Source organism: Mesoplodon densirostris, chromosome 10, assembly GCF_025265405.1.
Source record: "Mesoplodon densirostris isolate mMesDen1 chromosome 10, mMesDen1 primary haplotype, whole genome shotgun sequence".
Taxonomy (NCBI): Eukaryota; Metazoa; Chordata; class Mammalia; order Artiodactyla; family Ziphiidae; genus Mesoplodon; species Mesoplodon densirostris.
Genome location: NC_082670.1, coordinates 31309307 through 31423365, shown reverse-complemented (window position 1 = coordinate 31423365; position 114059 = coordinate 31309307). Strand labels below are relative to the sequence as shown.

The 114059-nt window shown below is 53.4% G+C and overlaps 8 protein-coding genes across 15 annotated transcripts; 5 read left to right on the top strand and 3 right to left on the bottom strand.

Annotated features, from left to right (window-relative positions):
- Positions 1-8277: 8277 nt before the first annotated feature.
- Positions 8278-20471, top strand: CAPN11 (calpain 11). Its single transcript, XM_060109378.1, has 21 exons — positions 8278-8514; positions 8872-8941; positions 10582-10700; positions 11722-11855; positions 12067-12235; positions 13776-13859; positions 13952-14037; positions 14281-14355; positions 14629-14789; positions 14936-15105; positions 17396-17407; positions 17697-17908; positions 18201-18240; positions 18338-18406; positions 18492-18549; positions 18675-18739; positions 19018-19086; positions 19500-19578; positions 19675-19791; positions 20260-20318; positions 20445-20471. Exons 1-21 carry the CDS (start codon positions 8287-8289, stop codon positions 20469-20471), a joined length of 2103 nt encoding a protein of 700 aa, XP_059965361.1. The 5' UTR covers positions 8278-8286.
- Positions 20472-37282: 16811 nt separating this feature from the next.
- Positions 37283-38652, top strand: MYMX (myomixer, myoblast fusion factor). The gene is made up of 2 exons (XM_060111054.1): positions 37283-37324; positions 37767-38652. The coding sequence occupies exon 2, from the start codon at positions 37826-37828 to the stop codon at positions 38084-38086; it is 261 nt and encodes an 86-aa protein (XP_059967037.1). The 5' UTR covers positions 37283-37324; positions 37767-37825; the 3' UTR covers positions 38087-38652.
- A 1339-nt stretch (positions 38653-39991) lies between these two features.
- SLC29A1 (solute carrier family 29 member 1 (Augustine blood group)) lies at positions 39992-59713 on the top strand. 7 transcript variants are annotated; one of them, XM_060110624.1, is made up of 14 exons: positions 39992-40057; positions 46087-46169; positions 48085-48166; positions 48281-48483; positions 48588-48727; positions 49011-49145; positions 49239-49336; positions 49484-49562; positions 49996-50093; positions 50656-50764; positions 51013-51098; positions 51534-51733; positions 56251-56310; positions 58421-59713. In XM_060110624.1, the coding sequence occupies exons 2-14, from the start codon at positions 46141-46143 to the stop codon at positions 58653-58655; spliced, it is 1554 nt and encodes a 517-aa protein (XP_059966607.1). In that variant the 5' UTR covers positions 39992-40057; positions 46087-46140; the 3' UTR covers positions 58656-59713. The 7 variants fall into 7 exon arrangements, with proteins under 7 accessions (XP_059966607.1, XP_059966608.1, XP_059966605.1 ...); XM_060110625.1 differs by lacking the exon at positions 39992-40057 and adding an exon at positions 42091-42188; XM_060110622.1 differs by lacking the exon at positions 39992-40057 and adding an exon at positions 42602-42678.
- Positions 59714-62583: 2870 nt separating this feature from the next.
- On the top strand, positions 62584-68437 carry HSP90AB1 (heat shock protein 90 alpha family class B member 1). Of its 2 annotated transcripts, none has more exons than XM_060109462.1 (12): positions 62584-62695; positions 64062-64208; positions 64525-64731; positions 64833-64992; positions 65140-65273; positions 65379-65687; positions 66106-66271; positions 66484-66674; positions 66788-66935; positions 67068-67336; positions 67619-67952; positions 68067-68437. In XM_060109462.1, the coding sequence occupies exons 2-12, from the start codon at positions 64062-64064 to the stop codon at positions 68174-68176; spliced, it is 2175 nt and encodes a 724-aa protein (XP_059965445.1). In that variant the 5' UTR covers positions 62584-62695; the 3' UTR covers positions 68177-68437. The 2 variants fall into 2 exon arrangements, with proteins under 2 accessions (XP_059965445.1, XP_059965446.1); XM_060109463.1 differs by having other exon boundaries at positions 62592-62726.
- A 2060-nt stretch (positions 68438-70497) lies between these two features.
- Positions 70498-73939, bottom strand: SLC35B2 (solute carrier family 35 member B2). Its single transcript, XM_060109712.1, has 4 exons — positions 73795-73939; positions 73099-73292; positions 72777-72931; positions 70498-72066 (listed from the first exon to the last, which is right to left on the bottom strand). Exons 1-4 carry the CDS (start codon positions 73803-73805, stop codon positions 71128-71130), a joined length of 1299 nt encoding a protein of 432 aa, XP_059965695.1. The 5' UTR covers positions 73806-73939; the 3' UTR covers positions 70498-71127.
- A 1095-nt stretch (positions 73940-75034) lies between these two features.
- On the bottom strand, positions 75035-81887 carry NFKBIE (NFKB inhibitor epsilon). Its single transcript, XM_060109983.1, has 6 exons — positions 81285-81887; positions 78863-78965; positions 77953-78175; positions 76641-76729; positions 76307-76546; positions 75035-75618 (listed from the first exon to the last, which is right to left on the bottom strand). The coding sequence occupies exons 1-6, from the start codon at positions 81650-81652 to the stop codon at positions 75553-75555; spliced, it is 1089 nt and encodes a 362-aa protein (XP_059965966.1). The 5' UTR covers positions 81653-81887; the 3' UTR covers positions 75035-75552.
- A 5290-nt stretch (positions 81888-87177) lies between these two features.
- Positions 87178-92215, top strand: TMEM151B (transmembrane protein 151B). Its single transcript, XM_060111161.1, has 3 exons — positions 87178-87309; positions 89420-89860; positions 91082-92215. The coding sequence occupies exons 1-3, from the start codon at positions 87178-87180 to the stop codon at positions 92213-92215; spliced, it is 1707 nt and encodes a 568-aa protein (XP_059967144.1).
- A 3557-nt stretch (positions 92216-95772) lies between these two features.
- TCTE1 (t-complex-associated-testis-expressed 1) lies at positions 95773-103947 on the bottom strand. Its single transcript, XM_060111245.1, has 4 exons — positions 103671-103947; positions 102138-102706; positions 97904-98353; positions 95773-95982 (listed from the first exon to the last, which is right to left on the bottom strand). Exons 1-4 carry the CDS (start codon positions 103945-103947, stop codon positions 95773-95775), a joined length of 1506 nt encoding a protein of 501 aa, XP_059967228.1.
- Positions 103948-114059: the final 10112 nt, after the last annotated feature.

The following is a 114059-nucleotide window of genomic DNA, read 5'->3' as shown; positions in this document are numbered from 1 at the left end:
GAGCACACACAGCAGTCCCCGGAGGCCACAAACAGCAGTCTCACCCTTGATCCCTCCTTCAAACTGTCCTGAGGACCTACTGTGCACCGGTGACACAGTGAAGAGCAAGGCTGCCTCCTGGGCACCCACAACCGAGGGCACGACAAGCCAGACAGAGATGGGAGTGCTCGCTAGGGCCAGCACTGTTCTTAGCACTTTCTATGAGTGAACTACAGGCAGACCGCAGAGATACTGGGGTTTCCATTCCAGGACACCACAATAAAGCAAATATCGCAATAAAGCAAGTCAGACGAATTTTGGGGGTTCCCAGCGCACATAAAAGTTACGTTTACACTGTAGTCTATTAATGTGCAATAGCATTATGTCTAAAAAAATGTACATACCTTAACTTAAAAATACTTAATTGCAAAATATGCTAGCCATCTTCTGAGACTTCAGCAAGTTGTAATCTTTTTGCTGGTGGTAAGTTCTAAATACTAAAATGTGACCCAAAGACACAAGGTGAGCAAATGCTGTTGGAAATATGGCCCCGGTAGGCTTGCTTGACTGACACAGAGTTGCCACAAACCTTAAATTTGTAAAAAATGCAATCTTCGAAGCACAATAAAATGAGATGGGCCTGTAACTGAGTCCTCAGAGGTGCCCTATTCCAAATTTATAGATGAGAAGCGTGAGGCCCGTGGCCGAGATGTCACTTGCCCCAGCTAACGCAACCTGTACACAGTGGAGCTAGGACAGGGTGAAAAAATCTTAGGATGTTATGGGATCTTAAAGGCAGGACATCTTGCCTCATTCAAACATTTTAGTGTTCACCTGAGAAAATTGACAAAGAGAGTGATGACTCAAGGACCCACAATTAGGCCAAAATGACTGGCGTGGTACCAGACACCTTCCCCCGGGGTCATGGAGTTAAGCCAGAAACACCCCCATCACCTGCTCTGAGGCATGCCAGTGGCCTAACCATGCCAAGAATAATGTTATGGGTTGAATTGCATCCCCCAAAAAGATTTGTTGAAATCCTAATCCCCGATACCTCAGCATGTGACTTCGTTTGGAAATAGGGTCATTGCAGAAGTAATTAGATAAGATAGGGTCATGCTGATCCCACTACTGGGCATATACCCAGAGAAAACCATAATTCAAAAAGACACGTGCACTCCAACGTTCACTGCAGCACTATTTACAATAGCCAGGTCATGGAAGCAACTTAAACGCCCATCGACAGACAAATGGATAAAGAAGATGTACATATATACAATGGAATATTAGCCATAAAAAGGAACAAAATTGGGTCATTTGTAGAGACATGGATGGGTCTAGAGACTGTCATACAGAGTGCCGTAAGTCAGAAAGAGAAAAACAAATATCGTATATTAACGCATATATGTGGAACCTAGAAAAATGGTACAGATGAACCGGTTTGCAGGGCAGAAATTGAGACACAGATATAGAGAACAAACATATGGACACCAAGCGGGGAAAGCTGTTGGGGGTGTGTGTGTGTGTGTGTGTGATGAATTGGGGATTGGGATTGACATATATACACTAATATGTATTAAATGGATAACTAATAAGAACCTGCTGTATAAAAAATAAATAAAATTTAAAATTTTTAAAAAGATAGGGTCATGCTGGTAAAGGGGGTTCCCTAATCCAATACAACTGGTGTCTTTGTAAGAATAGGAGAGAGACACAGAGAAGGCCATGTGAAGACACAGAGATTCACAGGGAGAACGCCATGTCAATGGCTTCTGGAAACGAGGAGGCTTTCAAGATAAAGAGGTCTGGTTGGGGTGTCAGGGACAGCCCCTTCCTGGCAGCCTTGGGCAGAAGAAGAGGGTCTCAGACTTATCCTGACGGGATGATACAGTGAGGACAGCCAGCCTCGTGGTGACCTCCAGAGTGCGGGTGCTGGGTCTCCTGTCCCCACGGGGAGATGGCCCTTGGAATGGTGGGTGGGGACCAGGCAGATGGAAGGGGCCAGGTTAGCGACAGCACCAGCTTGTGGGGGGACAAATGGGAAGGAGGCAGCTGTTAAAAACGTGCCACTGGACTTCCCTGGTGGCGTAGTGGTTAAGAATCCGCCTGCCAATGCAGGGGACACAGGTTCGAACCCTGGTCTGGGAAGATCCCACGTGCGGCGGAGCATCTAAGCCCGTGCACCACAACTACTGAGCCTGCGCCCTAGAGCCCGCGAGCCACAACTACTGAAGCCCGCATGCCTAGAGCCCGTGCTCCGCAACAAGAGAAGCCACTGCAGCAAGAAGCCCGCGCACCACAACGAAGAGTAGCCCCTGCTCGCCACAACTAGAGAAAGCCCACGCACAGCAATGAAGACCCAACGCAGGGTCTTATAATAATAATAAATAATAATAAATAAATTAAAAAACAAAAACGTGCCGCTGACCTAGGAATCCCACTGCAGTTGGAGAGTTCTGGGTGGGGGTGGGAGTCCTCCAGCCCCTCCCCCCAGAACCTTCAACTGTCAAGCACCATGCGAGCCGCCGGCACGCTGCAGTCCCCAGGTAAGCGTTGATGGGGTTTGTCCCACTCCTGTCCCTGGCAGACTAGGACCTCCCCCCAGGGAAGGGGCTGTGTCCCCTTGAGGGTGACTCCTCCATCAGACTGGATGCTCCTGAGGCACAGGAACTAGGCCTCTTTCTCAGCTGGTTTGGGAAAGAACGGGCCACGGATGGTCAGACCTGCAGGAGCCCAAACTCGTCACCACTGAGAGTTTGGAGTGGGGGAGAGGAGAGGGACCAGCCAACACGCTGTCACAGCCACCTGGGAAACAGGCTTGTGTGAAGGAAGCCCCCGTGACCATGGCCGTGGCTGTTAGAGAAATAAGGGGCACCCTAGGCCCAGCCTCCAGGCTTCTTGGGAAGTGCAGGCCGAAGGGGAGGCCCCAAGCCCAGTCGAGACAACATCTTCGTTTGCTCTCTGCTCTGGAAATTCAGCTGTCCCTAAATCTACAGGTCTCCAGTCTGATGGGGGAAGACAAGACATGCCCTGTCTTGTCCAAAAATCGTCCTATACATTCATGCCTTGTTTTCACGTATTGCTCTGGCAATCTGCCTGTCCTTCCCACAGCCAGTCTTGTCTGTCTGTCTGTCTCAGCTTGCCCATGCCCCTGGCCCTGAGACATTCTGGGAGATAACTGTGGTGAAGTGTGTGTGTGTGTGTGTGTGTGTGTGTGTGTACGTGTGTGTGTGTGTGTGTGCACGTGTGAGTCCTCCCTGCCAGTCACTGAGTCAGAAGCGCAGACCCGGCCGACAGAGTATGCAGGACCTTAGGCAGACAGGACAGTGAGCAATCACTCCTCAGCTGGGTGATGGTCCAGGGACGGAGGGCTCCCGGGAGATGAGGGAGGTGACATTTAACCCTCATCGCCTTGGTCTGCCCTCGGATGTTCTCCAGTTTTCTTAGACACCAGCACCTTCTGTGGTCCTTCCAGAACCCCTGGAGAGCTCAGCATGTTCACTCCTGGGGGCAGCCAGGCAGAGGGCAGCCCCATGGTGGAAGGGCACAGAGGGTTCCCTCACCATGCGGGGTCTTGGGCTATTCACTTAGTCCAGGTTTCTCACCCTCCACACTCTTGACATTTGGGGGCAGGATAATTCTTTGTTGTAAGGTCTGTCCTGTGCACTGTGGGATGTTGAGCAGCATCCCGGCCTCTACCCACTGGATGCCAGTAGCTCCCACACCCCAGTCCCCTGTTAGGACAATGAAAAATGTCTCTAGACATCGCCCAGTGTTCCCTGGGGAGGTGATCACCCCCCCACCCCTCGGTGAGAACCGCTGACTTACCTTCTCTGGGCGTGCCCTGGGTTCACCCACCCAGGTCAGCTGACAACATGGGGTGAGGACCCAGCGGTGAAACAAAACAAGTTCTGTATTCTCTTCTCTCTTAGGGATGTTCTTTGTCCTTCCTCTCAGGACCCTGTCCTTATGATCATTAAGTCCTGTGACAGAGGGGTATGCAGGGGGCTATGTGATCCTGCTAGGAGCTCAATAAATACTAGCTAGTTGGGAGAAGACAACTTACATTGTGTGAGCACTACCGGAACACCTGTCTTTTTCATGTATGTTGCATTATTTACTCCTGACACATACTTCAAGATAGGATATAGCAACCTCTTCATGCAAATGAGGAAACCGAGGCTCAGAGATGTAAAGCAACTTGCCCAAGGTCACACAGCTACCCACTCTGTCTTGGTGCAGCCCAGGGCACTAGCTCTGCTAAAGAGAAATAAGCTACCTCCTGACCCCTTTTCAAACACCATCATCAACCTCTCCTCCCAGCCCAGGGAAGGAGCTTAAGAAAGGCCACCTAGAGGCTGTAGTAAGATGGAAGAAGGGATGGCCTCAGACCGGCTGACCATTTGTCCTTCTCTCCAGCACAGCCTCTGCCCCTCCACCGAGGCTCCCTCCCTGAAAGGCGTTAAGGGTAATGGGTGAGAGCATGGACCAGCCTGCCTAGGTGTGACCCTGACTCTGCTGCCAGCCAGGTGTGCAGCCTTGAGGAAGTTCAGCCTGTGTGCCTCAGTTTCTCCCTCTGAAGCAGGGAGACGATAATAATAAACCTAACTAACAGGGCTGTTGTGAGGATTCAATGAGTTAATGCACATAAAGTGTTTAGAGCCATGCAGGCATGCGCTGAGTCCTCAAACTCTGTTAACTATTATTACTTTTATAAATGCTGTGTGTAAGTGCTAGTTACTTTCACAACTGAGGGAAGATTCCTACTATCTTCTCATCATAAGCCACAGGCTTTACGGAAGAAACAAAGGACAGGATTCCAAGTCTTTCTTCAGCAAACTCACCCTAATCCTTACAGCCAATGAAATTTTCTTAGTGGGGGCCAGAAGCCTCCAGGCCTCAGGGACCCCAAGGGACCCCAGAGAGACCTCTCTGCTGTAGCCAAGACTTTTGTCATTCTCTGCACCAACACTCTGGCTTTCCTGGGATGAGCTGAGCCCTTTTGGGTCCCCAGACCAGGCATAGCCTGTGGACAGTGCTGGACTGGAGTCTGCAGGTCCCACCATTTACTGGGCACCTGCTAGGGGGCTCTCCCTAATGGATGGGGGTGTCCCAGGGATGAACCACATGCCCACCCATTCCCTTCACAGATTGTTATTGGGCCCTCTTCCTGTGGGGGAAACTGAGATGCACCGACCTCCTCCCTACAGAAGCTGCCAAGAACATCCTTCAAAATATTTATTGATCACCTACTATGTACACAATACAGCAGCAGGAATACAGCAGCAAACAAAACAGACCAAAATCCCTGCCTTCGTGAGCATTCATTCTGTGAGGGAGGCAACCAATAAACAAAATATATGTGGAGCTAGAGTGGAACAGGGAGTTGGGGAGTGGGGCAGGAGAGAGAAAACATAGATTTGCAAACATAGATGAAAAATTACTACTGTCTGCAAAGCAGACAGTCACTCATTCATCCCCTGAAAGCGTTTCTGAGCCCCTGCTGGGTCAGGTGCTGTGTAAGACTGAGGGAACCCAGCAGTGGACAGGGGACCCCACCTCCACCCTTGAGAGCTCATCACCTCCGGGGGGGCGGAACAGACAGGCCAGGCAGGGATGGGTGTCATAATAAAGGAGAGTGTTGAGGCTTCCCTGGTGGCGCAGTGGTTGAGAGTCCGCCTGCCGATGCAGGGGACACGGGTTCGTGCCCCGGTCCGGGAAGATCCCACATGCAGCAGAGCAGCTGGGCCCGTGAGCCATGGCCGCTGAGCCTGCGCGTCCGCAGCGTGTGCTCTGCAACGGGAGAGGCCACAACAGTGAGAGGCCCGCGTACTGCAAAATAAAATAAAATAAAATAAAATAAAATAAAGGAGAGTGTTGGACACCAGGGCAGCCCCGACTCTGGCTTCACCGAGGCCTCAGGGGAGGCTTCACCGAGCCGGTGGCATTGAGCCAGGACTTTCCCAATGGACAGATGTGTGTGTGGGATGAGGAATGATTCCAAGCAGAGGCACCGAGGCAGGAACAGTCGATGCAGCTGAAGAACAAAGGCAGCCTGTGCTCCAAGGCACTGGGCTGGTGGGTGGCAACCTGTGTGGGTTTGTCAGGCTAATAAGTGGAGGGAATGGGAGTCATTCCTGGACCCAGGGAAGTCCCAGGAGACGCTGGTGAGGGACGGGAGAATGGGTTTGCTTGCTTGGGCAATGGGAAGAGTAAGGGGGTATCAGATAAGCTGAGCCACAAATGGCCCGTGACCTCCTTAGTTGACTAGGATGGGGAGATGGCTCTGGGTCCCCAGGCCTTCCCACGGTGGAGAGGCACCTCCTTCCAGGGCAGCATAGGGTGAAGGTCACAAGCCCAATCTGGGGTCTGAGGTCAGGCTTAGTCCACCCCAGCTCTCACTCTGTGACCTTCGACCCACTACCGACCTCCGAGCTCCAGCTTCCTGTTCCGGTCACCCTGGGCACCACGTGGCCCTCTCTTGGGGCCCTGCACAGAGCAGGCGCTCAGGACTGTCTGTCATCTCTGCTGTTCTAACTCTTCTTGCCTGTCCGCTAGAGGGAGGAAGCGTAGCTGAGACCCCCTGCTCCCCTCTCTGCAGCTGCCCCCCTTCTTTTCCTCACTCTGGATTCCTCCCACACCCCGGCCCCAGCTGGGCTCTGTTTAACTTAGACCACATCCTTTCTCCCTTCCCTCAAGCACTTCCTTATTCCAGAGGCAGCTGAGAATGTGGGGAGACGGTGGGGTGGGGCACAGGCCCCGGGTGCCTGGGGGGGGGTAAGACTTGAGATTCAGAGTGGACCTCTGCTCCTCTCGCCCCTCCCCCACGCTCTCCTCCTGGGTCCCCTGCCGGTGGCGGGGGGGGGTGGTCAGTCCCACGGAGGGCGGACGGGTGTGGGCAGGCATACTCAGGAAGGGTGTAAGAGGTTGCAGTCCCTCTGGGGGAGGAGGAATCCTGGGTCCCCAGCCGCCAGCTGGCTCAGGACCTGTCAGCCGGCCTGACTTTTCCTCTCAGAGACCCAGCCACCCCACCCACTGAGCCATTCCCAACTGGACCCTCCCCCGCGAGCAGCCCCTTCCCCTCGGCCCTCCTGCCTGCTGCACTCCATTATTTCCACTCTCCCCAAAAGGCAGTGTCTGTTTGCATGGTCTGGAGGTCATTTTTTTTAAACAGCTTTATTGAGCTATGACTCACATACCACACAATTCACCCATTTAAAGTGTACAATCAGTGGTTTTCAGTACATTCATGGAGTTGTGCAACCCTCCCCACAATCAATTTTAGAACCTTTTCATTCTCCCGCAAAAGGAACCCCATACCCTTTAGCCATCAACTTCCAATCCCCCAACCCTCTAAGCACTAGGCAGCCATGATTATACTTCCTGTCTCTATATAGATCGGCCTGTTTGGGGCATTTTACATAATTGAAATCATACAATATGTGATCCTTTGTGACTGCTGTCTTCACTTAGCATAATGTTTTCAAGGTTCATCCATGTCGTAACATGTCTCAGTACTTCATTTCTTTTTTTTTTTTTTTTTTTTTTGTGGTACACGGGTCTCTCACTTTCGTGGCCTCTTCCGTTGCGGAGCACAGGCTCCGGACGCGCAGGCTCAGCGGCCATGGATCACAGGCCTAGCCGCTCCGCGGCATGTGGGATCTTCCCGGACCGGGGCACAAACCCGTGTCCCCTGCATCAGCAGACAGACTCTCAACCACTGCACCACCAGGGAAGCCCTTCATTTCTTTTTATTGTTGAGTAATATTCCACTGTACGTGTATTCCTCATTTTGTTTGTCCATTCATCAGCTGATGTACATTTGGGGTTTTCCCCACTTTTCGGCAATTGTGAGTGTTGTTGCTGCTATAAACATTTGTGCAGAATTTTTTGTATGGACATATATTTTCATTTCTCTTGAGTATATATACCTAGAGGTGAAATTGCTGGATCATATGGTAATTCTGTGTTTAACTGAGGGACTGCCAGACTGTTTTCCAAAGTGGCTGCACCCTTTTACATCCCCACCAGCAGTGTCCGAGGGCTCCAATTTCTCCACACCCTCACCAACACTTGTTATTACCAGTCTTTTGGATTAGAGCCATCCTAGTGGTTGTGAAGTCGTATCTCATTGTGACCTTGATTTGCCTTTGTCTGTTGACGAAGGATGTTGAGCAGTTTTTCATGTGATTATTGGTCATTTGTGTATCTTCTTCAGAAAAACACCTATTCAGATCCTTTGTCCATTTTTGATTAGGTTATTTGTGTTTTTATTATTAAGTGGAGACTGTTTTCACCAACAAGGGGATGGCGGCTCACATAAGCCAGAACCGACTCAAGGCCAAGGGCGTGGGCCAGCACCACAACGCCCAGAAATACAACAACCAGAGCTTTGAGGAGCTGCGAGCACTCTGCCTACGGAAGGGGGAGTTGTTCAAGGACCCCTTTTTCCCCGCTGAACCCAGTTCACTGGGCTTCAAGGAACTGGGCCCCAACTCGAAACACGTGCGGAACATCAGCTGGCAGCGGCCCAGTGTGGGCACTGGGAAGGGAGGCATGGACTCCTGGGGGGTGGGGGTAGTAGCGAGGTCCCAGTCACTTGGATAATCTCCAATCCCCCACCGTCCTATCTTGGCTCTGTACTAGACCCCATTTCCATCAAGGCAGGGGACGGTTCGGGACATGCTTAAGTAAAACCTCTCAGAAAACCCCTGGGAAGGTCACTCATTGACCTTTGCCTTCACAGCCTACAGTTAGGCCAAGTTCCCCTGCCGTCCCCCATCCAGGTTTCCCCTAGAACTCCAAGAGACAGCAACATTCCCCAGGAAAGTGGGAGGGAGCTTGGGAGGGGGGTGTCCTGGGCCCTCTGAAACCTTTATTCCTTCATTGCAGCAAATCACAAGCAATCCTCAATTCATTGTGAATGGGGTCAGCCCAACCGACATCTGCCAGGGGGTGCTCGGTGAGTGGGGGGCAGGAAAGCTGGGGGAAGGGGGTGAGTTGGGAAAGAGTGCCAGGGTGTCTCCTGAGGCTGGGGGACTGGGAGCCCTGGGTTCAGACAGCTCTTCTGTGTCCCTTTTCCTCCTCTAATCCGGATTCCACCCCTACCTGCTGCCATCTGGGTCTGGGAGTAAGCAGGGTGCTATATTAGTTATCAGTTGCTCCAAGAGTCAGTGACTAAAAGCAATAGCAAACAACTATCATCTCACAGTTTCTCCAGGGCAGGAATTAGGAAGCAGCATAGCCTGGTTGGTCTGGCTCAGGGTTTCTCATGAGGTTTCACAGGAGCTGAAGGATCCCCTTCCAAGATGGTGCACTCACGTGGCAGGAGGCCCCAGGTCCTTGTCACATAAGTTTCTCTGTAGGACGCTTGAGTGTCCACACATGGTAGCTGGCCTCCCCCTGAGTGAGCGGCCCAAGAGAGAGAACAAGGAGGAAGCCTGAATGCCTTCACCACCTGGTCTCAGGAGAAGCAGGCGGTAACCTCCCCCACGTTCTGCTGTTAAAAGCAAGCTCGCAATCCGGCCTAAGCTCAAGGAGAGGGGAATTAGGCTTCCGCTAACCACTGCATGTGACACAACTTCCTCAGTCTGGGGTATCAGGTAAAGGAGCAGCCACTCTCCCGCAGGCTCCCACGGACAGCCCCCAGAGAGAGCTTCCTCCCCAAGCCTGGTCCTATCCCCTGGTTTCCTCCAAACCCCTCATTGCATCTTAAGGAAGAAGGCCAGAGTGGGCTTCCTCTGGGGCTGAATTGTGTCCCATTTGTGGCAGAGAAGAGGGCAAGGTGTGGGCAGGGCAGAGGCCAAGGAGACAGCGGGTCCCACAGCGGCTGCTGGGGCTCATGGGGCTGGAGGCCCAGGGTGACCAGAGGAAAAACTGCTTCTCCCTAGGTGCCCTTTCCACAATGGTGACTAGAGTGTCCTTAACATTCCTCTCCCCCCTTCTGCCCCCCTCCAAGGGTTCCTCAGGCAGCCAGAAGGCCTTGGTAAACACAGAAGCTTTGCCAGTGCCCTCAGCCTCAGCCTGGCCCACGTACCCCCTCAGGACACCACCCTGCCCCAAGTCCCACCCGTGGTCTGAGATTCCCCAGGAGAGATGGCAACAGATGACCTCAGCCCAAGAATCCTGCCCCTGTGTCCCAGTGAGGGTACAGACTGAGCCCCTTGGGTCTCTAGTATTACGGGGCTGACAACAAGGGGAGCCGTCTTGATCACCACACCACTGTAATCACGGGGTAGAGGTGCGGGGCCATGGGGAAGGGGATTGGACTGGTTCAAGGGACAGGAGACGATTGGCTGTCCCCCAAAGATGGCAAGTCCCAGAGGGAGGAGTAAGACCAAGGCCAAAAACACCTTCTCCCCAAATCCCAGAACAAAAACATCTGGCTCTGATTTGTGAGTCTCTCGGTGGAGAACTCACCCACCCCCAGAGCTGGTCCTTCTACAGCTTCTCCCTGCTTGCTTCCTCCCTGAAGACTCCTCAGTGGGAGGGCATCTCTGTCGGGGAGGGGGGCCACAGAGCAGCTCCTGATCCTCTGGGGCTTGGACTCTGGGACCCACACACATGGAAGTGCTCAAACGGGGAGCCCTTCTGTCTTTCCAGGGGACTGCTGGCTGCTGGCTGCCATGGGCTCCCTTACAACATATCCCAAACTGCTGTACCGTGTGGTGCCCAGGGGGCAGAGCTTCAAGAAGAACTACGCTGGCATCTTCCATTTTCAGGTGAAGGGCGATTTGAAAGCCACAATGTTGATTTGTGCGTGAGGGGTGTGTGTGTGTGTGAGAAAGAGAGAGAAAGAATTAGTACATGCTTTGAAGTTTACCTTTTTTCTTTCCTTTTTGAAAAAAACATTTATTAGGGTGGATTTTTATCTAATTATCAGAGAAATATCCTCTCACTAAAGAAACTGTGTAAGCTCATTTTTTTTTTTTTTTTTTTTTTTGCGGTGCGAGGGCCTCTCACTGTTGTGGCCTCTCCCGTTGCGGAGCAACAGGCTCCGGACGCGCAGGCTCAGTGGCCACGGCTCATGGGCCCAGCCTCTCTGCAGTATGTGGGATCTTCCCGGACCGGGGCACGAACCCGTGTCCCCTGCATCGGCAGGCGGACTCTCAACCACTGCGCCACCATGGAAGCCCTAAGCTAATTTTTTAAAGCCCCCAAAGGAAATAGTTATCAGTTTGTGATTCATTCTCCTCCTCCTCTTCCTCCTGCTTCTCTCTCTCTCTGTCTCTGTCTCTTTCTCTCAGTAGATACACTCACATATGTATATGCACATATACGTGTGTATGTGCATGTGCGCATATGACACTGAGAGTTTCTGTCATGTAATTTTTGTAATCTGCTCTTCAAATTATTCAACATGTGGACAAATTCCTCATGTCATAAAAATATTTCTGAAAGCCACAAGAGTTTTTAAGACCTCAGAAGTCCTAAAGTCCAGCCAAGGTCAAAAGGTGGGTGGGTCCCACTGGAGGCCATGGCAGAACCTGGAGGTGAGCCTGGGGGGAGGTTCAGGCCTTTCACTGCCTTTCTTTGGCGGCGGCGGCGGCGGAGGGGTGGGGGGCCCTCTGTTACTGGTGTGTCACTGAACCTGACACCAGGAGGCGCTCATGTAACAGAGTCTTCATGCAAGAAGGGAGGGGTATGTGCGCGTGCGCGCATTTATGTGTGTCTGAGCTCGGAAGGGGGCCTGGGGCATACAGATGCCCCACGCCCCGCTGAGACCCACCTTGCCGCCCGCAGATTTGGCAATTTGGGCAGTGGGTGGACGTGGTGGTGGATGACCGGCTGCCCACAAAGAATGGCAAGCTGGTGTTCGTGCATTCAGCTGAGCGCACCGAGTTCTGGAGTGCCCTGCTGGAGAAGGCGTACGCCAAGTGAGTGCCCCAGCCTGGCGATTCGCCTAGCCTCCAAGCTTGCTCTGCCAGTTGGCAGTGACGGGGGGGGGGGGGGGTAGGGGAGCAACTGGAATCAGGGGAAGAGGCAGGGGGACGGCAGGGCATCCCTCCCTTCCCTCACCACACCCTCTGAGGTCCAAGCTCACAACTGCATCCCAGAGCCCAGACGGTGCCCTCTCTGTGCCCACAGGCTGAACGGATCCTATGAAGCCCTGTCTGGGGGCAACATGGTAGAGGGCTTTGAGGACTTCACGGGGGGCGTGACCCAGAGCCTCCAACTCCAGAAGCCCCCTCTGAACCTGCTGAGGATGCTTAGAAAGGCCATAGAGCGATCCTCCCTCATGGGGTGCTCCATCGAAGTAAGCCATGCTTGGTCCTGCTTCAGGGCCTTTGCACCTGCTGTTGCTTTCACCTAGAAAGTTCTTTCTCCAAATACCTGCATAACTAGCTCCTTCTCACTCATTTTTTAGTTCAAATGGCCCTTCCTCAGGCTATCCTTCCCTGATTCCCAATCTAAATTACCCGCTCCTGCCCCCCATTTCCTCTCCACTTTGTTTTGATTTTCTCCCCAACATTTATCATGATCAGAAACTGTCTTACTTATCGACGTGATATTCACAACCAATCTTCTCCAGACAGTTTTCATATTCCATGAAGACAGTGACTTTATTTGTCTCATTCACTGCTGGGTCCTGGGACTTAAGATGGTACTTGGCATGCAATAGATACCCAACACATATTTGTTCAAATAAATAAAAGAACCCAGAGTGCTACTGTAAGACCCAGCAATTGTATTCTTGGGCATTGATCCCAGAGAAATGAAGACTTATGTCCACACAAAAGCCTGTACCCAAGTGTTCAAATCAGCTCTATTCATAATAACCAGAACCTGGAAACAACTTAGATGTCTTTCAAAGGGTGAATAGTTTAACAGGTGCATACATACCAGGGGATACTACTCAGCAATAAGAAGAGATGAACTATTGACACACAAAACCACTTGGATGAATCTCAAGGAAATTATGCTGAACGGAAAAAGCCAATCCCAAAAGATTCCACACTGTATGATTCCATTTATATGACAGTCTTGAAATGACAAAATTTTTTAAAATAGAGAACAGATTAGGAGTTGTCAGAGGTTAGGGAAGAGGGTCATAAGAGGTGGATGTTGGTTATAAAAGGGCAACACGAGGGATGCTACTGGTGATGGAAATGTTCTATATTGTGATGATGGTGGTGGATACAGAAAACTACACAGATGATAACAATGCATAAAACATACATAAATGAGTACTAGTAAAAGTGGAGACATCTGTATAAGACTGACTAATTGTGTCAACATCTTCATCCTGGTTTTGATATTGTGCTATAGGGAATTCCCTGGCAGTCCAGTGGTTAGGACTCTGCGCTTCCATTGCAGGGGGCAAGGATTCGATCCCTCGTTGGGAATCTAAGATCTTGCATGCTGCGTGACACGGCCAGAAAAGAAAAAACTTGATATTGTGCTATAGTTTTGCAAGATGTTACCACTGGGGGATACTGGATATGGGGTGCACGGATCTCTCTGTATTATTTCTTAAAACTGCATGTGAGGGAGTTCCCTGGTGGTCCAGTGGGTAAGACTCCGGGCTCCCAATGCAGGGGCCCGGGCTCAACCCCTGGTCAGGGAACTAGATCCTGGCTGCTGCAACTAAAAGATCCCCCATGCCACAACTAAAAAAAAACAAAAAAACACACACAAAAAAAACAAAGAAACCTGCGTGTGAGTCTACAATCATTTGAAAATACAAAGTTTAATTTAAAAAAAAAATGAACCCAGAGAGTTGTCACCTCTCTTCAGGTGCCCCCATCCCTCTGACCAGACCTTGAGTTCCTTTCCTTCCTCTCTGTTCTGTGTAGATCAACCGCCAAAGTGACTTGGAGTCATTGACGCAGAGGATGCTGGTGAGAGGACATGCTTACTCAGTGACCGGCCTTCAGGATGTGAGTCTGACCACTACACCCCACCCAGAGGGACAGGAGAAGGAGAATTTCTGTGACCCTACACTCCTAACCTTTGCCCACAACCCACCCAGGTCCTGTACCGCGGCAAGATGGAAACACTGATTCGGGTCCGGAATCCCTGGGGCCGGATTGAGTGGAATGGAGCCTGGAGTGACAAGTAGGTGCCCCGACCAGCCCTCTGGGGGGAGGGGCAGAGCACAGAGCAGGCCCACGAGCAAGGCCATGCCACAGAGGGACCGACTGGCATCCAGTCACCTGCGCCCAGTGTGAGCCCTTCCCCTCTAGATTCTCCATCTAACCAGGACCCCCAGTAGGCAGACATTAGGGGTAAGGGCATCCCTGGGGGAGGACTGAGGTGCCTCCCGACCCCCTGCCCCTCCACTGCCTGTCTCTGCTCCAGTGCCAAGGAGTGGGAAGAGGTGGCCCCAGACGTCCAGAGGCAGCTGCTGCACAGGAAGGAGGACGGAGAGTTCTGGTCAGCGCCGCTGGAGAAGGACCACCTTCTGTCCCCACACCCAGTCCCTTCATCTCTCCTGCCACTGTCCCACCTGTGCCTTGGATGGGGAGGCTCGGGGGGGGGGGCGCCTACAGGTGTGGGTGTGCTGCTGATGGGCTCTGGCCCATCTAGTTGTGGAAAGTGGGGGGCTGCTCTTCGTTGCAGCACGTGGGCTTCTCTTTGGGTGGCTTCTCTTGCTGTGGAGCACGGGCTCTAGGCGCGCGGGCTTCTTGCCGCTCCCCTCCACCACAGGATGTCCTACAAAGATTTCCTGGACAACTTCACCCTCCTGGAAATCTGCAACCTGATACCTGACACGCTTTGTGAGGACTACAAGAGGTGTTGGCATACCACCTTCTACGAGGGCAGCTGGAGGAGGGGCAGCACTGCAGGGGGCTGCCGGAGCTACACTGGTGGGCGAGGGGACTTGGGAGCAGGGAGCAAGGGAGGGGCCACTGACTCACCGCACTCCTGGGCCCCATTGAGGAGGCGCGCACTTGGCTGGGAAGCCCGTCCACCCTGGGAAGGGCAGGACCATCCTGACCTGCTTCCTCCACAGACACATTCTGGACCAACCCACAGTTTAAGATCTCTCTCCCCGAGGAGGATGATGCCCCAGAGGACGACGAAGCCGTCTGCACCTGCCTGGTGGCCCTGATGCAGAAGAACTGGAGGCGGGCATGGCCCCAGGGAGCCCAGCTGCATACCATCGGCTTTGTCATCTACTCCGTGCGTGCCCAGCTGGTCCCCCAGCCACTCTTGCTCTCCCCATGGCCTCACCCCTGGGACCACTGCCCACCCCACCCCACCACCTGCCCCGGGACCAGGACACCCTCCAACCGCCTCCACACCCCTGTCTCTTTCCTTTTTTTTTTTTTTAAATTGGAATATAGTTGATTTACAAGGTTTATCAGTTGTACTTATACATATATCCACTTTTTTTTTTAAGATTCTTTTCCCGTATAGGTCATTACAGAGTATTGAGTAGTTTTCCCTGTGCTATACAGTAGGTCCTTTTTAGTTATCTATTTTTTTAATTTTTTAAAATTTATTTGTTTATTTATGTATTTTTGGCTGCGTTGGGTCTTCGTTGCTGTGCGTGGGCTTTCTCTAGTTGCGGCAAGTGGGGGGCTACTCTTGGTTGTGGTGTGTGGGCTTCTGATTGGGTGGCTTCTCTTGTTGTGGAGCACAGGCTCGAGGCGCGCGGGCTTCAGTAGTTGTGGCACACGGGCTCAGTAGTTGTGGCTTGCGGGGTCTAGAGCGCGGTCTCTGTAGTTGTGGCACACGGGCTTATTTGCTCCATGGCGTGTGGGGATCTTCCTGGACCAGGGCTCGAACCCGTGTCCCCTGCATTGGCAGGTGGATTCTTAACCACTGTGCCACCAGGGAAGTCCTAGTTATCTGTTTTATATATAGTAGTGTGTATATGTCAATCCCAGTCTCCCAATTTACTCCTCACCGCCCATCTCGGCCCCGTCTCTTTCCGGAGTGGTGCTCTGCACTTTTGAGGCAGGGCTGGCGGCTTTCTTTTCAGATTTTTAAAATCTAAAACACTTGGGGAGCACTTCCTCTGTGCCAGGCATTGCTCCAAAGGCCTTTCGAGTAGTAACGCCTTTAATGAAGAGGAAGGAGATTGGGAGCCAGAGAGGTGAGGTCACTTGTCCAAACTCACACCAGTTCCCACACACTCGGAGATATCTCCACGGCCCCCAAGCCCCCCCACAGCTGCCCCACCAAGAGCATGGACTCCGGCCAAGAGAAACCCCTGACAAGCATTTCCCAAACGGTGCTTTGCAAAATCCTAGAAATGTCCGTTTGTTCTTTCATTTACATAGTCAGTTATATTCATGGAGCACCTACTGCATGCCAGGCCCCAGTCAGTCTCCAGAGGTTCAATCGTGAACAAAAGACACGAGCCTTGCCCTCCTCCTAGGCTGTGAGTCCCCCAGGTTAACAGACGCACCTGAAGCCATTTCCAAGGTTAGACACAGCCCTGCCAGGAAAGGCTGTATTCTCTACCCCAACCCAGAGCTCCACGGGGCCATCAGTATATTAAAGGTTCTGGTCATCCCTGGAGGAGGGCAACCTATTTATCTTGGTTTATCTCACCTTTTTACAAACTTCTATGTGCTCATTCCTTGGTTTCAATAATCCCCTATTAACTTCCTGCAAGACATGAGCGCTCCATGGAAAATGGTCTCTTCGTTTTTTTTTTTTTTTTTTGCGGTACGCGGGCCTCTCACTGTTGTGGCCTCTCCCGTTGCGGAGCACAGGCTCCGGACGCGCAGGCTCAGCGGCCATGGCTCAGGGGCCCAGCTGCTCCGCGGCATGAGGGATCCTCCCGGACCAGGGCACGAACCCGTGTCCCCTGCATCGGCAGGCGGACTCTCAACCACTGCGCCAGCAGGGAAGCCCTCTCTTAGTTTTTTATCCCAGCTCTTCAAATGTTCAGCAGTGTGAGACTGGGCAAGTTATCTCACCTCTGGGGGATTCTGTTTCCCATCCTTAACCTGCAGTGGTAAAAATCTCCCCTTGGCAAAACTTTATGTAAACCGTACTTTGCCATCCAAAGCAGAAGGGTTATTTTTTTTTTATTGGGGTGTAGTTGTTTTACAATGTTGTGTTAGTTTCTACTGTACAGCGAAGTGGGAGTTCCCTGTGCTATACAGTATGTTCTCATTAGTTATCTATTTTATACATATTAGTGTATATATGTCAATCCCAATCTCCCAATTCATCCCACCACTCCCCTTTCCCCCCTTGGTGTCCATACGTTTGTTCTCTACGTCTGTGTCTCTATTTCTGCCTTGCAAACTGGTTCATCTGTGCCATTTTTCTATATTCAAAGCAGACGTGTTATTAACGCTGGGACTTTTAGCTCTTAGAGCCCACGCCCCTCCCCACCACCAGCGTCCCAGTGCCCTTAGCACCCCCCAACACACACACACACCTGGCTTCCACAGGCCTGAGCCCCTTCACCATCCTGGGGATCTGACCCTCCTCTCTCTTCCTTTCCCAGGTCCCAAAGGAGGTACAGAAGACGTGGGGCTTGATCCTGGGCAGACATCCACCCCACTCCTGGCATGTGGATGGGCAAGGGGTAGAATTCGGCAAAGGGTTCTGGGGCCCATTGGGTCAGGGTTCCAGCCCCCTTGGGCCCTGAGTGAGGGTCAGGGAAGGAAACGACCACACTGGGGTTACCTGCCAGATGGGCAGGGTCCAGGCCCTCCCTAGCCCTGCCCAGCTGGGCATCACCGTGGGGGTCCCTCCCTCCCTGCCCTCCTCTGTGGGCCCTGTACCCACCTCCAGGGCACATACAGTTTCAGAACCTCCAGGCCGTCCACTTGAAAAAGGACTTCTTCGTGAAGTACCAGGACCTGGGCTTCTCAGAGATCTTCACCAACTCACGGGAGGTGAGCAGCCACCTCCGGCTGCCTCCGGGGGAATACATTATCATTCCCTCCACCTTTGAGCCACACAAGGATGCTGACTTCCTGCTCCGGATCTTCACGGAGAAGCACAGCGAGTCCTGGTGAGGGGCCCCACCTCACTGCCCCAAGGCCACCTGCCCCAGAGCTGTAAGATTCAACCTCAGGGGACAGTCAGCTGGGTCCCCCCACCCCCGTCCCTATTTTACAGTCAGGGAAACTTAGGCATGAGGCAGGGAAGTCCCAGGTAGTAGCAGAGCCAGAATCAGAAGCCAGATCCCAGGGAGCCCGTTCCGTATTGCTGCAGACACATGACATGACCTCCCTGACCATCCCACTGGAATCCCTGTCTCCCTGACCCCTGCTCATTCCGAGCCTTCATCCACCTCTGCCCAGGGAACTGGATGAAGCCAACTTCGCTGAGCTTCTCCAAGAGGTGAGGGGAGGCTGTGGGGGGTGGGATTTGGGGGCAGCATGTAGGGGTGTGGAAGAACTTTCTGGACTGTGTCCCTCTCCCACTCCTTTCCCTCCAGGAGAACATCTCTGAGAATGACATAGACCAGGACTTCATACGTTTGTTTCACATAGTGGCCGGTGGAGAGGTGAGAGGCAGAGGGCTAGGGGATTGAAAGGAGGTGGTTTGGGGCTGAAGGGGCCAGAGCGGGGGTCTATGTTCCCCCTTTCCAGGACAAGGAGGTGGGCATGTATGAGCTACAGAAGCTGCTCAACAAGGTGGTCTCCAAAGGTGAGTCTTCCATCCCCCACTCACAACCCTTCCCCCACCCTTAATCACCCCCCACCCCTCCCCCCAAACCCCAACCACACCCTGCTCATCCCTCCCCTTCTTCCTGCCCCTTCCCTCCCTCACAGTCAAAAACCTCAAAACCAAGGGTTTCAGCCTGGACGTGTGCCGCTGTATGGTCAACCTCTTGGATGTATCTTCCTGTCCAGTGGGCAGTCCTGTCCAGTGCTCTCCTGCCCCAGCCCCCTACCCCTGAGCCTGGCCCTAAGGTGGCCATCTCTGACCAGCCATGCCCTCCTTCCGGATGGGGATTAGGAGCTGGAGTAACAAAAGATGCCAGGTCTTCCGGCTGTTACCATGGTTACCATACAGGCCCCTTGGGTCTTGTGCCCTACCTCGGTGAGTCCCTCTGCTTCCCAGCCCCCAGGATGCCCTCCCCACCCTCCTCTTATATCCTTGACTACCTCCCAGAAAGATGGCTCTGGCAAACTGGGGCTTCAGGAGTTCCAGATCCTGTGGAGAAAAATCAAGAAATGGACGGTAAAGGGCATTGAGGGGGCAGTTTATGGAGGTAAGAAAGAGAGGCCTCCAGAGGGATGAGGACTAGTAAGGATGGAGCTGGAACAGGAGCCCCTGACTAGAGACACACACACACACACACACACACACACACACCCCAGGATGGAGCCGTTGATGTGTTGGCGTATTAACTAGTCAAAATATTCAATAACCAGCACAGTCCAGGTATCAGCCAGCGTAAAGGATACAGGCAGAGAGCCCTGGGCAGGGTGCCAGGAACTAACCCCACAGTCACCAGGTGATAGGAATACTGGAACTCGGGGTGGGCCAGCGTAGGGGGCCCCTGGGGTCTTGGGTAGCTGTCGTGAAGCATTTCATCACTTCAGCCACCGTGCCATGCACACGGCCCTACCGCGTCTGTCTTGTCCCTTCAGGATATCTTCCAAGAGTGTGACCAGGACCACTCAGGCACCTTGAACTCCTATGAGATGCGCTTGGCAATTGAGAAAGCAGGTGGCCAGGGGCAGGAGAGGGCTTTGGGTAGGGAGGGGGTAGGCAGCAGCGGCCAGAGGGCTGGACTCTCCCCCTCCACACTCCTCTCTCTCCCAGGCATCAAACTGAATAACAAGGTGACACAGGTGTTGGTGGCCAGGTATGCAAATGACGAAATGATCATGGATTTTGACAGCTTCATCAGCTGTTTCATGAGGCTGAAGGCCATGTTCAGTGAGTCAGGCACCTGCCCACTCCCCACCCTGGGCCAGGGGACCGCCGGCCTTCTCCCACATACCCACACGAAGAGCACTGCTCCAGAACCATTCCCCTCCACCAGACACAGATGATCTGGGTTCAGATCCCAGCTCCACCACTTGCTGGCTCTGTTGCCTTGAGCAAGTCACTTTATCTCTCTGTGCCTCTGTTGCCTTACCTATAAATATAGATAACAGTACAGCCTGCATAGAATGGAGGCAGAGATTAAATGAGATAGTATTTGGAGAGCACTCAGAACAGGCCCTGGTTCAGAGCAAGGCTGTAGGAGTCCTTACCATTAATTCCCTGCTGGGCTGGGGGTTTGGCTGGGAAGAGGGAAAGAACAGCTTCTTACACCCTTTCTGACATCCTCCCTGGTCGGGAAGGGGTCTTGCACACCACTGACTCAGCTCCCAACCCTTCTCCTTTGCCTCCTTGAAACAGCGTACTTTCTAACCATGGACCCTAACAATACTGGCCAGATTTGCTTGAACCTGAACCAGGTACATGGAAAGGATCCTCAGGCACGCCCCCCTCCCCGACACCCGCGGCTCCACTGGCCCTTCCGCTTCCCCAGACGTCATGCCCCCCCACCACCTCGCCCATCCTCTGATGTTCTTGCTCCACAGTGGCTGCAGATAACCATGTGGGGTTAGTTACTGCGGGAGCCTGGCTTCCTACCGCCATCGGCACCGCCCCCCGCCCCGCCCCGCCCCACCCCAACCCCCGCCGGGTCCTGGCCTGGGGGGCGGGGTGCTCCTTGTGGCGCTCAACTCTGCGGTTTCTGCTGATGGAAGGGCCGAGATGCCGTGCTTATTCCAGCAGCAGGACCTCCAGGCCCACCCTCCCAGCGCAAAGTGTTTTTCTTTTACCCCAGCCAGGCTTCTGGTGGCTGGATTTACCCCACAGTCTCCCTCCCTCTCTGAGTACCTTTCACTAAAGATTAAGTGACACTTCTGCGGTGTCCCCGGCTGGGGAGGCTGTCCACGTTTCCTACCCAACTCAACGCTGGCCTGTTTCATGGCTCCTCCCTTCTCCCCCTCACTCAAGGGCATTATTATATTGAACAATACATGCCACTGGCTTCTGTGTCTCTGTGTTTCTATGCCAGGAAAAAAAGACTGACAGGGGTGTAAGTCATTTCCTCAGTACCAAAGAGGGGACACCCAGGAGCTCTCAGTTGGGGTGATACCACCCCCTGTCCAGGAAGCATTTGGAAATGTGTGGTTGTCACAGAAGCTAGAGGGCGCTGTTGTCATCTATGGGCAACGGCTGGGATGCTAAAGGCATAAGAGTCCCTGTCTGTGAACTGTACACAGCGCGGTACTCAGAGCAGCATCCGAGGGGAGGGCTGAGCCGCAGGACCCAGAACCGCCCCTCCCATCTCCTTCCTCAAACTGGAGTCTCCAAAGGTGACACTCCTGGTCTAGCAAAAGTCAAAAATCCTGCAGCGGCAGGAGTCAGCCAGTCATAGAAAGGAACTGACCCTCTTAGATGTGTGGCTGGGAGGGGTGGGGGACAGTGGCCGGGGTGGATTCATGCCTGCCTTAAAGGTGTTCAGATTCAAATCATTCTTACTGTTAAAAAACTGCTGACTGCCAGGCTATGGTCCTCACCGGAAGGGTGGAGGGATCCTTGGTTCACCAGTCCTTGACCTTGGAGTCTCTGCCTCAGACGCCCCCTGCTTCCAGCCCCCCAGCCTCCTGCTGCAGTGGGAAGACTGAGACCACCAGCAGTGTCCCCCAACTGCACTTCTCCTGTCCTTCCAGATGGCTCCGTGGCTTCCTCCTCTGGGGAACTGTGCCTGCGAGCTTTTCAGCCTCTTGCATACAGACCGCCTCCAAATTCCCTTAGGTTAGGGTCGAATAAATCTAAACCCCAAAAGAATTGGAATCCGTCCTGGGTCTGTGTACTTTCAGCTTCCCAGGGTAGCTAGCTTCGTTTCCTCCTGCAGTAAGGACTCAAAGACTTCCTTCTATTTGCACTAAACACGCCCATTCCTCTTATGCTTGGGGGCGGGGTGGGGGGGCTTCCAGCCTTCCTGGGTCTGGTGACTGATTCCCTGCACCAGCCCTGCCCCCTGCCTGCTCTGTGACAACTGCCCATCCCTGCCACTCCATTGCCTCCCCCCACCACCTCCCGAGGAATCATTTCCAGCCCTGCCACTCTCTTCTCCCATCCTCTCCCCTCTGCAGTCTTGTCTGAGAGAGAAGGTCACACTCTGTTAATGAGGGTCTTAAGACTGATTCCTCCACCCTAATTTTCTACCACCACCTTTTCTCCTCAGAGCAGCGAAGGAGCAAAGGTCCCTGGGTGGGTCAGGGATCCTTTGGGAGAGGCTGGAAAACTAGCAGGTCCTTTGAGTTTTGAGAGAACCCAGCAGTGCCCAGCTGGTTCTGGGGAGCCCAGCAAGATGCTGACCCCACCCCATCCTTGTCCCTTGCCCTAGCGGAAGATGCTGCCAACTTCTGGCTGGATGGCCTTGGGCAAATTATTTTATTTCTCTAACAGAGTTTCCTTTTTCTCATCTGTCAGTTGGGGGTGACTAGGAGTTCCCTGGTGGCCTAGAGGTTAGGATTCTGGGCTTTCACTACCATGGCCCAGGTCCAAGCCCTGGTCGGGGAACTGAGATATCCCACAAGCCATGTGGCTCGGCCAAAAAAAAAATGGGGGTGACAGTGCCTGTCTCAGAGGGCTGCTGTATGGACGACTGAGGTTATGAGGGTGAAGTATTGTGCTTCCCACAGATGGTAAACTCATTACTGTTACCTAAAAATTGGGTTCCCCTCTTGTTGGGTGTCGAGCCAAAAGACACAACCAAGCCAAAGAGCAGGAGAAGGAAGGATTTATTACTTGCAGCAAGTAAGGAGAACACTGGAGATCTTTCCCAAAGCAGTGTCTCCCTAACAGCCAAATTGGGGATGTTCTAAACTAAGGGTACATGCATATTCATGACGGGGCTTGAGCAGAGGAGAATTCAGCATGGAATTGGGGCAAAGGTCAACAGAGGCCAAGCTTCAGTTGACTGAAGTCACAAGGGCCAGAGAAGGTCAACATCACCATCTCTTAGGTTCCAGTCGAGCTGGTGGTTGAGTGCTTCAGGCTAATCTTTACCACTGAACCAGAATTGGGAGTCTTTACAACTGATTTATTATCTTTGCCATTCTTACTTCTTTTGCCTAAGTCATGTCGTTCTTCTGTTCCCTTACGGTCATTATTATTGAGACCTGTTCAAGGGCAAGCATTGTGGCCAGGCTTAGATCACAAAATGGTTTAGGCTTAAATGGCTTCTCTTACATCAAAAAATTAAATCTGGGGACTTCCATGGTGGTCCGGTGGGTAAGACTCCGCGCTCCCAGTGCAGCGGGCCGGGGTTCGATCCCTGGTCGGGGAACTAGATCTTGCATGCATGCCGCAACTGGGAGTCAGCATGCCGCAACTAAGAAGTCTGCACACTGCAACTAAAAGGTCCCGCGTGCCAAAATAAGATCCTGCGCAGCCAAAATAAATAAATAAATGAATAAAAATAAAATCTTAAGGAAAAAAAAAACAACTATATCTGGATCCCCCTACCCTTTCTGCTTATACCGTCACCACACTTAGCAGAGCCCCATATATAGTTTGTGCTCTGAACAACTAAAAGGGGCATCATTCACCCAGATTATGATGTGAGGGGCATCCCCAGAATTTTAGCACATGACTGCCCTGTATTGGAAAAGTGAGATGAACTAGCATACATTTAATAAACATATCTAATTCATGCATGCATCCAACATGTATGCAAACATGCCTACATCACATTCCTCCACATCCAAACTCTAAAATAAAAGCTCCCCCCAGCTACAGCCAGGCCTGGCTGCTCTCTCCTCCTGCCTGCCAAGTCTGCTCTCTGCACACACACCCTCACCAGCCCCTTCTGACTCAATGTCGTTCAACTTCACTTGCCGCCTTCCCCAGCCTAATGCTTGGGAGACCTTTCCCATGATGTCTTTGCCATCTCCCAGTGGTGTGTGACCACATTTTCTGCTCTTCTCTTCTGGTCCTCAGCATGTGGCACTTCCTCTGTTCACAGAGGTGGGGTTTTGCTGGGGAAGGGCACTAGACCATGCTGCCTGCACCCTGCACAACACAAGCTGGGTGCCCTTGACTGAGGTCACATGGTAATCTAGAGTTCACCTCTGGATGACTCACTGCCACTCTCCACAGCGGCTGCCCCCGTTTTCCTTTAGACCCCTCTCTACACCCTCCAACTGCACTGCAAAGACGAGGCCACATCAAGAAACAGAGGTCCCTTAGAATACATAGCTCCAGAGCTTCGTCCTCTGGTCTCTGAGAAAGTGGGGTCAAAATGTGCTAGAAATCTTGCCATTTGCAACAAGATGGGTGGACCCTGAGGGCACTATGCTAAATGAAATAACTCAGATAGAGAAAGACAAACACTCTATGATCTCACAAGTGGAATCTAAAAAAAATTTTTTAATAATTTAAAAACAACTCATAGGACTTCCCTGGTGGCACAGTGGTTAAGAATCCGCCTGCCAATGCAGGGGACACGGGTTCGAGCCCTGGTCCGGGAAGCTCCCACATGCCAAGGAGCAGCTAAGCCCGTGCACCACAACTACTGAGCCTGCGCTCTAGAGCCTGCGAGCTACAACTACTGAGCCCACGTGCCAGAACTACTGAAGCCCGTGCGCCTGGAGCCCGTGCTCTGCAACAAGACGAGCCACCGCAATGAGAAGCCCTTGCACCGCAAATGAAGAGTAGCCCCCGCTCGCCACAACTAGAGAAAGCCTGCGTGCAGCAACGAAGACCCAACGCAGCCAAAAATAATAAATTAATTAATTAATTTTTAAAAAACTTCATAGATACAAAGAACAGATTGGTGGTTGCCAGAGGTGGCGGTGAGGGCTGAGTGGAATATGTGAAAGTGGTCAAAAGGAACAAACTTCCAGTGATAAGTCATGGGGGGAATTCCCTGGCAGTCCAGTGGTTAGAATTTCACGCTTCCACTGCCATGGGCCTGGGTTCAATCCCTGCTCAAGGAACTAAGATCCCACAAGCTGCGTGGTGTGGCCAAAAACAACAACAACGAAAGAAGTCATGGGGATGTAATGTATGGCACAGTGACTATAGCTAATAATAATGTGTTGCATATTTGAAAGTTGCTAAGGCTGTAGATCTTAAAAGTTCTCATCACAAGAAAAATGAGAAGGAAATGTCTGAATCTAGGACTGGGGCAAGAAATATACGGGATGAACCTGGAGCATCTTGCAGTGCCAGAAAGTATGGAAATGCTTAAAAAAAAAAAGGTAGCAAACACAAAAAGCACGATGAGAGTATGTCAAAGGTGGAGTATAATTCCTCACCCCTTAAGTGTGGGTAGCACATAGTGACTTCCTTCCAAAAAGGACAGTGTGGAAGTCGAGAGAAAAGAGTAGCTTCAAGACAGAGAAACCTGGGAATTGCCTGGTGGTCCAGTGCTTAGGACTCCACAAGCAGTGAAAGCTGAGGGCCCGAGTCCAATCCCTGGTCAGGGAACTAAGGTCCTACAAGCTGTGCGGTGTGGCCAAAAAAAGAAAAAGTAGAGAAACCTGACAAACACGACTTCAGGCAGGTGATCAAGGTTAACACAAGAGAGATAAACCATGTGGATAGAATATACCCTTGATATGATGTGATGAGAATAACATTTTACTTCTGTAGTTTCCTTCCCCAAAACCCCAAACTCCAGTCTAATCATAAGAAAAACATCAGACAAATCCCACTTGAGGGTCATTATACAAAACTCCTGACCAATACTCCTCAAAACTGTCAAGGTCATCAAAAACAAGGAAAGTCTGAGAAACTGTCACAGCCAAGAGGAGCCTAAGGAGGTAAGACAGCTAAGTGTAATGTGGTGTTCTGGATGGGATCCTGGAACAGAAAAAGGGACATTAGGTAAAAACTAAGGAAATCTGAATAAGTGTGGGTTTTAGGTAATATTATTGTATCCATATTGGTTCCTTAATTGTAACAAATATACTGTACTAAGATATGATATTAATTACAGGGGAAATTGGGTGTGGGTATACAGAAATTCTCTGGACAATCTTCACAATTTTCTGTAAACTTAAAACTATTTGAAAATAAATAGTTTATTTTAAAAAGTAATTAAAAGCAACCCAAGTGCCGATCAATAAATGAATGGATAAAGAAGATGTGATATATATATATATGTGTGTGTATATATATATGTGTGTGTGTGTATACACACACACACACAAACACACAGTGGAATATTACTCAGTCACAAAAAAAGAATGAAATCTGGCCATTTGCAACAACATGGATGAACTTAGAGGGTATTATGCTAAGTGCAACAAGTCACACAGAGAAAGACAAATACTGCATGAGTTCACTTATACGTGGAATCTAAAAAATAAAACAAATGAACAAACATAACAAAACAGAAACAGATTTATAGATACAGAGAACAAACAGGTGGTTGCTAGAGGGGAGAAAGGTGATATACATACCTTGGAGATATTTTTCTATTAGTATACAGAGAGCTTCCTTATGATTTGTTATAGCTGCAGAGTATTCCACTGCAGCGAAGTCTCGACATTTATTTATCAGCTCTTTATTGAGTTGTTTCCAATCTTTCACTACTATAAGCAATGCTACAGTGAATAACACTGCACATATGTCATCTCATATAGTGGAAATATTTCTACAGGATAAATTTCTAAAAGTGGGATATTGAGCTAAGGAGTATATACATCAGTAATTCGGATATATACTAAATTCCCCTCCATAAAGGTAATCCCAATTTACGCTCCCACTAGCAAGATAAGAGTGTCTATTTCCCCATCAAGGCAGTGTGTGGTCAAACTTTTGCATATTTATAATGTGATAGAAGAAAAATGGTTTCTGACTGTCCTTGTAATTTGCATTTCTTTTTTTGCATTTGAAGCTGAGCAAATATTCATGTTTTCCTTTCATTTCATTTTCTGTGAGCGCTTCATATTCTTTGCTCATTTTTATACTGGCCTTCTGTGTTTTTTCCTTATAAAATTCTAGGGGCTATTTATATTTTAGGAAGATTTGACCTTTCTCTGCATAGGGGCTGCAAATATTTTCCTTTGTCGTCTGTGTTTCCACTAGGTTTTTAACGCTTGCCCATAGACTCTGCCCTTCGCCCCAGCAGAACCTCCCTCTCCAGGCCACCTGCCCCCTCTCACAGCCACATCCCAAAGCCCCTTTAGTTCCTCCCTCTTCCAGGTGACATCTGACCTCTTGGTGACATCTGAGTCTATACTGAAGACTCCTCTTGTGTGTAAATAACATTTATTCTGTCCTTTATCGACTTTAGGGGTCACACATTCTCAGTAGCACGTAGAAAACCCAGAAAAGCACACAGAAGAAAAGCAAAACTCACCTTATATTCCACCTCTTAGGATAACCACTTCCTGTTTATCAATGCCTATGCATGTTTTTAATTGCGTATATGTTTATTTATTTACAAAATAAATTTCTTACATTTACCCAGTTCCTTTGGGAGTGTATAACTGCACTTGCCTCCCTCTTGGATATCTCCTTGTCCCTATTCTGTCTCCACAAGGAGGTAAGCTCGAGGAGCTGACGTGGGGGGAACTTTTCCCTCCTGCCCATCCCCACAGCAGCCTCACTCTCTCTCCTGGACCCCTGGCCACGTTTCTCCTGCCCCATCCCCACCCCCTCCAAGCTTAACCACTGCCCTCACTCCTGCCAGAGAAGTCAAATTCCTGGTCTCATCGGGTCTTCAGAACCACCTTGGTAGAAACCACGGATCATCAACCCATCACCCCAAAAGATGCTAGTTTCCCTCCTTCTGCTGGTGAAACCAGCCAAGAGGAACGTCCAAGACTCTCCCAAGCATTGTTTCCGGACACGTCTTGTCTTGCGTGCACCAAACATTTCCCGAATTCGCCCTGCTCTGTTTGGTCTCCTGTCTTTACTCATGCTCTTCCTCGCTGTCCCCTTCCTGCAGCAGGTCTCCCCACGACCTGTTCGTCACATTCTGCCCATCCCCTGCCCCAGCGCAGCCCCGCCTTCCCTTCCCTCCTGAGTATCCCCCTGCAGTCCTCCCCCTTCCCTGGCTCTGTGTTCCAGGAGGCCTCCTCTGAGAAGCTGCACACACACACCCAGGCCCCTTGCTGGCCGGGTGCCCCGGACTCCCAAGGTGCCAGTCACTTCCCCTGGCAAACTATTTATCTCTCTGTATTGTCATTTCCTGTTTATTCCTCTGTCACCCTACTGACCATACAATGGGGGCAGGACTGTCATTTTCATTGACGCATTTCGAATGCCTGCACGTACAAACATTAAATACGTTTGTTGACCAAGGAAAGGAATGGCTCTCCCAGCTAATGTGACCGCTCCCACATTGAACCTTCAAAGCTCTCCATCCAGGATGCCTCCTGGAGGGCCAACGTGGCCCAGCTGGAATTGGCATCCTCTTAGGTCTGATGTGCAAACTCCTCCATCTCGACTGACAGTCTTCCTATCCCCCTTTTCTGATTGTCACCGAGGCCATCTCTGAACCTCAGTTTATTCATCTGTCTAGAGAAGAGAACACCCGGGAAAACTGTGAGGACCAAGTGAATGACATACTTTGTAAATGGCAATGTGATGAATGAATACAAGGTGTGGGTACATCATAAAAAAGAGTGCTACCATTCATTCAGCATGTTTTCTATACCAGGCACTGTTCTAACATCTAACTATTAATGCCTTTCATCCAAACAAATCAGCTCCCCTTTCATAGAAAAGTATACTGAGGCACAGAGCAGTTAATGACTTATTTGCCTAGGATTCCACACTGGCAGCAGAGGAGCTGGGATTTGAATCCAGACCACATAGCTCCACTTGCTTAACCACCATCCTATATTGTCTGTCTATTAAATAATAGTATCATTTGGTCTGACAGCTGCCCTATTCAATTAATTAATTAATTGGGTTTTGTGACCCAATCATACAACCACATTCTCCCAGCATGATTCTAACTCCAACGGTAAATCCGTAGGTAGATTTTTGTGTAGATAACCACTTATCTCCCAAGGATGGAGACATGTTCAAAATGTAGCTCTTTAAAAAGCACCATGCCTAGGGGCTTCCCTGGCAGTCCAGTGGTTAAGACTCCGTACTTCCACTGCAAGAGGCGTGGGTTAGATCCCTGGTCGGGGAACTCCCACGTGTTCCACGGTGCGGCCAAAAAAAAAGGAATCATGCCCATATTTTTTGTTCTTTGACATTTGTATTATCAGATTCAAATAGAATAAATACTCATCAGCTGAATTAAACACAGAGAAGTTTAAAGGCATCTGTTTTGTCATTCTTGACATGGACTTACCTTCAGTGGTACTGACAGATACATATCCTCAATCCCACCATTCCAGGCCCTCCAAGCATTCTGAGGATGAGGTTTCCATTCCCTTCCCTTGTTTTCAGAATCTCCTCACCAAGAGAGAGATGGGGATGAAGAAGGGGAGGGAAGAGGCCACCCTGGGTACAGGAGAAGAGAGAGTTTTGGTGGATCCTTCTGTGTCTGTGGCTCAGGGGACAGGCTCTGCTCTCCTGGATTGCCTTGGGGGGGGGTGCATAGCAAGGTCACGTCCATGTACGTAGTTTCCCTGGCCCTCCTCCTTTGCCTGTCCTGTTCCCCCTCCCCTGATGCCAGCCTCATCCTTGACACAAAGCACTATGGGGGCCAGAGAAAGGAGAGGGGGCAGAAAGAGCCCAGCGCTGGATATCCAAGGAGAGACTGAGGACAGAAAAGAGGATGCCCGCCCCCAGGGGACAGCTAGAAGCAAGAGGCCTGCCTCCTGGCACCATGCCCCCTAATTGCCAGGACGCACAGCCTTTACTTCTGGGGGGCCAGAAACGTGTGGGAGGTTGGGAGGGAAAGAGAGGGCAAAAGATGGAAGAGACTTAGAGAGGTCCAGAGAAAAAAGGTAGAGGTGAAGGGGACCAATGTATGTTCCATTATTAAATGATAGATATGGAGAATAAAAAAAGATGCAGAGGACAGCAATTCTGTAGTGTAACAGAATACATCCATGTATTCACCACCAAGATTAGACAGTGTTAATAGTTTGCCATATTTCCTTTAGTTTTCTTCATTTTTAAATTTTTGTTTGTTTATTTAGTTATTGGCCGCACTGTGCAGCATGTAGGATCTTAGTTTCCTGACCTGGGATCGAACCCATGCCCCCTGCAGTGGAAGCGAAGAGTCTCAACCACTGGACCACCACGGAAGTCCCTAGTTTTCTTCAATTTTTTTTAAAAGGGATAATACATTAGAGACACTGTTATAATCCCCTCCCCACACCTATGAACCATCATTTCCTGTCCCTTCTCCCTTAGAGGGAGCTATTCCTCTGGAGTCCTGTCTCTCCCATCTATGTTTTTACTTTTACTACATGGGCATATGTAGGTATGTACCCACAAGAATATATCCTATTGCTCATGTGTCCTGCATTTTTACATACCTGGTATGATTTGACCTATATTCTTTTGCCACTGCGTTTTACCTTAACATCACATTTTTGAAACTTATCCCTGTTGATACATGAGTTAGTGCATTCATTTTATCTGCTGTATAGTATTCCACTTTGATTACATTTGCATTTCTGTTCTCCTGTAGGTAGACATTGAAGTTTCCAGTTTTTGTTGTTGTTATTACAAAAACCATGAAAGGACATCCTCATACATGTCTCCCTGTGCACATCTGTGAGAATTCCACTAGAGTCACACCTAGAAGTAGAATTGCCGAGTTCCAAAGGAAATATGTGTTTCCAGCTTTACCAGATATTGCCAAATTGCCCTCTAAAACAATTGTGTCCAATACTCCATGAATTCCTGCTTCTGAGGGGTGTGAAATGGGAGCTCTTTCTGGATATAATTTGCACTTCCCCATGAGCTAATGTGGATAAGTAGCTTTTCACATTTATGGACCACTCATGTTTCCTCTTCAGGAAATGACCGGCCCATATCTTCTGTTCACTTTTCTGTGTGTGTGTGTGTGTGTGTGTGTGTGTGTGTCCTTTCCTTACTGATTATAAAAGTACTTTATTTATGATTGATACTAAATCTTTTTCAGTTATGTGGATTGCAAATCTCTTCTCCCAGTCTGTGGGGGAGTGTCTTTCACTCTGTGGTGTCTTTTGTTATTTAAAAGTTTTTAATTATTACTGAAGCTGGGTGATTGATACATGGGGGTTCATTATACTGTTATCTCTATTTTTGTGTAATTTTGAAAATTACTCTAACAAAAAGATTTGTAAAAATCTATAGAACAAATAATTCTCTATCATCCCAAATTCCTAAAGATCATGTCCTATATTTCATAGTTTTACTTTCCACATTCAGGTCTCTAATGCCACTGGCATTTATTTTTGTAGTTGGTGTGCCAGAGGATCAAATATTATCTTTCCCTCATAGATGGCCAACTGTCCCAGTTCTATTTCTGATCCTCTATGTCCCTTCCCCTCTGACCAGAAATTTCCTGAGCAGAAATTTCTCCTCTGCACCATATATCCTTAGGTCTGTTTCTATGCTCTCTATTCTGTTCCTTAGTCACTGTGTCTATTCTTACATTTTGCCACAGTTTTAATTCCCATATTACCAGATTGGCCACAGTAGTACCTCTCAGGCCAAATTGGTATCCCTTCTTCTTTTTCTTCTTCAGATCACGTGGCTCTTCTTGGCCCTTTTTCTTCCCATATAAATTTTATGATCAGCTTACCCAATTCCAGAAAGGAAAAACCCAACACTGTTGGGTTAGTTGGAATCGTGTTGAATTTCCAGATTCATCTGGGGGAGAACCAACATCTTTTTAACCCAATACCGTCCCAACCATTACCTTGGCACGTCCATGTACGAGGTCTTCTTTTTTGGTCCCTATGTAAGAATTTGTATCTGTTTTCTCCATGAGGGTCTTGCTCAGTCTTTGTTAGATTTGTTCCTGGGGCCTGGGGGGTTTACTGCTCTCCCCCTACACCGTGCCCACATCAACTATGCCAGGCACGTCTGTCCTTACCCCCTACCCCTGCCCCTTGGTCCACGCCCTCCCCTCCCACTATCCAGGGGACAGCTGTCCTGCTCCAACAGCTGACTAGTCCTGTGAGGGCTTGCAGAGTGGACACGGCTCCCACCTCCCACCTCAGGGCCTGTCAGCTGAGTCTGGGGCAAGGCACAGTTGTTTCCGTGGGGACAATGAGCTGCATTCTGTACGGGCCCCTCTCTGGGCTTCCCTCTCCCCGGCCAGAGCAACTGTTCTTGTGGGTAAGGAAGGGCACCACCTGTCAGCTCTAGTTACTCTTTCAGGCAACATCCAACTCCCTGACCCCTTTTCTTCGTGTCTTATGAGCCTGTCTAGTGTGTGTCTTATGGCCCAATTGCCTGTTCATGGGTCTGTCGTTGCCTGGAACTGGTGGGCAGAGGAATGGTGGTCATGGGAAGGGACCGACCCTCTCTAACCTCAGAGGACCTGCCGTTCCCACAGTTTTCTCTTAGTTGTCACCACGTCCAGGCCTTAAATCCTAAAATTGCCCCACTCAGGTAGATTAATGACTACAGTCCCAGGCAGAGAGGTGTTGTGATAGGGGACAGGGCTGGAACTCTGCCTTTCCGCACTGACACGTTCTATACCTGGCTGGCCTCCACACCTGCTCCTCGGCACCCGCTCCCCTCAGCACTGCCTGCCCTGGATGAGGCCTCCCTGGCCTCTTCTCAGAATCTTTGTTTGGGGGTCAGCACTGCCCTCAACCTCCCACAACAGGGAAGGGCTGCAGGCCAGTGCTGATCCCCCAGGGGTGATGACAGGGCACTGGAACATGGCAGAGCCAGAACACAGACCTCCATTGCTTCTTCAGGCGTTAACTGAGCCCCAGCACCTGCTCTCAGTAGCTGTTCATGTCAGGCTGCCTCGTAGCAGGTCTTCAAGGAGCAGCCAGTAGGGCTGGCCTCAGACATAGGATGTGCTGGGAGGGACAACCCAAAAATATGGAAGGAAGGAAACTTGTTTTTTGTAAATTAAAAAAAAAGATTTGGGATTTCCCTGGCAGTCCAGTAGTTAATACCCCACACTTCCAATGCAGGGGACGTGAGTTCAATCCCTGGTTGGGGAACTAAGATCCCACATCTTAGTGTGGCCAAAAAAAAAATTTATGGAAATATAGTTGATTTACATTGTGTTAATTTTCTGCTGTACAGCAAAGCGATTCAGTTATACAGTACGTATAGATATATTCTTTTTCATATTCTTTTCCATTATGGTTTATCACAGGATATTGAATATAGTTCCCTGTGCTCTACAGTAGGACCTTGTTGTTTATCCATCCTATATATAATCGTTTGCATCTGCTAATCCCAAACTCCCAATCAGGAAGGAAACTGTTGTTTATTGAACACCTTCTAGAAGCCAAGCTCTGGCCTTGGTAATCTCCCATCTCTAGATCCTGTCAGAGGCAGCTTCTATGATGACTCACATTTTAGGGAGGAGGCCCGCTGCACAGCACAACTCCAGGGGTGTTACTCCTGCCCCCAGGTGCACAGCGTGCAGTCTGCTCTGGCATCCAGAGTGGCCCGGAGAGGGTCCCAGAGCTGGCATGTGAATCCAGATTGGAGTTACCATCAGAAGTACTCTTCACCTCCCTGTTTGGGTCCAAGCAGAGTGAGTGGCTGTGCGGTACAATGGTTTGAACCCCTGGATGGAGACAGGAGAAAGGGGTGGGAGGAGTGGAAGGCCCAGTGCTCTCAGGTCTCACGAGAACCCATCAGCTCTATTAACAGCTCTCACCACCGCCTCCTCAGTTTTCCCATCTGTTTGTCTGTCACGCTGCTGACTGCTAGTGTGTGAGTCCTGTGTCCTCGTCACCAGGTACACACTTGTTGTTGACATGAATGGCCCAATTAAATGATGTCTATGTATGGAGGGGGGGCGGTCCCCAGGACACCTCTGTGTGGCCCTGAGGATCTGGGGAGAGGACCACGAAGGAGGACCTCAGGGGTCACTTACTGCTCAGCCCACAGGCCTCAACTTCACAAGTTGGCACCCAAACACATTTTTTTTTTTAAATTGCCTTTGAGGAACAGGAGTTTTGACCAGTTTCCTCCCTGGTCAGCAGAGTGTTGGAGGCAGGGGTCAGAACCATGCGTGAAAGATCCACTACACAAGGCTAAATCAGGAACTAGAAGGAACTGCTCTTTGGTCGCTTTGTTGCCGGAAGGGATGGTTATCTTTCCAGGAAAGGCTTGAGGAAATCCTTTTCTGCCTTGGGGCAGGCCGGGGGATGGGATTAATCCCAGGTGAAGGTGGGAAGAAGATGAAGTGAGTTAATCCCAGGGTGGGACGAGGGGTAGAGAATAAACTAAAACCAGATCCAGGCCCTGGACACAGCCGCTGCCCCTCCCCCACCTCCCTTCCCAACTCCCTCTGGGGTTTCCTATTGTTACCAGAGACGACATCCTGTTTCCTTTGCCTGCCTTACTGTCCCAGGCCCCTGGAGCCCCCTACTGTCTCAGGGAGCAGGGATGGGACAGAAGTCTGGCCCCAGACCCAGGGTCCAAGGATCTCACAGCTGGAAGATCTCACAGCAATGGAAACTGACCTGGGAGGTATGGGGTGCAACTGACCCAAGGTCACAGCATTGCAGATCTGGGTCAGCACTTGGGCGGGCCTCCACGGTTCTCTCAGTTCTCTTAGTTCTCTCGAGATTACATACTTCGAAGGTTCCCAGAGGGAACCTGACTTGCCCTCCCTTAGGCTCAGCGTGGTCAGTTCCTCCTCTCCAAATGCCTCTCTCCAGCTGACTGTGGCCCGCAGGACTCACACACATCCTAGGAACGTGTGTGGATCCACGGAGTTCTGGGGCTCAGTAGCACAGGCTCTAGGACAAGCAGGCCTGGGTTTGGATCCCATCACAGAACCTTTATTTATTTATTTATTCTGACAAGAAACGTTTATTGCCGAGCACTAGGGACACAGCAGCAGACGAAATAGACATAAGTCCCTACTCTCATGGAGTTTACATTCTAGTGAGGGAGGCAGATAATCAGCAAGATAAGGAAGGAAGATACATAGCCTGTCAGGATTTGCTGAGGAGATAAATAAAGCAGAGGAGGGGATGGAGAGAAGGCAGCAGGAGATGGGGTGGAGGGAATGTACTGTTAAATAGGATGGATGGGTAACATCTGGGCAAAGACTTAAAGGAGGTGAGAGGTGGAGCCATGTGGATACCTGGAGAAAGAGCTTTGTAGGCAGGAGCAATAGTACGTGCAAAGGCCCTGAGGTGGAAACATGTCTGGCACAGTTAAGAGCAGCAGGAGGCCAGTGGGGCAGGCAGAGTGAGAGAGGAAAGGACTAGAAGTTGAATCAGGAAGCCAGGGGGAGGTCAGACACCGAGGGCCTTACAGGTCACAATTAAAGCCTTTGGCGTTAACTCTGAATGAAAAGGGAGCCAAAAGGACAGGATCTGACTCATGTTTTAGAAAGATCATTCTGGTCACTGTGTGGAAAAGAGAAACAGGAACACCAGTTAGGAGGCTACTACAATAATTCAGATGAAAGATGACAAATGCTCAGACAAGGGTAGTCAGGGCAGCACTGGTGAGAAGTGGGGAGATCCTGAATACTTTGAAAGCAGAGCCACCAGGATTTATGAATGTGGGTAGTGAACTGTGATAAAAAGAGAGAGGTCAAGGATAAATTCTAGGATTTGGGCCAGAAGTAACTAGAAAGAGGCAGTTGCCACTTCCAGATAAGGGGAAAGCCTGAGGGAGGGGCAGGTCTGAGGGGGAGACTCGGCCATTTATCTGCTGTAATTCTGGGTAAGTTGCTTAACCCCTCTAAACCTCAGTTTCCTTATCTGTAGAAAGGTCATAATAATCATTCCCCTGCAGAGCGATGGTGAGAATTGAGTGAGATCATGAACTTGCAGGCGTGACGCACATAGTACTTAATACACATTCCACCCACAGCCCAGGGATGACACTGACCATCACAGCTCCTCAGGAAGGGACAGGAGGGAAAGGAAGACCATACCTACACACCTGTACTTTGGCTCCTCTCCCGGCCCAGCTTCCTCCAGGAAGAAGGGGGACAGACCTTTTCGACAAAATTGGAAGTTTTCTTTCTTCAAGGTCTTTGATGGTTTTGGAGATGGTCATGATGCTAATGGGGGATGGTGGTGGGATGATGATAAACGATCATATTCCCAGGTCCTTATTCTTACAAAACCCTTTCATGGCCATTATCTCATGTGAGTCCATCAAGGCAGAAATTGTAACCATTTTATGAAGTAGAAGAATGAGGGGTGGTTAAGACTCTGTGCTTCCAATGCAGGGGGTGCGGGTTTGATCCCTGGTTAGGGAACTTGGATCCCACATGCTGGGCGGCCAAAAAAAAAAAAAAAAAAAAGAGGTATTTTAAAAAATTTATTTATTTTTAAAATTTTTATATTATATTGGAGTATAGTTGATAAACAATATTGTGTTAGTTTCAGGTGTACAGCAAAGTGATTCGGTTATACATATACATGTATCCACTCTTTCAAATTCTTTTCCCATTTAGGTTATTACAGAATATTGAGCAGAGTTCCCTGTGCTATACATTAGGTCCTTGCTGGTTATCTATTTTACTTTGTTTTATTTTAAAATATTGATTGATTGATTGATTGATGTACTGTGTGGCATGTGGGATCTTTGTTCCCTGACCAGGGATCGAACCTGTGCCCCCTGTATTGGAAATGCAGGGTCTTAACCACTGGACCGCCAGGGAAGTCCCTGGGTTATCTATTTTAAATATAGCAGTGTGTACATGTCAGAATGAGGTATTTAAAAACAAAATAAAACAAACCTGGACCATCTCTACCTCACTATCTCATGGAACTCCATTTAACCTTTGGGGGAAAACGTGGGTGAAGAGGGTCCTGACGTGGCTATCTCTCTTCCCGTCCCTGAGTGGGAGTGCTGCCCAGCTGTGTCCAGCTATGATATGGACTGTGACCTCACGCCTCTATCCCAGGAGAGGACCCACAATGCCTGCCCTGGTCCATTCTCCATCTCGGCCACTCTGAGCATGCCCGGTGTGTGGGTTGCAACCTTACTGCTTCTGAGGTTTGGGTCAGTGGGTCTCATACATTGTCCCATTCCAGTTACTCCTCCCAATTACTGAGGTAACAGACGAGGGGACTGGAACCCAGAAGAATCAACGTGCCTCAGATCACACCATTAGAAAGTTGCAGTGCAGACTCTGAGGTCTGCACCCAGCAGGAGGAATTCCTGCATCACTTCTTCCAGCCCAGCTGCCCCCTCCCCTCCACATACCAGGTGCCAGAACACAGCTGCCTCCTCCTTGCTCTCCCAACCCAGGCAAGCTGTCCTGGGTGGGGCTGAGCTGGGTGGGGCCGCCCTGGGTAGTGTCCAGTGAGGCTGTAGCCCCTGCAGGCAAATTCAGCTGGACACTGATGCTAAGCGGCAGTCCCTACTGGTGAGAGCTGGGCTGCTGCCCATTGGTGGGCGGTGGGGGACTGGGAGGGTAGGAAGTGTCAGGTTTGGGTGGATCAAGGTCCCTGAAAAGAAAACTTAGAATTGCCCAGGGAAGAACTCCTGTTGGATTGAGGGAGAGGGGTTAGGGAATACCAGGTGACTGAGAGTGCACAGGAGGGGGTGACTAGAGGAGGGGAGGGTTTAGGGGACAGTAAGAGCCCCTGGAGGCTGCTAATGGCGAGCTGTAGGTCCCAGCCCCGAACTTACTCTTGCCTTGGCTGTTTGTCTCCATCTGTGCTATGGTGAGTGTCCTCCTGCCCCGGCCACCCTTCCCAAAGAAAGGGCATCTGGAAAGCAAAAATGACCCGTGAATTGAGATCTGGGGGCGGGAGGGTATAAACTGAAGCGGGGGTTAAATCCTGCCCACCTCATGTCTTTGCCAGGTGAGGAGGGAGCAGGAAAGGCAAGCCTAGAGTCTAGATCGCCTTGGAAGTCACTGGCCATGCCCACTCTGCTGCTCCCGCTGCTGCTGCGGACGCTGCTGGCCCGCCTGCTGCTGCCTGCTGCCCGCTTGGCCCGCCGGCACTTCCTGCCCCTGCTGCGCCGGCTGGCCCACCGCCTGGGCTCTCAGGATATGCGAGAGGCTTTGCTGGGCTGTCTGTTGTTTGTCCTCAGCCAGAGACACCCGCCGGATGCTGGGGAGGCCTCCAGAGTGGCCCGCCTGGAGAGGAGGGACAGGCTAGCCTCCCAAATGAGGCCATGAATCCTGGTAGCAGCTGTATCCACTGAAACGCTTTCTTTTGGAGTAAGACAGTCCTGGCCGCATCACTGACTGGAGCCTGCCCAGTGGGCAGAAGACATGGTGGAGGACTGAGCATGAGAGGGGTCCGGCCAGGACATGCCTCCCCACTCCCCCCACTCCCAGCAGAGATGATTGGAAGGATGCTCTGCATTTAGCAGAAAACCCATCATTATCCCTCCCTCCCTGCCCCTGCATTCTTCCCAAGAACTTTTCTTTTCTTTTTCTTTTTTTTTTTGGCCGCACAGCATGTGGGATCTTAGTTTCCGACCAGGGATCGAATCTGCACCCCCTGCATTGGAAGTGCAGAGTCTTAAACCACTGGACCACCAGGGAAGTCCCATCTTTTAAATTTTTTTCCCAAGAACGTTTCTAATTACCTCTGGCCTGTGAGGGGAGAGGAACTGACTCTCCTCCTTCCGCCGCCCCCACCCGCAGGCAAATGGGGACATGAGGTCCAATGAGGGACAATGCTTAACCCTGGGACAATGGACAATTTAGCTAATCCAGACTGTCTTTGACTCGTGATTTACCAAGTAGTAAGACCTTGGTTCCCTAGGGAGTCAGTCCTGCCTCCAAAGCCCAGCATGCAGCACGTGCTCAATAAATATTTGTTGATTTGAATGCCTGGGATGCCTTTGACAGTCTTTGTCACTCTCCTGCACTGCATGGTGGGGTGGGGTAACAATTCCAGGCTTCCTTCTGCTACCTATTCCATTGTCCCTCTCGGTTTGTACGTTCTCTTGCCTAATTTGAGTATATTACACTGTAAACCAGCAGTCTTGGGTCTGCCGGGCCAGCTCAGGGTAAGGAGGTAAAAGTCCTCCAGCAAGCGTGGACACTCTTCGCAGCTAGTGGTGTGGCAAAAGGGAGATTTGTTTGCTGAGGGACCCTGTGGGCAGCCGCCCAGAGGAGCAGTGTAGAAATGCATACCCCTGAGGGGTCCTCTGCTCAGGATGGGATCTAAGGGGTAGGGGGTGGGTGGGGTGTGATCTGAGGAATTCACCTATTTCCCCTCCCCAGTGGGAGGCCCCTCGGGGATCAAACAAGAGCTGTCAGAGGCATTTGCATACCAGCCTCCGGATAATTTGCTTAAGGTTCCCATGCAATACTCCTCCCTCCCACCCTCCTCCAGCGAGTCCTGGGCTCTCGGTTCAAAGCGGGAAAGTGAGGGGTACAGGCTCCTTTCAGGACCCTCACCCTGTTAGCATACTCCTCAGAAGGTTGGCCTGGGGGAAGAACCGAGACCAGAGCTGTGGGCCCCCAAGCCGGCCCAGCGGGCCTTTCCGCCAGACCCCCGCCTCCCCACACCCCGGCACCATCTTCCTCCCGGAGTCCTGAAAAGCCAGTGCACGTGCTCGGCCCCCTCGGGAAGGTGGCCCGGGGGAGGGGCGGGGTGAAGGGGATTCGAACCCCTGGTCCCCTCCAGGGTCACGGGCGCCTTTATTTATTTATTTCGCCCGCTCCGAAATAAGGAGGGGACCGCGCCTCCCCTCCCGCCAGCCTTCCGGAGCGCTCCTCACTCCCAAGCGGCGCCGGCGGGACCGAGCTGGCCGCGGGGCGCGGGGCTGGCGCCGGGATCGCCAGTTGCAGCCCCTTTGCCGCCCGGCGGCATAGACCGGTCAGACCCGGCGCGGACTGCGGTTTCCGGCCACAACGACGGCCCCAGTTCCGAAGTGAGGAGGCCAAACGGGGACCAGGGGCCGACTGGCCTGTGAACTTCCGTCCGCGCTCCCCGACTCCGGATGACCCCTCCGAAGTCCCTGCAGGTGCGCTGCGAGCGGAGGCGGGGCCGCAGCGAGGGGGCGGGGTCTGCGCGTGTGGGGCGGGGCGGAGAGCGGAGCACGCGGAGCTCGTGGGGCGGGGGAAATCAATGGAGTCTGCATCTGCGGTTTTTGGCGGAGGAGATCATTTTCCCAGACTTTGGAGGCCGTGGTGAGATGACTACCTTACCCTAACCACAGTCAGTTGTCTCCAAGGTCGGAGACCTTCCCAGAGCAGAGGATAGGGGTAGAGGTCTGAAATGAAGCTGGAAAACCAAGTCCAGTCTTCTTGAACCCTGATCCCCGTACACACCCACAAGAAAGGTGAGGGACTTGAGGTGTCCGACCCTGAGAGGGCCGGATTCTGGCTTTAGTTTAGTTGATGTTTTGTTCATCATGGATTTTTTTCTTTTTTTTTCTTTTTTTTTGCATTAACTTTGATTTTAAAAAAATATTGCCTTTAAACATTATTTATCTGGATTCTGGAATATTTGGGCGCCCCCTTAAATACTGTGACTCAGGCAAGTTGCCTCTCTGGCCTCTCCCTAGTCCCAGCCTGCCAGAGGACCATGGAGATAGAGTCGCAAACAGGACTAAGAACATAACTGTCACGAGACGCGTTGGTGAAAAACTGCGGAGCCAAGCAAACCCACTTCCAGCAAACACAGATGGAGGCAGGGCTGGGGAAGGATAGGACTGGTTGTGTGAGGTGATGAGGAAGGCTTGGGGCCTGGAAGGGGGAGGAGGGAATCAGAGCAAGCCACAGGCTCAAGTAGGTGGGGGATCCGGTGGGGGTGGGGTGCAGCTGGATCAGACCTTCACACCCTACCCCTGTACCCGGGACCTGAGGGAGCCAAAAGATTGGGCAGAGGGTGACAAGGACTGGCTGGGCCTGGAGGGCACAGGCCACTGTGAGTCTGGGCTCCGAGGCTGTCCAGCAGAGGGCCCTGGCACCCAGCAACCATCTCTGCATAGGGAGGTGGTTCTGGAGGGGTGTGGGTACTGGCTGGGGGCCCAGGCGGGGAGAGTGCCAGACAGGCTTCTGTCCAGCAATAACAGCCCTGGCTGTTGCCATCTAGTAAGCAGGCTGAGCTTCAGCGCGGGTGGGGAGGGAAACCAGTCTTCTGCTGTCTGGCCTGTGACCCTCACCACTTCCCTCCAGTTTCTTTCCACTTCCAGCCCCCTTTGCACACAGCTGCAGCGAATGGCCACCAGCCTGGGGGATCCATTTGAACCCTAAGGCCTGCCACCTCCACAGACTTAGAGACGGGAAATGAGGATGGGGAGAGAGACAGGGGCCGAGCAAAAGGGGAGAAGAGGGCCAGGAGAGGAAGAGAGAGGCTGGACAAACACAGGTTAGGAATGGGGGGAGGGAGACCCAGACATGAAGCTGCCCTCAAGGCATGGGGCAGTGCCTAGAAAAATACCACGCGTACCCCTCTTCCTGCCCTCTGTTTGGTTAAGACCAGGAGATGTTGGTGTGTCATGTCTCTGTGGGGCCCTGAGCCAGTAGGCTGGGAACAGCCCTTCTGAGTATCTTGGAGTGTGTCCACTGATCAATCCTAAGTAGAAAAACTACCCTTCCCCTCAGAGCCCAGTCTGTTCTCTGCGGAGAAGGCGTGACTCTGCCTTATCCCTACGATGTTAGTACTGCTAATTGTTAATTAGTGTCTATGGCTTCTCCAGGGTACAGGCCTCTTGGGTAACTGGGGCAAGGGTGTGGGGGGTGGATTGGATTTTCTGTCCTCAGCGTCTCTCTAGCCTTTGGATTGTCCTCCTATAGTGAGGGCTGCTGTAGGGGCAGTGATCCCCCCGTCCCCCAGATTTACTGACCAACGAAAAAGGAGGGAATCCTTCCCCCTCCCTTGGAGGTAAAGAAGGACTGATCATTCCTCAGCATGCCCACCCCCTTCCTCCTCAGCCAGGCCGAGGATGTGGGGCTCCGCAAGGCTTCCACCTCTGAGTATCAGGACCATAGGATTCACTCAGGCTATAAGGCTGTTCCGGGCTTTTTCTCTTCCCGTTGCCAGCTCTGCCTCAGCTTTTCCAGTGTTCTGGATTTAGAAAGGGTGAATCATGAGAAGGCCACAGGGCTGTGGCTCCCCCTGCTACGCCACACACATCCCTCTCTAAGTCAAAGTTGTGGGTGAGCGGATCTGTGTCGGAAAACCCAGGTCACACATCATGCTGATTCCGTCGGAGGGATCCCCGGCGTGGGGTCTGGGGAGAGGAAAGGATAGTCTGACTTTGAGTGGCACTGAAAGTGGCACTGAAAAGGGAAGGGGGCGCTGGAAAGGAAAAAGGTGCAGTGTGAAAGAGATGGTGTGGGAGGGGGCTTAGGGAGCCATAACAGAACGTCTGAGATGGTGTAGGGGCGACGGTGGGGGGGGGCCGTCCGGATCTGTCTGAGCGGGTTTGTCGCTGGCAGAGTCCCGAGACAGCTGTGTAGGAGTTTGTGTAACCCCAGCGCGGAGACCAGGGGGCTGCTATACCCTCCAGCCCCACGTGCTCCGTGATGGGGCAGGGTTTGGCGTGGCAGGACCCCCAGAGGTCCTATCTACAGAAATAGTGCAAGGTGTAGACCAGGCGACGGAGGGTCTCGGGTCGGGGGTCCCTCTGAGCCGGCAGTCGGCGTGCGGGGGGCGGGGCCTCGGCGGAGGCCAGAGAGCGGACGCGGGCCGGGGCGAGCCGGGGCGGGGCGAACGGAGGGCGGGTTTGAATGTGCTCAGGCGGGCGCGGGAAGTGGCAGGGAGAGCGCGCAAACCTCCACGCGGGAGGACTCCTTCCCAGCAGGTGCTACCCGGGGACTGGGGGCCGGGGAACCGGGGGCCGGGGGTCGCCGGGGTGGAAGGCGCCGGTTGCCGCCTGCCACGAGAGCAGGGAGGCCGGGCCTGGCAGCTGCGCGGCCGGGAGAGCGGAGGCGGGGTGGGGGGGTGGGCCGCAGCCCCCATCCCCGGGCCCCAGCCCGCCCCCGCGCTGAGCGTGCGGAGCCGCGCAGCACGTGGCGCGTCGAGGCCCGGGTGCAGGGGCACCTTGCGGGGACCCGGACCCGAGCGGGCGTGGACGACCTGGCTCCCGGGCCTGAAACCGGTTGTCGCCGCACTGACCTCTGCAAGGGGCGGGCGAGTTGAAGGTTAATCTCGGTCACTTCTTGTCGTTGGTACTGGGGAGGGGCCGCACCGTTAACTGCGCTGGGTGCAGGGAATGGGGGAGAGGGCAGGCGGAATGGAGGTGGAGGAGCTGTCTCTAACCCTCGCCTTCTATTGGCCGAACTCGTGTACCTGGCCTCCCTTCCTGGTAGCGTCCTCATTTACTCCCGGAGAGATGACCCCTGCTTCACTCAGAGAAAGAACAAAGACATACCCCAGATTTTCTTCCCAGGGGAGAGCTGTGGTGGAGGAGGGCTGGTCCCACCCCTGCCCCTCACCCCTCTTAGGGCCGCCCCTTTGCCCATTCCTCTCGATCACCTCCAGACCTTCCTGCCTTGTCCTCCTGCCTGTGTGAGCTCTCCTTGCCAGGATGTGTGTGTAATGGGGTGGGGGAGTGCCTTACAGCTGACGCTTAGCTCAGGCTGGAGGTGACCTCGACCCCTACCTTATTTTTAACCCCTTAGTTGGAGTAGAATTACCCTATCTCCCAGTATAGGAGGCTGGCTGGGAAGCAGCCTTTATACCTCCCTCCCCACCCCGGAAGGAGCCTAGAGTAAGCTGCACCTTGAGTTTGAATTCCAGCTCACCCATTCACTCGCTCTGTTACCTTTGGCAAATGACTCAACCTCTCTGAACTTCAGCTGTCCTCGTCTGTTCTAGTGGAGACAGTTTTGTATTAGCTTATGGCGGTTGCGAGGGCAACCAAGGGCAGGAGAAGGTATCTCCAGGTAATGGCTGGCCCTATGTGGGATCCAAGGAAGTGGTGAATTTGATGTTACCACAGGGGTGTCTCTAGAAGCTGCGGTGCATGAGACGTGTTTGGGGCCTGGAGTTGGGGAGGTGCTCAGTTTGGTGGCTGCTTTCAAGGCCTCATCTCGGCAGGCCAAGGCATGGCTGAGGAACACCAGATGCTCTGAGCTGGTATCAAATCCCTGATTGCTGCTGGGCAAAGGCAGACAAAAACAAAATACCTGGGCTGGTCGGCTGAACGTCAGGATGTGGGCAGGGGGAGCGGGCTGCTCCTGGAGTTGAATTGTGCCCAGGACTGGGGTGAGGGCCGTTGAGAACAGAGAGAAGGGGTGTAGCAGAAAGAAATACTCCTCTGAGCCTAAGAGAGATTTTACTGAGGAAGGGGAGATAATCTATTCTCCGTCCCCCCACCCCCCACCCCGCCATCTCCTGCCTGCGTTGAAGCTGCTGCACCTGCTCTTTACTGCCAGGAATCTTGCCTGTGGGGGGTGAGGGTGGAGCACAGGTTAGGGTGAGGTGAGAAGCTGGGGGGGATTCCCCTCACCTCCTCTGCCCACACCCCAGTGTAGAGCCCTCTCGTCCCCATCCTTCTAGAAAATGTATAAACTGTCATTCACCACTGTCCCAAGTGCCTAGAACAGTGCCTGGCTGGCATGCAGAGGTCTTCGGTAAATATTTGTGGAAAGGAAGAGCGCCTCCACCTGGAGCTATGTGGGTCTGCCCCTCCCCTCCCTGCCCTATGGCCCAGATGTGGGCTGGGGGGCTGAGGAAGGCCTTGGAGAGGCTGGAGTTTACCCAGGGAGGGCTTGAGAGGAATTATTGGGGGGGGGGGTAGAAAGGCCCATCAAGGTCCTTTCTTGGGGTCCCCAGGGCTGTGGTCTCAGGCTGGGGTCTGGAGCACTGGCTGCACCTGTGAGTTGACCTACCCCCTCAGCTCCCCTGCTGAGACTGCTGGCTGTCTTATCTCCCAAGCTACAGGGCTGGGTTTTATCTCCCTGGTTGTGTTTGTGCGGAGGCTTCTCAGAATGGGGCTGCTCCCTCCCACAGTGAGGCCTGGGGGGTTCTCTCCTGACATGCCCTGTGCTGCCACCTTCATTCTGGACCCTTTTACTCTGGAGGAGCCCATGGAAAAGGCCTGCTGCCTGAGCCTGAGCTAGGACCACCTCCCACGGACCGCCCGGGTCCCCTCTGCCCCCACCCTTCTGCTGGCAAGTCTGGGCAAGTCTGAGTGCTGGTCCAGGTGGGCAAGGAAGCCAGTCCTCGCCCAAAACGGTAGAGCTGGCTCCAGAGCTAGGCCCACACGTTGGGGACACGCCAGCACACGCCTGCCTGGCTTTCTGTGCCATCCGAGGGAAAGCTGTTTCCTCTGCTGGTGCCATAGAGCCTCTCCCTGCCCGAGCAGGGAAGGGATACTGAGGGAGGAGGCTGGGTGCCTGGGGACTAGGCAACCTCTGCTCCCATCCCTCCAGTCTTCCCTCCAACTTTGTTCTCAGAAAGGGGAAGAGGACAGGGGCCTGGGAGTGAGTCAGAGAGGAATCCGGGGGGGATGGGATGACCCTGTGGCCAGGACTGGGGGTCAGGGGAGAGGCTGGGTCCCCACACTCATCCTGAAGTATGTTCCTGGAAGACTGGCCAGCAACCAGGGAGCCTCTGGGCAGTGGCTGGAAAGGATGGTTAGGGTGCCACCAGCAGAGCGACTGGAGTCTGGGGTGCCCCCAGGAGGGGACAGGCTCTCCAAAGCCCACCCTAGCCATGAGCCCAGGGGCTCCCTGGGAGTGCAGAGAGGTCAGACTTGCAGAGAGGCTGCTGCTCCTGCGGATCTGTTTGTTTTGTGTCCTCCCTCCTCCCTCCCCCTATCCTCTCGCTCTTATCTCCTTTCTGTTTCCCTCCTTCTGTCCCCACTTCCACTGTCATCACTGTCCCTGACCCCTCCCGCTGTCTCCCCTGCCTTTAACTGTTCTTCTCTCCCTCTCAACCATACCTCCTCCTCCTTCCCTCCTGCTCTCCACCCTCCTGTTTCCTTGCTTACAAACTGCTTCAACTGCTGGATAAAAATAGCGGTGGCAGTGGCCAGGCCAGGCCGGGAGCCAGGTAGAGCCTGAGCAGGCAGGGGGGCCCAGCGGGCCAGGCCCAAGGGGTCAGAGGGAGCAGTCCTGAGAGGCAGGGCCGGGAGTGGGGCCTTCTGGACTCTTCAGCCTGCCCGTTCTGTCCGCCCTGCCCTCCTCACCCCGCAACCAAGAGTCTGCAGAGGCCTGTGGGGAAGCAGGGCCAAGACAGGACCTCACACTGCTTCTGCCCCCAGCCAGCACCGGAGGGAGGAAGCTATCAGCCAGGCATAACCAAGAACGCCATCACCATGACAACCAGTCACCAGCCTCAGGACAGGTACTGGGGGACCTGGGCTGTGAATCCAGGGGAGTGGAAAGGGGTCTCCAGGAGGCTGGGTGCCATATCCTTTGGAAGTTGGGGTTGCCACCACTGACGGGCCTTCCAGCTATGAGGTAGCTGAGTCAGGTCTGCATCAGGGGTGGGGACCCTTCGTGCTGTGGCTGGGTGCTGATGGGGGTGTCTCCGGTGAGGCCCAGGGTGGTGGGCAGCAGCCCCTCCCTGGCCTGTCGGAGTTTCCAGTGTTACTCTTCAGCAGCTTCCAGCTCCTGCCACCACCGTGGGGAGCCATCTGGCAGCACACCTCATTTCTGAGCTGGCCGGCTGGCAGGGCTGGCCTCTGCCTCGCCCTGATCCTCACTCTGACCTCCCTTTCACTTCCCCACCTCGGGAGCCTAGGAGTTCCCTCCAGTTAGACCTGCATCCATGATCATGCATGTGTGTTTTGGGGGGAGAGGTTGTAGCTGGATGCAAGTTCTCCCAGGAGTCTAGGCCCCCAAAAAGTTGATGAAGCCGTGCCTGGGGGCCAAAACAGCCTTCCACCCAGGCCCCCCAATCCCATCACCGCTCCCCTGCCCATCCTGTCCCCCTGTGCCAAAGGCCATGGAACTAGGCCACTTCTAGCTGTGGGACCTTGGGCACTTAGCTTTATCTCTCTGAAACCATCTCCCACCTGTAAAAGAGATGTGAGGTTTACTTGGGTGGGAGGGAATTTAAGGACACATAGTAAGTACAGGCCCCAAGCTGTTTGGTTGGTTCCCTCCCCGGTGTCTTTTGTTCCCAGGCTGCCTGCCGCCCTATCCCAGCACCCCCACCTGGTGGCAGCTCTCTGAACCCCTTCCCCTTCTCCATTGGCCTTGTGGCACTCACCCAGCCCCACTCTGGCCCTCTGTCCTGTGGGACCTTGGCTGGGAATTCTCCCTTCCTTTGGGCCTCTCGATCAAGGCTTCACCTCTCTTCCTCAAGGTGGGGAATATATGAGGGAGATGGGGGGGCTGCACTTGTCAGGGCTCAGACCTGCCCACTTGGGGTGCTTACCCAGGCCTCCACCTGGTGCGGCCAGGCCCTGCGCTCTGGCTAGACCCATCTGCTCATTGCCTTGGGCTTGTCCCTGCCAGCTCTGTGAAGAAAGCAGGTGTGGGCTCTGGGGAAAGTATGGCAGACACATCTGGAGACCACAGTGGGAGGGCCCAGGGCTGTCTGGGGAAAGCTGTCCCATCCCAGACAGGCCCTGAGGTGTAGGGCTTGGGGCAGTGACCTGGCCCAGGCTGGGTGGTGCTTATTTACACTCTGGGGCCCAGATGATGTCCAGTGGCCTGGTCCCTCCTGGCCTCTCCTACGTGGTGCAACCTACAAAGCTGGTTCTGTCTAGGCCAGGAAAAAACAGCTCCCTCACTTCCCAGATGTCCCAAGGCTCCCTGCCTGCCTGCCCTCCTAGATCCAGAATGGTCTGGGAGTTTCCTGGCCTCAGAATCCTCTTTGGAGAGCCACACGGCCCTGCCCTGACAGTGTAATCACTTCCAGCCTGCCTGGCGGGGGTGGAAGACTTGTGTTTGCTTTCTCACTCACCCTCCCACCCCTAGCCTTTAGCAGGATTTCCAAAACCACCTCCGGATGTGTGGGTCACACTGGTTCCCAAGCCTGCAGCGTCCCCTGAGTCTTTGGGGCTGAGAATGGTCCTTTTGGCCATGCCCTTCGGTCCTATGTCCCTGGTCCCCTTCCCTCTCGGGACTCATCTGTGCCCTCTCCCCCATCCCAGGCCACCTCTCCCTCCACATACACAAATGGGAGGATGCATGCCCTGTGCCCTGGGACAGCTGGAGAGATAGAAGGGGAGGGGGCTGCCCCAGGTTTGATTTGGGAAGGAGGGTGGGATGGTGAGTCACCCGGCCTCACTTTCCCCTTCCATCCCCAGGTACAAAGCTGTCTGGCTTATCTTCTTTATGCTGGGTCTGGGGACGCTGCTACCCTGGAATTTTTTCATGACAGCCACTGCGGTGAGATGTGTGGGATGGGCTTCCGGGGGCATGTCCACTGGGCACGTAGGGCCTGGATCTGTGCTGTGGGCACGGGGAGAGAGGTTCTAACACTCCTCTGTGCAACCCTCACAGTATTTCACAAACCGCCTGGACATGTCCCAGAATGCGTCCTTGGTCCCTGCTGAACCGAGCAAGGACATCCAGGCTTCGGCCAGCCCCTCAGCACCCTTGCCAGAGCGGAACTATCTCAGCGCCATCTTCAACAACGTCATGACCTTATGTGCCATGCTGCCCCTACTGCTGTTCACCTGCCTCAACTCCTTCCTGCATCAGAGGTGAGTGCCTGGGCCCCCACCCTGACCCCTCACTGCCTCCTGCCCTCCCTGGGCTGAGCCCCTGGCTTTACCACCCGTCTCTGCCATCGTGGCCTCTCTGGCAGGATCCCCCAGTCTGTGCGGATCCTGGGCAGCCTGGTGGCCATCCTGTTGGTGTTCCTGATCACTGCCATCCTGGTGAAGGTGCCCCTGGACGCTCCGCCCTTCTTTGTCATCACCATGATCAAGATCATGCTCATTAACTGTAAGCGGGGCTGGGTGGGGACCTGGGGCAGAGAACTTCCCACATACCTGCCCCTTTCTTTCACACCCACAGTTGGCCAGAGAGAAATCTCTTCCTCCCTCTGGGTGGTCAGGATTCAGAAGCCTGAGCGGGCATGGACCAGGTGTGGGAGAGGAGGCCCTGGGAGTGGGGAGAAAAGGGCTGCTCAGCGTCAAGACTTACTGGGAGTAAAGCAGGAATTACAGGGGCCCCGGCCACCCACCCGGCTCCTCCCTCCCCTGCTGATGCCCACCCTGTTCCCCAGCGTTCGGTGCCATCCTGCAGGGCAGCCTGTTTGGCCTGGCCGGCCTCCTGCCCGCCAGCTACACAGCCCCCATCATGAGTGGTCAGGGCCTGGCAGGCTTCTTTGCCTCTGTGGCCATGATCTGCGCCATCGCCAGTAAGTCTCGCCATCTGTCCGCCTGTCGCCCTGGTTGTTGTGGGGAGAAGGGGACGGGGGCCTGTCTCTGATCGCTGACACCCTCCACCCCAGGTGGCTCGGAGCTGTCGGAAAGTGCCTTCGGCTATTTTATCACAGCCTGTGGGGTTATCATTTTGACGATCGCCTGTTATCTGGGCCTGCCGAGGCTGGTGAGCTCTTGGAGAACACCGGGTTTGGGGTCTAGGGCGGGTCCAGGACTCCAGATCAAGGGTGTTCTGGGTATGAAACCTGGGGGAGGTGGAAATTCTGGAGATTCTGCTTCTGAATCCACCTTCCTGGTCTCCCTCACTTGATAGGAATTCTACCGCTATTACCAGCAACTCAAGCTCGAAGGGCCCGGGGAGCAGGAGACCAAGCTGGACCTCATTAGCAAAGGTCTGAAGAGCCTGAGGAAGCTGGGGTGGAGGACAGTCTGCCCAGCAGGGAGGCAGCATGAGCTGAGGGCAAGAATGAGCGTGCCGCCAGAGGCGAGGGGGACCGGGGTGGGGTGAGGGGTAACAGTAGTAAGTAGGGGCTGGGATAGAGAAGCTGGGGGGAGATCCTGGGTGGCCTTGAATGCCTGAGGACATTGGGAAGCAATTTCAGATTCTTGGACAGGGCGTAACCTGACCTGAGGCTCCTGGGAGAGGTCAGGGGACTTGCACAGTGGGAGTTCGAAGGCCGTCAGGGCTAAGTGTCAGGGCGGGGCTGTGCACTGGTTAAGGGAATGTCCACCCCCAGCTGACCCCAGCCCTTTTGGGGATTGTGTCATCTTTTGCCCTGTCCTTCCCACAACTTAAAGATCCTTGCACAACCTGTCACCCCCCAGGAGAGGAATCAAAAGCAGGCCACGAGGAGGCTGGAGTTTCAGCCCCCAACTCTCAGCCCGCCAAAGAAAGCCACTCTGTCTGCGCCATCCTCCGAAATGTATGTGGGGCTTGGGCATCCTGCCTTCTACCCCTCACCCTCTTTCTCTCCTTTTGTTCCTTTCCCCACCCCACCCTCCCCCTTCCCGGCACTGCCCATCTTCTCCCTTTTTTTAAAAAAAAAAAATATATATTTATTTATTTATTTTGGCTGCTCCGGGTCTTAGTTGCGGCACTTGGGATCTTTGTTGCATCATGCAGGCTTCTTAGTTGCAGCGTGCATGCGGGATCTAGTTCCCTGACCAGGGATGGAACCCGGGCCCCCTGCATTGGGAGCGCGGAGTCTTACGCACTGGACCACCTGGGAAGACCCCATCCCCTCCCTTTCTGCCTGGAGACTGGCCACTTTCCTGGATTCGTGTGTGTGTGTGTGTGTGTGTGTGTGTGTGTGTGTGTGTGTGTGTGTGTGTTGGGGAATCTTGGTTCTTTAATGATGCACAACCACCATGAAGACACAGACGTGTGTGTGTGTGTGTGTGTGTGTGTGTGTGTGTTGGGGAATCTTGGTTCTTTAATGATGCACAACCACCATGAAGACACAGACCTGAGTCCCTTTCCTCCAGATCTTAGTCCCGGCTCTCTCCGTCTGCTTCGTCTTCACCATCACTATCGGGATGTTTCCTGCTGTGGCTGCTGAGGTCAAGTCCAGCATTGCGGGCACCAGCGCCTGGAGTGAGGACCCCATGGGTTCCCAGGATGGGGAAGGACAGGGGCTCCAGCAGGGCTAGGACTCCAGGGGAGGGGAGCCTGGACTGCTGTGTCCCCAGCCAGACTCTCCTGGTCCATCTGCCCTTCCCTGAGCTGGAAGCATCTTCTCCATCTTATAGCTGGGAGAACTGAGTCCCAGTGAGGGTCAGGGTTGTAGATTCTGCCTCTCTTGGACCTGCTAACCGTTCCCTAATCTACTCTTTCTCTTCCAGGAGACTACTTCATTCCTGTGTCCTGTTTCTTGACTTTCAATATCTTTGACTGGCTGGGCCGGAGCCTCACAGCCTTCACCATGTGGGTAAGTGAAGGAAGGGCGGGCACCAAGACCCTGTGAGAGGGGAGAGTCCAGCCTGAGGCCCAGAGAGGGAACCAAGAAAGTATGGTGGAAAGGCGACCAGGCTTTTTTAAAAACCAAGACACAATCTACGTATAGTAAGGTGTACACGTTGTAGGTGAACAGCTTAATGACTGTATATACACACACAAGTAAACATACACACACCCCTGATAAGCACCACCCAGGTCAAGATGTAGAACATGGCCAGCACTCTAGAAGGCTCTATCATGCCCCCTCCCAGTCAGTAGCCCTGAAGGGTAACTAGGCTTTGAGATTTCAATTCAGATCCTGAGGGGCCCCAAATGGAGCTCTGGGGGCCTTGGTTGGAGCCCTGGGGGCCTGGGTGTGCCCTGGGGGCTGGCGCAGCCTGACTGAGACACTGCTTGGTCTCCGCAGCCTGGGAAGGACAGCCGCTGGCTGCCGATCCTGGTGCTGGCCCGGCTGGCCTTCGTGCCCCTGCTGCTGCTGTGTAACGTCCATCCCCGCCACAGCCTGCCTGTGGTCTTCGAGCACGATGCCTGGTTCATCTTCTTCATGGCTGCCTTCGCCTTCTCCAACGGCTATCTCGCCAGTCTCTGCATGTGCTTTGGGCCCAAGTGAGTGGGGAGTGTGGTGGTCTTAGGAGGGGGCTAGTGCTCCAGTGGGGGACACTCAATAGAGGGAGAGAGGGCAAAAGAAGATTCCCGATCCTGGAGCTCAGGGTTTCCAGGCTGAGAGAGGAGCCCGCTGGCCCTAGGGTCCCGGGCAGTCGTGGGTGGGAGAGGGGTCGGGTGAGGGAGCGGCTCCCAGGGAAAGGTAGAGACAGCCCCAGTACACATCCCCCCAAGAGGGGAAGTACGACAGGTGGGTAAGCAGAATTCGATGCTCTGGGTGGAGCTGGGGTAGGGGCCGTCCTAAGGTAGGCTCGCCCTCCCTCCTTTAGGAAAGTGAAGCCAGCCGAGGCAGAGACAGCTGGAGCCGTCATGGCCTTCTTTCTGTCTCTGGGCCTGGCGCTGGGGGCTGTCTTCTCCTTCCTGTTCCGGGCAATCGTGTGACCGAGGATGGACGGAAGGATGGCACTGGCCGCCTGCTCCTGCCTTCCTTCTCCTTCAGGGATGGGCAGGGGACCGCTGGAGGTTTTCTTTTCTAGCTGACTTCTGTCTCACGGCCTGTGCCGGGCCCAGCATCCAGGCCTGGAGGAGAGAGCCTCGGAGGATGGACGGTGGGGACACTGTGGTCCTGAGGGTCAGAGTTGAGGGAGGGGACACGGCCTCTGTGTCTGCTCATGTGCCCCCCCCACCCTCGCACTTGGCTCTGATTGATCCCTGCCTGGCAGAGCCGCAGAGGCTCCTAGTCTCAGAGAGTGTGTGTCATGTGTCTATCTGTTTGCCTGTACCAGGGGTGGCTAGGGGTCAGGACTGCTTGTTCTGAAGTCTTATCTGATATTTCTGCCCCCTTCTCCCCACGTGCCTCTTCCCCCCACCTCTCCATGTTCTTGCCCATCATGAACCCTGTACAGTTGCCATTTTACTGCCTTTTTTTTTTACACTCAAACCAGGTGCCTTCAAAGGCTCTCTGATTAAATAAACTTTTTTTTTTTTTTTTTTTTCCCCCTCCATGGCTCCCTGTGTGCTCCAGCCATGGCTTCGTGCCCTGGAGAGGCTGGAGGGATGGCAGTCTGAGTCTGGGGGGGATGAGCCTGACCCAGATGGGCCTTGGCCAGCACTGGGCCAGGGTCCAAGACGGGGGTGAGGGTGGGGGTGGGGGTTGGTCCTCTTAGTCTCAGAGTGACTACAGTACCTCCTGCTGGGGCCGCAGAGGAGGGACAGGCCTGGAGCCAGGACACCCAGACTGTTGGCCGAGTCGGAGAAAGGCCATTTTCCTTTGCCGGTTCATCCCTTCTTTCATAGGCCTGGGGGTGGAGACAGTGCCGCGTCTTTCTTTTGTCATCACGGTCACCCCCTCCACTCTGTCCTCACCCCGCAGCCCGGGGGCTGAGTTCTCTACACATGACCAGCTCCACCACCCTGGCCCCCCACGCTCCTGGCTGCGCTCCCACACTCCCAGCAGGAAGAGGTTACAGCCCAAGGGTTCTGCCCTGCCTGGCACTCGGCCCTGACACCGAAGTCAAGGCAGACTTCTTGGCGAACAAGGGGCCTGTGTGTCCTCAGGGAAGCTGGGCCCCCTTGCTCTTCGCAAACTTTGGCCAAGGGAGGTGTGCGGTGGCTCGGGACCATGAGAGGCGTCGGTGGACGGGGCCATGCCGCTGGGTCCCCCTTCTCAAAAAGGGCTTTTCCAGATAGGAAGTGAAAGCAGAGCTCTGGCCTCTGAGCTGCCACTGCCCCCATGCCCCACGCCCTTGGTACTGCTGTCAGGGCTTTACTTCTGACAGTTTAATGGAAGGCTTCAGGCTTCATTAAGGGCTGTTAGCACATTTTTAAGGGCTTTTGATGAGCTCTGAAGTCCTAACAGGGGAGTTAAATATATCATCATAGGGGGAACTGGAGTCCACAGAAATACCCCAGGGTACACGCCAAACCAGGGTACAGAATCTGAGGTTGCTGGGAAACGAGGTGTTCCTTTCCTATCAGTTTCAAAAGCAAAGGGTGCCCTGAGTGTTCTCTCGTCCCTGCGGTGGTGCCCTTTGGCCACGAGGCCGAGAGGAAACTGCACCCTTGCTCCCTCTCCCTCCATCTCAACTTCCGAGAGTCCTCCTGTGTTCCTTCCTCAGCACCACAGCCCCTCAGGGACCCTGTGCTTCTTCCCTGAGTCCCTTGCCTCCTGCCTGGCCTTTCAGGACTCCTGCCAGGTCTCCTGCAGCCCATCCCACACACGGCCGCAGAATAATCTGAAAACATTTAATCACAGGCGGGTCTCTCCCTGGGGCACGCCAAACATTCCCTGATTACCACCACCAGCAACAGCCAGTTTCTACAATTCCTTCTCCCTCTGCACCTCAGAACTTTTGTAACTGTGACTATGCTCTTACTCCAGTTACCAGACTGTCATGTTTTTCAGGTTTGGGTCTACATTCTATGTTTTCACTCTTCAAGCTCCCAGAGGTACTCGATGATGTTTGCTTCCTTGCATCTGCTTGTCCAGCCTCACGGTCTTCACAGGCCAGACTCCAGCTGTGTGGTAGCACTCATTTCAGTGCCTGTTCCCACAAGATACAGATGGGTGTTAAGTAGGTTTCTCACAACTCCAGCAATGGCTTGAAGGACAAACATTTAGATTACAGTCACATATTTCTGAACTGGAATTGATGAAGAAAATGAGTGGACTCTTTTTTCCAAATTTTTTTCTAATGCAAATGCCAGAAAATATGAGTCTCACTCGTTTCACTCATACCCTCAGTGTCCTCACCTGAGAATGGGGAGCTCTGGGGGCTTAGGAAAAGTAACTCCTGCCGACCAACTGCAGTGATAGTCCCCGGCCACAGGTGGGCGCTCTGCAGACAACACCGAATGTGGGAGGCAGGCCGCCCTGGGGCCTCACCACCTTTCCTCCTAGCACTTTGCTTCCTGTAAGGTGGGCAAGGGCTGAACTTGTGCTGGTCGTCACCTTCCTTCCGTGCGGCGTTTCTGCCCCAAGGGGTGGTCTGTGTATTAGGCTGCTGTATTCCCTGGGGTGGCTGCCACTGCAACACAAATTTCCCTCTTGTTTAATCTTATATGGTGAATTGTTGCAGCTTCAAACTTTTGAAGAGCTAAGAGCTCCAGTAAAATTAGCAGCCGTCCTTAAAAATAGAAGTGAAGCGTCGGGTATAACGGATGAATTGCAATATACTTGTGTTTGTATTCTTTGCGGTAAACATGGAAAGAGTATGGTGGGGGGCAGTATGATGGGGGCAGGTGCTTGACAGGAAACCCCCAATTGTTGGGAAAATTATCCTCAGAATGTTAAACTCTGATAGGGATTCAAAATGGATGTGAGCAGAGAAGTGCAGAGTCACCTTAAAGAGATAGCCCAGCTGTGGCCGGCAGGCCCCGCCTGAAACCCAAGTCCTGACACACTGGAAGAGTGGCAGTCTGAGGAAGAGGGGCCAGGCTGGTTCTTGGGGCAGGTCGGCAGTGAGTGTGGAGATGGGCAGAGCCGGCGTTCCCCCTGCTCCGCCCCCCAACGCATCAGGGGCCTTTGTAGCAGCTTGGCTTCTCCAGCTCATCTCTGCCCGACCTGGCTTCCTGCACGGGTCGCCTCTGGGAGAGCATGTGCTCACTAGAGCCCCTCAGAGCCTCGGCGGTCCTGATGCTCCCTGCCAGTCAGCCCCTGGCGTTCCGGCTCCAGACAGCCGGGCAAGTGCTAAATGAGTCAGCAAGACCCCACAAAGCAGGGGCTTCTGCTCATGACAGCTACTCACTCCCATGCCTTCCTACGGGTTCGGTGATGGTTCAGATTCAGAGCCTAGGATTCCATTTTGGGCCTGCCAAGTACCAGTTCTGTCATCTTGCACGAGCCATCTATCCTCTGTGGCCCAGATCCCTTGTTCTTTAAACGGGGTAACATGTACGGCTTGCTAAGGAAATTAAGGGGGTCTGCGGCAGAGCCTGGGTGCAGGAGGTGAGGACCCTAGCTAGAGACACGTGGTGCCAAGAGTCATTAGGATGACCTCAGCCTGGTGGGCTCGCTGCTCTCCCTGCATGCCGTTCGGCCCCCTCCCCCGCATCTTCAGCCCCCGAAGCTTCGAGAACCAGGCCTCATTTCCTTCACCCCAGCCAAGTGCGAACGGCCACTGCCTTCGGGCGGGACAGCCGAGAACCGCAGGGCCGGGGCGTGAACGAGGGAAGCCTGGGTTCTGCTCAGCCCCGCCCGCCGCTAGAAGGGGAAGTGACGTCACCCGTGACGCGCGCGCCCCCTGGCTGGAGCGCGGCCTGTATCCACGCAGCCCCTCTCATCTGACCCCTGGCAGATGGGGGTCCAGAGACTACTGACCCTTAAGTCCGGGTGACCTTGAGCCAGGCACTTTCCATCTCGAAGCCGCTCAACTGTAAAGCAGGGGTAATACTACTAGCCTTGCCTACCTCTCCCGGTTGTGAAACTCCACTGAGTTAATGAATAACGTTCACCTGCCGCTCCTCGTACATATACTGACTCCGATGGAGTGCTAACTATTGCCATGCCTGTTTTACTCCAGAAAACCGAGGCTGAAAGGTTTAAAGGCTGGAAAAATATTTTTTAAACTGCAAAGCACCAGGTAAGTTTAAGTCTGTTTCTCTATCTCTGTGTCAGTCCTCGTCTCTCTCTCTCTCTCTCTCTCTCTCTCTCTCTCTCTCTCTCTCTCTCTCCCCCCCCCCCCCCAGGCAGTGAAGAGCATGGAAAGGTACACGGTTTCATGAGATAGGGGGGCATGTAATGCAGGCGTGGTGCACCTTCCTCCCAGCCTCCAAAACATTCCAGAGAGGCATCTTCTCTTTTCACATCCCAGGGATCCTAAGCCTGCTAGGATCCTGAGCTCGCATGACATCCTTCCCAGCTGAAACCAGCAAGGTCCTTCCTGATGTGTAACCTCTGTGCCTCCTGTTTGTGAGTTCCTCACCACCCACCAGCAGTAAGTACCACAGCCCTACCGGTCCCTCATCTGGTGCAGGTGGGCCAGGCAGGCACTGGGCCCAGTGGATGACCTAGAAATCCAGCCAGTTGAGACCTGAACATTGAGCAGTGACTTGTGCCTCGGGCAGGACAGGTGGCAGGCAGAACAGTTAAGTAGGTCAGGGTTTTTTGTGGTGTCACCCGCCCCCTGCACCTCTCTCTGCCTATAATCTGCTCTGGGCTGAACCAATTTAGGGTTACATTTTAGCTTCTTAGTCACAGGGGGCCTGGAACACTAAATAACGCCCAAGACAGAAAGCGATGCCTGGTGGGTGTGACGGCAGGAGGAGGACAGACATTTTGGGGCTGGGCTGACAATGGCAGGTAGGTAGGACTCAGTCACAGCCCCAGGCCACAGATACTGTGCCCTTAGAGAGTCAAGACACGCTGATATGGGTATTAAAGAGGAGGTTACCAAAGACGCTCCATTTACAATTCCAGAATGGCTTAGACCACAATTTCTGGCTTTCTCACCCCACTCCCCTGAGAGATTTTGTTCTTGCCCATGACTTCAGCCATCAGCCTCTGCCTCCTGGACACCTCTCCTTGGTGCCCCACAATGCCTAAAACAGACTTCTTGACCCCTCCAGCCCAGAGTGGTCCTCCCCTCCCCTCAGCCCCACTTTTATCATCCTACCTCAGAGAAGGTGTACACCGTGCCTCCTCCCCACCCCTGTGTGAGCTCCACACCTCCAGCCTCTCCCTTCTCCAAGCTTCGTCCCGGGGAGTCTCCAAGTGGGATTTTTGTTTGTTTGGAACAACAGAATTAACTGGCTTGATTTAATAGATTTAACATATTTAGACCTATCCAACAACTAGGTAATATCAATAGATACTTTTCTCAAGCACACGTGGAGTGTTTATAAATATTAACCACATCCTAGATTACAAAGGAAGTCTCAAATACAAAAGTTCAGTATCATACACACCACTGTATGTCTACAACATAGTGAAAAGATAATATAAAAATAATTGAACATTTTAAACAGATACCACTGATCTCTGATCAACAGACATACCATAAGGTATACCATACCATCAAAATCCTTAAAACTGAATTATAATAAAAAATTCTATATATTGAAACTTGTGGGATATAGCTAAAATAGTACTTGAAAAGAAATTTATAGTCTTAAATCCTTATGTCTGAAAAGGGGAAAGGATGAAATTTAATGTGCTAAGTATTAAAGTTAAGGAAATAGAAAAAGAACAACAGACCTGACCCTCAAAAAGTAGAAATAATGAGAAAAAGTTGAGCAGAAATTAAAAAAAATAAAGGAATAAAGTAAATTAAAGAAGCAGAAAACAAATTATGTAATAAAATAGATAAATCGCTGGTGAAACTGATCATGAAAAAAAGGGAAAAGACATGAAAAACGATTTTAGGAGTGAAAAACGGGGACATACTTGAGATAGAACAGAGACTAAAAAGATAGTCAAAGGAAATAGTATGCCATAATCTTTAAAGCTTTCAAGAAACATCCAGAAAAATTATTAAACAAAATTCACTCAAGGAGTAGTAGAAAACCTGAATGGACCTATGCCATTAAAAAATTTTGAGTTCCTAGTTAAAATATTTTCATATAGGAAACAATAGAAACAGGCATTTTTATAGGTAAGTTCTACAAAACTTTAAAGAAATGGATAATTTCAGTCTAATGTTAATAAGTCTATTAACAAATTAAACACATAAAGGAAATTTTTTTTTTTTTCAGTACGCGGGCCTCTCACTGCTGTGGCCTCTCCCATTGGGGAGCACAGGCTCTGGACGCGCAGGCTCAGCGGCCATGGCTCGCGGGCCCAGCCACTCCGCGCCATGTGGGATCCTCCCGGACCGGGGCACGAACCTGTGTCCCCTGCATTGGCAGGCAGACCCTCAACCACTGCGCCACCAGGGAAGCCCTAAAGGAAAATTTAAAAACAGTATTCTCAACAGATGCAGAAAAATAATTTTGATACCCATTCAGATTAAGATGTATAACAAGTTAGGAGCAGAAAGAGAAAATATGCTCAATGATGAAGAGTTCCTTTTCTGATCAGAAAGGAGACAGGGATGCCCAGAATCACCGTTTCCACACATCATTGTTCTGCTGGTCCTAGCTGGTGCAGTGTAACAAGAAATATGAGATACAAGGGTTAGAAAGGCAGAAACCAAACTATCATTGTTCTCAGATGATAGCTAGGGTTGTAGTAGAAAACAACAAAAGACTGACAGACAAATGAAAAATTAATAAGGTAGCTTACCAAGTTGTGGGATCAATACACAACAATCGTTTTTTAAACTCTCCAGGAAACAGAAAATGAAGGCAAATTTCCATGTGCCATTGCATCAAAAAATAACATACTAACAATCAGATGAGCAAAAGTGGTGCAAAGAGACATGTCCCCACAGAACATGGAAACTGAGGCAAAGAGATGGAGCCCTGGTTGGCCATGCAGACCTGCTCAGCTGTCCAACATATCTGAATGTCAGGTCTGTTGGCCCAGGAGGATGTCAGCTCAGGAATTCAGAGATGTAAGCCTGGTGGAACTGGGAAGACCAGAACTGACAGGGCACGCCTGGCAGGTGCTGAGCTTGGGAGGCTGCTTGTTCTGGGGGTTAAGGAGCCAGAGCTACTCCCCATGCTTAAATAGTCCCTGATGTACTGATGCCTCCGGTTGCTTGATTCATCCATGGCCCCTTATCTAAGCTCCCCTCAGTGGCCCCCTGACCTCCTTGAAAGGCCAGTGGTGCTTCCTAACTAGAAGTCCCAGTCCGAGCAGCAGCCGGAGGCCTCTGCCCAGGCTGAGTCTGTGCTCCCTCCGAGGCCCTACTTAGCTTTAGCTAGATCAGGGGTCTGCAAAGCTTTTCTGTAAAAGGTAAGGGGGTAAATATTTTAGACTTTGCAAGCTATACGGTCTCTGTCACAACTATCAACTCCCTCATTACAGTGTGAAACTAGCCAAAGACAACATGTAAACAAATAAGTAGAACTTGTTTCATACTTTCCACATGCCAAAATATTATCTTCCCTTTGATTTTTTTTCAACCATTAAACAATGTAAAAACCATCCTTTTCCACAGGCCATACAAAAACAAGTGATAAGTCCACCAACTGCAGGCCATAGTTTATCAGTCCTTGCTTCATCTGGCTGCCCTCCAAACAGCAGAAGGTTGGGCTGGGTCTTTGAGGCCTGGTCGGCAATAAAGGGTATCTTGGGAACATCAAGGGTTGCAAATGCTGCTGGGAATAGGCTTCTGGGGATTCGGGGGGGGGGCGGTTAAGTCATCTTTAATAGCCTTCACTGGCTTCCCTGACCCTAAGTTAAGGTCAGAACTACTTAGCATGGCATTGTGGCCCTCTGTGACCTAACCCCTGCCTGCAGGGCCACTTTCAGTGACTCCTGCCTCCCTTGAGGGTTCCTGGGCTGTGGTCCCTCTGGCAGGGCTGTGCCTTTCCCATGCTTTCCCTTTGCTGGGGAGTAGACCTGTGCCACGTAGCCCTGAGCCTGCCCCCTTACCCAGGCTGAGCTGGGAAACTGAGGCTTCTCCCTTGCTGCCAGCTGCTCTGATTCACACTTGGTCTGCTGCAGCTCCCCCTAGTGGGCTACGGGCTCCTTGTCCTGTTTGTGCATCTCTGTATCCTCAGACAAGGCTCACAGGGGATTAGTGAGTGTCAATGAGCTGAAGAGGTCATCCTGAAGATTTCTGGAAGAGGAAGCAGAATTTCTGTGCTGGTGCGAGATTTGAGATTTTCCCATTAGGAAAACCCCGAGGAATCTCTGGTCCTGACACTGGTCCACAGGAGTGATTCTTGCTCTGCTTTGGGCTTGAGTCCTGGGAGAAGAAACAGCATCCCTACTCCATTTCTGGAGCAGGGAGCAAGGGAGTTAGCGGAGCAAAGGCTCTGAGCTGACCCACCCTGGGGTACTCACTGAAGCCTTCCTCGCCCAGTTTCTAGAATGTGCAGATTCACTCCCACCTCTTTACAGGACTGTGAGATGTTGTGAATCCTCTTTGTGAACAAGGGAGCAGGTGTTTAATTAACTAGGCCCCTTCTGCCCAGGGGGAGGGAGGGTGTGTTGCGGGGTGACGCTCCTGGGTTGAGGTTTCCATCAGGAACACAGCATCCGGGGGGGCCTCCTAGCAGCAGCACCACGGCCCTTCCCCCACTCACTGACTCCTCCCAGACCATAAAGAAGGGGAGTGGAAGTGTAAGGAGAGATGAAATTGAGGTAGTGATGGCAGGGTTGATGAGGTCTGGAGTGTGGAACGAGGAAAAAGAAAGCAAGGGTCCTTTGTTCCTTGAAACTAAACACATAAACCAAGAAGATATGAAAGAATAAGACTGGGCACCAGGGCTGCTGAGGGACGGTCGGCGGGTGGTGGTGGGGGAAGCCCTCCCCAGCAAGCCAGGGGCCGACAAAGTGGGCCACGAAGGGAGTTGCTGGACATCCACAAGGTCACAGCGTAGGGGGTGGCCATTCTCTCCTGGAGGGTCTGTGGGTCCAGTAGGCTTCCAAGATGAGGCCTTGGAAAGGCAAGGACAACTCACCAGCCGGAGGGCACGCAAAAGGGGCAGAGCCAGAAGAGGCGCGGCGTCCCGCAGCTCGCTGGGCAGGCCCGTGGCTTGAAGCCTCCGGCGCCACCGCTGAAGGGTAACGACGTGGTTCCAGGCGCCTGGAGCGGGCTACACTCTGGCCAGAGTCTTCATGCTGCCTCCAAGAACTTCTGCCACCCTGCAGAGGGGTCCTTGGAGACCCGAACCTCCCCAGATCTAGGCAGCTGCAGAAAGAGAGAAGAGGGTGGGAAAAAAAAAAAAAAAAAGAAACCAGACTGAGAACTCGATGTGCATGTCTCTGCGCTCCACACCTGTGGGAGGCTGCAGAAGCTGGGGAAGGTCCATCGCGTAGCGACCCCATCCCCAGTTTCCACTCTCTGAAGGCGGCGCCCTTAGAGCTGCCCCAACAGCCCGTGTGATTGATGGGGGAGAAGTGGGGTCAATCCCAACCCCAGACGGAGTGCTGGGCTAGCTGGGCCTGGCAGGTGGGGTAAAGGGTGCCCCTTGCAGTTTCCTACAGTAAACGGGATTAGGGCAGCCCACTTCAACCCCAGGATCCTAGCAGAACGGTCGCGGGGCGGAGCCACCGCAGAGGCACAGCCCAGGCCGCAGAGGGCGGGGCGGAGCCTCGAGGGAAGGGGGCGGGGCGGGACCGCCTAGGCGGGCCTGGAACCTGCTGGAAGTGTCGCAGTGCCGCCGCCATGGCTCCTTCCGCCGCATGCAGGCAAAGAGTCCCCCGCCAGCCGGAGCCGGCACTCTTCCCGCAGCCGGAGCCACGCCCCGCGGCGAAACGCTGGCCCTGCCCCCGGGAGGGCCGGGATTCCCCGGCCTGCCCAGAGTTGGGCTTCCGATTCCGCACCGCCCGCGGAAAAGACCCCTTCCCCTTATCGGTCTGTTGGAATGTGTAGCGAAGATTCTAAAGGGAGATCGAGCCTGGGAGCGTAGGTGGGAGTGGTTGGCCATTTTTTAGGCGTCCTTCGAGGCCGGGACTCTTGGGTGTGGAGACGCCTGCCCTACAGGTTTCTACGGAGGTCAGTGGGGATTCTCGCCCCTGATCCGCCGCTTACGTCATGAGAGCATTCCCAACATCTATTTCTGATGGTGTCCTGTCTTGGAAGCGCAGAGACGGGGCTATGAAAACGAGTAAATACATGCGCTCCCCGTGCAGACTGAGGCCGGATGCTCCCGTTCTTCACCGCCCCCTCCCCTATTTTGGACCATGACGTCAAGGTGGGCGGGCGGCGGCAGGTGCGGTGCTGACAGGCATCCTCCTTTAAGGCGGAGGGATCCGGGGGCGGGCAGCTAGTCTGTGCTTCGTCTTATATAAGGCGACTGGGGGCGCATAACCGTTCTTTTGAGTCACCCCAGTGCGCTTCTGTTGCGGCGAGTGAGGTTGAGGCAGTCCTTGCCCGCTCAGCTCTCTAGTGTCTGCGATTCTTATTCTTTAAGGTAAGGCTGCAGTCTTCTCCGGGCTTTTCAGGTTAGATTGTTCTTCCTAGTTGTTTTCGTCTCTCGCGTCCTTTCCGACTCCCACATTTTGTTGTGTTGGGGCGGCTTTTGGGATAACGCTCCCATTTTCTGTTGGGGGTGGGGGGGAGCTCTTGAGTTCAGCCTCTTTTCTGTGCTTGGTGGCGGGGCTGCTTCTAGGCAGCTATTAGCCATGGGCGAGGTGGGCCGCGGAGTGGGTCTGGGCTAGTGGGCAGCTGCACGTGGTGGCCGCGCCGGCCCGGGACGCTGCCATGTTTGCCTCTCCACTTCCGGACGCGGCTATGGGGCGCCGGAGGGTCCCCAAGGGTTGTGGGTGTGCGCGCTCGGTGTGAGTCAGCACAGCTCGGTCCTGATCAGGTTTTGTCATCTCTTCTATTGGACGCGGTTTTAAAGTTTTTTCGGGTGCTTTCCGGGAGGGTCTGCGGCGAGGGATGTTTTCGGTCGTCTCTGGCCTGCGGTCTTGGTGCAGGAGGAGGGACGGGAGAGGGAAGGGGGCAGGCTCTGGGATTCATGGGTTTATTCCTCCCCCGCCCCTTCTCGAGAGCTGAGATTGTTCTGGAAGCTTCTGGAGCCCAGTGCCCCGCCCTGGTGCCCGGATGCTGGGGCGAAGGGAGGCTGCGCGGTGGCGCCCCCTTCCCGCGTGGTCCTGGCCGACGCATGTCCGGCAAGGACTAGAGTCGGCTCAGCCGACTACGGCCACCATCTTAGTTGTGTTTGGTTTGGACTTGCATCTCAGTGACGTGTGCTCAGGGGTCGCGGTGGAGCTCTTGCTTTATCGGTTCTTTGTCTTAATAGGCACCCTGGGTGGGCATCCCACCGATCTCTCGAGTTAGCTTCCCCTACCACGTGAGGCAGTAATCCCACATCTGCTTGGAGATGCCTCAAGGGAGAGCAGTTTCAAGTCATTGTCCTTTAACGTAAAACTAGTCATGTTGGAGGTCGTCCCACCCAAAATGGTAGAACTGTAGTGATTTACATATTTAAATGTGTGTGTGAATTAACCGGGGTTATTACTTGCATTCGAGATACCTGGGTTAGGGGCGATACTCTGCATGCCTAACAAATTACCAGGTGATGCTGATCCATGGATCATTTCAACAGTAGTTCGGTTCCAAAGTACAAGAAACCTTAACACGTTTCATCGAGTGTGTTAGGCGCACCACCTCTCCCCATTGTTTTGCGTCTAAGGATGCAGCCTGAAATTTTTACAGGAAAGGATTTTGTTTCAGTACACAGCTCAAAACAGTTTGAACTGAATCTCTTAATGTCTTTATTGTAACCGGGGTGAACTCTAGGAGTCTTAAATTCTTGAGTTTTCTTATTTTAGATGCCTGAGGAAGTGCACCATGGAGAGGAGGAGGTGGAGACTTTCGCTTTCCAGGCAGAAATTGCCCAACTCATGTCTCTTATTATCAATACCTTCTATTCCAACAAGGAAATTTTTCTTCGGGAGTTGATCAGTAATGCTTCTGATGTGAGTGCCTTGGGTGTTTTCATTGGCGTTTTTTTTTCAAGTACTCCCCCCCAAAAAAAAAAAAAAAAAGGAGACGGGGTGGTTTGGCATTTTGTGGTGTTCAGTGTTGAAAGGGATATAAATTTGCTGCAGTTACAAAAAGGTTTGCTTTATTCCATGGTGGGTAGGTGGATAGAGACTATAGTTGGATGCGGTTGTCAAACTACAAGTTAAATGGGTAATCAGATTGAGGGTATTTGGGAATAAAAAAAGTTTTTTCTTTTGGGTGAAATGGGCTTTAAGGAAGCAGAATTGTAAAATTGCAATTTGTTTCCAGGCCTTGGACAAGATTCGTTATGAGAGCCTGACAGACCCTTCCAAATTGGACAGTGGTAAAGAGTTGAAAATTGACATCATCCCCAACCCCCAGGAGCGCACCCTGACTCTGGTAGACACTGGCATTGGCATGACCAAAGCTGATCTTGTAAATAATTTGGGAACCATTGCCAAGTCTGGTACTAAAGCATTTATGGAGGCTCTTCAGGTATGTGGTATTTTAGCTAGGCACACACCATTCGTATTTTTTGGTGTTTGGTTTGCTGTTTCTTTGAAGCTTGCATTCGACTTCTATAAACTTTTTGGCAGGCTGGTGCAGACATTTCCATGATTGGGCAATTTGGTGTTGGCTTCTACTCTGCCTACCTAGTGGCAGAGAAAGTGGTTGTGATCACAAAGCACAATGATGATGAACAGTATGCCTGGGAGTCTTCTGCTGGGGGTTCCTTCACTGTACGTGCTGACCATGGTAAGTTGGCTTTCCTCTTAAGGTGTCTGGGTGAGAATTCTGGGGAAACAGTAATAAAGATCTTGAGCATTTTATCTATAAAGCAATTATTTTTATAGTTTTGCATTTAGTTTCATTTTTTACTCCATTTTGATTGACTTTTTCTAGGTGAGCCCATTGGGCGGGGTACCAAAGTGATTCTCCACCTTAAGGAAGACCAGACAGAGTACTTAGAAGAAAGGCGGGTCAAAGAAGTGGTGAAGAAGCACTCACAGTTCATAGGTTATCCCATCACACTCTATGTAAGTATGGACTGGTAACTCAAGTGAAGATGCTTTAGAGAATCTAAATGGACCTTTGGTTTTTTGCTTTCTGTATCCTGCATTTATCGTCTTTGATACTTTTAGCTGGAGAAGGAACGCGAGAAGGAAATCAGTGATGATGAGGCAGAGGAAGAGAAAGGTGAGAAAGAAGAGGAAGATAAAGATGATGAGGAGAAGCCTAAGATTGAAGATGTGGGCTCAGATGAGGAGGATGATAGTGGCAAAGATAAGAAAAAGAAGACAAAGAAGATCAAGGAGAAATACATTGATCAGGAAGAACTGAACAAGACCAAGCCCATTTGGACCAGAAACCCTGATGACATCACCCAGGAGGAATACGGAGAGTTCTATAAGAGCCTTACCAATGACTGGGAAGATCACTTGGCAGTGAAGGTAAGAAGCCTTACTTGTTGGCTCAATAGGAGGAGCCGATAATGGGCAAATGCAACTTACCCAACTGGTTGGGAGCTGGGAGCTGTGAATGCCATGAGTTCACTTGCTAATGGACCTTTCCAGGGTGGAGAAATGACATTTTCCCCAGTTACCTCACTTGTACTGTGGCAGCTTTACCCATCCGGGGTCCTGATTTGACGATTTCCTCATTGACCCAGGAATTATACACAGCTTGTACCATGTTGGGTTCATTTAGGGCGTTAGAGCTTAAATTTTCTCAACAGTTGCCTTAGCGTCCACTCTATTCCTGGTGCTTAGGGGGAAGATTTTAGTTCCAAATATTGGATAATTTGGGGTTGGGACAAAAAGCCACTCTTATTTTGAAATACACAGTTGGATTATCTTGGATTTCTTTCAGCACTTCTCTGTGGAAGGTCAGTTGGAATTCAGAGCATTGCTGTTCATCCCTCGTCGGGCTCCTTTTGACCTCTTTGAGAACAAAAAGAAGAAGAACAACATTAAACTCTATGTACGCCGTGTGTTTATCATGGACAGCTGTGATGAATTAATACCAGAATATCTCAGTGAGTATCTTTTTGGCCTAATGTACTTGCGTTCAGCATTCTCAAGGGGACTGAAGTCTTTATCTTAGATTAAGGATCCTCTGCAACATAACAAGTGAAGGTTCAGTGAGAAAATTGGTCCTGTTGAATACAGATAACCCTGTGTATACCTTTATTTTTATCCTCTCCACTTCCCTACCTTTTTAAAACTGAGCTTACGTACTTGATTTCAGACTTCATCCGTGGTGTGGTTGACTCTGAAGACCTTCCCCTGAACATCTCCCGAGAAATGCTCCAGCAGAGCAAAATCTTGAAGGTCATTCGCAAAAACATTGTTAAGAAGTGCCTTGAGCTCTTCTCAGAGCTGGCAGAAGACAAGGAGAACTACAAGAAATTCTATGAGGCGTTCTCTAAAAATCTAAAGGTAAAGAGGCAGCAAGTACTTTTTGGCTTAATAATTATGATGGATTATTTCTTACTCACATAGAGGATAAATTATTTCTTAGCAAGATTGTATTTTTCTTTCCACCCTTAAAGCTTGGAATCCATGAGGACTCCACTAACCGGCGACGCCTTTCTGAGCTGCTGCGCTATCACACCTCCCAGTCTGGAGATGAGATGACTTCTCTCTCAGAATATGTGTCTCGCATGAAGGAGACCCAGAAGTCCATCTATTACATCACTGGTACGTTGGAACCTGGGTCTGATCAAAGCCTCTCTTTAGAGGTGTGGGGAGAAGGGGAGGGCACTCAAGGATACCTGGGAACTGGCAGGTTGAGGCATTCTGGCCCTTGAGTCACACTAAGTAATCCTACAGGTGAGAGCAAAGAGCAGGTTGCCAACTCTGCATTTGTGGAGCGAGTGCGGAAGCGGGGCTTCGAGGTGGTGTACATGACAGAGCCGATAGATGAGTACTGTGTGCAGCAGCTCAAGGAGTTTGATGGGAAGAGTCTGGTCTCGGTTACCAAGGAGGGCCTGGAGCTGCCTGAGGATGAGGAGGAGAAGAAGAAGATGGAGGAGAGCAAGGCTAAGTTTGAGAACCTCTGCAAACTCATGAAAGAGATCTTGGATAAGAAGGTGGAGAAGGTAAGCAACTCTGGAACTAAGTGATGTGTAACAGATGCCTTCAGGGCTATTTCCCTCCATCTCCGGTTGCTATACAGTTAGTGGTTTGGGGCAGCCTAATTTGTTGAGCGCCAATCCTACCCTTTGTTTTCTTAACCAGGCAGATTTTAAGGTTGCTGTTTCTATTAAACTTAACAAAGGTGAGGTATTTTTCCCCCCGAGAACAGAACTTCAAGTATCACGTTTGCCTCGAGGTGGCAATTTGATTTAATATGAACCCAAGGTTTTTATGACTGTCCACAGGTGACGATCTCCAATAGGCTTGTGTCTTCACCCTGCTGCATCGTGACGAGCACCTATGGCTGGACTGCCAACATGGAGCGCATCATGAAAGCCCAGGCACTTCGGGACAACTCGACCATGGGCTACATGATGGCCAAAAAGCACCTGGAGATCAATCCTGACCACCCCATTGTGGAGACCCTGCGGCAGAAGGCAGAGGCAGACAAGAATGACAAGGCTGTCAAGGACCTGGTGGTGCTGCTGTTCGAAACTGCACTGCTCTCTTCCGGCTTCTCGCTTGAGGATCCCCAGACCCACTCCAACCGCATCTACCGCATGATCAAGCTAGGCTTGGGTGAGTACTCTTGTCCTCTTGAGTGTGGCAAGGAGATGAGGAACTGGTCTGGTGGGCAGATTGGACTGAGTGCTTTTTGGGTCAGATCTCAAGTGGCATTCTTCCTACTTTTAGGGATTGATGACGATGAAGTGACAGCAGAGGAGCCCAGTACTGCTGTTCCCGATGAGATCCCCCCGCTTGAGGGCGATGAGGATGCCTCTCGCATGGAAGAAGTAGATTAGGAATTTCTACCTGCAGACTTTGTTCCCTCTGTATAGTGTCCCCATGGCTCCCCCAGCAGCAGCCCCAGAGGCCTTGGCCCACTTGGTTCCTTCTGCTGATGTCTAGTGGTTTTATTTCTGTCCTTCTGTCTAAGGCAGGATATAAGGGCCTCAAGCCCTATTTCTTTCCACATTTGACATGGGGTTTGAATGTTGTGTATTGTGTTTTTTTGTTTGTTCTGAAATTAAAGTATGCAAAATAAAGATGATGCAGGTTTTTTATATGCCTCTGCTCTCTCAAATCATGTGGGACGCCCCCCCCCCCAAGTATGTATAATGCTGCCTTTGGAGTTTCCCTAGTTTGTTTCCCAAGTCTTAACCTGCCATCGTCCTGAGTATAGATAACGTGATACATAGTAGGACTTTAAAAGTTTTTAAAAGGTCACTGATAAGTTTAGAAGTCACACAAATGGGATCTAATGAAACTTGAAACGGTAAAAGAAAAAGAAAACCTACAGAACAGAAAATACTTGCAAATGATGCAACTGACAAGGGCTTAATTTCCAAAATAATACAAACAGCTCATACAAGTTACTAACAAAAAAAAAATCCAATTTAAAAATGGGCAGAAGACCTAAATAGACATCTCTCCAAAGAAGACATACACATGGCCAATAGGCACATGAAAAGATGTTCAACATAGTTACTGGAGAAATGCAAATCAAGATGATGATGAGGTACCACCTCACATTAAAAAGTAAGCAAATAACAGGACTTCCCTGGCAGTCCAGCGATTAAGACTGTGCTTCCACTGCAGTGGGTGCAGGTTCAGGAACTAAGATCCTTGCGTGCTGTGTGGTCAAAACAAAACCAAACAAAGAAGTCTGCAAATAACAAAAGCCTGGCGAGGGTGTGGAGAAAAGGGAACCCTCCTACACTGTTGGTGGGAATGCAGGTTGGTGTAGCCACCGAGGAAAACAGTATGGAGGTTCCTCAGAAAACTAAGAATAGAATTACATATCTAGTAATCCACTCCTGGGCATATATCCAGACAAAACTAATTCAAATAGATGCACCCCTATGTCTGCAGCAGCACTAACTCACAATAGCCAAGACATGGAAACAAACGTCTGTTGACAGATGATAAAGATGTGGTACATATACACAAGGGAATACTACTCAGCCATTAAAAAGAATGAAATGCCATTTGCAGCAACATGGATGCAATTAGACATTACCATGCTAAGTAAAAGAGAAATACCATATGATAATCACATGTGGAATGTAAAATATGACAAATGAACCACTGAATCAAATCAGGGACAGAGAACAGACCAGTGGTTGCCAAGGGGGATGGGGGAGGCATGGAATGGGAGGTTGGGGTTAGCAGATGGAAGCTTTTATATGAACAAGAATGGATGAACAACAAGGTCCTACTGTATAGCACACAATTATATTCAGTATCTTATGATAAACCATAATAGAAAACTACTTTTAAAAAGTGCGTGTTGGGCCTCCCTGGTGGCGCAAGTGGTTGAGAGTCCGCCTGCCGATGCAGGGGATACGGGTTCGTGCCCCGGTCTGGGAGGATCCCATATGCCGCGGAGCGGCTGGGCCCGTGAGCCATGGCCGCTGAGCCTGCGCGTCCGGAGCCTGTGCGTCCGGAGCCTGTTTTCCGCAACGGGGGAGGCCACAACAGTGAGAGGCCCGCATACCGCAAAAAAAAAAATAAATAAATAAATAAATAAAAAGTGCGTGTAACAATCACTTTGCTGTACAGCAAAAATTAACACTAAATCAACTATACTTCAATTTTTAAAAATACTGATTAAAAGAAAAAAGCACTGAAGGTATAAATGGTATTTTTTTTTAAATGGTATCTTTGAACTACCATATAACACGTTAAAAAGTCCCTTTCCTAAAGCACATAGAGGGTCTCCCACTCAAAAATTTTTGACTTTACTGTGCTGATACAAAAGCACACACATGCAGTAGGAACTCCTTTTGAGTTTTGATCTTTTCCTGGGCTGACAGTATGAGGTACCTTCACTGGTGTGGCTGGGCGCTGAGCTGCAGTTCCCAGCCACCTGGCCACAAACAAGTGGCACACGTAACCACCACTGCCTTTTCGTTTTCAGTATTAAACAAGTTAGTTAGATGAGATATTTGACACCTGTAAAACAGCAACTGTAGGATGTTTTGAGCTGATGGAAGTCTTAGGTAGGGTAAGCTATGTCAGGTGTATTAAACACATTTTCAACTTCTGATGGGTTTATAGGACATAACCCATCAGAAGTTGAAAGTCTGTACTTCAGTCAACCAAAACACAGGACCGAGCCCACTGCAGCAATTTAATTTAATAAAATAAAATTATAAGAGCAAGAGTTACATTTCCAAAGTACCAAAACCTGCAACTGGCTCACGGAGCAGAGCCTAGGGACCCAGGAGCAGAAGGGGGGGCGCGGTGCTGGGCGGGCGGGAGGGACTCCCAACCCCCTCCCGCAGCACAGCACCGTCTTTCACTTACTCTCCTGGGAAAGCAGCATCTGGAGCCTACAACACTTGTGCTTCTCTCGCCAGAGTAAGAAATGCAGGTCTCTTGGAGTCTGAAAGGGTGGGTATTCAAGGTAGGGGACAAGCACAGGTGAGGCGTTGGCAGAGCCTACAGGGCAAGACTTCAGGGAATTGGAGGAGGGAGGGGCTTTGGAAGGTGCCTCTGCCTTCTCAACACGGCCCCCTGCCCCTTCCCACTGTCACTGCCACCCTGGGAAGAATCCTGCCCACTAGAGGATGGGGGACTTAAGGCAAAGGGGAAGGCTGCCTCCTGGTCTCCATACCCCCAACTGCAGAGCTGGTCTGTGATACTAAGAAACCTGCATTTTGCCCTAGAGCCTGCCGCCTCCGAGAAGTTACAGTAGGACAGGAAAACTGGTACAGTGAGAGGGTCCTATTCACTTCATCGCTCAGGCCCCTCAAACCTTCTGCACAGATGACTCGACTGGCACGACCTTCTTTCCCCGCTGCTTTAGACGGCCCCGGGCGTAGACTCGGAGCAGGAGGGCAGCAAAGACCACAGCCACCCCCAGGCCCCCCACCACAGTGACAGTGTGGCCGTAGAGAAGGCAGGAGAGGAGGATGGCAAAAGCCTGGCGGAGGGTCATGATGATGGTGAAGACGGCAGCCCCAAACTGCCCAATAGTGTAGAAGATGAAGAGCTGGCCACACGCAGAGCAGATGGACAGCAGCAGGGTGTGGGCGGCAAACTCACTGTGTCGACCCATGAAGCGGACGCCCTCCAGGAGAGCCCCCTGCTCTAGCAGGGAGCCCACTGTGAAGAGGCAGGAGAAGAAGTTGACCCCAAACATCATCTGCACCGATGACATCTTATAGGCAAACAGGGCATCCTGCCAGTTGGAGGTGAAGCTGTCAAAGGCAATGTAACCTGCCAACAGGATGAGGCCTGAGAGCGTGGTGGCTGGGGAGCTGTGGGGTTCCGGTCCGCTGGACAGCAGAAACATGCTGACCCCGATGGAGACGAGGCCGGCGGTCAGATATTCCCAGTGCTCATAGCTGCGCCGAGACACCAATTTTCCCATCAGCATAACAGGGATCACCTTGGAGGCCTTGGCCAGCACCTGGGTGGGGAAGCTGACGAACTTGAGAGCTTCATATTGGCACCAGCTGCTGAGCACATTCGACAGGCTGGCAAAGGAGTACCGGTACATGGGTGCCCCATGCCGGGGCTGCTTGCATAAGATGCAGTAGAGGCCAGCCACCATCAGCGCCAGGACGCGGTTCATTAGCACCAGGAACTGTGAGTCCGAGAAGCGCTCACCTGGCAATGTGGCCGTGGCCCCGTAGCTGCGGGTCATCACTCTTTCCTGCAGCACTCCCCACGTCAGATAAGACACCTGGATGGGGAAGGGCGGAGGGAGAGGAGATAAGCAAGAGAAGGAAAAGGCAGGCCAAAAAGCGCAACAATCTCCTCCTTCCTCAGGATGATATCGAAAATGATGAGGATGGACAGCATAAGTATCTGTAGTAACTAGAAGTTACTTTCTTCTTCTTCTCTCCCAAATCTGGATTCACCTTGCAGGCAATCAAGTGTGTGTGAAACAAAACAACAAATGCTTTAGGACTGACCAGACCCTGTCTGTCCCCACAGTAGGGATGTTAGAGCTGACTCCACCCCAAGTATTTTCTTCTCTATTTTCAACCAACTGTGGGAGGAAGAGTTCTTAAAGACTGCACACCTGTTAGTTCAACATGGTACACTAGGTGGAACCAGAAGTGCCCACTCCAAAATGCCATGAGGTCAGCATCTCAGCACCCCCCTCACACGCAGTAGTGAGTAAGGCTGAAACTTTAAACAGTGGGTTTATGGTATATGAGACATCATTACAAGGGGATGGGAGAAATCACAGAGGATAGAGACAGGAGGACAGAAAAGACAGCGTTTCCTCCAACCACCCCCAAGAAGATGGTGTGCCTCTGGGAGGAGGAGGACACACAACACAACCACCAGCAAACTGTTGGGACCGGTGGGGTAAAAGCTCTGGTTCCACAGAGTCCCTGTCCGCGGGGACCGACCCAGGAAGAGCTGCAGAGCCTGCCTACTTACCTGGAGCCCCGCAGCACAGAAGAGCAGCTTCAGGGCCTGCCAAGTGGGACTGGTCTCTGCTGGCTCTGCCCGGGGAGCCAGAGGAACCTCATCCGGGGCCTTGGGCTCATTGCCAAACACACAAGTTTTCACCAGGGGGAAGCAGAGACCCCTGCCTGGAGAAAGCACACAAGGTGAAACCCCGAACTTCTCCCTAGCACCTCATCTCCCCCACAGCTGCTAGCCCGCCCTGCTGGCCGCCCTTCCTCCCTTGCCACGCCACCTCCCCTTTGCACTGCTGGCCAACACTCGTAATACAGACTGAGCAAACTTCCCCACACACCTGTCTCCAGGTAGTTCTTCCGCCTGAAGTACTGCACCAGCAGGTAGCCAGGTACCATAAAGCTCGCATAGCCAGCCGCGTTCACCAAAAAGCGGAAGAACCATAGCTGGGTCCATGACTCCAGAGGGCCTTCGGGGTTCTCTCCACCTGCCCCGAGGGAGGGGAGCGCAGCCAGCAGCACCACTGCCCACCACCTGCGGGGACCGCGGGCAGAAGCATCAGGGTCCAGCTCCTCACCCTCTGGGCCCTCCGGAGGGGACGACACTGGAGAAGGGCCCGGAGTTCCTCCCCGCCCCCCTCAGCTGCAGCCCAGCGCGGACAAAGAGCCTCTCTCTCTCCTGGCGTGGCCGGCGCGAGCCAGGCAGGGCTCCCTTCATCCCCGAGAGCGGACCCGCCCCTCCGGCCACACAGGTTCTCTCTGTTCCCTCCAGCGCTCCCTGACCCCGCCCTCGGGGCTCCCAGAGCCCCAGGGTCCCCCGATTTCTTCGCCCGACACTCCCGGAGCACCCGAGGAGCACAACGCCACGGCGCCCGCCTCCACCCACCGCCCCCCCCTCCCCGCGCCGGCTCCGGGCAGCGCTAGGCTGGCCTCCTACCGGGCAGATGGGACCCCACCCGTCCCCCCGCGCTGAGGAGCGGCGGTCACGTGGCGCTGGGTTCGGTCACGTGGACTCGCCACTCCCCCTAGCCCCCCACCTGGCGTCCATGGTCCCGGCCGCGTGGGGCGGAGCGGGGCCGGGGAATGCGGGTCCCCGGGCCGCGCGCTCCCACCACTCCCGCTGTAGCCTCCAGGAGCAGCAGCCGAGGGGCCGGCTAGCGGAAGTGCCGCGCTCTTCCCGCCTCCCTCCCCGCGGCCGCCCCTCCGCCCCCGGCCGCGACCACGCAGCGCCCCGGACCGCCGCCGGGCCACAGCGCCCCCTCGCGGCCCGGCGGGAGACGCGGCTCGGCGCGCGGGAGGCTGGCTGCCTCTGTGGGCGCGTGGGGTGGGGTGGGGTGGGGTGGGGTGGGGTCGGGGAGCGGGAGCTCCAGCCCGGTGCCGCCCCCGCTTCGTCATCGCCCTTAGCCCTCACCACCGGCCCGGAGGTGGTGGTGACCACTGCCATCCTAGGAACGGGGATGCAGGTTCTGCATCCCAGGCACATCCCCTTATGTTACCATTTCCCCGTTTTCTGGCAGATGTCTCCTTCCTTCAGGGGCTGGGCCAGCAGTTCTGTCCCCGCATCCTCATGACCTTCGGAGGTTCCTTCTGCGTGACCTGGCCCCCGTCTACCTCGCCCCCTCACCCACCCCGCTGCAGAGCCCCACTGCTCAGTTCTAATTCACCAAAAGCCTTCCCCTGAAAGCTCTCCCCCTAACCCATACTCAGGCCTCCCGTGACCACCCAAAGTATGGCCCTACACCCACTCCACTGCTCTCCCTCCCACGATTCTTTTCCTTCCATCGCGACTTGCAATTACATATTTATTTGGATGTTTATGATTTTAATGGCTGCCTCACTAGACTAAGTCTCCAAGTGGCCAGAAACTGTTTTATTCCCACATATTCTATCCCAGCATAGGCCTGACCTAATAGGTGCCTCAAACATACGTGGAATGAGAGAAAACAACATACGAAGCCACGCTCCCTTGTGTCACCCTCCACAGGCTAGCCCTTCTCTCCAGGCTCCTCTAGGGCCGTGGTGAGGCCTCCCACTTGCATCTTCTCACTCCTCTTTCTCTTCCTCCATCCATCTGCATTTCCACAGAAGGGGCAAGGGTCTGTGCTGGACAGAGAGGCCTGAGGACCGTTAGCCTCCCTACCCTCCCTACAAGGCCCTACCCTGCTCAAGTGACAACTTCCTTCTCTCTGCCTCCACCACAAGGTCACAGGGCAGGCCTGTCTCAAAATCCCCAGTGCACACAAACAGGCACACACACAAAACAACTTGGGGCGGGAGTGGGGTGGGGGGGTGTTTAAAAGTCTCTGCTGTTTTAGTGTCATGTTCTTGAAACTTCCCCATCCCCAAAGGCTCAGTTCAGGGCCTTCTGTGTGAAGTCTTTAAACAACAGTGTTTCAAAGTCCTCCTCAGCAGTGAGATGGAACCCTTCAGGGCCCTGCTCACTCACAGTTCAGTGTCTCTCCTCACTCAGGAGAGTCCATGTTGCCTACCGGCTGGCAGCTTCAGGCTGACCCCACGTGGGTAGACAAGAGCCCTGCCATCTTCAACAGAGGTAAACAGGCTTCGCCCAGGCTGCCTGGGGCTTTGGGGGTCCTTCCATCCACCCGGAAGCTCTTCCTTCCAGACTGGCTCTCTTACTTGCGGTCCCTCCTCTCAGCTCGGGACTGTGCTGGCCCCAAGCTCTGGCCTCAGCAGTCCCCAGGGCACATGGCCTGGGCCCAGACTGTAGCAGCTGTGGCTCCAGCTTTCAGATGGGAAGAGGTGGAGCGTCCAGGGCCCTAGAGCCTGTCCCGGCTTCAGTCAGCACACAGCAGTGGCTTCCCGGAGATCTTCAGATCATCAAAGGGCAAAAGGGCAAAGGGCTGAGGAAGAGGATGGAGAGAAGCAAGATCAGGGCCCGTGGACAAAGGCAGCGGTGGGGGAAGGGGGCTGGGAGACCTATTGGGCCCTTTCCTCCCCACCAAGTGTCGTTGAAGGACATCAGGGAACAAATCTTCCTACTAACCCCCAAAACAGTGGTCCCCCAGGGCTTCTAGGGCCTGTTTTTGTTTTTATTTGGGGAGGAGGGTGTTGGGAAAGGGTACTCACAAAACACTTTGAATATTTTTTTACATCAAACATTTAAAAATGGGAAAGATGCTACAGAAAATCTAGGTTTCATCTCTCTTAAAAGATTCCAAGACCTGGGAATACTGGGCCCACATTCCTCCTCTGCAAGTATCTGCTGAAGCTGAGTAGAGTGACCTTCAGACAAAAGACTGTCTGGTCTCCTGCAGGCACCACCACCTGGCTCTCTTACACCCAGCCTGCTTCTCTGATGCACTTTAGCTGCACGGCTCCTGTAGGAGTCCATGTTTGGGCCCCTGGTCCTGACCAATTAAGAACACAGACTGCGAGAGGGGCAGAGGCTTGCCCAAGGTCCCACAGCTGGTGAGCGGCAGAGCCGTGATTTACACCCTGGGCTCCTAACTCCTTGGCCCTTTCAGCTATTACAGCGCCTGTCTCCACAAGGGAGGTCCTGGACAGCAGAGCTGAGTGTCCGCCTCTTACATCCTCGGCCAGGTCCTGGGGAGTCTCGTCCTCCACGTTTCTTAGCAGGGAGTCGGCACCTGCCTCGCACAGGGTGGATGAGATGCTGCTGAGGCCCCGGCCCGCGGCGAGGTGCAGGGGTGTGCACCCGTTGAGCATGCGGGCGTCCACCCGGGCCCCAGCCTGGAGGAGGAACTGCACCAGACCCCGCTCGTGGGTCTCCACGGCCAGATGCAGCGCTGTCTTCCCGCTCGTGCCCTCCTGCGGGGGAAGAAGGGTGTCGGCCAAGGCCCTCAAGAGAAAGCATCCCGGGCCTGGGCCCTGGGCTGGACAGCACCTTGATTGGCTGCCTCACCTGTGCGTTGATGTCAGCTCCGTTCTGCAGCAGCAGTTCCATGAGTGGCCAGTTCCTCTGCAGGGTGGCGATGTGGAGACAGGACAGACCTGGGAATGGGGTGAGGGTGGGGGCTGCATCCACCAGCTCCGCTCTCTCTCCCTTTCTTCAGGGGCCTCCCTTACCCCTCAGTCCCAAGGGACCCCCTGCCCACTCAGTGCCTCTGATCACAGGACTGTTAAAACACAAACCCAAAAACCCCCTCAAAAGTCTGGGGGGAAAGGAACTCAAAGTTTCCACCTTTTCAGAGTCATGTTATTGAAACTTTCACGCTTCAGGGGTCAGGTTGCTGAGTGACACCCCCCAACACACACCGTCCCCCAACACACACACCCTCCCCCATGCACACACACACCCTCCCCCAACACACACACCCTCCCCCATGCACACACACTCCCCCATACACACACCCTCCCCCATACACACACCCTCCCCCAACACACCCCCCTGCCCCATACACACACATACACACTCCCCCCATACACACACACACACACACACACACACAGTCACTCTTTTTCTAAAACTCTACCTGCCTTCAGGCCCCTTCCAAAAGCCACCTTCTTGAGAGCTCTCTGGATCCTCAGGGCCCAGCCCCTCCCCATGGGTCACCTCCTCCCATGAGCTCCCCTAGCCTTTTTGCTAGTTCCTTCCTGGCCTGGGCCCCTCTCTGCCCCTCTCTGCTTAGAGAACTAGATTCAAATTCACACCCCTCACCTCTTTCAAATCTCTGCTCAAATGTCCGGGCTCCACGAGGGTTTCCCTGACCACCCTGTTTAAAAATCACATCACCTCCCCGCCCCCCACACTCCAGTCCCCTCACTCGGCTCTGCTGTATCCACAGCAGTGACTGCGCGTTAACCTCCTAGAGGACTCACTTCTTATGTTTATTGTTTGCCTCAGACATTCTCTGTTTTGCTCACAGATGCAAGCCTGGCTCCTACAATAGTGTCTGGCACATAGAAAGCCCTCAGTACATTTTTGTTGAATGAATTAATGAGTTCATCTAATCTCTATTAAACTGAATATCTTGAGGGGAAAAGTTTAGCTCTCTGCTTAGCATACAGTAAGTTCTCAATAAATTCTGAATAGAACCCATTCACTCATTCATTTGTCCATTCATTCTTTCTTTAAGCAAAGGTATTCTGAGTACCTATGTGCTTAGAACTGGAGATGCATCATCAATGGACAAGCTGTGACCCTCCCTTCCCTAAGAGCGGGGTCCCTGTCTCCTGTCCCCTCCTCATCTCATAGGCCCTGAGGCTGCCCGCACCTTGCCAGTTTTGCAGCTGGAGGTCCAGGGAGTGAGGCGGTCCTCTGCCTGGCTCTGGCTGCCCTTCCAGCAGGCAGCGGGCGCAGGCCAGGTGCTGGCGCTGGCAGGCCACATGCAGGGCCGTGTCACCGTGTCGGTCCTGTAGCACCCGGCTGGCCCCCTTCAGCACCAGGGCCCGAACTGCACCTGGCTGGTCCAGATGTACGGCCAGATGGAGTGCTGTCTGCAGGCACAAAGAGAGGGTCACAGGGCCACTGCAGCGTGCTCCCACTTCCAGGAACATGCTAGCGTGGGCACAGAAATTGCCAGAGGCCAGCACCTTCTTTGAGGACTGCTTATAAATGCTATGGTCCTGGTCTTCCTTCTGTTACCCCCCACCAAGTTCTTGGGACCCCAATTCTGGAGGCAAGGTAAGGGGAGTGGGCCCCTGCTCTCCTTTTAGGTCGCCTAAGCCCCTGGAGAAAGGATGGAGTCGGGGGCAGGGTCTAGTATCTCACCTTCTGGGGAGACCTCTGTTACCTTAGGTGATGGGGAGAGTTGGGGGGAGGAGACAGAGGCACCAGGCAGTCTCCACCTGGCAAACTCCTCCTTGAATGCTCCATGCAGAGTCACCTCCCGTATTAAGCCTTCCCTGGCTGCTTCCCACAGACATTGGTTCCCACAGCAGCTGGCATGCATCTCCATCACAACTCTCATCACCATGCTGTGTAATTAGGTATCGACACGAGTCCCCTAGCCCAGGCTTGAGCACCTTGTGGGCAGAGGCTGTCCTCTCTGCATCCTCAGCTTCTAGCCCAGTGTCTGGCATGTGACTTCCTGAGGGAGCAGCCTAAGGATGCTGTGCTGCTACTGGGACAGACACCTACCTACAGACATAGGTATCTGGGCTCAGCCCACTCTCTCCACCCACCTGGTAAAGGTTGTTCTGAATGTCCAGGACCTCCTGAGGCAGCAAAGCCAGGCAATAGAGCAGCACAGCCGGGGCCTCGTGAATCACTGCCAAGTGGATCAGCCTGGGAGGAAGAGGCAAGGTTTGGGGTCAGGGCCCAGGCCAGAGAGAGTGGGCTGGGGTCCTGGGGTTAGAAGGAACACATCAACGTCTAAGCTGCCACCCGCACGGGAGGTGCGGGAAGTGAGAGTTTGGGCCAGGAAGTGAGGGTTGGTGCGGGAAGCCAGGATCCTGGGGGTGGGAGCTCCAAGTTCCCATCTCTGGCCTTCAGGAGGGCCTTGGCTGAGTGAGAGTGCGGGCAGGGTGCTGACGGGACAAGGTCCTTCCTGTCCAGCCTGCCCACACCCTGCTCCCCTCCGGCCCCAGGGCCCTGCCAGGCAGCTGCAGGCTCAAAGCCAAACTGAAAGCTGCTGGGGTAGTGCAGAGGTGGTTTCCAGGGCTGGGCTCCCCATCTCTGCCCGCCTCAGCGGGGAGGACAGAGAGGGCAGGGGTGGGATCACTCCCCTCCCCCCTCAGAAACACATTCCGAGACAGAAGCTCTTGGAAGAGGAGCAGGAAGCAGGGCAGCACCCTGTCCGGCTGCCCTCCACAGGGCGGCCAGAGGGCCACTCTTCAGACAGCAGGGCGTGGGAGGGGCCTGACCTAGGGCCCCCGCTCCCGTGCACACCTCCGAGGGGAGGCCTGGCAGTGCAGAAAATGTGTGCTTGGTGGGGGATAAAGAGCCGTAACCTGGGGGGCGGGGGGGTGGCTAGGAGGGGAAGTTCCAGCCCTGGGGTTTCCCCACATCAGGTGGGGAAAATGAAAGCCAGAGCTGGAGGGTCTAGGCCAGGGACAGCTGCCTCGGGGCGTTCGACAGGGGGGTAGCTTGGCTGAAAGGCCCGTCTGGGCTGGGGAGGGGGCTGCTCGGGTGGGAGGGGCGCTAGCTCTGGTGGCAGGCGAGGCCCAGGAGAGAGTGACGGAGGGGGGAGGGGGGGACCGTGCTGGAAATCCCCTCGGCCAGGGCCTGCTCTCGGGTCACATTCCTGCAGCCACCTCCCTCTCTCCCTCAGTCTCCCCTCCTCCCACTTCCTCTTCCCATTTCCATATGTCCCACAGCCCAGACACCTCCGGAGGGAAGAAGGTGCCCCCTCCTCTCAGGGAACCCCCAGGGGAGTCTTGACACCTCTCCCGCCAACCCCCCTTGGGTCTAGACACCACATCTGTCTTTAACTAGAGAAGGTCAAGGCAGGGGCTGGGAGGTTAACAAAGGAGGGCAGGCTCAGAAGCCACTCCCTGGGTCAAAGGTCAGCCATAGGTATTCTGCACAGAGCCCGCACACTCTTGGTTGTGGGCCTGAGGGCTGGTGATTTGGACACAGAGTACAAAAAGGCCTAGGGTCACCCAATGGGTCCAGAGACTATCTTTGTCAAAGGCCACCCAGGACCCTTGCATCTCCAAAAAAGCAGGTCAAGACAGATATCTCCTGCCTCCTCAGCCCCATTCATTCCAGCACCCCAGATCTGGGACCCCAGCCCCCCTCCACTCTGTTTCTCACCCCCGCAAATCTCAGCCACCCCCTCTCCTGTCGGTGTTTTCTTCTTCCCGAGGGGCAAATCCTCAACTGGCCAGTCCCTGCCACATAACTGTCTCTTACTTCAACTGCCCCCCAGCCCAGTCTCCACCAAGCTCCACCTGGGCCTGGGGAGGAAGGATGAAGTAAAGGGGTCACACAGGACAGTGAGGGGGACTTGTGGGGCTCAGGAGGTGGAGAGTGTCGGTAAGGCTGACTCTAGCCCTCACTTCCCCTTTCTCAGCAGAGGAGGAAGTTAGCTGGGGCAGCCAGCCGCCTGTCTGTCTGCTGGGGCAAGAGTGCCCCAGCCTGGCTCACCTCCTCCTCCTTAGGGCCAGCCTCAGCAATGCACCCTGGCAGCACCCCCAAGCCCAGCTTCCTGGGCCCACTGGCAGCCTGTAACTGGCCCCCCTTGTTCCTTGAGACCGGGCATTCTGAGGTCAGAGGCCGGGAATCCCAGATATTGAGCAAACAAGGATGCCCTGTCTCCCAGTAAGGAAAAAACAAAACAAAACAAAACTGGGCTGGTCAGGGGAATTTTCTCTTCCTAGGGATGGGTTACTGACAGATTTCCAAGATGATAGCTGGGTTTCCAGGTGCCTGGTAAGGGCCCTGCCAAAAGGTGGGGCAGGCAGATGATGCCAGGTCCTCTGGACTGGCTACAGCTCAAAAATGGGTTGAGAGTTAAGTTTGAAAGAGAGAGTGGGGACGGCCCCTTCCAGAGCTGGTGCCTTGAGGGATTCTCACATAGGGGGTTGCGGCTCCTGGGGGAGGCCCCGAGTTACCATTGGGAAGGAGGAAGGGATCCTGTCTTAGCCTAGCCCCCATACTCACGTGTCTCCGTCCTCGGAGATGTAAGTGAGTGCTTCCAGCTGCTGAGGGCTCAGCGCCCCCGCGGCGGGAAGCGGCGAGTCTGGGGCTGGGTCCTCGGTCTTGGGGTCCCCCAACAAGGACAGGGGCTCAGTGAGCGATGAGGAGCCATAGGTAGAGTCAGCCCGCTCCCCGTCTGTGTCTTCCTTCTCGTCTGGCTCCTTGGCGGTTCCCGGAGGATGAGTCCAGGGCTGGGGGCACCCTCCGTCTGAGGGCCCAGAGGCTGGGGCCGGGGTAGGCTCGGGCAGAGAGCGCAGAGAGCGCAGAGACTCGATGCCCGAGTCATACTGGCTCTCATCCGTCTCGTCCGGCCCCTTCCGCGCCTCCGACATCCCCGCGGCGCCGGCCCGCCGGGGCCCGGTCCGAGCAGGAGCCGACTCCGCGCCGCCTTTCCGGGTTGCAGGTCCGCCTTGCAGAGCGGGTGCTGGGCCCGGAGTGGCCTCCTTCCCGGGCTGCGGGGGCCCGAGGGGTCGGCGAGAAGCGTGGAGAGGCTCGGAACGCTGGCGGGGTCCTCGGCATCCGCTACTCCGGGCAGCTGGGTAGCCCAGTATGATGCGCTCGCTCGCTCCGCCCCCGGCAGGCGCCGCGCTTCCGGACCGAGACCCCGCCCTTCGGAATCCCCCTTACCCCGCCCTCTGCGTTGGCTCCGAGTCAGGGGTTCCCCGGTCCTGACTCACTCGTGCGTTAATTCACCCATTCATTCATTCATCCAACCATCCATTCATTCTTTCCCCCTTCCTTCTTCATTTCATTTATTAATTCCGTGCATTCTTTCTTTCCTTCACTTCCTGTTTCTTCATTCATTTCCCCCATTCATTCATTTATTCTTTTTTTTTTTTAATGCTTCCTAGGATCTTTTTTTAAAATTATTTATTTATTTAGGCTGCACCGCGTCTTACTTGCGGCGCGCGGGATCTTCGTTGTGGCACTCGGGGTCTTTAGTTGCAGCATGCAGGCTTCTTAGTTGCAACATGCGGACTCTTAGTTGGGGCATGCCAACTTTATGCGGGCTTCTTAGTTGAGGCATGCATGCGGGATCTAGTTCCCCGACCAGGGATCGAACTGGGCCCTCTGCATTAGGAGCACATAGTCTTACCCACTGGACCACCAGGTAAGACCCCATTAGTTTGTTTTTAAGGGAATATTTATTAATCATCTGCACAAGCTGGGCGTCCTCTGGGGAGGGCACGTGGGAGGTGGGACGGGGAAGCGTTGCTACCTGTCTCCTGACCATTGCTCTCAATTTCTCTTGCTTTTCCAGGAGACAAAGGGGACACCCATGTCTTTAAAGGAGAACTTCTCCCTTTGGGTCCTGGATAGAGGGTCTCCTGTGTCAACTTCCCAGATCACATAGAATTGGACATGAGGATGTGCTTTTTTTTAAAAAAAATTATTTATTTATTTTTGCCTGCGTTGTGTCTTGGTTGCTGCACGCAGGCTTTCTTTTTAGTTGCGGCGAGCAGGGGTTACTCTTCGTTGCGCTGCGGTGCGCAGGCCTCTCATTGCGGTGGCTTCTCTTGTGGAGCACTGGGCTCTAGGCGCGCGGGCTCAGTAGCTGTGGCGCACGGGGCTTACTTGCGCCGGGGCATGTGGGATCTTCCCCGACCAGGACTCAAACCCGTGTCCCCTGCATTGGCAGGCGGATTCTTAACCACTGCACCACCAGGAAAGCCCAGGATGTGCTTTTTGAAAGCGTTTTTTCTCAGGAACACTGTTGTCTAAAACAGCAGAGGGGTCATTCCTCACAGGGATGAAACAGTGGCCTCGGGTGGTGACATCTGGTTAGGGAAGTTTAGTTCCTCATGGTGGGACCAGGATGGGGAGGCCCGAGATATGCTGGGCAGCACTCTGCTGAGGTTCCCTCGGCAGCCCCAGCCCCAGCACATCTTTCCTCCTTCCCCATCCCTACTTTTCCTGGGGCTAAGGAGGCTGTAGGCAAACCCCACTCACGTGGTGAGCCCCAAATCACTGCTCCATGATTTATCCCCTACCCCAAGTTCCAGCAATGCACTTAGAAGGTCATGCCCAAGAAAACATCTCCCTTTTCCATCTCTGGCATTGGGGGAAGGAAGCTGGGGTGTGCACGGGCAGCTACTAAGCAGCTTCCCTACCACCATCCCCATGAAACCTCATTTTATTCATTCATTTGAAAAACATGTATGGAGATTCTCCTAAATGCCTGACATTGTTCTCCCTGCTGGAAGCAAAACCGAGTATCACAGTAACAGTAATAACCAACAACCCCCCTCCTCCACAAAAAAATTGTCCCATGGTTCCAGCCTTCAAAAAGCCCCCTCAAAGTTACAACACAGAGTGATTGGGCTAAGATAGGAGTGAAAACAGGGTGCTAGAAAGGCACAGCATGGGGCCAACTACCCAGTGGGGTGAGAGGGAGGGGAGGTTCCATTTGAACTGGAGATGGGAAGGGAAGAGGGCTGGGAGAAGTACCTAGTCTCTGTTTGGGGAGGGGGTGAGTGGATGGAGAAGAGACGGGGAAGGGCAGAAGGGAGGAGATGACCCACTGCTCTCCATCCCCGCTGATGACCAGAGTGGGGAGGATGTGTTGAGCATGAGGCAGTGAGGAGCCGTGAGGGGAAAGCCCAAGGAAATTGAGGCATCTCCTTCCCCTGGAGTCAGTGTGACTTCAGATGTTCTCAACTTCCTCCCCTGACCTGTTCCTCTCCCAACCTCAAAGGCTGGAGCAAAAAGTACAACCCTAAACAGTTGGGTTCAAAATCACCTCCATTTTAAAGTTGCAAGCTGAGTCCCAGAGAGGTGAGTTGGCTTGCCCAAGGTCAAACAATCTGAAAGTGTAGAGCTGCGTTTTCCTGTTCCTAATCCAAAACTTAAAAAATGTTTTCAGTGAAACCTTCTGTCCTTTTTGAAGATCTAAGGGGTTGGGGACATCTGAGCTCTCTGCAAGGACACAAGAACTCAGGAGTGTGCAGGGACCGCCTCTCTCATACGTACAGAGGCTGATTTTAAGGAAAAACCTACCCCAATCCAGTCCAGTGTCTGGCTCTAAACCGTAACAGGTGTTTGGCAGCCCCTTTTCTGGCCACATGAGGTCAGCATTGAGTCACTGACTACTTCCAGAATCTAGCCTGCACTCGGACAGGAAGCCCTTCTGGGGAAAATTTAGGAATGGGAACAGGGACCATGGCAGCGTCATCTGGAAAGATGACCTGGGAACTTTGACTCCGGTCACAGCATGGTCAGGGTCCTGACTTCACCCCCTCAGCTCCCATCTTCAATGCTGGGCCCCTCGTCCTCTTCTCTGTTTTCTGGTTCCCTCTGTCGTGCTCCCACTTCCCATCTATGCCCACTCCAGCCAGGCTCATCTTCAGGAAACAGGCCCAGTTGCCAAGGTGACCAGCCGGTTAGCTGGCTCCTTCCACAGCCCCCTCCTTTCACCCCTCTTTTCTCTGGGCTTCCAAGGAGGGGGCATGTGTGTGTATGGAGAAAGGAGAGGTGGTCTTTTATCTCTTGGGAGCTCTGGAGTTGGCCAAAAGAAGTTGGGCTACCTCTCTTCCAAAGCCCCTTGAAATGGAGTCAGGAAGGCAGTGGGGCTGGGGGACAGGAGGAAGATTAGAACAACTAAATGGGGAATGTGAAGATCCTATCTGGGTTAGGAAAGGCCAGGGTTAGGACCTCTGCTCTCCATCTGCAGTAAGCACTGAACTAGGTGGAGTGAACTGATAACCAGAAGAAGAAGGGTTGGAGTTAGCTGTAGGCAGGACTTCCCAAAAATCATGGGTAGGAGAGAGACACTGGAATGAGCCACCAAGTGAGATTCTTCCTCTGCCAACGGGGATGAAGGAGAACCATGCTTTTTGGGACCACACCCTTCCTCTGTTTTGGCAGGGAGGATGGACTCACTGACCTGGGGAGGATCATGTAGGCTGGATAGTTCTGAAGTGACAGGCAGGCTGAGCCCCCTTCACCTTCCCTGGAAAGGGAAGAGTAGGAAAATGGAGGCAGGACCAGGAGTGGGAGGTGGGTGTGTGGGTGGAGGCAGAGGCTCTTCTGTCCCAGATAAGAGGCAGGACCATCAGTGGGCTTTTCCTCTATTCCCAAAGATCAGATATCCAGGCTTTGCCTCTAGCTGACTTCTGACCCCCAGAGATCCCTATGGAAAGGTCTGGATTCTAGGACCACTCTTTGAGTACTAGCAAGTGACCTTGAATAAGTTACTAACCCTCCCTCTGCCTTGGTTTCTTGTGGGTAAATGGGGAAAGTCACTATATGTCAAAGACTCTAATGTAACACATGACACACAACAGGATTCCGCAGTGACTGTGCACACACAGATTGATCAAGTGTAGCCTTTATCCTATTCTAACATAATGATTGGTTTCCATGTACTCCTTCCCCATTAGACTTTGTGCTCCTTGAGGACAGGAAATTGTATTTTTGCATTTCTGTACAGGGCACACAGTAGGTATTTAATACCTTTTTTTTTTTAAGTTACATGTGATTTTTTTAAAAAAAATATTTATTTTATTAATTAATTGAGGCTGCGCCGGGTCTTCATCAGGACATATGGGATCTTTAGTTGAGGCATGTGGATTCTTAGTTGTGGCATGCATGTGGGATCTAGTTCCCAGACTAGGGATCAAACACAGACCCCCTGCATTGGGAGCATGGAGACTTACCCACTGGACTACTGGGGAAGTCTCTTAATACCTGTTTATTGAATGGATGCATTCAGGAGTGAATGAATGGCAGTTTCCTTTCTGCCCCTGAGCGGGACAGGGAAAAGCACTGTGGGTGGATGGCATGAAGGGACAGGCGACCTGCAGTCACTCAGCCTGGCCTGTGGCCTGTGACTCTGCCTCCTACACCCACAGAAGAAAGTCAGAGACTTAGAGATTGTCCAGTCAACTTTCTCACTGCCCAGATGAGGAAACTAAGGCTCAGAGAGGGGAAGGCACTTGCCCAAGGTCACACAGCTAATGAGAGAGCCAGGATTAAGAATCTGTACTCAGGTTTCCTGATCTCCAGCCTAGGGCTATGTACACACTTCATTGCTTCTCTGGGGCTGTTGTCCTAGGGTAGGAAGATGATTCAGTGAAGGCTGGTTTCAATGTCCCCTCTTCTGCCCTCTGTTACTCCTTTCTCACATCTAGCTCTAATCCTTTCCTTTTCACCCTATCCCATCCTTGTTCACATGGGTCTGGCCTCTGAAGTCTGGCTCCTGCCTTAACCCTTTACCATCCAACTGGGAATAAGGCTCTTCCCTAGGGTTCCAAGACTCAGTTTCCTTTCCCCACTCTCAGCCCCGGGAACTTGCGGGAACCAAAGATGGGGAGGGATGTTGGTTAAACCGCTGGCGCCCCCTTCACAAACAGACCGAGGAGTTTCGGCTTAGATCTTCCTGGGATGGTGCGTGTGCGTGTGGTGAGAAGGGCTGGGAGTGGGGAAGGGGTGCGGGGAGCCCCTGTTGCTTTTCCCCTTTGGGGTGGCCATTAGGTAGGCTTGGGGAAGGCGGAGTTTGGGGGGCCGGGGGCGGGGCTCCTGCGCTGGGAGGAAGAGGGGGGGCGCGCTGGCTCCAGCTCGGCTCAGACAAAAGGCGGCGGCGGGAGCGGGCGGGAGGCGGAGCGGCGCCGCGAGGGCCTCAAGGTGACACCCACCCCCGGCCCCGGCCCCCCCGGCCCGGCCCCCCAGCCCGCCTCCCCATCCCCATCCCCTAGCCCCTTACCCGTGGTGCCCCTTCCAGGCCCCCTCCCCCCGGCGGGGGGTGGGGAGCAGCGAGGGCCCCGCCCCCTCCCGCCCCTTCCCCAGAGCCGGCGCAGGATGCCCCCGGCCCCCGGCAGCCCCCCGGGAGGCCCTGAGCTCGACGCGCCCCCTCTACGCCATGTCCCCCCCTGGCTCGGCCGCGGGCGAGAGCAGCGGCGGCGGCGGCGGCGGCGGCGGTGGCGGCCCCGGGGTCCCGGAGGAGCCCACGGCGGCGGCGGCGGCGGCGGACGAGGGCCCCGCCCGAGAGGAGGTGAGAGCCGGCGGCGCCCCTTCCCCCGGCGCGGCCGCAGCCTGGCCCCCATCCCCCGCCGCGCGCGGCCCCCGCCGGTTCCGCCGCAGCGCGGCCGGCGCCCCGCACCCCGAGCCGGTCGCCGCAGCCGCAGTCCCGCCTCGCTGCCCCCACCCGGCGGCCGGAGCTGTCCGCGGTGGCAGGGAAGGGGCCGCGCCGGGGGCGGGGCTCGGGGGTCCCGGGCAGGGGGAGGGGCCTAGGGGCGGAGCCTCGCGGATCCCGGGCTGGTGCGGGTGGGGATGGTGTCTGGGATCCCATCTCGCGGAGGGGATGCTATCTTGAAGGCCAGGCAGGGTAACTTGTAGGGGCTGCGGAGGCAGAAGAGTACCTGCCAGTTCCACGGGGGAAATGGTAGTGTTAACGTGAGTTGGGGTCCTAAAAAGGTCGAATGTGTGCAGAGGCGATCCCTCCCCTGGAGTCACTGGGAGTGTGTGCGTGGGGGATGTGCGCCTCTCTCTCCCCATATCCATGCAGGCCCCCCCTCCAGCGGGCCCTGAGCCCAGGAATCCTTCCCAGTTTTGGTACCCAGCACATCCCTTGTTGGGGGTCCTACTCTTCAGTCCTCTGAACCTGGAGACAAAGAAATGGAGGAGAGTACCAGGGGCTCCTCCATCTCCCATGCACACTCGTGCACACGTTGCACACGGCACTGGGGCAGAAGCACACAGGCAGGACCCGCAGGCAGAGCCCCTTCCACACACCCTCTCACTGGGACAAGTGCACACTCAGGCACACCAAGGGGCACATATGCTCCCCTCGCAGGGCAAGGCTCCCTGAAAGGCACATGTACCCTAATCTTGTCTGCATATGCTGAGTACTATTTCCCAGCCCACCTACCTATCTGTACTTCCAGATCTTTCCTCGGATTTCACACCGGGTCCAGGGCCTGCTGTCTGTTACTGTGCCCTTCCTTTCTCTCCCCTCCCTTGGCTAGCCTCCAGGTCCAGCCTGGGGAATTGAAAGAAAAAGTCAGGATCTCAGCAGGAGGGTGTGTGGAGGGTTCCTAGAGCTAGACAGTGAGGGGAGGAGAGGGAAAGCCCAGGCTGCTACCAGAAATCCAACTCAGTACTCATCACTGAGCGGCTGTGGGTGCCAGCACCCAGGATGCAAAGGGAATGAGGCCCTGCCCTCAGGAGCACCCAGTCTAGTGGAGGAGCCACACATGTAAACAACTCACCGGGACAACTGTGGGCCAGAACGTGATAAGTGCTTTAATAGGCACCCGTACCAAAAATCGTTTTCTCTTGACAAATGGCTGGGCTGCGAACATCTCCCTCCCTGCCGCCCGACCCCCGTCCCACATCCCCTCTCCCCAGCCACATGCCTCTGCCCTTCTGAATATATCCTCCTGGACCACTTGCTCCTCAGGGACACAAACCCCCCTGCCTTTTATCTTAGAACAGGGGTAGATGTTAGGGAGACTCACAGGGGACCTGGGGTCCAGAGTATGGGGAAAGAGACAGGGCTTGGGGTTTCCTGGGAGGTATGAGGCTAATTGTCTGTGAGGGACAGGGAGGTGGATAGGTCAGAGGAAGTGGCTCCTCCTAGGTTCTGGAAGAAGGGAGGCCCCACCTGTGAAGTGGGAAGGTGATGTCAGTGGGCCCCTCTCCCCTTTCCTGGAATACCTGGAAGGGGTCCGGGCTGGGGACCTGCCTTCTCTGATGCCTGTCTGTCCTCCCTGTCTTCCCTGTGCACACCACCTCCTGTTTCATTGCCATCTCTGTGTCTGTCTTTGGACTCTTTCTCTGGGTGCCATCCTATCCATCTGTGTCTTCACTGCCACCTGGGCCTTCTCCCTCCATCTCTGGCTCTGATCCCTCTGCCTCTGCACTTCCCTATACTGGCATTCCGTCCCTCTTTCCTGTCCTCATGGCTCACTCTGGGTCACTTCTGTGTTTATCTCTGGTCCTGGCCTCCCATCTTGGTCTGACTCTTCTCTGCACATGCCTGTCTGTCTCTGCCTGTCATCTCCGGTGTCGGCCTCTGGCCCGCCATCCATCTCTGTGCTGGGCCTTGCCACTCTGTCTCACTCCGCACTCATCTTGGCCCCTTTGCCTGCCCTTCTGAGCAGCAGCGTCCCATCCAGCCCTCTTTCACCAAGTCCCTCTGCCGTGAGTCCCACTGGAAGTGCCTGCTCCTCTCGCTGCTCATGTACGGCTGCTTGGGGGCCGTGGCCTGGTGCCACGTCACCACGGTGACCCGCCTCACCTTCAGCAGCGCCTACCAGGGCAACAGCCTCATGTACCACGACAGCCCCTGCTCCAACGGCTATGTCTACATCCCCCTGGCCTTCCTGCTCATGCTGTACGCTGTCTACCTGGTGGAGTGCTGGCATTGCCAAGCCCGCCACGAGCTGCAGCACCGCGTGGATGTGAGCAGCGTGCGGGAGCGCGTGGGCCGCATGCAGCAGGCCACGCCCTGTATCTGGTGGAAGGCCATCAGCTACCACTATGTCCGCCGCACCCGCCAGGTCACCCGATACCGCAATGGAGACGCCTACACCACCACCCAGGTGAGGAGCTGGAGGGGAGCACAGGCCAGTCCCGATGGGAGGGGGTGCTGGGACCCTGCTCGACTGTCCTCAGGGGGAGGAGCACAGGCAGCAGTGAGCTCTTGTGGGCACTGCAACAGGAGGACAATAACACCCACCATAATTATAACAGCAAACACTTGCTAGCAGCCAGGGTCTGCTCTAACTACTTTACAAATATCAAATCATTTATTTAACCCTCATGATAACTCTATGAGGTAGGTAACTATTACCCCCATTTTATAGATGAGGAAACTGAGGCTTGGAGAGGTTCAATAACTTACCTAAGGTCAAACAGCTAGTGTGTGGTGGGGCTGAGATTTGAATCCCGGCAGTCTGGCTCCAGGGTCTGTATGGTTTAGTGCTTAATGGTTGGAGGTGTTTCACATGCACAGCCTCACAGGCTGATTAGTGAGGCGCCTGCTACCGAGTCCTCTTTCACAGGTAAAGAGACCTGAGCTCAGTGACTTGCCCAAGTTCTGCAGCTTCTAAGTGGTAGTGCTAGACTCAAACTCAAGGCTGTGGATCCCAAGTGTGAGGCTCCCAGAGGTGGGGGTCAGCTGGCAAAAAGGTGGAGGTAGGCCTGGGAGGCATGGAGGGGGTGTCAAGCAGCACTCCGTATACCTGCTGGGATTAGGCATGTTAGAGTCCTGGTGGAAGAGATTTTCCCAGATAGGGGGGACCTCTCCACTCTCTCAGTATTGGGCTGGGTAAACAAAGCCTGGGCCCTGTAAGGATCAGGAAGGAAGCCGGGTACTAGCTAAGGTGGCAGCAGGGAGACCAGAGACAAAGGGGGTCCACAGGGACCTCCTCTGGGGGGCCCATTTGGAAACACACTTGTAAAAGGGAAGATGGGTAGGCTGTTTGGGGTGATGAGGGGGCAGCGTGGGACAAAGGATGCAGTGGCAAAAGGATCAGGCAAGCCAGAGGGAATTCAGGGCCTGGGACTGACCCCTAGACGGAGCAGGGCTTAGTTAAAGTGAGAAGGCACATAAATAGGGATGAGTTCCTAGACCCGCCCTCATCTCTAACTCACTGATGAAGCTGAATGTCTCTATAAACCCGATGATAAGATCTTACCTGGCCCCAACCGGGAGCTAAACCAGGACAGGCTGAGGGTTTGATCCGGCGCCAAGAGCAGTGATGGGGCGGAGCAGGGTAAGCGGACAGAAGTGACTCCTGCCGCCTTCCCCGGCGCCACAGGTCTACCATGAGCGCGTCAACACGCACGTGGCCGAGGCCGAGTTCGACTACGAGCGCTGTGGCGTCCGCGACGTGTCCAAAGCGCTGGTGGGGCTGGAGGGCGCGCCGGCCACGCGGCTGCGCTTCACCAAGTGCTTCAGCTTCGCCAGCGTGGAGGCCGAGAACGCGTACCTGTGCCAGCGCGCGCGCTTCTTCGCGGAGAACGAGGGCCTGGACGACTACATGGAGGCGCGCGAGGGCATGCATCTCAAGAACGTGGACTTCCGCGAATTCATGGTGGCCTTCCCCGACCCGGCCAGGCCACCCTGGTACGCCTGCTCGTCGGCCTTCTGGGCTGCGGCGCTGCTCACGCTGTCGTGGCCGCTGCGCGTGCTGGCCGAGTACCGCACGGCCTACGCGCACTACCACGTGGAGAAGCTTTTCGGCCTGGAGGGCCCGAGCTCGGCCGGCGGCAGTGCGGGCGGAGGCCTCAGCCCCAGCGACGAGCTGTTGCCCCCGCTCACGCACCGCCTGCCGCGGGTCAACACGGTGGACAGCACGGAGCTCGAGTGGCACATCCGCTCCAACCAGCAGCTGGTGCCCAGCTACTCGGAGGCGGTGCTCATGGACCTGGCGGGGCTGGGCGCGCGCTGTGCTGGGGGCGCGTCGGGCGGCTACACGCCCACGTGCCGCTACGGCGGGGTGGGTGGCCCAGGCGCAGCGGGCCTGGCCCCGTACCGGCGCAGCTGCGAGCACTGCCAGCGCGCCGTCAGCAGCTCGTCCATCTTCTCGCGCAGCGCTCTGAGCATCTGCGCCAGCCCTCGGGCCGGACCGGGGCCCGGCGGCGGGGCGGGCTGCGGGGGCAGCCGCTTCTCCCTAGGCCGCCTCTACGGCTCCCGGCGCAGCTGCCTGTGGCGCAGCCGGAGCGGGAGCGTCAACGAGGCGAGCTGCCCCACCGAGCAGACGCGGCTGTCCAGCCAAGCCAGCATGGGGGACGACGAGGACGACGAAGATGAGGAGGAGGCCGGGCCGCCGCCGCCCTACCACGACGCCCTCTACTTCCCGGTGCTCATCGTGCACCGGCAGGAGGGATGTCTGGGCCACGGCCACCGGCCGTTGCACCGCCACGGCTCCTGCGTAGAGACCTCACTGTGACCCCGGGGTCCTGGACCGGCCCGCCGGCCTCTTCCCTGCCCCTCGCCGGATGGTGCTCCCCGTGTAGCAGGGGGAGTCAAGAATGTGGCCGAGGCTGTGCTGGGCACGGTGCAGGTGGGGTGGGGGGAGGCGAGGGGGCAAGGGACAGACACCGAAGGGGCCGATTCGAGCACCCCCACCCCCCACCGCCTTTCCTGTACATAAAGAGACAGCTGTGGGGAGGGGAGGGAATCCTGCCCTGGCAGAATCGTCTCTTCCAGCCCCGCCCCTGAGTTCCTAGGGGGACACCTCCACTTCCCACTCGCATACTCGGAATTTCCAGTCCCGCCTTTCAATGGATCTAATGACTGTTATGTTACGTGGCGACTGTGCTGTGGGACCCGCGTTGGGCCTCGCCTCAAGGGAGAGGCCTTCGCTATGCAGCTGGGGAGGTTTACAGGCCAGGGGAAGGGCAATTGGGGCTTTCCTTCCTCCACAGCCTGGCCCCGTTGGGGCGTCTCTCTACCGAGGGGGCAGTGGTTTGGAGAACAGCAGGGCTGGCTTCCATCCAAGCTAATGAATTCAGTGGGTCTGAGGCCGGGGCAGGTGTCAGCCGCGATATTCTATCTCAAAGCCTCAAAGCCATGGAAATGTTGATCTCCTCTTCTTGGCGCTGGCCCCGAAGATCCGAAGATCCAAAGATCGGGGTTTCCTCTCTTCCACTCCCTCTGCTGTTGTTTATCTCACTGGGCCCTGAGAGGCTGGGTCCTGGGGGGAACTGTACTCACCACGCAGATTTCACACCTCTCCCTCCCCTCCTGCTCCCTGGCTCTGAAGAGCTGTTGCCAGGGGTGAGGGGCAAGGCAAACTGTGGAGGGCAGTGCACCTCAGTCCTTTAAACCGCAGCCTCGCCACCTGGGTTCTGGGAGGGCACTCCCTTCAGAGAGGGTTGGAGACCACCCAGGCAGCATTCCTTCAAGCTGACCAAGGTGAATGAATGACTAAGTGGGGAGAGCAGGAGATAGGCCTGGGTGACAAGGGGGAACTCAGGAAGCTAGTGGGAGTCAAAGAGGAGAGGGTCGTGAAAAGACCCCCCCAAAGGTCGGGGTGTCTGTGGGGGACGGCCCTTGCCTCCCCCGAACTTGTGGGGAAGAGTGGAGAGTGGTCGTCTGCAAGCAGAGCCTCTGCAGGGCTGAGGACATGGTCACGAACTCCAGCTGGAGAAAGACTCATTTCCAGTGGCAGGGTCAGAGGCATCTCGAAATCTTGCCCAACCCCTCTGTCCTCCCCTAGCCCATGAGCTGAAGCCCTGCTGTGTGTCCCAGGGTCTTCAAAGGGGCAAACTGCCACCACCCCAGGGCGCTGGCCCTGTGTCCTGTTCCCCCACTACTCCTACCCTGATGTGCTTCCGTGTGCATGTCTGTGTACAAACCCCCTGCCCTCCCAAATACCCTGGCTAATGTTTTCCCAGCTGACAGTGCCCAGGGATTGAGCTCACATTTCCAGCTGGAGAGGAAAACCCTCAGGCCTCCAACATGGCTCACCCCTGATGCTTCTCATGTCACCTGAGCCATCAGAGCTGCTCCTTTCCCTCCTCCAGCCTCTCCCCTCTTCCTCCAGCCTAGCCAGGCCTGCACCCCCCAAGGGCATGGCCTCCACCTATGCAACATCTCCTCTGGCTCCCCTAACCTCCTTTCCTGGGGGACTGGGGGGCACAGATCGTGGGGACACCACGGCCTGTGGCCCATCAGGGTTGAGCCTAACTTTCAGGTGGAGATGGCTGAGTGGGGAGAGAGGAGGCCGGAGAAGAGGAGGCTTGGGGAGGAGGGAACAGCTGCCCACTAGGTTTCCCTGGGCAACAGTGCCACCTACCCGCCAGCACTGTGCTCTCCAGGGGCCTGGGGGTTGGAGCACCCCTTTCCTCTGAACGGACATCTTCAAGGTACAGGTGGTGAGCTCTGGCCTCAGGACCCAGTTCTTGGCCAGCTGGCACCCGGATGTCACGCCCTTGTGTGGGGCATCCTGGCCATCTCATGGCTCCAAAGAGGGAGGAACTCAGCTCCTCCTGCCTCAGGCCCATTCCTGAGACAGAACCTGAGCTGGGAGGAGGGGGAAAGGGGAGGGGCTGTTATTATTTTTGCCTGTATTGACCATTTCTGCCTAGGTCTTCTCACACAGCCTCACACCTCCCACATATGCACAGACTTAGAGAGAAACCAGTTCTTTGGTCTGTTTTCTTGGTAGCTTTATTGATTGCCAGGGAAAACAAAACCAGAAAATTAACTAATCTCTAAAATTAAACTTTACACTGAATGTTCTTGTTTCTCTAATTAGACCCTCTGCTAGCAGCTGTGGCTATGTACACTCACACACATCCTCACACCTACACGTTTGCACTCGGAACTGTCAGAGGGTGTCAGGCACAGACAGACTCAAGGTTGCCCAGACAGGCACACACGTGCGGTCACTCCCAAGCCCCCTTTGGTGCTCTGCTTGTTGGAAGGAGTCCCTGGAAAGCGCCCCAAGGCTGTGGGTGCAGCCCATGACACACCCTTTGGAAACACAGGGCTGGAGGTTCAGCCCGAGGAGGATGGGAGATGGGGCTCAGCCTGAATCCATCATCAGGCCCTCTTGTGACCCTGTGGGTAGATGTGATTCCCCTGGGTGTGGCCCCAAGGCGGGCAGCCACAGAGTGACGGGGACTCATGGAGGATGCCTGGAAGGTTTCATGTGTCCTGGGGACAAGGGCTTGTGGGGTGGGCTGGGCCTGGCTGGGGAGAAGACAGGTCTCTGTCAACTGGGTGCATCACACTGTGGCCTTTCTGTCGTGGATTTCCAAGCGCAAAGATTGTATAAATCAAACGGGTGGATAATAAAGTTGCAGATGACTCACTGACTTCCCTTCCCAGTGTCGCACCTCTCTCGCCATATCCCCGTCCGTGAGCAGCCATCTGGGGAGGCCGATGGGTCTGAGCCCCTCCTGTCACCTCTGTTTCCCCCTTCCCAGGTTGGGGGGAATGGATTGGGGATGGCGTGGCTTATAGAACTGGATGACTTAAGCGGAGTTAAGTAAAAGGGAGGTGGCATCCGCAGGGGTGATGGTGGAAGAGCCAGGCAAATCTATGCTGTAGCCTGGCGGGGGTGGGGGTGGGGAGAGAGTGAGTGTGTTTGAAGGTCAAGAGGTCAAGGATCTGTTTGGTAGAAAAATGGTGGGGAGGAGGGTGGTCAGAGAGATGGGCGACCCCCGTGGGAGAGTCTGGGCAGGCACAGTCCCTTAGAGTCTGCTTTGCCTTCCCTATTCTTGGGAGAAGTCAGTCATTTCAGTGAGTCCGGTAATATCCTCTCCCTGCGTACCAGGGCTAAGTCCTATTTCCTACCCCTATCCCAGGCCCCTTCCTCTCCTCACATCTTTATCTGCACAACTCTTGATCACTCATCCCAAGGATATTCCTGGTCTCCCTCCCCACTCCCTCCAGACCAGTGTGACACTCTGCAACAGGCATGGCAGGGGCATGAAATGAGGGATGGGGCTAGGGCAGTGACCCAGGTCTGGTCACTGCCCCAGCCCTGTCCCCATCTTATCCCACTGGGTTCTCAGGGCCCTTGGCAGTGGCTGGTGACATGAAGTGGCTGGGACTCAGGGCCCGCTGGCGGGCTGCTTCGCGGTTGGCCCAGAGGGCCTGGCCGATGAGATACTCGCTCTCCTGGGCGATACCTGACAGGCGCAAATCAAACTCCAGGAGGGTCTTGTTGTCTGACATGCCTTCTAGAAGCTGCTTCCCGCCATCCTGGGTCAGGAATACAAAGGAAAGCATCACTTGCCGCCACTACCCAGGATCACACACACGGGTGTGTACACACATACACATATTTATATAGATGTGACTGAAACAACAGTTTCACAAAACAATTCTTAACCTATTTGTGTGGCACTGACATTTTCTATCCTATCCTATCCTGTTCCATCCTATTCCCTGAGAAAAATGGTGCTCAAAGTTCACTAAATTGATTTTTCAACCCCAATGGTTTGAAAAACATGGTGCTATGTCAGTGATGGCAATTCCGCTCCTCTGGTTCAGCCATGAGCATGTGAGACAAATCTGGCTCGTGAGATATGAGGAGGAAGTTTGGAGGGAGTGACTTCTGGGAAGTTTCTCCTCATAAAAGAGAACAAAAGAGAGTAGTGGTCTCTCTTTTTCTGCCTCTGAGCGTGGCCCAATGGAAAATGCAGCCACCATCTCGGGCTCATGAGAGTCGCACAAGAGAGGACGTGGCTGTGTGGTTAGGTAGGCAGAGCAGAGGATGGTGCTGAGCCAAGGATCTCACCAACCCCAGAGCCCCCTTCCCCCGGGCTTCTGATTATGGGACACAATGAATATTCCTCTTGTTTAAGCCATTTTCTGGTTAAGCTTTCTGTTACTTGTAGCCAAGAGCACCCCCTCTGGAGACAGCGTCTATGTGAGCAAGACCGTCCTCGGGGGAGGTTTGGTAGAGGGTGCAGGGCCCTAACTGGAGTACATGGAGGGCTGTCCTCGCTAGTTCCTACAGCTCCAGCCCCTTCTGGGTTGGGTGGGCCAGGCCTAATGTGAAAAATTCCACATTGGGAGGCAGAATGCTGCTGTTCTAAGGTTGTGATCCGACAGCGTGTTGCAAAGTCAATTCAATGGGTCACAGAAGCATTTTTTTTTTAAATGAAGCCGTGTACATTATAAAGGACATCATCAGTATATATCACAAGCAGTACAAGTAACTTTCAAGTATGTTATATTGATGTATACGTTCACTAGGTGTTCATGATAATTGCATTTCTTACTCTGAGACTTGGTCAAGATTTGAAAGACATTGTCTATTGGAAAGGATCCAGGTTTTCAGCCTGACTGGATACTCTCGGGCAACTCACTAACTCGCTGAGGTTCAGTTTTCCATCTGTAAAGTGGGGTTAAGAATACACATTTTGGGCTTCCCTGGTGGCACAGTGGTTAAGAGTCTGCCTGCTAATGCAGGAGACATGGGTTCAAGCCCTGCTCCAGGAAGATCCCACATGCCGCGGAGCAACTAAGCCCATGCGCCACAACTACTGAGCCCGCGTGCCACAGCTACTGAAGCCTGTGCTCCTAGAGCCCGTGCTCCGCAACGAGAGAAGCCACTGCAGTGAGAAGCCTGTGCACCACAACAAAGAGTAGCCCCCCCGCCACCCCTCCGTAACTAGAGAAAGCCCGTGCACAGCAATGAAGACCCAACATAGCCAAAAATAAATAAATAAATATTTTTTAAAAAAAAAGAATACACATTTTACTAGATAACTGCGAGGGTTAAAGAATAACGAATGGATACTGGGTGCCTAACATAGGCACCCAGTATCCATACTATAGAACCCCGAGTAATAGAAACAGCTAGCAGTTACTGAGGACCTAGCCAGTGCCTGCAATGGATAACTGCTTTACAAGCATAACTCATTTAATCCTCCTAGTAACAACACTTAGAAGTAGATGCTATTATTATTCCCATTTTACAGAGGAGGAGATGGAGGCCCCAAAAGGTTAAGTAACTTAACCAAGTGCTAAATGGCAGAGCTGGGGTGAGAACCGGGTAAGGGCTGTGATGCTAACACTTATCCCCTAGGCACCCCACAGTGATCGGATTCACTCCCGCCTCCCAAGGCCCCAGGGCCTCCCCTTGGCCTTGCCTGTCCCAGAAGCGGTGGCTCACCGGCCCGATGTGGTTGCAGCACAGGTTGATGCTCGTGAGCGCGGTGTTGATGGGCAGCACCTGGGAAAGGAGCGTGGCCGTGGGCTCGGACAGCTCGTTGCCCCCGAGGTGCAGTGTGGTGAGGCACTTGTTCGTCTGCAGGGCGTGGGCGAGCGCCTGGCCGCCCTCATCCTCGATGCAGTTGAGGCGCAGGTTGAGGGAGATGAGGTTGCTGTTGTGCGCCAGGGCGTGAGCCAGCGACTGGGCGCCGGGCGCGCGCACCTGGTTGTTGGCGAGGTTGAGCACGCGCAGGCGGCTGTGGCCCAGCAGCTTGGCGGCGGCGCGTGCGCCCCGGTCTCCGATGAGGTTGTGTGACAGGTCCAGCTCCTCCAGGGCCGCGTGGTCCAGGAGGCTGCAGATTAGGATGCGGGCCTTGTCGTCGTCCACCTTGCTTCGGGTCAGCCTGAAGATCTGTGGGCAGGTAGAGGGGCCACAGCACCCTGCAACCAGGAATAATCTGCCTGCCTACCTACCTCCTGCAGGTAGAGGAGGGAGCCCCAGGGAGGAGGAGTTCTGCTCTTTCAAGAACTTGGCTGGGAAGGGGGAGAAAGGTAGAGCGGTAATGGATGAGGGGTTCGGCCACCTGGCTGGCTCTTGGGCAGGGCAGCCTACCCAGCATGACACAGTAGTGCAGAATTGGTGGCAGCTAGTAGGGGGAAAAGACTACCACTTATTGAGAAATGACTATGTGCTGGGCATGCTGCTAGAACATTCCATAGCCATATCTCTAACCCTCAGCATCCCAGTGAGATGGAACAAGTTCTCTCCATTTTACAGTAGAAAATGGAGGCTTTGAGCGGATACATCATTTGCCAAGAGTCACACAATGATTAAGCTGCGGAGGCAGGTTTTGAATCCAGGTCTGTTGGATGCCGCAGCCCCTCAATGCACCCTCCTCAGCCAGCTAAGCTCCACCGCGGCAAGGAGAGGAACTCTTTGAAGGAGAGTGCCAGCGTAAGAACCAGGGAGAAAGTGGGAAATGTTGAGAAACAGTAGATGGAGGGGATGAAGAAAAAAGATAAAAGAAAGGGGGTGGGACTAGCATTATGAATATCGGAGGTGGGACCCCTGTCCCTTTCCTTTTCACTGGCTTGGACCACTGCTCCCTCTGCCTTGAGACCTGAGTGGCTGGCCTCCCCATCCTTCAGTCCTCTCCTCTCTCTACATCCCTCTTAGCCAGTTCAGAATCTTTTGTCCCTCTTTTTTATTGCCTCTATCTGGCAAAGCTCCAACTGTGGATCAACTCCACTCTATTTTCTGTATGTCTGGGCCCAAGCAACTGACGTGATGGAAAATGTCACATCACAGGACTGGCTCGTATCACCGGAACCACCAATAGGCCCTCAGTGCTGAGTGCCAACTCAACTCTGCTTCTCTGGACAATATACTCTCTCATAATCTACAACAACAATGATTTCAACCTTCTCCAGCCCCTCACCCTACAGCCTGAGGTGGGTCTCCTCAGCCATTGAGTAGGAACCCTTCCTTTTCCTAATCCCAAACATAAATCCACTGCAACCCACCGCATCCACTCTCCCCTCTGCCTGGAGCCAACCGCCCTACCTCATCCCTAGACCCCGTTCTTCCTGTCTTCTCAGGAACCTTCCTTGGTCAATGAACCTGTGCCTCTCTCCTGTACTCAGCTCCTTTCTTGCAATTGGGTGGAGCTTTACATTGGTTTCAATTTTTACTTTTGTTTTTTTTATTTTTAATTTTTCCTTATTTTATTTAAGTATAGTTGATTTATAATGTTGTGTTAGTTTCTGGGGTACAGCAAAGTGATTCTTTTTCATATTCTTTTCCATTGTGGTTTGTTACAGGATATTGAATACAGTTCCCTGAGCTATACAGTAGGACCTTATCTATTTTATATATAATAGTGTGTATCTGTTAATCCCAAACTCCTAATTTATCCCTCCCACACCCCTTCTCCTTTGGTAACCATAAGTTTGTTTTCAATGTCTGTGAGTCTATTTCTGTCTTGTAAATATCTTGTATCATATTTTAGATTCCACATATAAGTGATATCATATGGTATTTGACTTTGTTTGACCTACTTCACTTAGCATGATAATCTCTAGGTCCATCCATGTAGCTGCAAATGGTATTATTTTATTCTTTTTTACGGCTAAGTAGTATTCCATTGTTTATATATACCACATCTTCTTTATTCATTCATTTAGGTTGCTTCCATGTCTTGGCTATTGTAGATAATGCAACTGTGAACACTGGGGTGCATATATTTTTGCGAATTAGAGTTTTCTCTGGATACATGCCCAAGAGTGGGATAGCTGAATCATATGGTAACTGTATTTTTAGTTTTTTTTTTTTTTTTTTTTGCGGTACGCGGGCCTCTCACTGCTGTGGCCTCTCCCATTGCGGAGCACAGGCTCCGGACGCGCAGGCTCAGCGGCCATGGCTCACGGGCCCAGCTGCTCCGCGGCATATGGGATCCTCCCAGACCGGGGCACGAACCCGTATCCCCTGCATCGGCAGGCGGACTCTCAACCACTGCGCCACCAGGGAGGCCCTGTATTTTTAGTTTTTAAAGGAACCTCCATACTGTTCTCCACAGTGGCTGTACCAATTTACATTCCCACCAGCAATGAATGTAGGAGGGTTCCCTTTTCTCCACACCCTCTCCAGCATTTATTATTTGTAGACTTTTAAATGATGGCCATGCTGACTGGTGTGAGGTGATACCTCACTGTAGTTTTGATTTCATTTCTCTAATAATTAGCAAAGTTGAGCATATTTTCATGTGTCTGTTGGCCATCTGTATGTCTTCTTTGGAGAAATGTCTTTTTAGGTCTTCTGCCCATTTTTTGATTGGGTCGTTTTTTGGTTATTAAGTTGTATGAGCTGTTTGTATATTTTGGAAATTAAGCCCTTGTTGGTTGCGTCATTTGCAAATATTTTCTCCCAGTCTGTAGGTTGTCTTTTCATTTTGTTTATGGTTTCCTTTGCTGTGCAAAAGCTTGTACGTTTGATTAGGTTCCATTTGTTTATTTTTGTTTTTATACATTGTTTTTAAACGCGTGCAAATTTCTTCCTAAGAAAACCTAACCCCCTCATCTGTTACTGCTCTACCTTTCTCCCCCATTCACAGCCAAGTTCTTGAAAAAGCTGATCATGGTCATTCCGTTTCCTCACTTCCCACTCTCTCCATAAACCACTCCAATCTGGCCTCTGCTCCTGGCACTCCACTGACACAGCTTCTGCCCAGTGACCTCCAAGTTTGCTAAATCTGGTCCTCAGCTCCATCCCACTTCCCTGCTGCTCACCCCTTTCTTGAAAAGCACCCCTCCCTCTGCTCTGGGACACAGTGCTGTGTCCTTCTTCCCTCCCACCTCTGATTTCTTGGCAGGCTCTCTTTCTTCCAACCAGAATATTTGGGACATACTTAAACTAAAAAAATATTCGTTGTGCATCTGAAATTCAAATTTAACTGGATGTCCTATATTTTTATTTGGTAAATCTGGCAACTCTGTTCGAGTTGCAATTTTACATTTATATGATTGCTGATTACTGCCTTTTATCCCCACCAGACTGTTAGCTGGAGGGCACAAATGGTATAATTGTGCTCATGATTGAATCTTCAGCACCTAGGACAGGGCCTGGAGTGCAGATGTGTGTTGGATGACTAAATGGCTGGTGAATGGGCAGGGCAGTGCCTTGTGCATCTCTGCATCCCCAGAACCCAGCTTGGTGCAGAGTGCATAAAAGGACACTTGGTCAGGGACTTCCCTGGTGGCGCAGTGGTTAAGAATCCGCCTGCCAATGCAGGGGACACGGGTTTGAGCCCTGGTCCAGGAAGATCCCACATGCCGAGGAGCAACTAGGCCCGTGCGCCCCAACTACTGAGCCTGCGCTCTAGGACCCATGTGTCGCAACTACTGAGCCCGAGTGCTGCAACTACTGAAGCCTGCGTGCCTAGAGCCTGTGCTCGGCAACAAAAAAAGCCACCGCAATGAGAAGCCCACGCACCGCAACGAAGAGCAGCCCCTGCTCACTGCAACTAGAGAAAGCCCGCGCCCAGTGACGAAGACCCAACGCAGCCAAAAAGAAAAAAAAGAAAGAAAGAAAAAGGACACTTGGTCAATGAGCGAGAAGGAAATAGGAGAAGAAGGTGGGGATACAAGAGAAAGGGAAGGGAAGAGGGAATCAGAGAGATGCTGAGAATGGCAGGTGGTACCTTGAGGGTGTGGCATGCCTTGACTGTGGCCGCCAGGGAGTGGCAGTCGCGGTAGGTGAAGAGGAAGAGGTTCCACTCGAAGTTCATGCCACAGTCCTTGACACCATACACCAGGTCCAGCTCCTCCAGGTGGCTCAGGCCAGCCACCAGGTCGCCCAGTTGGTAGTGGTCCGTGGCCGGCTCCTCCATCTCTCCTTCACTGCCGGAGTCGGACTGATCCCCGCCCCGAAGTGGGGGCGGGAGCTGCACGGGCGGAAGGAACTGATCCACCCGGATCGTGTGCACGTAGTTCCTGCAGAGCGGCAGCAGGCTGAGGATCACCTCGGGGTCCGTGGTGCTTGGGATGAAGTGCTTCAGCAGGTTCTCCAGGTGCAGCTCGAAGAACATGCGCTTCCAGCTGCCGCCGTGCTCATCCACGTGGCACACGGGCCAGCGTTGCGTGCAGCAGCGGCGCCAGTAGTTCTCATCCTCTATCAGGTTGGCCGTCACAGCCAGCGGCAGGTCGGGGGACAGGCGGTTCAGGACCTTCTTCTGATGCTCTGGGAGCAGCTGCTTCAGGATAGGGTTGTCTTTGGGAACAGAAATAGGAGTCACAGTGTTGGGGACGCTGCACATGCTACCCTGAGCTGAGCCTGTCTGGGGGCACCCAGGAAAGGGAAGACCCCCGGTCTTTAGGGAAGCCCAGTTTGAGAGAGGAGGCAGACTTTATTCTCAGGGAGGCTCAATCTGAGGAGGGAGACATCACCCCTGACTCTGGGTTGTTCCCAGTTGAAGGTAGATGTCTTAGCATTTGGTCTCAGGGAGCTCCCAGTCTGAGGCAGAATCTCAGGTCCAGCCCTCAGTCATTCCTTAATCTAGTAGAGGAGACAATCCCTGACTTCAGAGGCTCCCAGTTTGATTTGATTCATTCATTTCAAAACAAAATGTTTTTTTGAGCACCTACTATGCACCACACACCGTTCTAAGTGCTGAGGATACAAGAGTGAACAGAGGCAGACTATAAACAAGTCAAATGAATATATTGTAGGTCTGGTGGTGACAAGTGCTGTAGACAAAATGATGGCCCTGTCCTCAGAGAGCTCCCCATCTGGTAAGAGAGGTTGGCAACTCATCTTTGAAAAGGATGAACATTTACAGAGACTAAAGTACAGAACAAACCAAGAACCTATACACGCCATGGAAGACTCCAAGAGAGTGGAGGACGGTCAATCAGGGAGGGCTTTCTGGAGGAGGAGGTAGGTATGGCTTGGGCTGGGCTTTGTTGGAGAGAGTGGGAAAGGTGAGGAACAGGCATAGGCATGGAGGGCACAGTGTGTGTGGGAGCCTGGTGGGACCTGGAAGTGGGGACGGCCAGAGAAACTGTCCTGGCCTCTGGGGAGGGGGGAAGGGAGGTGCTGAGTGGGGATGAGGATGCTGTGTGGGAGGGCAGGGGCTGCCCCAGGACCCAGCTCTGAGGCCTCACCTCCAGGCAGTCCCCGCCCACTGGGCCCCACTCCTGGCCTTCTCTCCCGACCGAGGCAGGGACAGACTCACTCTGGAAGTTCTTGACAATGTGTTGAATGCAGAGTTCCGTGAGGAGGGGCACAATGGCCACTGACCACTCAGCATCCTCAGCGATGATCCTGCACATCCGACGTACCCCAGCCCCAGAACTCGGGCCCTTGGACTTCACTGGGGGTGGGATGACAGAGGACTTTGAGGGCTGTGGGCCTGTGCTCGAAGCTTGGCCGGCAGTGGAGGACTGGTCCTGGGTGGAGATTGAGGACCAGCTGGGGACCGACAGTGAGGGTGTTATCTGGGTTTCCTCCATGCTGGGGACTGACAACACAGGGACAAGTGGCCTCTTGGTGATGGCCTTGTGACAGGGAGTTTCTCAGACAGGCGGGTCCTGGATGCAGGCGGGAACCTGGAGCAAGAGGAAGGGATGGAGTTGTTATTTTGGAGGGTCTTGGTGGGCTTTTATCAAGAGACATAGCCGGGGTGGTTCTTAAGGGTCAATCTCTGGATTAGAGCAAATCCAGGTGCAAATCCCACTAGCTGGGTGGCCTTGGGCCAGTTACAGAAACTTTCTGAGTTTCAGATGCTTCCTCTGTGAAATGAGGCTAACAATTACCAGTAAGCTGATCGGGAGGAGTGAATAAAAATGATGCATCCAAGGCGGCAGAGCATACTGTGACACGTAAAACTGTAGCAAGCAACAGCCCCACAGTTTAGACAGGAATAGCTACACAGCAATTACAAGCAATTGCTGGATGCTGGACCCTGTTTTTAGTTTTTTATGCATATCAGCTCATTTGATTCTCACAAAAGCCTTTTTTTTTTTTTTTTTTTTTTCTTTTTGCGGTATGCGGGCCTCTCACTGTTGTGGCCTCTCCCGTTGCGGAGCACAGGCTCCGGATGCGCAGGCCCAGCGGCCATGGCTCACGGGCCCAGCCGCTCCGCGGCATATGGGATCCTCCCAGACCGGGGCACGAACCCGTATCCCCTGCATCGGCAGGCGGACTCCTAACCACTGCGCCACCAGGGAGGCCCACAAAAGCCTTTTTGAGATAGGCACTGATAGACTCATTTTTCTGATGTGAAACTGAAGCACAGGGAGGTTAACTGACATGCCCAATGTCACAAAGCTTATAAATAACACAGGTGGATTTAAACTCAGTCTATCAAGTTGGGCCAAAAGACTGGGGTATGATAAAGAACCATTTAGTTCAAAACAGCTCCCTGCACAAAGTATTTTACAGAACAGCAACTGCCTGACCAGGAGGATGGGGTCGAGAACAGCACTGGCCAATAGAAACATACAAACAGAAATATAATGAATGCCAAAATGCAAGCCACATATACTATTTAAAAATTTCTCGCACAATGGGCTTCCCTGGTGGCGCAGGGGTTGAGAGTCCGCCTACCGATGCAGGGGACGCGGGTTCGTGTCCCGGTCTGGGAAGATCCCACATGCTGCGGAGCGGCTGGGCCCATGAGCCATGGCCGCTGAGCCTGTGTGTCCGGAGCCTGTGCTCCACAACGGGAGAGGCCACAACAGTGAGAGGCCCGTGTACCGCAAAAAAAAAAAAAAAAAAAGGGCTTCCCTGGTGGCGCAGTGGTTGAGAATCTGCCTGCTAATGCAGGGGACACGGGTTCGAGCCCTGGTCTGGGAAGATCCCACATGCCACGGAGCAACTAGGCCCGTGAGCCACAACTACTGAGCCTGCACGTCTGGAGCCTGTGCTCCGCAACAAGAGAGGCCGCAATAGTGAGGGGCCCGCGCACTGCGATGAAGAGTGGCCCCCACTTGCCACAACTAGAGAAAGCCCTCGCACAGAAACGAAGACCCAACACAGCCAAAAGTAAATAAATAAATTTAAAAAAAAAAGTAACAAATGTTCAAGTACAATTGGTGTCTTTAAAAAAAAAAGATACTATGTTGTCTCTCAAATAATAGGCATTGAATAAAATTAAATTAATAAAAAAAAATTTCTCGCACAGACATTAAAAAAGAGAAAACAAGTGAAATTAGTTTTGTTTAACCCAATATGAACAAAATATCGCTTAAATAAGTAATCAATATGAAAATTATTAATATTATGTATGTATTTATATTAAGCCTTTAAAATCTGATGGCTAGTGGCTACTGTTCTGGGTGGTACAGGAGAGAGGGGAAGGAGAAGGGGAACTGGACTCATGCCCTGCCCAGGGTGCCAGCACCTTTTCCTCTTCCCTCTGAGGGCTCCAGCTCGGCTCCCTCCCTTCAATCTCCCCATCCCAGTCTTCCTAGTTCTCCCAGCCTCCAGGCATTCCAGACAGCAGCGGGAAGGAGTGGGAGGCGACAAGGCAGCTAAATCTGGGGCTGAAGTCAGAAGACAGAGAATGTGTCCGGGGCTGCCCCCGCCCTTCCATTTGTCCATTCCTGCACCCTTGCTGCAGGTGTCCCTGCCCTGAGACTGCAGGCGGAACAGTAGTGGCTGGTGGGAAGGACAATCTGAACCAGCAAAGGTGTCCTTGGCAGATGGAGGGGACCAGATGGTGCTCCCTGGTCCCCTAGGCATCTCAAGGAGGAAGAGCCTGGCTCTGTGTGTGTGTGTGTGTGTGTGTGTGTGTGTTAGAGAGAGAGGAGGGAGAGAGAGAGGCAGGAGGGGGCAGTGTAAGGAAGATATCTATGTATTTTTGTGGCACACTTATGCAAATCAAATGCAAATTGACAAACAGATTGGGTCCAGAATTGTGGAATAAGCAGCTGGTGCTTTTTGACTAATGGTCCTTCAGAGGGTGTGGCTGGGAGGGGGTGCTGCTTGGAGGCACCAGATGACTTTGCATTTCTGGCTTTGCCAGTGACTTGCTGTGTGACCTCGGCTAAGTTACTTAGTTTATCTGAGCTCCAGTTTCCTTATCTGTAAAAGGGGATAGTAATATCTTCCTATGCAGGCTGTGGTGGAGATTCCCCCGAGGTATTTGATAATATTTGACAAGAGTACTGGAAGGGGTGTGTGGAGGATAAAGGCATTCTGAGGGACAGGGGTCTTGGGCTGGGGAGGGAAAGCCCTAGAGACCTGCTTCTTGAGTGCCGACCTCAGATGGTGTCTTTGAGTGAGGCCCTTCCCTGTCTCCAGGGGACACGTGAAGGGCAAGGTGGTGGTGGTGTTCGGGTCTGGATAGAAGGATGAGGAGCCTGGCAGTCTGGGCAAGAGGAGGAGGAAAGGGACAACAGGCCAGCCCTGTTCCTGCCAGCTCCGCACCTGGACGCCTGGGGCTCCCTCCACAGTTCTGGCCTAAGACATGCCGGTATTCCCCTTGGTCCCAGATGCATCCCAGGACACCCTGTGGGCCATGCCCAAGGGAGCAGAACCCAGCTTGGCTGGGGGAGCTGGCTCTCCAGGCATTTCTCACAGCACTGCCAGGCCTCACCGTCCTGGTTGGTGGTCCCTTCTTCCTCTCAGGAAGCCACATGTTGGGAGACCCCACCTGGGGCCTGGTGGGGTGCTCTCTGGAACAGGGTGGCTCTGCTCTCACTGCCTATTGCCTTAGGCATTAGGACCTGGCAGCCCTTCCTAAGGTCTGGGCCTAACCGCTCTGGCCGCTGTTTGGAGCCTGCAGCCTTCTCCGGGCAGGGCGCTGCAGGACACCCCCCAGGGCTGGTCCAGGGCCCTGAGCCCCCTCCTCAGAAAGAAGGGGCAGGGCGGCCCTCCATGTGCTCAGCATGCTTCACTGGTAGAAAAAAAGAGCTCCTATTGTCCTGCAACATTTACAGAGACCTCCATACCACGAGGTCTGATGTCACTTTTTAAGGCAAATATTGACAACATTAACCTCATAATTAGGTCGGAGTTGATAGTTTTCACTCATCACTTTCTGAATTTTTTTTTTAAAGTCGACATTACAAAAATATTTTTGGCAAGCAAATTGTTACCAGACAGAGGATTCTTCTAAGAAGGATTTTAGTTCCAAAAGTTGCTTTAAAAAAATACTTAAAAGAACCAATCAAGGGCTTCCCTGGTGGCGCAGTGGTTGAGAGTCCGCCTGCCGATGTAGGGGACACGGGTTCGTGCCCCGGTCCGGGAAGATCCCACATGCCGCGGAGCGGCTGGGCCCGTGAGCCATGGCCGCTGAGCTTCGGCGTCCGGAGCCTGTGCTCCGCAACGGGAGAGGCCACAGCAGTGAGAGGCCCGCGTACCGCAAAAAAAAAAAAGAACCAATCAAATATAAAACAAAGTATGTTTCAAATGATAACGAGCAAGACGAACTCCTTGCCTCCCAGGCACTAATGTTACAAAGACGGTATCAAGTCGCAAGTCGCATGCCCGACCCTGCCCTTCTCAACCACTGCGCAGCTGCCACTCTCTCAACTCTCCTCGGGGCCTCCGGATCATTCTCCAAAAGCTTCCATCGCAGGCTCCTCTGACTCGGCCCAGCCCTCAGGGTTTAGCTGTGGCTGCCCGGCCTCACTTCGTCCTCTTGCTGGGCTGCAGCTCTCCCGTCGCCTCTGATTTCCAGACTCAGGGCCGCTGGCCTGCCTCCCGGCTCCCGCAGATTCAACCTGCCCCCCAAGAGAACTCAGTGCCTCCTGCGAGCTGCTGCTCCTCCTGGCTCCCTACCTCGGCCAGGGGTACCAGGGGCCCTCCAGGTGCCTGAACCCCGAAGCTGGGAACCACCTCTCTCCTTCAGGCCCCCCACCTGGTTACTGCTGTTTCCCCTCACTTCTGCTTCTCCCACCCCAGGGTCCCTCAGCTCCCCTCCTGCTGCAGCCTTAGCTCAGGGCCTCACTGTCCACCTGGACTGTAGCTGCAGCTGCCCAGCACTGGGTGTGTCATCCAGCATCTAGCCTTCCCAGAGTTGCCGTGGCAGGCCTCCGTGTAAGCCCGCCACTCGTGGGGTGCAGCCCAGCTTCCTCAGCTCCGTGTAGAAGGCCCTCCGTGACCGGACGCTCTATTTGAAATAAACTCCTCTCTGCATCTGGAACCCTGCAGACCAGTCTATGCCACCCAGCCTTTGCTCAAGCTGCTCCTTCTTCCTGGAATGCCTTTCCCACGGTCTTGGCCTGGGAAACGGACCCTCACTGGTCTTGTGAGCCTGAGCTCAAGCACCATTTTCCCTCTGGAGCCTTTTAGCTTCTCTTGTGCCCCCCCTTCCCTTTGTCAGACCCCCCCACCCCAGTACCTGTGTCACTTCGGTGGTGACTGACCACCCTCTCCCCACACCCACACTAGACTGTGGGCTCCTCCCGGTGTGGGGACACTTTCTTACTCATTTTCGTCTCTAATCCCTAACCCAGTGTCAGGTCTGCTGGGGAGGCAGCTGGTGATTGGGGCTGCACAACCTCCTCTGATCATAGATTCTGGCCAATAGGAGTGCCCTGTATTGGTCAGAGTGATTGGTTCAGGGGTGCACCTGATGTAAGCCAATCAGAGTCCTTCTTGGGACTTGTCCAAGTGGAGGTAGACAAAAGGACATATGTCCTTGAAGGATACGGATCCCCTGCTGCTGGAAGCTGTTTCCCTTCACATGGAAAAGGCCTGTCTGAGGCAGGAGGAAATGCTGCCTGGTGGAGACCAGTAGGAATGGGAGGTGGACAGAGCACGCTGGGCACCTCTGGTCCCCAGGCCTCGTCCCCGAGGGCCCTCTGAGGGCTTCCTTCAGTTCTGAGACCTAACTCGACAGCCTTCTGACAAGTCCCTTTTGCTGAAGCTAAGAGTTGGGTTTCTGCCCCTTTGTGACCAAAGGGTCCTGACCATTTGGGTGGTTCACCATTTGGTGAATGAAATTACAGGAAAAATCCTAAATCGGTAGATGAACTAGTTCAATGGGTTGGCCAGGGGCCGCCAGGCTATTACTCACCTGGCCTGACGTCTAGCTCCAAAGGCCTGTTCCTCTCCCGACCACCTGAGCCTCCGACCTCATCTCCCATCTCTCCAGCCACAGGACAGTATCAGCACTTAACAGTTACAAGTTTCTTTCAGAATGCTTCTCTACACTGAGTCAGGGCAGGCTTCTCACCCCCATTTTATGGATGAAGAAACTGAAGACCAGACCAGGAAGTAACGAGTCCCTGGATATCTAGGAGGGCTGGGGCCAGGGTCAGGGCCTTGGTTGCCTCTATCCAAAGTGCCCTGCTCTTCCAGTCACTTCCCCTGTCTCCACTAGGAAAGAAAAAGCCTGTTCTTGTTCCCTGGGAAGCAGGCGTCCCAGGGATCTGTCAGGGAGGGTCTCCCCAGGCTGGGTTTTGACACCCCACTATGGGAATTTCAGGTCCCTAACATGAGGCTTTCATCCCTGTTATATTAAAATGCATTTCCTCCCTAATGAACTGAAATCTTCACAGTCCATACATGCGTGTGTATATATCCCTATGTTAACCTTGAACTGCTATTTACTTATTTATTTATTTTATTTTTTGGCCGGGCCATGCCGCTAGCGTAATCTTAGTTCCCCAACCAGGGATTGAACCTGGTCCATGGCAGTGAAAGCGCTGAGTCCTAACCACTGGACCGCCAGGGTATTCACTGAACTCATTGTTTTAGGTCAAACAAAAGCATAGTAGGGCTTCCCTGGTGGCGCAGTGGTTGAGAGTCCGCCTGCCGATGCAGGGGACACGGGTTTGTGCCCCGGTCCGGGAGGATCCCACATGCCGTGGAGTGGCTGGGCCCGTGAGCCATGGCCGCTGAGCCTGCGCATCCGGAGCCTGTGCTCCGCAACGGGAGAGGCCACAACAGTGAGAGGCCCGCGTACCGCAAAAAAAAAAAAAAAATTATGAAAATGCATCTCATCATTTTAGGTCAAACAGAAGCATAGTAAATTATGAAATATATACTGATATTAATGTAGCAAACTTAAAAAAAAAGTAGGTCATGCAATATATTATCCTATCTTAGAGTTTAAGTCAGAAAGGGGATATAGATATATTTCCCCTCTTATCAGTCGTCCACACCTCAGTGTGAATGAGTTTCAGGTCCAAAAAGCAAAGTTGGGAAGGGGGCAAGGAGAATGCACCGCTGAGTTGGGGGGACTGGGGAGGCGTCACAGGAGAATGAGAAGCCAGGAGAACTGAGGTAACTCCTCCTCCTCCTCAGGGCAGCCTTAGTCTGGCCTGGGCATCATCAGTCTGCAGCTGGGGGTGGTTCTAGTGCCACTATCTTCCCTAGAAGCCTGTGGATGGGTAGACACCCATTAGCCAGCCTCCCACAGCCCCCAAGGGCCCATAGAGCACAGCCCCAGAAGTGGCAGAGTGGGTACCTTCCCTTCTGGAGCCTTCTCTCCCTGGGGAGCCAGTGGGGCTGTCAGAGAATCCCAGAGTTTGAAGACCGGGAGGGTGTTCAAGACTCTGTCCTTCTCTGGGGCAGGAATCCTCTTGACGTTCCAGAAAGGTGAGTGCCACCGAGAGTGAGTGCCTCTTGTGCCACCATCTGTGTCCCCCTCTAAGGGCACACCCTGCCCTCAGATGGGAAAGTGGGGACAACCCAGTGATCTTTCATCTCCTGACACCTGTCTCATGGGCTTGTGGGGCCTCACATGCTATGTCTCCAACATCAACCCTGCCAACCCAGGGCCACAATCCCTGAAGAAAGGTAAATCCTCCTCCTCCTTCCCTGGTCCCTACCCTGTGTCCTCAGGACCAGCGTCCAGGGTCCTGAAATCACATTCAGCCTATAACTCAAAGGGTTAGGTGTTAAGGTCTGCTCTTTACATGTCCAAGCACAGGCAACAGAAAGTGATGAGGGGCTTCCCTGGTGGTGCAGTGGTTGAGAATCCACTGGCCAATGCAGGGGACATGGGTTCGAGCCCTGGTTTGGGAAGATCCCACATGCCGCAGGGCAACTAAGCCTGTGTGCCACAACTACTGACCCTGCGCTCTAGAGCTTGCGAGCCACAGCTGCTGAAGCCCGCACACCTAGAGCCTGTGCTCCGCAGCAAAGAGAAGCCACTGCAATGAGAAGCCTGAGCACTGCAACAAAGAGTAGCCCCCACTCACAGCAGCTAAAAAGAAAGCCCGTGCGCAAGAAAGACCCAACACAGCCTAAAAAATAATAAATTAAAAAAAAAGTGATGAGATGTCTCAGTTTGGCCAGGAGTGTCCTCATTATTTATTTTTGGCTGCGTTGGGTCTTCATTGCTGCGCTCGGGCTTCCCCTAGTTGTGGCAAGCAGGGGATACTCTTTGTCGCGGTGCGCGGGCTCCTCATTGCGGTGGCCTCTCTTGTTGTGGAGCATGGGCTCTAGGCGTGCAGGTTTCATTCGTTGTGGCTCACGGGCTTCAGTAGTTGTGTTAGATATTACGACGAAGATGTTAGATGCTGTACCTATGTAAGCCTATGAAATCTTCAATTTTATTTTTGAGGATTACTATTATGATAACTCTATTATCCTCATTTCACAAACAGGAAAACAAAGCAAACAGAGGCTTAGGGAACTTAAGTAACTTGCTAAGCATCACACAGTGAGTACGTGGAGAAGCTGAGCTTTGAGCTGATGTCTGTCCTAAGCTCTCCCTTACTTTTCTGCACAAAACCAGAGACAAATCACGAGGTGCTGGGATTGCTTCCTAAATTGCCCTAGACCCAGTCGTCACAGCACTTTTCCAGTGGGCCTTCCACTCTCTCCAGCGTGGAGCCCAGGGTTACCCTCGTTGCTGCTGACCTAAACAGCCCAGGCTCCCTCACCCGCTAAGTCACTTCCAGGCACAGGGTCCTTCTGCAAAACTGGATTATCACCTGTATCCTTAAGCTTTTGAGGCCCCACGAGGACCCAAGAGATACTGCAGAGCTGTGCTCTCCTGCCCCATGGTCCACACCGGGCCCCCCATGCTCCTCCCAGACCTAGGATTCAATGCTCGACTCTCCAGCACATTCCCTCTTCTCAGAAAGTTCTCAGACCTTCTCCATCCTTCTCAAGTCCCCAGTTAAATCCAACCACTTTGTGCAGAGGCTCCTCCTGCCTGCCCAAACGGGAAAGTTGAAGATGCTAGGGGAGGGAGTGCCCTCTCCCCTTTCTGCTCACCACATCCCAGGTCCTCACCTCCCTCCCTCAGAACTGAGAAGCAGAAGCACCTGGCCTTCTTTAGGCCCCTGAGCACCTCTGTGGCCTTGGACGCCCCCTCTGGGCTGGCTGGGCTTTGATGCCCCCTCACCCCACCTCCCCCGCCACCTTCTCTGATGGTGCTTCCTCTGCCTTCTCAGCCAGCTTCTCCTCAGGGCCCTGGGCTTTTGTCTACATCCCCCCCGCCGATCCCTTTCACGCGTACTGTATCAGACCCTACCTCAGGCCAAGTCACTGGCACATTCACATTTGGGAATTCACAGTTTGCAGAATCATAAATGAGGGGCACAAAAGTTTCTCTGACAGCTCTGGTCCACCACCCTTGGTCTCTGGCTGGTGAAACAGTCTTATCACACCCTTGGGCCAGGCCCACTTATGTCTGTTGTCTTGAGGGACTTCAGCCAGCAGGAGCTGGGAATAGAGGTCAGCCTTTATGGGAAGACTGGGGCCGGGGGGCTTGGGACTACTTTCCCCCACGACCTATTCTTGCTCCACTTTCCCCTTTCTCCATCTCACGGACTCCCTCCCCTGACTCGCAGACCCTGGGCATTTGCAGTGGCTGTAGCGGGTTAGGAGGCACGGATCCCACTTCAAATGGGGGTGGGGTTGGGGGCCTCTCGTAGGTACAGACCGGCTCTTTCTCCCCTCGCGAAATATGGAGCCAAGGCTGCGGCAGCCTGCAGACTTCGGCCGGGTGGGAGGACGCTGGAGGAGTTCCCGCGCCCCGTGGGTGGGAGTCGGGGCAGGGGGAGCTCAGCCGGCTAGGGGAGACCAGGGTCGAGTTTGCCTCACCGCTTCGGAGGCCTGGGCGCTCACCTTCCCGCAGGTCCCTCGCGGCGCAGGTCGTTAGGGACGCCCTGCGTCACTAGGGGCCGGATCCTAGACGACGACGAGTGCGCGTGCGCACTTGTGCAAGCCGGTCTCTGCTCTTGGAAGGTTGTTGCAGCGCGCCTTGGCCCAGGGTCGACGCAAAGAAGTGTCCGTCTGAGGCGCTGTGTGGGGCCGCCAAGCGGGCAGTGGGAACCCTGGCGGTGCGGCACGCTTTGTGCGTCTTGGGGACATGTTTAGGAACGGGTGGGCTTTTGAGGGGGAAGGTGGGGAGTGGGGGATGGCGGCAGGGCTCCTGGACCGCTACAGTGCTCTTCCTTCTCGGAGCCTTTTGTGTGGAAATGGAGGTGGGCATGACGAATGGAAAGAGGGTCTCGGAAAAGCATCAGCAGCCGGTCTTTTCTGGAAGAGGAGAAGGGTGGAAGGGCACCTGTAGGCGTTCCTGAACTCCCCTGAGGCCCCCAGTTGACTCCAGGCCCTGCAGGGGAGCAGTGGGCTGCGGCATCCCTGCAGAGGTACCCTTGGCCTTTCTTCAGGGTGTCAGCAAGGCTGAAGAGTGGCACCAGGCAGGAAG

What these genes read in the sequence shown, in the direction of transcription:
- NFKBIE (XM_060109983.1), bottom strand. Translation starts at nt 81,652, where the DNA reads ATGTCGGAGGCGCGGAAGGGGCCGGACGAGACGGATGAGAGCCAGTAT. An exon ending in ATCTCCGAGGACGGAGACAC is followed by an intron (nt 78,966 to 81,284) that starts GTGAGTATGGGG and finishes TCTTCCTCCCAG; the next exon opens with GCTGATCCACTTGGCAGTGA. An exon ending in GAGCTGACATCAACGCACAG is followed by an intron (nt 76,547 to 76,640) that starts GTGAGGCAGCCA and finishes CTTCCCCCGCAG; the next exon opens with GAGGGCACGAGCGGGAAGAC.
- CAPN11 (XM_060109378.1), top strand. Translation starts at nt 8,287, where the DNA reads ATGGCGGCTCACATAAGCCAGAACCGACTCAAGGCCAAGGGCGTGGGC. An exon ending in TCATGGGGTGCTCCATCGAA is followed by an intron (nt 12,236 to 13,775) that starts GTAAGCCATGCT and finishes TGTTCTGTGTAG; the next exon opens with ATCAACCGCCAAAGTGACTT. An exon ending in CAGTGACCGGCCTTCAGGAT is followed by an intron (nt 13,860 to 13,951) that starts GTGAGTCTGACC and finishes CAACCCACCCAG; the next exon opens with GTCCTGTACCGCGGCAAGAT.
- MYMX (XM_060111054.1), top strand. Translation starts at nt 37,826, where the DNA reads ATGCCCACTCTGCTGCTCCCGCTGCTGCTGCGGACGCTGCTGGCCCGC.
- SLC29A1 (XM_060110624.1), top strand. Translation starts at nt 46,141, where the DNA reads ATGACAACCAGTCACCAGCCTCAGGACAG. An exon ending in CAAGATCATGCTCATTAACT is followed by an intron (nt 48,728 to 49,010) that starts GTAAGCGGGGCT and finishes CCTGTTCCCCAG; the next exon opens with CGTTCGGTGCCATCCTGCAG. An exon ending in TCACAGCCTTCACCATGTGG is followed by an intron (nt 51,099 to 51,533) that starts GTAAGTGAAGGA and finishes TGGTCTCCGCAG; the next exon opens with CCTGGGAAGGACAGCCGCTG.
- SLC35B2 (XM_060109712.1), bottom strand. An exon ending in GAAGAACTACCTGGAGACAG is followed by an intron (nt 72,932 to 73,098) that starts GTGTGTGGGGAA and finishes TGCTTTCTCCAG; the next exon opens with GCAGGGGTCTCTGCTTCCCC. An exon ending in TCTGTGCTGCGGGGCTCCAG is followed by an intron (nt 72,067 to 72,776) that starts GTAAGTAGGCAG and finishes TTCCCCATCCAG; the next exon opens with GTGTCTTATCTGACGTGGGG.
- TCTE1 (XM_060111245.1), bottom strand. Translation starts at nt 103,947, where the DNA reads ATGGAGGAAACCCAGATAACACCCTCACTGTCGGTCCCCAGCTGGTCC. An exon ending in CATTGTCAAGAACTTCCAGA is followed by an intron (nt 102,707 to 103,670) that starts GTGAGTCTGTCC and finishes CTGTTCCCAAAG; the next exon opens with ACAACCCTATCCTGAAGCAG. An exon ending in GCTGCAACCACATCGGGCCG is followed by an intron (nt 95,983 to 97,903) that starts GTGAGCCACCGC and finishes TTCCTGACCCAG; the next exon opens with GATGGCGGGAAGCAGCTTCT.
- TMEM151B (XM_060111161.1), top strand. Translation starts at nt 87,178, where the DNA reads ATGTCCCCCCCTGGCTCGGCCGCGGGCGAGAGCAGCGGCGGCGGCGGC. An exon ending in AGGGCCCCGCCCGAGAGGAG is followed by an intron (nt 87,310 to 89,419) that starts GTGAGAGCCGGC and finishes CCTTCTGAGCAG; the next exon opens with CAGCGTCCCATCCAGCCCTC. An exon ending in ACGCCTACACCACCACCCAG is followed by an intron (nt 89,861 to 91,081) that starts GTGAGGAGCTGG and finishes CCGGCGCCACAG; the next exon opens with GTCTACCATGAGCGCGTCAA.
- HSP90AB1 (XM_060109462.1), top strand. Translation starts at nt 64,062, where the DNA reads ATGCCTGAGGAAGTGCACCATGGAGAGGAGGAGGTGGAGACTTTCGCT. An exon ending in ATTAATACCAGAATATCTCA is followed by an intron (nt 66,272 to 66,483) that starts GTGAGTATCTTT and finishes ACTTGATTTCAG; the next exon opens with ACTTCATCCGTGGTGTGGTT. An exon ending in GTCCATCTATTACATCACTG is followed by an intron (nt 66,936 to 67,067) that starts GTACGTTGGAAC and finishes GTAATCCTACAG; the next exon opens with GTGAGAGCAAAGAGCAGGTT.